We start from the raw sequence: 144,179 nt of genomic DNA on the forward strand, positions 1-144,179 counted from the left end.
TCAGGGCAGGCACATCATGACCACATCACCTGCCACACATTACGGCCTGCTGAGGACTCTTGGGCATGTGTGGAACCTCAGTGCAAATGCACAGTCTTCCCTTTAAAAGTTCCAACTTTCCTGCTGCTCTCTCCTTTACTCTCTTTTACTCTTTACTCTTCTCTTTTTAGTCTCCATACTCTGCTGGGCCTATAATAAACTGGTTAACATGTCTCATCTTGCCTCTCTCTTTTCCTCTTTTTCTTCAAAAAAAAACATAACGCCTGGGACTACTTGATGGGCATGTACTAGTGGTTTGACTAAATGTGCCTCTTGTAATGCTTTCCAAACTAAGAAACCCCATTTATGCATCTTAGTGCACATTCTGCCCCAGGTATACCTATGTAGTGGGGAGGAAGGAAAATACATTTTAAAATGGACCCTGGACTACAAAGGAAAAAAAAAGAGAAAGCTGTTCCTGTCCTCACCCACCCCTGGTTGGAGCAGGCATAGCCAGCTCAGCAACCATAATCATGGGGTTACAAACATTAAGGAATGAAACAGACAGGTTGATCAGGACCGAGGTATATTAAAGTTTCTATTTCTGAACTAGGGCAACAGTTAGACTCCCTTCCAGAAGTTGTCTCACAAAATCCAGAGGCTTAGATATACTTCTCACCAGACAAGGAGGACTATTTATGGCTTTGGGAGAAGCCTGTTGTTTCAAGCTAGTTGATCAGGAGTAATTAAGAGAAAAAAAGAGAGAGAGACTGCAGTTGTTTTTTTTTGTTTGTTTGTTTGTTTTGTTTTTACTCTTTGGGGGCCCACCACCCAGTTCCTAAATAAATACACAGAGACTTATACTTATGAATGCCCGGCCTTAACCTGGCATTTCTCTCCAACTTTTCTCATTTAAATTATCCCATTTCCCTTTAAATACATTTTGCCTCTGGGCTTTTTACCTTCCTTTTTTCTAGATCTCTTTCTTTCCTTCTTTCTCCATGACTGTGTGGTTGGGTGGCTGAGCCCTGGCATCCTCCTCTCCTCCTTTTCTAGTTCCTCACTCTCTTCCCTAGATTTCTTCTATTTATTCTCTCTGCCCACCAGCCCTATCTATTTCTTTCTCCTGCTTTGCTATTGGCTGTTTAGCTCTTTATTAGACTAATCCGGTGTTTCAGACAGGGAAAGTAACACAGCTTCATCGAGTTAAACAAATGCTATATAAAAGAATGCAACAATCTTTGCATCATCAAACAAATATTCCACAGCATAGACAAGTGTTACACATCTTAAAGTCATATTCCACAAGAGACAAAGACATGAATCAGGTCATTGGTATCAGTCTCTGTTGTCTTGGTCCCCGCCCTAGCTCACTGCTTTTCTATTAGCCTTGGCTCCACCTTTAACTCTCATTTTGATTGGGTTAATGGTGGGGCCCTGTATTTTAAATTGTCTAACCAATTATGTAAAGCAAAGAACCAATTCAGTCAAATTAATGGTCCTAAAGACCAACTACATCTCTATAAAACAGGATGAGTGCACAATTTGACTCTTTGACTGGGACAGTGTGGAGTGTAACGGCAAAGATTTCTCCATCTTGTCTCAGCTGAAGCTACCTTTGGTTTCTACCCACTGCCCTGTAAAGTCCTGTGGGAAAGCACACAACCCTGTTCTACAAACTCAGGGTTGAAATTGCCCCAGCTAATTGCAGGTTCTTAGATTCTGTTGAACTGCTTGCTTGCTCCCACTGCAACTGCCAACTAGGAGGTAGTTTTTCTGTGTTCTTTAAAAACGCCCTGCTGGGCGTTGGTGGCACACACATTTAATCCCAGCACTGGGGAGGCAAAGGCAGGCAGATCTCTGTGAGTTCAAGGTCAGCCTGGTCTCCAGAGCGAGTGCCAGGATAGGCTCCAAAGCTACAGCAAAGCCCTGTATCAAAACAAAACAAAAATAAATAAATAAATAAATAAATAAATACTCCCTGAAGTATGCATTTGGGCTGCTCTGTGAGGAGTGTTCCTCTCCAGGCAGTCACTGGATAATTTAATATAGACTCTCAGTTTGAATTTTGGCTACGCATAGTGGTCTCAGGGTCTTTCTTTATGCCATCAGCACACAAAATAAGGACAAACTGAATCAATCCATAAGCCAGTTATAGAAGATACATAAAGGGTTCCTGCACACAGTGGAGAAAGAAAGTCACAAACACAGGAGCTCAAGAAACAGCAAACTTCATGGGAGACATAGATGAATAAAATAAAACATGTCCAGCAAACCAATAGTGTGCACAGAACAAGCAATATTCAGCCATCCAGGAAAACAACCAAAATGACAGGAATCAGCAAAAGCTTCTACATAACCTAAATGTAAGTGGTTTACAGGTTTTTTATTTTATTAGGCAAGCTTATTATAATTGGGTTAATACATCTAAATGTAAATGGTTTCAACTTTCTAATTAAAAGTTACATGTTAGCTTATTGGATTAAAAGAAACGATCCAAATGTTTGTTGTCTTTAGGAAGCATACCCATGGGCCAACATACAGCTAAAATATGTAAGTTGATATAGTCGGTAACTGGGAGCTGAAGACAAGAATGATGATCCCATGTCTGACAAGGTATAGTTCAAGTCAAATCTAGTCTGAAATGACAAAGAAGGCCACCACATGTTAATAGAGAAAAAATCCCATCAGTAAGTTATAATAATTATAAATATATAAGCACCAAACATTGGTATATCCAATTCCAATAAACACTATTGCACATAAAGGGACAGAAAGGTCTAAACACAATAGTAGTGGGTGATTTCAACACCCCTTCAGCAACAGCTGGATAATTCAGATAAAAACAATTAACAATGAGAGATTACTAAGTGGTTAAGAACATCTACTGCTTCATCAGAGGACCAGAATTCAGATCCCAGCACACATAACTGGTGGGTCACAAAGGCTCTAATTCCAATAGATCCAATGCCTTCTTCTGGGCACATACACACACAGATACACAGACACACACATACACATTATTATTTTTATTATTTTTTTGTTGTTTTTTGTTTTTCAAGACAGGGTTTCTCTGTGTAGCTTTGGAGCCTATCCTGGCACTCACTCTGGAGACCAGGCTGGCCTCGAACTCACAGAGATCTGCCTGCCTCTGCCTCCTGAGTGCTGGGATTAAAGGCGTGAGCCACCAACGCCCGGCCACAAACACATTTTTAACAACAGAGAAATGTCAAACTGTCTTATAGATCAAATAAGCTTAACAAACATCCACAGAATACTTTATCCAAAAGCTGCAAGATACACTTTCTTCTCAGCATTCCATGAAACTTTCTTTAAAATGAATATTTCAGGCCACAAAACAAGTCTTAATAATTTTTTTAAAAAGTGAAGTGATATGTTGTATTTTACCAGATAATAGAATAAAACTAGAAATTGGGGCTGGAGAAATGACTTAGCAGTTAAGAGTATGTACTGCTCATGTGGAGGGCCTGAGTTTGGTTCCTAGCACCCATGTTCCCAAAGGCTTCTAATTCCAGCTCCAAATAATCTGATGTCCTCCTCTGGCTCTGAAGGGCACTTGTACTCATAAGCCCATGCATACACAGACACAGACCTGAGCATGGTTAAATTGAGTTCTTTAAAATTAGAAATAACTAACAAAAGAAACTACTCAAAACTTAGATATTGAACGATACATCTTGAATGATCGGCAGGTCACAAAAAAAAAAAAAAAAAAAAAAAAAAAAAAAAAAAAACGCACAGGAGAGAATTTTAGAATTCATAGAAGAAAATGTAAATGAAAACACATCTTATCAGAAACTTTGAGATACTGAAATTAGGATTCTAACAGGGAAGTTGGTGCCTTACAATGTTTGCATATAAAAATCAGACAGACTGCCAAGAAACAACTTAATAATACACTTCAAAGTCTTAGAAAACCTAAACAAAAAAATCCAAAGGCAGGAGATGGAAAGAAATATTAAACATCAGGGTAGGAAATGATGAAATGGCGACTAAAAGAACAATATAAGAAATCAGAGAAGCAAAGAGCTAGTTCTCTGAAAAGATGAACAAGATTGACAAATTCATATACAAAACAATCGAAAGTAATAGAGAAGGCCCAAACTGATAAAATTATAAATAAAACAGGACATAGCATATCAAGGCAATCCAGAGGATCTGCATTAGAGAGAAGGCTCAGTGGTTACGAGCACACACTGCTCTTGCAGAGGACCTGAGCTTGGTTTCCAGCATCCATACTGGGCAGCCGTAACTCTAGCTACAGTAGATTTGATGCCCTCTTCTGGCCTCCAAAGGCACCTGCACTCACACACACTCCCCTCACAAAAATACACATAATCAAAATAAAAGTGAAAAAGACAGAGAAATCCAGCAGGTCATCAGAGAATAAGATGAAAATGTACAGTGCTCCCCACAGACAACCAGGAAGGCTAAAAGAAATAGGCAAATTCCTAAGCACACATGCAAAGTTAAAGTAAGAGAATATAAATAACTTAAATAGATTTATAATGAAAGAGAAAACAGAAGCAATAATTAACAATTCTCCAACCAAGATAAGCCTAAGAGCAGATGGATTCAGTGCTGAATTCTGCTTGGCCTTTAACGAAGAATTAACATTCATGTGCCTTCCTACTTCATAAAATAGAGAATGATTATCACTGAATTCATTGTACAAAGCCAGTGCTACCCTGGTAACAAATCCATATAAGGACAGAACAAAAAAAGAAAACTATAAACCAACTTCCCTGATGAATATAGATGCAAAATTTCCCCAGATGATACTTGGAAACCAAATTCAACAACACATAAAAAGGTCACGTGCCATGATCAAGTTGGTTTTATTTTCAGGGATACAAGAAAATTTCAACATAAGCAAATCAGTTAGTATAATAGAGCTTTGGGACTGGGGACTAGAGGTCACATAGTCATTTTCATTGATGTAGAGATTGGCTTTGGCAAAGTTTAGCATCTCTTCTAATAAAAGTACTGAAGAAATTAGGAACATAATGAAGGCTAAATATGACAAACTTGTAGCCAGTATTATACTAAATGGGAAAAGGATAAAGAAAGCCTTCATCTAAAGCCAGCAACAAGGAAAATATCTTCTCTGTTCATATTCCATATGGTGCTTAAAGACTTAGGCAGAGCAATCAGCAGGAGAAAGCAACAAAAGGGACACAAATAAGAAAAAGGTCAAATTATCCCTATTTGTTGATGATAGCATGTTATACTTAAAAGGCTCTAAAGAATATCAGAAACCCTTTATATCTGGTTATCACTTTCAGACTATCAGAAGGTTTTAAAATTAACATCCAAAAACTCAGTACTTTTATTATATACCAGTAATGAACATGCTGAGAAATATGTTAGGGGAAAAGTTCCAGTTTACAATAGCCTAAGAAAAATAAAAGACAAACACCCAGAAATAAACTAACTGTGGTTTGAATGAGAATGGCCCCCATAGGCTCATGTTTGAAAGCATGGCCCCCAGTTAGTTGAACTGTTTGGGAAGGATTAAGAGGTGTGGCCTTGTTGGAGGAGGTGTGTCACAAGGGTAGACTTTGAGGTTTCAGGCCCAGTCTAGCTTGTTCTCTGTCCACAACTTACAGATAAGATGTGAGCTCTCAGCTGCTACTCCAGCACCATGCCTGTTGTGTGCTTCCATGCTCCCTACTGTGATGGCCATGGACTACCCCTCTGAAACTGTAAGCGGGCCCCTAATTAAATGCTTTCTTCTAGAAGTTGCCTTGGTCATGATATCTCATCACAGCATTAGAACAGGAACTAAGTCACTATCCAAGGAAATGAAAGACCTATACAACAAAAATTTTCAAACCCTGAAGGAAATTGAAGGAGACATTAAAGATAGAAAAAGCTTCATGCTCATGAGTTCACAGAATTAGTATTGTGAAAATGGCTGTTACTTCAATCGAGCAGTCCAATTACTATCAAAATTATAGTGACATTGTTCAAAGAAATAGAAAAAAAATCCTAAAATTCATATTGTATGACAAAACTTTTCCTAGGGAATAAAACACTTATGCCTACCCACCCCCGAAAGGAAGCACAAAGTGTTGATTCCACCAAAGTCTATCTTGGTGAACCAGAGTTTTATTGGGGTTACTTACAATAATATGGGTGGGGTTACTTATAGGAGAAGAAATCCAAGGGACACTAGCCCACTTGAGCATGTGGCTCTGGCAGGTCTTGCCATTCTCTCCCATCCCCCCGTCTTGCTAAAAACTGTAGGTTACATTCCTAAAGCTAGTCACCAAAAGTCCAGCTATCAAAGTACTGAAATCCAGAAATCAAAAACCCTCTTTGGTTCACCTAATTAGCATGCTCAATTTAAAATTAAACACCTCATCCTAACATGGGATTTCCCCCTTCTTTGCCTTTATAAACTGCCATTTTCCTATGTTCCACATCTGTTTCCTCTGTATCCAGAGGCAGTCCTTTGTCCCTCTGGGACAAACACTCTTTCCGCCATTCCCTTGTTCCCTATCTCCTTTACCACATAGACCATTCTGACACACACCTGCAAGATCATTTGCTGCTGTTTTTCTGTGTGAGTCAGAAAGCAGCCACTTTAACTTTTCTTCCACTCTTAATAAAGGATCTCTTTTCAAAAACAGGTGTTTGGGTGTGGTTTGTGCCTAATCTGGGATTCAGGAGGACGCCCCCACTGTGCAGGGGTTCCGTTCAGAAATGACTCAGAGAGCTGCATTACCAAAGCCCACCCAAGCATCCATGACAGCTCACAAAGCTGGGAGCCTGGAGCACAGACTGCAGCAACTCAATAGGTTGGAGACTGGTCTTTCCAGATGACTGAGTTGGACTACACCTCTTCTAGCCAGCTTGGCTTGTTTCCACTTCTTCCAGGCAGCTAGTTTGGTCTGTGATCTTTCTTTACAACTTGGCTTGCCTGGGAGTCTTCTTTGCAGCTTTTACTGCTTTCTCTGGAAGGGAGGTGCTTAGTGAATTTGGTCAGTTTTAGGGATTTCCTTAAGCTATTTTGGCTTGTTTACCTTTCCTGTTAATGGAGCTTCCCTGCAGGATACAATGTTTCAATATGGGAGGAAGCTGTTACATAACATCTTTTGGACACAGAATTAGCCAAGTCTATTCTGAATAAAAAGAGCAGAACTAGAGGGTTTTGAATCACATTACAGATGCATAGAAATAAAAACAGCCCTGTGCTGGGACAAAAACAAGCATTTAGAGCAGTGAGCTACAATAGAGAACTCAGAAGGAAGCCTACACACACAGGTACAGTTACCTGATGCCCAAAGCATACATTGGTAAAAGACTGTCTTTTCCCAATCAGTAGTGCTGAGAAAATGGATAGCCACAGGCAGAAGAATAAAACTAGATCCCTGTATCTTGCCTTGAACAAATTAAATCTCAAATCGATCAAGAACCTTATTATAAGACTTGAAACTTTGAACTTTCTAGAGGAAAATATAGGAAAAACTTCAAAACTTGGGAATAGGCGAAGGACCCCAACCACCCAGGAAATAATTGCAATAACTGACAAATGAAATTGCATGAAATGAAAAGCTTTTGTGTAACAAATACCAAAAAGAAGGCCTATACAAAGGGAGAAAATCCTTGCCATTTCTACATAAGAATATATAAAGAACTCAAAAAGTTAGTTCAGGCATGGAGACCTCAGCCTTTCATACAAGCAATGGGGAGACAGAGACAGGCAAACCTCCATGAGTTTGAGGCCAGCGTGGTCTATATAGTGAGTTCCAGGCCAGTCAGAGTTATATAGTGAGACTTTATCTCAACAAACAAAACCAGGAATTAAAAAAATTAAACTCAAATGCCAAATCAAGGAAAAACACACTCCACCCAATCAACAAATAGGCAAATGAATTGAACAGAGTTCAAACCTAGGAGAAAAATGTCAACATCCCTGCAAACTCCTCTGAGATTCCATCTCACTCCAGCTGGGAAAGCCCTCATCCAGAAAACCAACACACACTGCATTGGATGCAGTGAGGGAATGTACATTTATGTAGCATTGGTGGCAATAAAACAGAGTATCCACTACTGAAATCAGTATTGAGGAACCCCAGAGAACAAACAAAGGTATCATAGATCCAGTGTCCCTACTTTTAAACACATAGGCAGAACAAGTTAGCCCACCATAGAGATGCTTGTATGTCTATATTTATTGTGGCAATATTCAAACAGCTGCTTTACAGAGTCAGTCTAGATGTCCACCAACAGACCATTGGACAAAGAAAATGTGGCATAGATGCTCAATATAGTTTTACCCAGGATATAAAGAAAAATAAAATTAAATCATTTGAAGGGAAAGTGTATAGAACTGGAGAACTTCCTTTTAAGCAAGCAAGCAAATGAAAAGAAAACCCAGACTCAAACACACGCATCACATTTTCTCTCATGTGTAAAATCCAGTTCCTGTGTGTGTGTGTGTGTGTCATGAACAGTGCATGCCATGAGCCTACTTTCATGTGAGACTCTTTAGGGGTAGGAAGGTACCAGTGGGGAGAAAAGACAAGAAAAGATAATGGGGTGAATAGGAACAAATCACGTGGTTCAGTCATATGGAAGCATAATGATTTTGTAAAATGAACATATACTACTTTAAAGTGTAAAGGGACACAAAATAAATATTATGTCTCATTCCAAGGTCAGTTCTTCACAGTGTCTCAGATTATCCTGTAAATTTATTGGGATGCAGAGGGGTTGAAGACATTGTGGTCGTTGCCTATGTGTGTTTTCCCAGTAGAGCCAGTAAGTCTTCTTTCAACCATACTGGGGTCCATTGTTTTGTGCTTCCCTTTAAGGCTACTGCACATGCTGGGGAGAGGCTTCCCACATTCCTTGTCCCTTGCTAGGAACAAGTGCCTCTATGGTCAGCATCTTTGTGATCAGGCACTGATAGACTTTCTAAATTAAAAGAAGCAAGCTTGCTATAAGCAACTAGAATTAGTTGTTGAAGGAGTGGCAGGAAGAAAAGGTTCAATTGCTAGCAAATAAACAATTGCTCTGAAAGCAAACAGAAGTGAACAAAGGTCTATCTGCATGCTCTAAAAACAAAACAACAGGGTATCTAACCAGTGCAGAATATACAAATGGACCACTGACAAAACACAAGGAATATCCACGTTTAGGAAGACCTCGACATTTGCCTGAAGAGGTAGCTTAGATAGGCCAGAAGGCTTTGTTTTAGTATCTTGTGTCCATCTGGGTGACTCCTTAAGTGAAAGTGGATCACAGTTGGACTAAACCTGCTAGTTTAGTCCTTTTGTATTTTAAAAGACACTAGGAAACAAAAATCAGTAAAGGCCAAGGAAGGAGTTGGGAGAATCAATTTGAACAAAACATTACATTCATGTATGAAATTCATTTAAAAAAAGGAAAGAAGTTGTGAAGAAAAATGGACATAGCAATAGTCTGGCCAAATGGGAGGAGTCTGATTTCCTCCCTCATCCTGCCAGTGGTTATATTACAATTAATGGAAAGCTTTGATACAAAAGCTAGAACATATGAATACTTAACTGTAAGATATCCTAACTCGTCCCTTCCCAGAGGAAACAGACTAAGGCTCTGGGTTGTTCTGTTCTGTTAGAGAACAGTTAACTTAGTTCTACTTTAAAAAAATCATCTTTAAGGTTTCAGTGAATGAAATAGTTTTAAAGATTATATATATATGGTGAGGCTGGAGAAGTGGCTCAGCATTTAAGAGCACTTCCTGCTCTTCTAGTGGGGCCAAGTTCTCCTGTCTATGAATCCCTTTCTTTGATAGGTGCAGAATAGAAGTCCTTTGTTATCTCTTCTTCAGAAATTAGCTTCAGCTCGGATGCCTGCAGGTCTGTTTAACGTTAATCTTAGAAGTGAAACGAATGTTGTAATCTGTTATCTCTATCTCCTCTTCTTCTAAGGCTTCAGCATAGATCACCCCTACAGATCTAAAATGGATGGCAGCCTGAAGAAACGCTTCCACACTTGGGATGGAATGAGAGGGCTCAAGTTCTGACTCGATGAAAAGTTAGAACTTTTGAGACTTCCTAAAAAGGGGAAATAAGACGACGGTCGTTTTTGAGTTAGGTGCCAAGAGGAGAGTAGGTTTGCAGCCTGTGAGGTGACTCCCGGACTTAGAGCAAGTCACACACAAATATCTGGGAAATGGTGGTAAATAAGCGTGACAGCGTTGAGATACAGGTTTCTGGAATAACTGACAGGTTTTGAACGCAGTCAATACTTAAGTTATTTCTATGCTTCATTTAAGCGCCTTCATAACTTGCGCAATGGCGTCACCTGGACTATAAACCCCACCCAATTCAATTCTGCGCCTGCGCAGCGCGCGTGCGTACTTCCCCAGCTGCCGCCGCGCCCTTCTCTGGGCGTCGAGATTCCCTGTTTTTGCGGCCCCGCCCAGGCGGCTGCCCGTGACCTGCCTGGGCGCGGGGAACGGGAAGTCGGAAAGGCTAAGAGGAGTCCAGCTCGTCATGGGGCTGTTTGGAAAAACCCAGGAGAAGCCTCCCAAAGAGCTGGTAAGGGCGAGCGACCGGGGAGCCTGCGCGCTGGGCAACGGAGCTGGGGACGGGCCCGCCGCGCTCCCAGGCTGGCCCCTATTTCCGGGGCCTTCCACTCGGTCGAGGGGGCCGAGGGAAGAGTTTGGGAGCGGGCTGTGAGGAAGAGCGCGCACTCGCCGCTCGGCACCCGCCAAGTGTGGGAAGGACCAGTGTCGGAGCGCCTCGGCCTCGCCCCTTCGGCGCTGAGGCGCGACGCAACCGGGCCCTGAGAAACCACTCCCCCTGTGCGCGGTGGTACGGGCTGCCCGGAACCTTTCTCACGCGTAGGCCCCGCCCCCACGCCGTTCTGCGGACCACCCGGAGGACCTGCCCCAGGCCGGAAGGTTTTATGCGTTGAACCCGGGCAGGAACCCCTGAAGGTCCAGGCAACCGTAGCGCCGCCTTTGCTCACCTCTATGTGCAGGAAGCCCGACTTCTGTTTACTTCAGAGGCGCAGTAGTTCTACCAGGACCCTACCCATAAGAATGTTATCGAAAATAGTTCTGGACCTGCTGTGAACTCTTAGATCTGCCTATAAATTGAGTTACTCTGGGAACCAAGAATCAGCCTATGTTTGAGCCCTAATTTCTTGGCTCTGTCACCTCGAGAAACTTGTTCGAGCATTCTTAACTGCCAAATAGTGCTACTGCAGTAATTGACCATTAAAAGTTGTAAAGTTTGGGCTACTGGTGATAGTGAAGGTGCCTTGTTACTCAAAACACAGAGCAACAGCAATAGCAGCACCCGAGCATATTAGACTTGGGGGTGCCATTACAGACCTACTGAATCAGATTTTGAATTCTGACTATCCCCAGTGGTTAGTATGTGCCCTGATGTTTGAGAAGCATAGTTTCTACAGCACTCAAACTTGTCCCTCAGATGCTTGAGTAGGTGACTTTACCTGTTCTGTTACAGAAGTATAGCTGTCGAGCCCGTCTCACTCATCAACTCTTCATGTTCTATTTGTTAGATGGTTACTCTACTGGAAGAGAAATTGACATCGAGTTCTTCATTTATCATTTAAAATAACGAAAGTGTTATATTAGTAATGTACATACCAGGCATAAATTGAAATAGTCATGTGACTGTTTCTTTAGACTCTATCTCAATTTATGGGTGACAAAGATAAATATACACTCTAGTAATTTGTATAGCACACTTTAGTAATTTGTATACTCAAGAGGAGAGTATACAAATACCTCAAACTAGGCATCTACATAATGTTCTAAAGTGAAAACGAGTGCTTATCTAACTTAAGCTCCACAAATTCAATTTTATACTGCTGAGAAAAATGTCACAGGTGAGTGCTCTCAATAAAAGGTTTTAAGAGGTACAGTGGGGGCATGCTCAAAGTTCAGCTACTTGGGTGACTGGGGAAGGAATATTCCTGAAGGCAAGAGTTTGAGGCCAGACTGGGCAGTTATTCAGAAAACAAAGATTTTAGGGAAAGGTTTGGGTGTTGTAGAGTTTCTGAGATATTACCATGTATTTATGTATTTATTTATTTGGGACAGGGTTTCTCTGTAGCTTTGAAAGCTGTCCTGGAACTCGATCAGGCTGGCCTCTAACTCACAGAGATTCACCTGTCGCTGCCTTCTGGGATTAAAGGCATGCACTAGCACTGCCCAGTGAATTTATTTTTTAAATTTAATTCCCTCATTAAAAAAATAACATTGTAAAAGAACAGATCTTGGAATTGACTGGTCTTCATTCTGCATGGTCTGTGTCTTGTGCTTAGCCTTTTCTTCTGTGTCATTTTCCATGAAATGGAAGTTGGATGTAAACTTGACGAGATCCAAGTTAAACAATTTTAGCAAGAATGCCTCCCAAGGAATCTGTGAACTAGATCATGTTAAAAAATAAGTTCTGGAGTTCGAGGCCAGCCTGGTCTCCACAGAGTGAGTGCCAGGATAGGCTCCAAAGCTACACAGAGAAACCCTGTCTCGAAAAACCAAAATAAATAAATAAGTTCTGGGTGGAAATGAAAGAGACCACCACTTTAGCAAAGGCAAACCTCATTTTTGATCCAGAAGGTGTGCTCAGGAGATTGAACCTACAGAGACAAGAAGTGCTCCTTTTGGTTTTATTCCAACTCAGGTGGTGACTGTGTCTTTTCCACACTGGCTGGGGTCTGACTTCACAATCTTACTCAGTTGGCTAGACTGGAAAGAATTGTCTCACATGAAATGAAGAAGGGGAAAGGGTCACTGCTCCATCTAATTCCTGGAATACGGCAGGTGGCCTTTGTGTAAACAAGATTTTACCTGGTGTATGGGGGATTGAAACATATGTATAAAATACTTGCAAGGTGGGGAAGATTAAAAGATTTGAATTCCTTGTTGTAAACACAAGTTTTATTAATACATGATAGAAAGACTCATTATTTATACCATATTACACCATAAGGCATATGATGAAGAGTCTCATTTTGTTTGTTTGTAGACAGGGTCTTGCTGTGTGTGCTGGATGGTTTTTATCAGCTTCACACAAACCTAGACATATCTGGGTGGAGGAAATTGCAATTGGGGAATTGCCTGTAGATAAGTCTGTGTGGTATTGTCTTGATTAATGATGGATGTGGGAGGGCCTAGCTCTCTGGGCTATACCACCCCTAGGCAGGTAGTCCTGGATGGTCCTCCATGGCCTCTGTTTAAAGTTCCTGCCTCCAGGTTCCTTACTTTTACAGCTGTAAGTTGAAATATACCCTTTCCTCCCCAAGTTGCTTTGGTCATAATGTTTATGACAGCAATATAAACCAAACTAAGACACCATGTAACCCAGGCTGGTGATCCTTCTAAATGCTGATATTACAGGTGTGTACCACTATGCTTGACTGTTACTAACTTTGGTCACCTGCTTCAGGTCATGTCAGCTAGATAATCTGTCACAGTTTTCCTTTTGTGGGAGGCCATTTACTTGAATTGGATCCATTAGAGTCTACCAAACCAGTATAATTTAATCATGGTTGTAAGAAATGCTGCAGCCAAGTAATTAGCACAGTGGTAACCAGGTGACTAGTTACCGAAGCTGTAGTACTTGCCTTGCTTTCTGGTTCTCTTCCATTTTCTCTAAATGCCATCTTATCATATTATTGGTTGGATTTCTCAGACCTTGCTCTGATTTGTGACTAGGTTTTGTTTTGCTTTGCTCTAATAAACTCAATTTGATTGGTGTAATGTGAGGGGTGCTACCTTGGTGTTAAGTGGATTGCCTATGCAGTCTCATTAACTCCTCCTCTTAAATGCCTTTGCAGAAATTTGTGCCTCTTTTCTGAATCAACTGGCTTTGAATGGTTTTCTGATTGATGGTTTCCTTTCTGATTCTATCATTCCTTCCTTAGTTTTTATCTGACAGTCTTCAATAAAGATGCTCCCTTCTCTTGTTTGTTAGGCTCATTTGGTTACCTGGACATACACTGTGCTAAAAAGGCAAGAGAAGTAAGTGCCCAATTGCTTTTTCTTTAATCACTGATATTTAGAATAAGGGCTTGGCATAATGGTTTCCAGAGATTCGACATACTTTTTCTCTCCAGTGCCATTTAGTCTAGTAGATTTTAATATGTTTCGTATGTCACAGTCACTTTTCACCATTATTTTGTATGATGCTGAAATACAAATTTGGTAGGTGGTGCTACACAGTTCCTGTCTCCTTTTAACATAATCGTAATGGTATTTGAATACTTTCTTGCTTTCTATTATAATACGTGTCTTGGTGTGATCTGTATGTTCCCATCCTGGAACCTGAAATTTGCCATTTCTCTTATAATGGCAGTGCTGTTCAGCATAGAGTTCTAAATGGGATGTGTTCTGGGATATTTGTACACTGTGTGAAGATGTATTGCTGAGGGCCAGGTGTTGGTGGCGCACACCTTTAATCCCAGTACTCGGGAGGCAGAGGCAGGCGGATCTCTGTGAGTTCAAGGCCAGCCTGTTCTACAGAGAGGAGTTCCAGGACAGGCTCCAAAACAATACAGAGAAACCCTGTCTTGAAAAACCAAAGGAAAAAAAAGTATTGCTGTGATTAGTGTAATAAAAAGCTGAACAGTCAATAGCTAGGCAAGAGGTATAGGTGGGTTTTCTGGGCAGAGACTGACAGAGAGAGGGAGGGAGGGAGGAAGGGAGGGAGGGAGGGGGAGAGAGGAGAGAGAGAGAGAGAGAGGAGAGAGAGAGAGAGAGAGAGAGAGAGAGAGAGAAACTAGGAGGAGAAATCTAGGTGTATGGTGAAGCCAGTGAGACTCTGATGAAGTCGGACGAATGGTACAGAGCAGAGGTAACTGAGCCACGTGGCAGAATGTAGATTAATAGAAATAGGTTAATTTGAGTTATAAGAGCTACTTGGCCAGCCTAAGCTAATGGCCAAGGTTTTATAATTAATAAATAGTCTCCATGTAGTTATTTGCAGGCTGGTGGTCCAAGAAAGTCTGATGAGAAGCTTGCTACAGGGATGTTTCCATCAAATCCTCCCTTCAAAGCTTAGGGAAACCTGTGGAAGAGGTTTTAGAAGGAATGTGGGAGGCAGAGGGAATGGAGGGCACCAGGATATCAGGGTCCTCTAAATCAACTGAGCAAAGCTCATGTGAACTCACAGAGAGTGAAGCAGCAAGCACAAGCCCTGCATGGGCCTGCATCAGGTCCTTGGCATGTGTGCATACACACACACACACACACACACACACACACACACACACACACACACACACACACTTTAATTTTAGTAGTTTTATGGGGACTCCTGAGTGTGTGAGCAAGTGGATCTCTGATTCTTGTGCCTTCTCTTAGGGCTCTCTTTTTCCTTCTGTTGGTTTGTCTTGTCCATCAACTTTGATGTGAAGGCTTTTGTTTTATCTTACTATATTTTATTTTGTTATATTCTGTTGTTATCTCTTAGAAGCCCATTCTTTTCTAATGAGAGACAGAAAGGGAGTGGATCCAGATGGGAGAGGAGGTGGAGAGGACTAGGAAGAGTAGATGGAGAGGAAATTGTAATTAGGATATATTGTATTGGGGGGAAATCTTATTTTTAATAAAAAGAAGAAAATAAAACAAAGTCATATTGAAACTGCATACATGTTTATACAAACACATATACATATATTTTTGTTCAGTTCATATTCCTCATGTGGTAGCTTTCAATCATCCCTAATTCTGGGTCCAGGGGACCTGATGGCCTCTTCTGAACTCCTTGGTAACCAGGCATACCTGTAGTATACAAACATGTAGGCAAAACATCCATACACAAAAATATATCTATTTTTTTTCAAAAGTTAAATGGTTTTTGTTTGTTTTTGTATAGTTATAAATATATTTCCATTTGTGGTACTTTTCTTTAATTTACAGTCTTAGCAAAATAAAAATGTCAGCCCTTATCCCTTCTGATTATTGCTTGTGTCTTTTTTAAAACTTAATTTTAAAGATTTATTTTTAAGTTAGGGGTCTGTGTGATTGTAGGTGTGTACATGTGAGTCAGATGCCTGACGCATTGGGTCTCCTAGAGCTGGGAATCCCAGGGTCCTTTCTATTAGACCAACTCTCCAGCCCCATTTCTTGGATCTTAAGGAATCTTTCTCTAGCTTGACATCATGAATGTGTTTTCCTCCTTCTGTAGAGCTGAGGCTTGAAGAGAGGGCTTCATGGTGTGTAATAGGCAAGCCTTCTACCACTGAGCTGCATCTCCAGCCTTCTAATTATGTCTGGTAACATAATAACAATTTTTCATTTCATATTTGTGTTTTATTTTTTAATTATTTTTTTAATATTTTGTTTTATGTATATGTATATGAGGGCTCTGTCTGCATGAATGTCTGCAGGTCAGAACAGGGCATCGGATTCTATTGTAGATGGTTGTGATCTCACAGCCATGTGTTGCTGGGAATTGAACTCAGGTCCTCAGGAAGAGCAGCCATTGCTCTTAACCACTGAGCCATCCATCTCTCCAGCCCTCATATTTGTGTTTTCAATCCACCAGGAATTAACTTCAGGGATTGATGGAACAGGAATTTGGACAATTGGTTTTTGTGTGCCATTTGTCTCAACACTGGTTGTAGGTGATGTTTTCTTATTGGTTTCAGTTTCTTTCACCTACTTTGTGTGTCTGGCATATAATAGACTCAGTGAATGAGTTTGAATAAAGCACTTATATTGATGGTCTGAAACTTAGTGTAGGTTCCTTATGGTTTTCACAGCACAGTTTAACTTACTAATTGATTTTTAAAGTGTATTGCTGCATTCCTTATGTTCTCTTTCACTCATTTAAATAACTTTGATTTGTTAGTAAAATACTGTTGAAACTATGTAAATATTTGTTGAATTTCTTTTTATTTGTTTTGAATTCTTTCTACTGTATCTTTACAGTCATGAGTCATGTTTGACACATTTTATTGAGCTCCTGGTCTTGGACTGTATTTCTTTCTTCTTCTTTTTTTTTTTAAACATAATTTGTTTTTATTCTATTTGCATCGATATTTTGCCTGCATGTATGTCTGGGTGAGGGTGTCAGATCTTGGAGTTACAGACAGTTGTGAACTGCCATGTGGGTGCTGGGAATTGAACACGGGAGCCATGTCTCCAGCCCCTGGACTGTTTTTCTTTCTTCCTTTCTTCCTTTCTTCCTTTCTTCCTTCCTTTCTTCCTTCCTTCCTTCCTTTCTTTCTTTCTTCCTTTCTTTTTAATTTTATTTTTTATTTTTTTGTACTTAATTATTTTTAGTTCAAATTAGGAACAAGCTTGCTTCACATGTCAATCCCTTCTCCCTCCCTTCCCCTTCCCCCTCCCCCCACCTACCTCTCACCCCATCTACCCTCCACTCCCCAGGCAGGGTAGGGCCCTCGACAGGGGCTCCCCCAAAGTCCACCACATTATCCTGGGCCCAGCCTAGGCCCTCCCCCATGTGTCCACGCCAAGAGTGCATCCCTTCACATGGGATGGGCTCTCAAAGTCCCTATTACACCAGGGAAGAATACTAATCTACTACCAGGGCCCCCCTAGAGTGCAGAGGCCTCCACATTGACATCCATGTTCTGATTCAGTCCTGTACTGGCCTCCCAGACAGCAGTCTGGGGTCCATGTGCTCCCCCTTGTACAGGCCAGCTAATTCTGTGGGTTTCACCATGCTGGTACCGACCCCTTTGATCTTCATTCTTCCCTCTCTGCAACTACGTTCCAGAGTTCAATTCAGTGTATATCTGTGGATGTCTGCCTCTGCTTCCATCAGCCACTAGATGAGGGCTCTAGGATGGCATAAAAAATAGTCATCAGTCTCATTATAGGGGAAGGGAATTTAGGTTATACTCTCCACCATTGCCTAGATTGTCAGCTTGTGTCATCCATGTAGATCTCTGGAAATCTCCCTAGTGGCAGATCTCTCCTCCGACCTATAATGGCTCTCTCTGATATGGTATCTCTCATCCTGTTCTCCTCTATTCTTCCCCCAACTCAACATTTCTGGTCCTCCATTTCCTCCTCTCCCCTCCTCTTCTCCTCCTCTCATTCTGGCAGTTCCCTGTCCCCTACCCTCATGCTCCCAATTAGCTCATGAGATCCTGCCCCTTCCCATTCTCTGGGGTTCATGCATTTTTCTCTTAGAGTCCGTCTTGTTTCCTAGTTTCTTTGGTGAAGAGGATTGTAGGCTGGTGATTCTTTGCTCTACGTCTAAAATTCATATATGAGTGAGTATATGCCATGTTTGTGTTTTTGTGACTGGGTTACCTCACTCAGGATGGTTTCTTCTAGTTCCATCCATTTGCCTGTGATTTTCAAGATTCCGTTGCTTTTTTCTGCTGAGTAGTACTCCATTGTATAAATGTACCACATTTTCTCTATCAGTTCTTTAGTTGAGGGACATCTAGGTTGCTTCTAGGTTCTGGCTATTACAAACAATGCTGCTATGGACATGGCTGAATATATGTCCTTGTTGTATGAATGTGCATTATTTGGGTATATGCCCAAGAAAGGAATTGCTGGATCGTGAGGTAGACTGATTCCCATTTTCTGAGCAACCGCCATACTGATTTCCAAAGTTATCTTACAAGTTTGCACTCCCACCAGCAATGGAGGAGTGTTACTTTTTCTTCACATCCTCTCCAGCATAGATTGTCATTGGTGTTTTTGATTTTAGCCATTCTGGCCCGGTGTAATATGGTATCTCAGAGTTGTTTTGAGTTGCATTTTTCTGATGGCCAAGGATTTTGAGCACTTTCTTAAGTGTCTTTAGCCATTTCAGATTCCTCTGTTGAGAATTCTCTATTATATAGTTCTGCACTCCACTTTTTAGTTTCACTGTTTGGTGTTTTGGTGGCTAGCTTCTTGATTTCCTTGTATATTTTGGAAATCAGCCTTCTGTCAGATGTGGGGTTGGTGAAGATCTTTTCCCATTCTGTGGACTATCATTTTTTCTTACTAACTGTGTCCTTTGCCTTACAGAAGCTTTTCAGTTTCAGGAGGTCCCATTTATTCATTGCAGATCTCAATGTCTGTGCTACTGGTGTAATGTTCAGGAAGCGGTCTCCTGTGCCAATTAGATCAAGGGTATCTCCCACTTTCTCTTCTAGAAGATTCAGTGTGGCTGGATTTATGTTGAGATCTTTGATCCATTTGCACTTAAGTTTTGTGCATGGTGACAGATATGGATCTATCTGCAATCTTCTGCATGTCCGAATCCAGTTGTGCCAGCACCATTTGTTGAAGATGCTTTCTTTCTTCCATTGTATAGATTTAGCATCTTTGTCAAAAATAAGGTGTTCATAGGTGTGTGGGTTAATATCAGGGTTTTCAATTTGATTCCATTGGTCTATCTGTCTATTTTTGTGCCAATACCAAGCTGTTTTCAGAACTATGGCTCTATAATAGAACTTAAGTCAGGGATGGTGATGCCTCCAGAAGATCCTTTATTGTGCAGAGTTGTTTTGGCTATCCTGGGTTTTTTGTTTTTCCATATAAAGTTGAGTATTGTTCTTTCAAGGTCTGTGAAGAACTGTGTTGGGATTTTGATGGGGATTGCGTTGAATCTGTAGATTACTTTTGGCAAGATTGCCATTTTTACTATGTTGATTCTACCTATCCAAGAGCATGGGAGATCTTTCCATTTTCTGGTATCTTCTTTAATTTCTTTCTTTAAAGTCTCAAAGTTCTTACTGTACAGGTCTTTCACTTTTTTGGGAAGTGTTATCCCAAGATATTTTATGTTGCTTATGGATATTGTGAAAGGTGATGTTTCTCTGATTTCTTTCTCATTGGATTTATCATCTGTATATAGTAGGGCTACTGATTTTTTTGGGTTAATTCTGTATCCTGCTACCTTGCTGAAGGTGTTTATTAGCTGTAGAGTTCCCTGGTAGAGTTTTTCCAGTCACTTATGTAGACGATCATATCATCTGCAAATAGTGAAAATTGGAATTCTTCCTTTCCAATTTGTGTTCCTTTGATCTCCTTTTCTTGTCTTATTACTCTATCTAGGACTTCAAGCATAATGTTGAAGAGATATGGAGAGAGTGGACAGCCTTGTCTTGTTCCTGATTTTAGAGGAATCGCTTTGAGTTTCTCTCCATTTAGTTTGATGTTGGCTGTTGGTTTGGTGTATATTGCTTTTATCATGTTTAGATATGTTCCTGCTATGCCTGTTCTCTCCAAGATCTTTATCATGAAGGGATATTGGATTTTGTCAAAGGCCTTTTCAGCATCTAGTGAGATGATCATGTAGTTTTTCTTTTTCAGTTTGTTTATATGGTGGATTAATTGATGGATTTCCGTATGTTGAACCAACCTTGCATCCCTGGGATGAAGCCTACTTGATCACGGTGGATGATTTTTCTGATGTGTTCTTGGATTCGATTCACCAATATTTTATTGAGTATTTTCGCATAGATGTTCATGAGGAATATTGGTCTGTAGTTCTCTTTTTTAGTTGTATCTTTGTGTGGCTTGGGTATCAAAGTGATTGTAGCCTCGTAAAAAGAGTTTGGCAATGTCCCTTCTGCTTCTATTGTGTGGAACAATTTGAGGAGTANCAGAAAATTGTCCATTTCCTTTAGATTTTCGAATTTTGTGGAGTACAGGTTTTCAAAGTATGACCTGATGATTCTCTGGATTTCCTCTGCATCCGTTGTTATGTCCCCCTTTTCGTTTCTGATTTTGTTAATTAGCTTGCTTGCTCTCTGCCTTTTGGTTAGTTCAGATAGAGGTTTGTCTATCTTGTTGATCTTCTCAAAGAACCAACTCTTTGTTTCATTGATTCTTTGTAATGTTTTCCTAGTTTCTATTTCATTTATTTCAGCCCTCAGTTTGATTATTTCCTGGTGTCTACTCCTCTGTTGTGAGTTTACTTCTTTTTGTTCTAAAGCTTTCAGTTGTTCTGTCAATTCTCTAGTGTGACTATTCTCAAGTTTCTTCATGCGGGCACTTAGTGCTATGAATTTTCCTCTTAGCACTGCTTTCAGAGTGTCCCATAAGTTTAGGTATGTTGTGTTTCCATTCTCATTAAATTCTAGGAAGACTTTAATTTTCACTGTTTATTTCTTCCTTGACCCAGGAATGGTGCAACTAGGTGTTATTCAATTTCCATGAGTTTGTGGGTTTTCTGCAATTTGTATTGCTGTTTAATTCTAATCTTAAAGCGTGGTGGTCTGATAAGATACAGGGGGTTATTTCAATTTTTTTGTATCTGTGGAGGTTTGCTATGTTGCCAAGTATGTGGTCAATTTTAGAGAAGGTTCCATGTGGCGCTGAGAAGGTATATTCTTTTGTTTTTGGGTGGAATGTTCTATAGATGTCTGTTAATCCCAATTGGGTCATAACTTCTGTTACATCCTTTGTTTCTTTGTTATGTTTCTGTCTGGTCCTCCTGAAGAGTGGTGAAAGAGGGGTCTTGAAGTCTCCTACTATAAGTGTGTGAGGTTTTATGTGTGGTTTGAGCTTTAGTAATGTTTCTTTTACAAATGTGGGTGCCTTCATATTTGGGGCATAGATGTTTAGGACTGAGACTTCATCTTGATGGACTTTTCCTGTGATGAGTATGAAATGCCCTTCTTCATCTCTTTTGACTGATTTTAGTTTAAAGTCTAATTTGTTAGATACTAGGATTGCTACACCAGCTTGTTTCTTGGGTCCATTTGGTTGGAAAATCTTTTCCCAACCCTTTACTCTGAGGTAACGAAGTTGAGGTGTGTTTCTTGTATACAGCAGAAGGTTCGATTCTGTCTTTGTATCCATCCTGTTACCCTGTATCTTTTTATAGACAGGTTAAGACCATTGGCATTGAGGAATATTAATGTCCATTGATTGTTGGTTCTTGTTTGTTTTGGATTTGTTGTTGTTGGTGTCATTGTGTATGGATTTCGCCCTCCTGTTTCTTTTCCTGTTTGGTAAAGTTGGATTATCTATTACCTATGTTTTTGTGAGTGTAGTTATCTTCATTGGGTTGGAGTTTTCCCTCAAGGACTTTCTGTAGTGCTGGATTTGTGGATGTGTATTGTTTAAATCTGGTTTTGTCATGGAATATCTTGTTTTCTCCATCTGTAGTGATTGAAAGCTGTGCTGGGTACAGTAGTCTGGGTTGGCATCCATGTTCCCTTAATGTTTGTAGGACATCTGCTCATGACCTTCTGGCTTTCAAAGTTTCCATTGAGAAGTCAGGTGTGATTCTGATAGGTCTGCCTTTATATGTTACTTGACCTTTTTCCTTTGCTGCTCTTAATATTTTCTCTTTATTCTGTACGTTTGGTGTTTTGATTATTATGTGGTGAGGGGAGTTCTTTTTGTGGTCCAGTCTATTTGGTGTTCTATAAGCTTCTTGAACTTTCATAGGCATATCCTTCTGTAGGTTGGGGAAGTTTTCTTCTATGATTCTGTTGAATATGTTTTCTGTACCTTTGACCTGTATTTCTTCACCTTCTTCTATACCTATTATTCTTAGATTCGGCCTTTTCACGGTGTCCCATATTTCCTGGATATTTTGTGTTAGAGATTTGTTGGACTTGAGATTTTCCTTGGTCGATGACTGTATAGCCTCTAGCGAGTCTTTAACAACTGAGATTCTTTCTTCCATCTCTTGTATTCTATTGGTTATACTCACATCCTTACATCCTGATCATTTATCCAGCCTTTGCATTTCCCGAATCCCCTCATTCTGTGTTTTCTTTATTGTTTCTATTTCAGCTTTCATGCCTTGAACTGTTTCCAGTGCTTCCTTCACTTGTTTGGTTGTTTTTTTCTTTAGATTCTTTAAGAGAATTACTTATTTCTTGAATTTTTTGTTTGTTTTTTTTTTCTTCTATTTCTTTAAGAGATTTTCTTGTTTCCTCTTTAAGGGTCTTGAACATCTTTATGAAGTAGATTTTTAGGTCTGTCTCTTCTTCCTCTGTGTTGTGCTTTTAGATCTTGCTGGTGTGGAGTCCCTAGATTCTGGTGGTGTCATATTGGTTTTTCTGTTGAGTGTGTTCTTATTCTGCCTTCTTCCCATCTCTTCCAGTGGGTGCAGGTGGGGTCTCTCTATCTCCTCTTGTCACCCGGTGGTGTGTGTGGGCCAAGACTTCATTGTCTGCAGATATGGATGGTCTTGCCTCTCCTGGTAGTCTCCTCACTCAGCAGAGTTTGGGGCGGCAGAGGTGGAAGGGAGAGTGAGATATTTCTAGACTCTTGGAGGTCCTTCCTGCCTGGGCGGGTCCACTCTATGCAGGCGGGACCACTCTTTGCAGCCTAAAGGCCCAGAGAGATCCTGGGGTGATGGGTGCCTTGGAGAGGAGTAGGGCTCAGGAGAGCTGGAGGGGGAAGGAAGAGTCTGGACTGTATTTCTTAACCCTAAAAAATATTAGAATCATCTGGATATGTGTAAAATGCTAAGTGTCATCTGGGCTGCCTCAGTCCAGTTTAATTGGCATTTTTCTATTTGTAAATAAGCATAGCCAAAGGTGACAGAAAACCCAGATGGCCATCAGTAGATGAAGAGAGAAACAAAGTTGTGGTGTGTACATATAATGGAATGAAAGTGAGACTTAAAAAGATTGACATATTCATGTGTGCCACAACATGGGTAAACCTTGAAAACAAGCTATGAAAGGAAAGATCTGGAACCAGAGGTCATACATTGTATGAATATTTTTATCTGAAATATTCAGAATAACCAGTTCTATAAAGACAGAAAGCAAATTATTGGTTGCCAAGGAATTGCTAATGGGGAGATAAGGGGTTACTTAAGGGTCATACTGTGTTTCATGTAGGGAGCCGTTCCTGCATTCTCGATGTCCCTCGCGCTATGTTCTCGCCGGCAAGAATCACGCAGGACACTCGGATCCTTCTGCAGGAAAGCTTTAATGCATCTTGAGAGTGGGAGAGCATAAGCTTACCAGAGCGGAGACCCCGGCCCAAGAATCCCGTTCCTTAATAAAGGCTGGCCTCGGCCGCCTGGGACGTGTTACCCTTTGAATGGCTTCAGCTCCTCAGGCCAAATGAGCCACGGGATAGGCAGAGATCAAAGGAATGGAAATTACCCAGCGCCTGCGAAATAATTTACATTTGGTGCCTGCAGGCACCATCATTGTAATGGAGAATGCAGGAACGGCTCCCTACATATCCCCCTTTTTTTATTAATTAATGATAAGGCTTTATATTTTTACAAGCAAATAGGTCACCCATATGTTGAGGGATAGAGGCAGAGGTTGTACCTTCCCAAATCAAACAATAAGACTGTGTACGAGAGTCGCGACTAGGCTGTTAGCTTGACCCGAAGCGCTCTCGACCTGTCCTCTGCCGTTTTTCTGGGAAAGGGAGGCTGGGGCAGGCAACCCTTATGCAGGACAACATGCCTCCCAGAGAAGCCTGCATACTGGGCAACTTCTCTGTGTGAAGCTCTGTTCGACATCCCTCATGGGCTGCTCAAACCAGACACTCTACCCTGTGCAATGAGCCTAGGCTCCGGGTGTGCAAGAGCTGTCTGGCCGGCGGCCTATTGCTTAAGCATAGTTAGCCAAATATCAGTGGAAGTGCTTGGGCGATAACCATTTTGCCTCTCTTAGTTTGAGCCTTGAGCTTACAGACCAGCCAGAGAAGTAACACCAATCCGCAGCAAACGGCTGCACCAAACAATCCCACCCCCACCCCTTTCTCTCCGTCAAGGACAGGAGTTAATCTGGATAACAATAGCGGCTCTCAACTCCCGGGGAGAGGGTGGAGTTCCGACTTTTGAAGGTCCGAAGGGGCTCTTCCGGTGAGTCTTTTTGGGATCCTCAGGGGATTCTCTTCATCCTGTGGAAAAACACAATAGCTCCCCTGGATCTTATGAGAATAGGATCCAGGCCTCTCCAAAGATCAGTTAAGATATCTTTCCATTTTACCATTTTCTTTGGCCTTTCAGGTTCTGAGGTGAGATGCTTGGCCCCAGTATGGCCCTGAGCATCAATGTTTATGAGGCTTTAAAGCCACAGGCATTCCAGGCCTCCAAGAAGTGTTGAATAATATGCATGGCCTTTTCCCCTATCAAAGACTGGGAAAGCCATCTGTAATTTCCTCCGCTCCTCTAATGGTAAGAAGGAGTCGGTACCAAATAATGGGGGTGTTGATGGAAGTACACCCGCTGGATTAACAGGTCTCTTAAATTTACCGGGTTGTGACCGGTTATCCCCTATTTTCTCTCTCTCCTTTTTTGTTTCTTTTTTACCTAGCTGAGCTGTTTCCTCTAAAACTTTATCTCTTGAGCTTTTAGAGTCATCAGAGCTATCAAGATTTAAAGCTTTAAACTTATTTACAGAATCATCTAACAAATTATTCACTCCCTTGTCATTAGACATCCCGGGAGGTCCTTTTTCCTTATTCGTTGTTGTTTCTCTTAACAAATTATTCACTCCCTTGTCACTAGACATCCCGGGAGGTCCTTTTTCCTTATATTTTATTGTTGGGCGTGCCCCATCTCTCACTACATTCGGTTTCTGACATGTAATTTTGGACTTCTTTAAGATTGTTACAACAGTGAGAAAGGTCAAAATAGCTCCTAGTAAAAGCACAGAAGCCTCTACATTAACCTCCCAAAATAGCAACATTCCCAAGCCAAAGTCCAGAAAAGACATACCTCTCCGAATTTACCACCCTGCAGTTCTGAATCTGCCTTGTAGCCAAGGGGTCTCCGCAGTGCCGGAGATGTTAACAAATTTCCCGGGTTTCGGCACCAGATGTCCCGCGCGCTATATGTTCTCGCCGGCAAGAATCACGCAGGACACTCGGATCCTTCTGCAGGAAAGCTTTAATGCATCTTGAGAGTGGGAGAGCATAAGCTTACCAGAGCGGAGACCCCGGCCCAAGAATCCCGTTCCTTAATAAAGGCTGGCCTCGGCCGCCTGGGACGTGTTACCCTTTGAATGGCTTCAGCTCCTCAGGCCAAATGAGCCACAGGATAGGCAGAGATCAAAGGAATGGAAATTACCCAGCGCCTGCGAAATAATTTACATTTGGTGCCTGCAGGCACCATCATTGTAATGGAGAATGCAGGAACGGCTCCCTACAGTTTCAAGGTGATGAAAACGTTTTAAGGATCGATGGCAAGTTGTGCTAAATTTTACCCATCAGTTATATACTTGAATATGATTAATTGCATATTATATGAATATCACTTAAAATGTACATAAACCTAACATGATTAATAATTTAAAAATTGCCTTGTCTTATAGTTTGGTGTGTGTGTGTGTGTGTGTCTGTATGTATGCTATGCCTGTGCATATGGCAGAAGAGGATTTCAAGTGTCCTGTTTTGTCACTTTCTGTCTGGAGACTAAACCTAAAAGCTCATTAAACCTGAAGCCCACCATTGTGGCTAGGGTGACTTGGCCAGTGAACTCCAGGGATCCACCTATATTGTCCCCCAGCATTGGGGTATAAGCACTCTTGTTCATGCCAGGCTCCTTAGTGTTGAAATATTTCTTTCAGTGGCATCATTGTAAATATTTTGCCGATTTTGGTAAGTAGCTATTAAATGTTAAGCTTGAAATTTAATAGAAATATATCTTCTAATGATAGGAAATTTTAAGTGCAGTTTAATTCATGTATCTGTGGGTGAATGTAACAGGGTTCAGTGCTCTGTTCTTCTATAGAGTTTTTAAAATAGACTTAAGTACTGTAAAACTTTTTAGTAGGTAGCTGGTAATGGAAGGACACTGAAGGATCAGAGTCACTCAGTTCTCCTGAGTCATGTGCCAAAAACATACAGTCATTTAATATAAATTTTACTTTTAATGATCCATAAGCTTGGCACCTCAGATTTTCTTTCAGTAGTTTTTGAAAAAATTGAAGAATTGGTAAACAGTTCACTTGCATGAGAATGTGCTAGTTATTAGTTACCTACACTACTGTCTCCAGTTGGCCACATTTAGTGCCTCAGAGGTTTTAACCTGATAGGAAGAAAAATAGCATATAAAAAGATGAGTTCCCAGTATACAGGCAGAGTAGTTTTTAAAATAATTATGTGTGAACCATGAAAATCTTCAGATGTCCTAAGACTATCTTTGCCCATGCACCTGTGTACCACAGAGTCTTCTGTACAGTGCTTTCCCTCCCTGCCAGCCTTTAAACAGTTTGGAGTGCCTTCTTAATGCAAATAAAACAGCTGGTTAAAAAGAAAAAAAGGGGGAGGGGGAGGCTAAAGGTCTTTCTTCAAAATTAAAAATCAAAAAATTATGTCTAAACTTAATGTAGAATTCTTTAAAATGTGCAAAATTTGCTAGAAGTGTTTGCTTTTCTGATAATTCCCTATCTAAAATTTTCCCCAGGTCAATGAGTGGTCATTGAAGATCAGAAAGGAAATGAGAGTTGTTGACAGGCAAATAAGAGGTAATTGCTATTTCTATGTTTCCTTTTCTATATTCTAATGCTATATTTCATTTTAGCCCATACATGTAAACTTATCTAAGAGAAAACTGTTGGTGCTTGTAAACAAAAGTCTTTTATGAATTTTAATTAAATTGTGCATAAGAAAACAATGCAATTTCATCATCTCTACTCTCTGCAAGTTTCAACATAACTTTAAATTGGGAACAATACATTTCTGAGTGAAAGTTACTTTTTTTAGTACTGTTTGAAATTAAGGTAAGTGTCTAAGAAATGGTAATGCTTAAACTATAGTTTTTTTTTAAGTTTTATATATTTGGACAATTTCATACATATGAGCAATGCATATATTGATTATACTCACCCCTGACCCCCTCAGTCACCTCAGGCAGTCCCTATCATCTTCTCCCACTTCATATTCATATCTATGCCACACACCCGTTGTAATCCATTAAGTCCAATTAGTACCATCTGTTGGAATGCTGACTGGCTTTGTTGGCTTGACTTTGTACAGGTCTGTGCAGGCATCCATAGCTGTAGTGAGTTTATGTGTGTGATAGCCGTGCCATGTCCAGAAGACATTTCATGGTACTCCTCCACATTGTTTCCACCCCCTTTCTGAGATGTTCCCTGAGCTTTGGATAGGATGTTGAAATAGCTGTCCCATTGAGGCCTGAACACTCCATAGTCATTTATTCTCAGCACTTTGACTAGTTTTGAGTTCCAAGCTATGAGGCCAAGGTAGAGGGAGCACCTATCTATCAACATGATCAAGTAGCAGCCCGTCAGTAGGAAGTTTCACTGTAGGGCTTAGGCATCCTAAGTCATGGGAACCAGATTTAAAGTACCAGATATGAATTTCCTCCAATGGATCAGATGTCAGATCCAACCCAAAAGCTATTGGTTACCCCACTGTTAAACTATTGACAATGTCTAGCCCAATAGGTTAGTATTGTAGTATGCAGGATTGCTGCTGGATAATAATATTGATGGCTTCCTTCCCACTCCACAGTGGCCTGTGTAGCACTTTCCATCACTTGAAGCCAACCTATAGGGAGGAAGTTTTCAGGTCAATTCCAGCTATGTCTTCTAGCCAGAATGTCATGCCTCAGACATAAGGTCTTACCATCCTAGTTCTGGCAGACAGCCAAAAAGATAGCCTGTGTTGTTTTTAGTGCCTCTGGGATCTTCCTGTTACCACAAGCAAGCCTGGCACTGAGATTTTTATTGACTAATCCATTTTTTCTGTGAGAAGTATTGCTCATCCATGCCCATTATCTAAATGCCTTAAATATTTTTGTTGTTGCATATTAAGACAAGGTTTCTCTATATAGTCCTGGCTGTCCTGGAACTCCCTCTGTATACCAGGCTGGCTTCAATCTAACGTATTTGCCTCCCTCTGCCTCCCAAGTGCTGGGATTAAAGGCTAGTGCCATGCCCTGCCTGATTAGCTTGCAAAGTAGTTTCCCTAAGAGTTTTTTTTCAGCCTTAGTTTTGGCTAATGCCCTGTACTCCTCTCTGGTCCTGCTGTATCCTTCCTTAAACCTGAATATTCCCCTGACTCTCCTTTTATAGGGGCTCTACTATCCTCTTTCTTCTTGACGGATTTTTAAAAACACTTTCATGAATAGAAAAGATTAAAACCAGGAAAATGTCTAGTTTTACAGTATCACAACTTTAAAAAAGAATTAGGGATGAGAATTCTATTCCCAGCTTCAATAATTGATTTTGATCTTACACTTCGACTTCAATTGTAAATGAAAGTTTGAACAAGGCAGCTATGAAACAACCACTTCCCACACTGGACAGATGACGATGTGTATTAAGACATGAAACAGAAATAGAACAATTCATACTCTTGATTTTCTGTCTAGGAATACTTTTTTAAATGTGGCATATGGGAAGGATTTCAGAAAGAGCATGGTGGTCTCATTGAGTTGAAGACTTGGATGTTAGGGGTGAGCAAGGCTAAAATATGTGATGCAGAGAAATAGAGAAAAGGAATATAACCAGGGAAAGAACTCCAGATATCTCCTTGGGATCTGGGTTTGGCTGAACACTGATCTGTGCTTACTTAGAGAGATATGTAGCACAAGTTCTAATAGGTTTTAATAATAAAAACCCAGAGTCAGATGTAGGGAGAAATGCTGAGAGATCAGAGAGACAAAGGAGCAAGCCATAGCCACACCTACCTCCTCAACTTCCCAGCCGAAAAGAGACTGAGCTCCTGACTCCTATTGCCTTATCACTTCTTCTCTCCACCCAGCCATATCACTTCCTGTTTGTCTGTACAGACCTCCAGAACTTTGTGGCTAACTAGTGGCTAGCACCGCCCTCTGATTTTCACGAAAGCTTTATTTGTTAAAGCACAAACAAGATATCATTATACTGATATTTGTAGAGGCTAGACAAAGAATGATTAATGGGAACAGAACAACTACCAGGGAGTTTTAAGCTGAACAATTCCCACATTTAAGAAAGGTTGTTAGCGAAGACTGTAAAGAAACTTTGTTAAAATCTGGGAATATTCAATATAGGTTGGAGAAGGGCCACATTTAGTATTAAGGTAAGAATAAATGCATCATATGAGGAAAGCTTATGAACAGGTCTTGAAGTTTATCTGCAAGTGACTTAGTTGCCAGTCAAAATAAAACTTAGTGCTTTTTAAAGGACTACAAAGTTATGACACCCAACAGTGAGGCATTTTCAGTGACAAGAATCCAGTGAAATGCCCACTGCAGGGAAGTAGAAAAACTGATCCACATGAGTAAAATAAAAAATTAAACAATAAAAATAGACCACAAAAAAGCAATTGAGGAAAAAAGGATAGTAAATATGCTACAGAATTTAAAGCAAAGCCATAAATAAAATGACCTAAATAGAAGATGTGGAAAAGAAAGTGTAACTCGTAAAGTAAAGGGAAACTTGACTAAATGCACAACAGCAAATTAGACACTATAAAAAGGGAGATCAAAGAAATTGAAGATAATAACACAAACTGTCCAAACTCCACTACCAAAAAAAAAAAAAAAAAAAAAAAAAAGACAACAAAACCAGGAGAGCTCCTGTGACCTGTGTACATAGTGAGTTCCAGAACAGCCAGGACTATGTAGAGAGACCCTGTCTCAAACAGCAACAACAAAAATAAATAAAAATGCAAAGTACCTTGTATAATGGGAGAAAATATTTGTAAGTCATATATCTCTAATAAGAGTATACAGAGAACGCCTGAAGCTCAAAACTATTCAAAAATAGGGAAAGTCTTTGAAGAGACATTTCTTCAAGAAGACTATACCAGTGAGAAACCACTCAAGATCATTAGTCATTAAGGAACTGTAAGGCAGCCACAATGAGATACTTACTACTTTGTACCTAACAGGTAACTGTTACCAAAAGCAAAAACAAAACAAAAAACAACCACCCCAAACAAAACAAAACAAACAGAAAAGGGCATGTGTTGGCAAGGATTTGGTGAAATTAGGACTCTTGTATACCATTAATAGGAACATAAAACAGTGCAACCACTTTGGAAAGTGTAGAGTAGCTCCTGAGGAAATTAAAAACAGGACTATCAGGTCTGGCATGGTAGCATACACTTTTAATCCAAGCAATTGTGATCTATGGGAGTTTGAGGTCAGTCTATGTAGAGACCCTGTGCTCCCCATCCCTCAAAGAATTATCATATGCCTCCACAATTCTTCTTTTGGGTATATTCACAAACAACTAAAGGCAGGGTCTTGAAGAGATATTTGTAAATAAATATCCCTGACAGAATTAGTCATACTAGCTGACAAGACTAAAAATAATAAGTATGTTACACAACAGAAAATAGTTACATGCTATATTGTGGATAAAGAGAACATATGTTAAGTAAAATCAGAAAAGTACCAATGTTGCTCTATTCCACATTCAAAAGGTTATGGGGATATATATATATATGTATGTATGTATGTATGTATGTATGTATGTATGCATGCATGCATGCATGCAGTTGATGACTAAAACACTGATTGACCAGTAGTGAGGCAGGTAGTATAGGCAGGGCTACAAGACAAGGAGAATTCTGGGGAGAGAACAAAAAGAAGCTGCCAGGGAGGTGCCATGTAGCCGATGAAAGAGTAACGTGCTGGAGCATTCTCTGGTAAGATAAGACCATGTGGCAATACATCATTTAATAAAAATGGGTTAATAATTAAGAGAGAGCTAGCCAATAAGAAGCCTAGCCATCGGCTAAACAGTTTGTAATCTCTGTGTTTATTTGGGGCCAAACAGCTCTGATACCAGGCAAAACAGAAACTCCGTCTACAAGGTAACTAAAAATAGTCACTTTATAAGACAGTGGAATGCTACTTGCCAGGGACTGGAAAGAGGGGAGAATGGGGAGTTAATGGATGTAGATTTTGTGTCTAAGGATGGAATGTAGTGGTGGTTGTACAGCCAGCCATATGAATGTGTTGAGAGCTGGACTCATGAGCTGAGGCTTTCTCAGAGGCCCTGATAGTACAGAAAAAGAACAGAGTTCCTTCTCAAAACTAGGAATGCACGCTTGACCCAGCCAATAATAGCCTGAGGCCCACGTGTGTAGAAAAGGAACATCTGCTGGTCCAGATCATTATTTAATTGTACAGTTGGGAATGGTTAGCATGGTAAATTGTAACTTGTATTTTACCATAGTCTTAAAATTCAAAAGCTTGTCTAAACTCTAGTTGATGCTGATACAGTGCTCTAATATGTTCAGATTTTCCCGTTATAGCAATTACTGTTTAGAGGTTGTACTCCCATACTTGTCAGAAAGCTGCATACTCATTGTGAGAATTAGCTCTGGGATGCATGTACAATGCAATCTGAAGCTCCTTAGTATAGATAGGTTCATTGTCAAACTATGTTAGTCTTGTTCAAGAAAATAATAAATACTCATACATTATTTATATCCTGTGATAATTTTCTACTTACAGATACATTTAGATTATAAAAAAAAGTTTGAGTGCTACCAAACCTGATTTGCCCTTCCTCCCTTGTGTGTTTGTTTGTTTGTATGTATGTATATGTGTGTGGGCATCCAAAGACTCCAAAAAGGGTGTCAGATTCCTTGGAGCTCAAGTTAGAGGCATTCTGAGCACCCTGCTGTGGGTCCTAGGATCTGAACTCTGGTTTCAGGATTGAGAAGCAAATACTTAACTGCAGAAACATCTCTCCAGCGTCTACCCATGGTTTTTGATGTTCTGTTCTAAATTTAGATATCCAAAGAGAAGAAGAGAAAGTAAAACGGTCTGTGAAAGATGCAGCCAAGAAGGGCCAAAAGGATGTCTGTGTGGTTCTGGCCAAGGAGATGATCAGGTCAAGGAAGGCTGTGAGCAAGCTCTATGCATCCAAAGCGCACATGAACTCTGTGCTCATGGGGATGAAGAACCAGCTTGGTAAGGCCCAGGTATCTTACATCCCCTAATAATGCTGCTGTCATTGTTACTATCTACACTGGTTTCCTTGCATAGGAAGAATAGGCTCAAGTCTGGTTTTTACTTTGTACATTGTCCTAACTATGTAATTTATAATTGTCACTATTAGTTTGTTCCTCATTTTTGCCAATGTTTTTGAAATAATGATAGACTCTACATAGACATCTTTGTTTAGAAGTCAGAATATATTAAGTGTTCAGCTGCAGTCCATATTCCACCTGACACTTAATACTCTTTGTAAGATGAACGTGTGCTTGTGAGTATTGTATTTAACATACCATGCCTCTTCTCATTGTATTTGACTAAAATGAGATTCTCAATTTGATATTGGAGGTCCCATGTGCTCTGACCTCATCTCTTCCTTGTCTTCTTTCTTCTCTCCATCCATCCGTACTGCTCTTTCTGTTCTTGGAACTGGATGGGCTTATTCTTATCTTAGAACCTTTACTTTTGGTGATCTCTCTGCAAGTACACACTGCCCCCATCTCTTGAAATGATTGGTCCTTGACCTACAGGTCTCAGTTCACATGTTAGGCATACAGTAAATCCTTTTTCTAAAGCTTCTATCAACATAGCATGACAGTGCCTTTAATTTCTTTATAATTCTCTTCCTTCCTTCCTTCCTTCCTTCCTTCCTTCCTTCCTTCCTTTCTTCCTTTCTTTCTTTTTTCTTTTTTTCCTGTGTAACAGTCCGGGCTCTCCTGAACTTACTTTGTAGACCAGGTTGTCCCCAAATCAGAGATACGCGTGCCTCTGCCTCTCAAGTGTGAGATTAAAGGCATGTATGTGCTGCCAAGCCTGGCTTAGTCTGCCTCTCTTATAACTCTTTTAAGTATTAATTTCTAATGAAATTAACTTGTTTGGTTATTTAAATTTTTTTTTAATTTTTAGAGTTCTAGGAATTGAACATAGAGCCTTGTACTTCCTAGGCAAGTGATATACCACTGAGCTATGTCTCCAGTCCTTTTTTGGTCATTTACATTTTTTGGATCACAGTATGTAGCCCTAGCTGACCTGGAACTCATATAGATCCGTTTGCTTCTGCTTCCTGAGTGCTGGAATTAAAGGCATGTGTCACATGCCCAACATTCATTTATTCTTAATGTATACATTGTGTCTTCCTATTAGAGCCAGATACCTTGTCTGTCTAACCCATGAGTATGTCTCTAGTTTAGAAAAGTGTCTGGTTGTGTAATATCTATGAAGAGCACACCCACAAGCATGTTCAAGTGCTAGTGACTGTTTCCCTATGGTATGTAGTTGTTTTTCATATATACTCTTAATATTCAATGAGTAGCAGAATCCTTTATTAGTTCACTTTTAGAGACTTTTATTATATTACTTTTTAAATATTTACTTTTTAATAATACTTTTTAAATATTTTCCTTTATGTGTATGAGTGTATTGCCTTTATGTTTGTCAGTATACCATTTGTGTGCAGTACCTGCAGAAGAGGGCATCAGATCCAGTGGAACTGGAGTATATATGATTGCTAGCTGCCATGTATGTACTGAGACTTGAACCCAGGTTCTCAAGAAGTGCAACCAGCACTCTTAACCACTGAGCCATATCTCTCCATCCCTTTTATTTCATTTTATGTTTATTCATGTATATGTCAATGCACATGCTTCTGGGTGCTAGCAAAGGCCAGAAGAGGGCATTGGATCCCCCTAGTGCTGGTTGTCAGCCAAATGGTGTAGTTGTTGGGAACTGTGATTGTGTCCTCTTCTAGAGCAGCAGATGCTCTTAATCACTGAACCATCTGTATTTATTAGTTTATTTTTTTCCAACTAGTTTTTATAACTTTTTTCCCCTTTTTCTTCCTCTCTCCCACTTCCCAGTTTTGATCTTAGAACTCCGAATCTCAGGAAGCCCCTCAGCACGTGCAGATGGCATGATGCCTCAGTCTAGATCCCTTATCTAGCATGTGTGGGTCTAAGTATTCTGTACTGACTGCTTCCAGGCGAGGCTTGCATGACTCTTCCAGGCTCAGGCACCTTCACTGCCTATTTTTATTGTAGTTACTTCTCATACACACTGGCTGCTTGTTTTTAGGCATTTATAAGATTTCTCAGTAGTACCGTATTATTCCTGTATTACTAAAGGTTGCAATCTTGAATAGCTTTGGAATCTTGATCTCTTCTTTGACTTGTTATGTCAAAACTCTTTAGGTTTATTTTGGAATGCATCATTTTGCTGAGGGGCTGGGGTTCTTATTAGTGGTGGTTATTTTTGAGACAGGGTCTTATTGTAAAGCTTAGCCTGGCCTGGAACTCATGATTTTCCTGCCTCACTCTCCAGAACTGTCTTTCTTTTGCTTCAATTCAGTATATTTGCTTCTGGTTTTCAAGTGTATTTTTGCCTATTGTGCACATAAAGTGTGTCATCTTAGAAATTCTGATACTTGGCAGCTAATAGACTCTTATACATAGAAATAGCTTATGAAACCTCTTACTTTGAATTTTGACTCAGAAAATTAGGAAATTATATTCTGCATTTGAGTCTACTTTAGGAATCTATACTTTGTTTTACTAAAATAATTTCTGAGTAGATCAAACATTAAAAATTAAAAAATAAATTCTCAAAAGCACTAGAAGAAATTATGTTTAAAATGCAAGAAGCTGAAATGGAAAAATGTCCAGCCACTTTCTCTTTTTTTGTTGTTTTATTTTATTGTTTTTTTTTTTTTTTTTTTTTTTTTTAAGACAGGGTTTCACAGGGTAGCTCTGGCTATTCTTGAACTCAGCGTGTAGATTAGGCTTGCCTTGAACTCACAGAGATCTGTCTGCCTCTGCCTCCCAAGTGCTGGGATCAGATGCATTCACCACCACTCCCAGCAAAGCCAGCCATTTTCTTCTGGCAGATTTTCCTAAGGAGTCAAATAATATATATTTTTCTTGTGACTTTTCTTTGAGAATCATAAACTTGACATATGTGTCTATGGGTCATGTTATAATAATTTACTTTCATGAGATTGTAACTTCCTTATTTACATTTCTGACTTGGTGCCAAATTTAATCATGGCAGTGTAATGTGAAAAGAGCTAAGTCCAGGCAAGACATGACAGTTCACACCTTTAATCCCTGCACTTCAGAGTCAGAGGCAGGTGGATCTCAGTTGGAAGCCACCTGGTCTATATAGCCAATTCCAGGATAGCCAGCCCTACATGTAAGACCCTATTTCAGAATAATAATTAGAAAAAATTAGAGTCAAATCTGCTGTGTAAATATCCTTGTCAAGTAAGTCCCATTGAATGCAAGAATTTTCAGTAATCTAATTGAGTAAAAGTGTTGTCAGACATTCAATACTTGTACAGACACATGGTTTTCCAACAATAGCATCCACCTGTAAATTAATATTTAAGTGAGGCACCAAATAAAATTTATGTTGTTAATGTGAATTTGTTTGATTTTTGAATTCTTTTGATGTTCATTTGTTTTGCATTTTGTAACTGTACATATTTCTAAACATCAGAAAAATTTATCCAATTAGTAAAATGTAGATAATTAACAGCAACAGTGAAAAGGCATTAGAAATAGGGGACATTTTGTCTTTCTTCAATGAGGGAATTGAGTTGATAAATTATGGCATATTCAAGCTTAATGTAGTTCTCAGCCAACAAGAGGATGCTAAGGATGCCATCATAGGAAAGCAAGGCTGTGGGCAATATGTACAGCATACACCCTGAGGGTAAATGTAGTGTGTTTATGTGAGTGAGTGAGTGTAAGTGGACCAACACAGGAAAGGATGCTCCAAACTGAGGGGCTTCATTAAAGGAAGAAGAGCTTCACTTGTTCTAGTAAGTACTATGTTGAGTCTTTGTGAATTGTTTTCTTTTTTAGTTCTTTATTATGATAGATTTTAAGTCTCTGCAGAGCTAGAGTAAATAGCCTGATAGATTGGTAGATATCTGTCATTCACATTAAAAATACATTTCTTGTCTGGTTTTACTTGGCTTGTGTTCTCACTTAGTTCCTGTATTCTCTCTGGGAATCTAAGATCCTATTGCATCTGTTCTCCCATGGGTTTCTAAAGGGAAGAGTTATACAGCTATTCCTTGGTGCTTATTGCTTTTCCAGGACTTGAACCCTTCAATTCTTGTGTGTTTCCTTTTCACTGTCTTTGCTTATGAAAGCAAGCGATTTTAGTCATTTGTTGGATTTTTCAGACTGATCTTTTAATTTCATTCCTTCCCTTCCCTCTCCTCTCCTTTTCTCTCCCCTCTCCTCCCTCCTCTCCCCTCCTCTTCCCTTCCTCTCTCTTTCCTTTCTTCAAGATAGTGTTTCTCTGTGTAAAAGCCCTGGTTATCCTGGAACTTGCTATGTAGACCAGGCTGGCCTCATTCAGAGCTCTGCTTGCCACCACTGCCCATGTATGTATGTATGTATATATGTATGTATGTATGTATATGTTTTTATTTTGAAGATAATTTTTAAAATATTTATTTGTTTATTATGTATACAGTATTCTGTCTGCATGTATCCCTCCAGGCTAGAAGAGGGAGGGTACCAGATCTCATTTTGGGTGGTTGTGAGCCATCATGTGGGTGCTGGGAATTGAACCCAGGTCCTCTGGAAGAACAGCCAATGCTCTTAACCTCTGAGCCATCTCTCCAGCCCTTGAAAATAATTTTATTCAGATCCTTAGTAGTATACACCTTTAATCTCAGCACTCAGGAGGCAGAGGCAGGAAGATCTCTATGACTTTTAGGTCAGCTTGGTCTCATAGAGTCCTAGGACAGCTAGGACTACATAGAGAGACCCTGTCTTAAGTAAATAAACATAGATAAATAAGAAAGTAATAGGTGAGGAGTGGGAGACAGAGGGGTAAGAGATGTCTTAGGTTGGTTAAGTTAGTTAAGTTAGTCATGAAGGACTGAAAGGCAAAATTCATTCTTCCTATATTCCCTCCTTTTCTTTTCTTTTATGCACGAATGTTTTGCCTGCCGGGATGTATGTGTGTGCACCATGGCATGCCTGATGCTGTGGAGGTCAGAGGAGAGTATCTGATCCCCTAGAACTAGAGTAAACATGAGCTGTCCTGTGGGCGTTGGGAACCAAATCCAGGTCCTCTTCAAGAGAAGCACGTGGTCTTAACTGCTGAACCATCTGTTCAGTCCTCTTCTCCTTAAACAATAGCAAAAAAACAAGAAAGGTATTGTTTGTAATTCTCTTTTTTAAGTTGTTTCTGCCTTTTACGGCACTGCTGTCTGTAGCTGCAACTCCCATGTAAGCAGTGGTTATGCTGCGAGAGCCATAGCCCGAGGATATTCACAGCTATGGAGGGAAGTTATCTAAATCTCTGTCCCAGAGTTGAAGTGGAATTTTGCTCCTCCTCTTGTTCTCTTTACCCTCTCTGTCTGCCATGCCTATCCTTGCTCCTGCCTCACTATTGGCCAATCAGCTCTTTATTAGGACCATCAGGCGTTTTGGACTGGCAAACAATCACAGCTTCAGAGTTAACAAAATGCAGCATAAACAAAAGTCACACACCTTAAAATGGTATTCTACCGCATTTTTATCTAAATAAAAAGAAAGGTTTTAGCTTTTAACATAATAAAACTATATACAGCAAAAACAGTTATCAAGAACTAATTTATAGTATTCTGTCCATTTGTAGTTAGCATATTCAAAGAAAATAATGCATTATCTATCCTGTCTTAGTGAATCCAAAGTTTTATACCTAACTTTTCTATCATATCTAAGGAAAATGCAACCATAACTATCTAGTCTTCAACTCCATCAGAGGCACCAGAAGGATATAATATTTAAGTAAACAAAAAGTACATTGCAAATGACTTCCAAAAACTCTAGAAATGATAGAGACATCTGACTGCCTGGACAATCACCCAAACTTCCTTTGTAATGTTGGGGTACCTGTCTTCAGCAGACTTTTCAATGAAGCAGGAAATCTGAAAGACTGTCCCACCTATATTTGCAGTTTGTCAGCCACTTTCCTCTGTGTCCTGCAGAATGTCTGACAGATTCTTCCTTGAAGCAGGAATTTTGAAGGACTTTGCCTTGTTCAATTGTCTTTTTCTGTGGGTCCTGCATGTTCAGTTTATACAAATACTGTCAAGCAGCAAGGCAAAATCAATTTCTTGCCTAAATGGTTACTTGTCACATTGAAAGCAAATTCCATAAGGAGTTTCTTTGATGCCCATTATCTCTGAAGTAAATTGGTGCTGCCAGGAGCAGATGTGTCTCATTGTCATAAAAAGCCTTAAGTTAACAAAAAGTTTTAATTGCAATATTCTGTATGTTTTTTAAAAGGTTTGAAGATCTTCTATCTATCTAAAATATATCTCTATATGATCTGGAAAACATTCGTAGCATATCTACAATTTTGATTGTTATAAATGACTACTGACCTATGTTTCTTGATTATCTTAAATAGTTTATAATACTAGCTTCCAAAAACTAGAAATTTACCTTACATTTTAAAATCAACTGCCTAGGTTCAATACCTTAAACAAGAGTAGAAACATACATACAGTATGTTGTAACAAAAATAAATTTGTGTCAGTATACAAAAGTCCTTTAAACAAGAGTAAAAACATATACAGTGTAACAAAATTGACTTTGAATTTGTATTGGTATTCCAAAATCCATGCCAGTGCAAAGTATCAGAGATTAAGCCTGGTGGTGGTGATGCACACCCTAATCCCAGCACTAGCGAGGCAGGGACAGGAGGATCTCTGTGATTTTGAGACAAGCCTGGTCCATAAGAGCTAGTTCCAGGACAGGCTCTAAAGCTACAGAGAAACCCTGTCTTGAAAAACAAAACAAAACAAAAATGTGAGATTAATAGTGTTCTTTCTATCCTATATCTATATTCCTATATCCCCTTAAACTAAGGAAACATCCATGACCCACAAAATAACTAAAGACCACCCAAACCCCCTTTTCTTCTGGAATAAGTCCTCTCCATACCACTTCCTGCTGGCTGTGGGTGAAGACATTCCCAAGGGTCTCTGAGAAAAAATTGTGAGAAAATGACCAAATCCTGGGAAGAGCAGTTATAATCTCTGTCAAGTTTCAGGAGGTCTCCCCATCAAACCAGATCCATATCAGCCTGGAATGAACCCATAACCTCTTGTTTCCTGTGCAAACAAAGTGTTTTTGATTTCCATTTGACAAATAAATGTTTTTGACTTTTTTAAAGTTAAAGCATTCTTAAATATCTAGGCTAGTTTATTTCATCAGTTCCTCTTTCAATTCTAGGTCTCTTAGCAGCTATCCTTTGCTTTTCAGCAATCAAAAAATTCTAAACCAACACAATAACATACAGGATCCAGACTCCCTGTGTATTTCCCATCTTATGTAGCTTATTCTTTATTACTTTTACTCTCTTTAAAGACTTCATTTTATTTTAAACCTTCCTTCCTTCCATCCTTCCTTCCTTCCTTTTCTTTCTTTTTCTTTTGTCTTTCTATAACGGCCTGTACCCATTTTCTTTCTTAAACCTATGTGCATTGTAAAACACACTAGAACCCGATTACAGGTTTGTTTGTTTGTTTCCATCTGGACCTCTTTTACTTCGTATCTCTAGTAGTTTTTGGCCAAACAAGCAAACTTTAAACTGCTAAGCTACACCTGGGTCCTCCAGCTCCATTGGCTGGCACCACCAACTTCTACCACAATTATTACATTCACTTTTTCATATATTTATTTACTGTGTATGTGTTGTGGGAACAACACACATATGAAGGTCCGAAAACAACTTTGGGAGTCAATTCTCTCCTGCCATTTGGATCTCAGGGAAAAAAATTCAGGTCATCAGGTTTGTCAGTCGATGCCTTTGCACATGAAGCCATCTTGCTGGCTTTTTCTTTCTTTGTTTTTTGTTTTGTTTTGTTTTGTTTTTGTTCTGTTTTTTGTTTTGGTATTGGGATTAAAATTGTGAATGGCATAAGCACAGTTATTTTAGTAATAGAACAGAAAGCAAATGATTTGAATATTTAATAGGAAAACAATAAGCTTGATCTAATCAATATATATTTATAATTGCAAACTGATGGACATTAGAAGGCTGTAAAGGGGAAGAATCAAGGAGGTGTCTTTTGAATCCTGATGAAGGCTGAGTGCATGTATGTGTGTGGTGGGGGCTTATTCCAAACTGAGAGGACTATGTGTGTAAAGGCCCTGGGGTCAGAAAGAATAGGGTTTGTGTTACTAAAGCAGGATCTGGGAGGTTGGGATAGTGAGCAGGAGGCAGAGGTGTCTGGAAAGAATGGGCAGTGAGGTGCAGAGTATTGTTTTTACAGCTCTTAGGAGATGGGTTTTTAAAGACAAGCTTAAAGTGATGCCTGTCGTAGTGACAGTACAGGGAAAGGGCAGTGGGAGTTGAGAGGCAAGATATTTTGGGGAGATTGAGGGAGTTATTTGAGTGGAAGGATCAAGTGCACAAAGACAGCTGAAATATTTAAGGCTGTGTTCAGGAGACAGTTTGACAGGAGTACACTAAGGAGAAAGTTGGAAAGTGGGCCTGGAAAGAAAGCATGAAATCAGAGTTCTCAGAGTTCGGTTGAGGGATTACGGAGAACTCTATTGTGAGTACATACTACAGGTGCAGGGAAGTCCAAAGCTAAAGATGGGGGTCTTATGGCCTGAGAGGAAATGTAAAGTAATGAGAATCTGAGTCAGTGAATGGAATGGAAGGGTGAATCTGGATACAGAGTGAAAAGGCCTTAGTGAAGATTAAATAAGCTTGAGGGAGGTGGTGTGAGCTTTGGAGCCCGGCAAAACTGCAGAGCCATTAATGAAGGATGCTCAGAACTCAGAAGAACGTGCTTACGACAGGAAGTTTCCACGTGGGACTGACTGGGCTAGCTCCATGACATCAGTGGCTGCGGTGGAGAGTTGTATGTTGGGAGATTTAATACAGCTGAGGGGTAACAGGATGGAACTCAAGAAGGAAGCAAAGGGAAGTCTCTGTTCTAGGAGTAAAAACAGTCTTGGCTCCAGTGTCCTGCATCCAGCCCCAGCCTATGACTGTTCTGAAGTGAGTTTTTTCTTTCCTTAAGATGTTCTCCTATTAAAATGTAGTTGTCCCCCGGTGGGTGATGTTAAACCTTGTCAGCTATTAATATATTGTCGTGCTTAGATACTTGGCAAGCAACAGCTTTCTGACAGCTGCTTGCAGAAAAAGACAGATGATGAGCATGTTTTGATTGGGGGCAAGAATTATGGAAGAGGTTCAGAGGTGGGGCAGGAGCAGAATTACCATAAGATCTGGCAATTCTGCTTCTGGGTGTGTAGCTGAGAATTGGAAGCAGAAGCTCAAACAGATACGTGTATGATCATGTTCCTAGTGATTCATAGTAGCCAAAGGGTGGAAGCAACACAAATGCCCACTGGTCGATGGAGAAGTAAATAAAATGTTTTCTACACATGTTAGAATATTATTCAGCCTTGGGAGATGGCTCAGTGGGTAAAAATGCTTGCTGTGCAAACAAGAGGACATGAATTTGAATTCCCAGAACCTATTAATAACTGAGCATGGCCACTCATGCCTGTAACCTCAGCATGGGGTAGAAGGCATTAAGAGACAGGCAGATCCCAGGAGCTTCCTGGCTGGGCAGGCAGCCTAGCCAAAATAGCAAGCTTTATGTTCAGGGAGAGACCCTGTCTCAAAAATAAAGCGAGTAGCAATAGAAGACAAAACCTGGAGTCTTCTGACTTCCTCTTGTGCAGGTTATGCATATACGTACATACTTGTAGACATACACCATGCACATGCAAAATAATACTCATTCTTAAATGGGAAGAAAACTCTGACATAGGCTTCAGTGGATGGACGCTGTTCTCTAACCCAACAAAGGTTATAGAGAACAGCTGCACATATCCAAGTACCTAGTGTATGGGCTTATTATTTAACAATACAACAGAAATTTATAAAATGATATGTTCATACCTTCTTTGGACATCAGCCCCACTTTCTCTATATACAGAACCGGAAGTTGTTACAGGAGAGGAGTCACTCTGTCCATCTGGGTGACATTGTGGTGCAACATATACATAGTACAGGCTCATGGTGTCCTTGGAACTCACTTTGTAGGCGAGGTTGGCCTCAGGTTCACACATCCTCTGTCCTCTGCTCCCTAGTGCTGGATTTGGAATACTGGTTGTTAGCTACTACGTGGGGTACAGTGTGCTTATCAAGAACAAGCTAGTGAGTCTGCTCTAAATAAAATGAAACTGAGTGTTCTCAGTGGTAACTCCAGCTTCAGGATATCTGATGCCCTCTTCTGGCTTCCTCAAATACCAGATCCCATCTCTCATGCACAGACACACATATAGACATAATTAAAAATGAGTGAAGAAGGCAACTTTTCCAGTCTACTTTGGTTTTTGAAGTTGTCTTTTTATTTCTAAGTTCATCTCTTCTTCCCTCCCTCCTCTAAATCAGCTTTCTCCTTTTTGTTATAATTAATAATAACTTTCTCAAAAGAGTCCTAATCTACTAATTTTAAAAATTGTTATTCTATTAGTTTGTGTCTGTATACATGACTGTGCATGTGTCATTGCACACATGTGGAGGCCCAAGGACAGTTCATGGGAATTTGTGCTTTTCCTGGATCATGTGAGTCTCAGGGATCACACTCAGGCCATCACACTTGGTGGCAAGTGCCTTTACCTGCTGACCCATGTGGCCTCAGATTCTGTGGCCACAATTACACTATTTTTATGTGTCTTAGTCCACTTTCTGTTCTGTAACAAAATCCCTGAGGTTGGTACTTGACAAAGATGATTATGTATTTTTAGCGCCTGTGAAGGCCTGGTTTGATGAGTGGCTTCCTCACAGTGCCATGTATGAGAAAAATCTCCTGGGAAGGCTCAGGAGCCAGTATTGCTCTTTTTAGAGTAACTAACTCTAAGAACTAGCAAACACGCTTTGTGAGACCAGCAAGCTTCCTAGAACATTACCCAGTCCCACCCTCCCCCTTCCCCTGCCCCCATGGTCCACGGGCACTCCTAGAGGTTCTATAAGCATTGCAGCGCTTGGATGGAAATTCTGGCAATGGGGAGCCATGGAATACCACAGGTCTCAGCAAATGTAGCGTCTTAGAGTCCTGCTCCAGGGAAAAGCTTCCCAGGTGTATCAGCCCTGTGAAGTTGTTACAGTTCCGCTTGGCTCCTGTCCCCCAGAGTGTAATGTAACAACTCTGCTAGGGGAAGATTTCCCCTACGAAAATTGTTACAGTTCTGCTCCACTTCTCTCTGTTCTCGCTCCAGGGAAAAGTTGTTACTTCTCTCCTCTGCTCCATTCCGGCTAAGTAAGGTCTCACCCAAACCTCATTCAAGAGATTTATTGGAAGGGAAGAATCCGGGAGAGTGGCTGCCTCTGCCAGGGTGGAAGGAGACAGCCCAACAGCCACAGGCTGAACAGGCGCAGGGTTTATATAGGGCTTCTTAGGGGCAGAGTTTTTCCAGAGAGATTTCCAGGGTAGGGATTGGTCAGATTCAGTCCCTGAGCTCAGATTGGCTAGATCTTGTGCTCAGGGATTGGTTGGTTTTCTGCTCGGGTTTAGGGTCAGATTTGGCTCTGATTTCAGGGCCAAAGTGTGTTTCTTTCACTGGTCCTTTTTTAGCCTCTTGGCTCTAATTTTAGGGCCAGGGTGTATTTCTTTCACTGGCTCTGACAAAGTGTGTATCTTTGGCACTAGTTTCAAGGTCAAGGTGCATTTCTTTGGCTCTGGTTGTAGGGCCAAAGTATTTCTTTGGCTTTGCTCAGGGTGTTTCTTTGGCTCGCCTTTTTTCCCTACAGGTTCTATCACCTCACCAAGCACCATATTGCCTGAACCAGCACATCTGCTAATTTTCAAGTCCATCGATCATTGAGCATAAATACTGTTGTACTCTTATGTTGCAAAAGTAAAACACAGGCCACATAGATAACATATTTTTATAACTCAGAACCACGTGGGATTCACCTTTTATCTTCTTTTCTTTGTGTGCGTTTGACCAGTGATCAAATTTAGCTTTAGCATGTTCTTTGTTTTTGTGTGTTTGGGTATTGTGTGCGTGTATGTACACATGTGCAGGTGCTCACACCTGTGAGTGTGGAGGTCAGAGGTGCATGTTGGGTATCCTGCTCTCTCCCATTTCACCTTTCTAGACAAGATCTCTCTGATCCTGGAGCTAGGCTGGTGGCCAGCAAGCCCCAGGAACCCTCCTGTCTCTATCCCTACAATACTGGAGCTACAGGCATGCCACACTTTTTACATGGGATCTGGGGATTTGAACTCAGATCCTCAGGCTTGTATAGCAAGTGCTCTTAACCTGATGAGCCATATTCCCAGTGACTTTAGCATTTTCTAATACCTGTCTTTTTATATCCATTTAATGGCTAGGTTCTTTATTGCTTGTTTCAGCCGCACAGATTCTTGACCCCTCCTCTAATTTTACTTATCATAAATTAACATTTGACTTTCTTATTCCAGTGGTCAGAGAAATGAAGTACTCTCTGCCACTAGCACTCCTTCTCGCCTAGGAAGATCACACAATGCTCAATGTATGTTAGGCAGTTATTTTCCTGGTTACTCATGTTTTCTGTTAGATGTGAAAGTTTCCTAGGGTCTGGATTCTGCCAAAGTTAAGTTTTCAGAGCCCCCTGCCTTAACCAGGTACTGCAGTACAGGAAAAGTATGTGTAACTTCCAGTGAACAACTTGCTTTATAGTAAGTGAGTAATTCTGGGAACTTTAAATCTCTTGAAATTCTGTAACACATTAGGTGGGTTGCTCACTCTTTACTTCCCATGTTAACGATGAACACAGAGAGGAGAATGGTCGTTTGCTTCCCATGACAGTTTCTTGGAAAAAAAGATGTATACAGTGTGGGACCACAGAAGGCTTTCCCTGGCAAGGAACTGTAGCTGCATGCTGACCCACATAAACTCACTCGGTTTTACCTCTGTCTATCTCACTTTTCTGAGGACCAGCAACAGGCTCTTCACAGAGCAGGCATTGTCCATCATCTAGTGGCTGGGAGAGTCTGCTTGGGTAGCTAGAAGCCTTCTGTTTTCCACTGTGGTCTTAACCTTAGTCTAGAACCCTGCCTCTCACTTATGACTTGTCTCCAGGTGTCATACAAAGTCTCCCTCCCTGATGGTCAGCTGCAGACCTTCAGGCCACTCTCCGCAGTGGCACATTGGTGTGGCTGCTCAGAGAGTTCACACCATAAATACTCTAGTGTCTTAGTTTGGGTTTCTCTTGCTGTGATGAAACACCAAAAAAGCAAGTTGGGAAGGAAAGGGTTTATTTGGCTTACACTTCCAAGACAGGAACTCAAGCACAGCAGGAACATGGAGGCAGGAACTGATGCCGGGGCCATGGAGGGGTTCTGCTTACTGGCTTGCTCATCATGGCTTACTCAGCTTACTTTCTTATAGAACCATGTACCAACAGCTCAGGGATGGCACCAGTGCAATGGGTTAGACCCTCCCCATCAATCACTAATTAAGAAAACTGCCCTACAGGCTTGTGTACAGCCTGAACTTATCGAGGCATTTTCTTAATTGAGGTTCCCTCCCCTCAGATGACTCTAGCTCATGTCAAGATGACATAAAACAGTCCAGCACACCTAGATGGGATTTAGTTTTAAAGCATGACCTCTCAGGCATCTAGCACAGAAATATATCATAAAGGCACAGCAGTAAGTTTGGTAGTCCACCTGCTAGAGCAGCCCTGAGCTGGGCTCTCTCTGTGCACATTGTCTTTTGAACAATCCTGGGTGATGCAGCCTTTCCTTTTCAGCGGTCCTAAGAGTAGCTGGTTCCCTGCAAAAGAGCACAGAAGTGATGAAGGCTATGCAGAGTCTTGTGAAGATCCCAGAAATCCAGGCCACCATGCGGGAGCTGTCCAAAGAGATGATGAAGGTGACTGGGCTAGTTCTGCTTTCTCTCCAAACCACTGAGCGGTCTTCTGAGCTGGGCTGGGGCTGGGGCTGTGTGGGTGTGACTGGAGAGAGTGTGGCTGCTCCACCAGTGTTTTGAAAAGAGGAGCAGATGTTACCTGGTTGAAAGCATTTTTGTGCAAAGCATAGCAGAGGCTGGGTGAGATTGTAAGCACAAGCATACCTATCTCCAGAGGGAAGCGTCCAGTGATGGGGTCTGTGGGCTCCAGCAGGAGGGGAAAGACAAAGAAACACTCATGTCACTGTCTGCCCTGGGGGTGTTAGAGAAGCTGCAAGGGAGGTGATTGCATTCTCTACAATGCTAGATGACAAATACATGCCACACCTTGATGGCCATTCTTGTACCACTCAGCTTTGCCTGTCAGTGTAAAAGCAGCCCTGAATAGCATTTAAATGAAATGACGGTGGCCCAAATCCTTTGTTTAGGAAACCCCAGATCTGCCCTACAGGCTGTAGTTGTTGATGCCTTTTTCACCACAGAAAGGAGAGGCTGAAACCAAATGGAAAGTATATAGATAGTTCCCTGTCACCCCCAGAATAGGGTGTGGCAGGAACTACACTAGTGGTCTGCAGAAAGGGCCAGGCATCAGAGAAGGCCATGGTTACTGAACTACAACTGATAGCATGTGGCATTTTGGCTTGTCTTGTTCTCCAGGTACTCTGTTGGGGTATTTTACACAGGGCATTGAGTCTTGAAGCTGCTAGGCAGCCCAAGGTCTCTTGGGTTTAAGTAAGGCTTGAGCTGAACCACAGATGTGTCTGCCTTCATCATCTGAGCTGACATCTTGCATGAGTGTTGTTTCTTAGACCTATGATCTGACAACCAAGAGTATACAACTCAAATTCCTGTGTGTGGCTCTCTTACCTCCCAGAGTGTTATCTGTGAATGTAACCATACAATGGGCAGGCAAAGTGGGTGTGCAGGGTCTGAGAAGAACAGATAGGAAAATATCATAAAAGCCCAGGGGGCAGCTCTTTAGAAGAAAATGCTTGGGCAATATCAACAGGAAATGGATCAGGAGGGTGTGTTTTTTATATCTGGTATTCACTCAGGCTGGATATCACTATGCATTAATTCCTGGAGTGACTCCAAGCCTGCACGTTTTAACTTAGGTAGCCACCAAAGTATGAATGAATGAGTCACTAAGACAAAAACAAACCTCTAATCTCTTTTTCATAGTGGTTTATGAACACTAAAAGTATGATTTGAAGGAAGCTTTTGTATTGTAGTTCTAAGGACTGAGTGCTAATAGTGACACACGATCAGGTGTGCATTAAGGCTGTCCATGGTGACTCAGGTCTGAAAGAGTGGGGACGTATTCTTAGACTTCGAATTTTCTCCCAGTGCCTGGCTCTGTTGCACAGGCCAGGAATTTAATGAATGACTGCTGATTAAATGAACAAATTGATAAATGGAAGCGTCTGTCTCCAGAATGACGAGGGCAGTTACAGTTTGGATTCTGCTAAGTTCTTTTAACCAATCAATAATTATTTATTGATATTCTTTTTTTGTTTGTTTGAGTTTTTGCTTTTACTTAGTCTGTGGGGTTTTGTTTTGTTTTGCTTGAAACAGGTACAAACAATCCTCATGCTACAGCCTCCCAAGTGTTGTTTATTGGCCGGTAGACTCCAGCATCAAAATAATTTCCAATTAGCAAGGCTGTAGGGCTCCACCTTGGTGACCATGACATGAGATTGTTCATTTGGGTAGGGAAAGGGGCTAAAATTGGGCTAAGCACTAGCTAGATCCATGTCATGGAGAGCTACCTCGAGTCAGGAAGCATGAAGACTAGAAGATAAGTGGGTTACTGGGACAGGAGCGAGGCCAGAGCTGCCACTCCCCTCCCCCATCCCCCGCTGTGCAAAGAAGCCATGCCTCTTGGTTTGCAAGGGTTCTAGGGTTCCTTCCTGGCTGCTTGTCTGGGACTACTTTCTGACATGGGAGGGTGCGTTTTGACCCTTTGCTCTGCTAACAGACACAGAGTGGCCCCATCTGGAGCTGGGAACACTTTTTTTGTTTTGTTTTTCAAGACAGGGTTTCTCTGTGTAGCTTTGGAGCCTATCCTGGCACTCGTTCTGGAGACCAGGCTGGTCTCAAACTCTCAGAGATCCGCCTGCCTCTGCCTCCCGAGTGCTGGGATTAAAGGCGTGCGCCATCAACGCCTGGCTAGCTGGGGACACTGTTAAGGATAATTGCAGAGCTTTGGAGAGATTTTTGTTTGTGCCTCACAATGGTCCCTTGCTATTTTCTTTTAAAAAGTGTGTGTGTGTGTGTGTGTGTGTGTGTGTGTGTGTGTGAGAGAGAGAGAGAGAGAGAGAGAGAGAGAGAGAGAGAGAGAGAGAAAGACAGAGACAGAGACAGAGAGACAGAGAGTGTACATGCACGCATGCACATGTGTGTGTGAGAACTGTTGCATGCTGATGTACACACACTTGTGTGGATGGACGCATGTGGAAGCAGAGGTTGGCACTAGGTACCTTCCTCTATTATCTCCCACTTCTTTCTTTTCTTTTTTTTTCTTTTTCTTTTTTTTTTTTTTTTGAGACATACTCTCATTGAACTTAAAGCTTGTCAGGGATGCCAGAGTTAGCTTCAGAGACCACCCTGCCTCTGCTAAAACACCCTCCCTTCCCTGAAGCACTGGGTACAGATGTGGGCTGTCAGTGCCTAGCTCCTAAAGTGGGTTCTGGGGATTTGAAAAGGTCCCCAACTTTTTGTGCACATTACCAACTGAGCCATCTCTCCACCCCTTGCTACTTTGTGAAAAAGGAGGCTGACTACCAGGCTGCCACGCACAGGCTTCCAGTAAAGTGACTGGCCTTGCTTTGTAGTACAGGAGCACTTGACTTCTTTTAAGAGGTGATCATGGTTTGGTGATGGATTGATACTCCGCACAGCCATCCACCACATTAACCGTATTCCAGCAGCTGTGACCTGCCATGCTGGAAGGTTTTTTGATCATTTTCTAGAGGCCGTCCCTGCTCATGCCTTTGTCAGCCTGTTGTCTCCTGTGTGTCCAACCAGTTTTCATCCTGTGTTCCAACCCTTGCCCTCTCAGGTCATGTCTGCAGGGTTAAGGCAGTTACTTTCCAGGCAGCTCAAGGGTGTGCGCCCGAGGACTGCTGCCATATCAGGGTTCTGCAGGGACTGCTACCAGTAGCTGCAGACTCCAAGCCTCTGAATTTAGAGCACGCTTTCCCTTTGGGTCTTCGTGTGCAGAGAGGCCATCCTCCTCCAGTGTTCCTTTCCCCCTGTGTCACTTGTCACCTGGGAAAGGTGCACCAGTCTCAGAACTAGAACTCCCTCTGGGTGCTGTCTAGGGGTGTTGGGACAGATGTAACATTGAGGAAGGTGACATTTTGTTCTCTGTTCAGGCTGGAATCATAGAGGAGATGTTAGAGGACACATTTGAGAGCATGGATGATCAGGAAGAAATGGAAGAAGCAGCAGAAATGGAGATCGACAGAATCCTCTTTGAAATCACAGCAGGTACGGCCAGTAGAGCCCCCAACCCCTTCTGGCCCACCCTTCTCATTCTGTCAACACGGGCTACATCTGCATTTTCCTGTGTTGCAATATGCAAGGTATTTCTTGAGGAATGTACAGTAAAGCAGTATCCAGTTTTAAGAAACAAAGGATTTTTAGTTTCTAATTTTCATATTAGCTGAAAACAGCTGTTTAGGAATTTGAGTTAGTATAGACCTAACTTTAGTATAAAGCATGTCTGCGTTAAACATAGGAATAAACAAAAATAGTTATTTCTGGGAGGTTATAAACCTTTATTTTTAATTCTGGGTTTTCTAAATTTTATGCTTAATCAAATGGTGGGATTTCATTTTTGTTTTACATTGTTGGAAGAAGGTATTTTGAGAAAATATTTTGTGAAAATTTGGAATAATTTAGATTTTTCTGTTTATTTATTGAATTTGTTTTGGTGTTTGAAGTATCTCGCTTTATAGTCCACTGTGGCCTCAAACACTCTTCTTGCATCACCTAGAATACTGGATCACAGGTGTGCACCCCACACCTGGTTAGTACTAGATCACAGGCAGGCACCCCACACCTGGTTAGTACTGGATCACAGGCGTGCACCCCACACCTGGTTAGTACTGGATCACAGGCGTGCACCCCACACCTGGTTAGTACTGGATCACAGGCGTGCACCCCACACCTGGTTAGTACTGAATCACAGGCGTGCACCCCACACCTGGTTAGTACTGAATCACAGGTGTGCACCCCATACCTGATTAGTACTGGATCACAGGTGTGCACCCCATACCTGGTTAGTACTGGATCACAGGCATACATCCCACACCTGGTTAACACTGGATCATAGGTGTGCACTCCACACCTGGTTAGTACTGGATCACAGGTATACACCCAACACCTGGCTAGCAATGTGGTTGTTTGGCTTTGTTTCCTGAGGTACTGGAGATAGTCTGGGGCTTCACATACATGAAACAAGGACTCTACTGCTAAGATGTATTCCCAGCCTTTATTTTGAGATAGGGGCTCATTAAGGTGCTGGCCTTGAACTCACTCTGTAGTCTAAGTAAACCTTTTCTTTCCTGTCTCAGCTTTCTAGTGAGCTGAGATTAGAAGTCTGTGCCACTGAAGGCTGGCTTCAACAATTAAACTTTAATTCAGAGAAATTAAAATTTAGATTTTTCAGTAGTATTTAGGAATTTAAAGTAGGAGCTTCAGAATTACAACTTTTTAAATTTTATTTGAGATAAGGTCCCACTATTTTGCCCAAGATAGCCCCAAAATCCTGAGCTTCTGTTCCCAAGTATGTGGACTCAACTATATGCTACCATGCCCAATATTCTAGAAATTAAAATTCTTAGGAATTTGGGTGGATGTGGTATTACTATTGTAGTAGTAGCTACTTGGGAGACAGAGGCCAGATCTCTCAAAGGCAACATAACTAGTCCGTCTGTCCACCACAGCAAGTCCGTCTGTCCACCCACATCATTCTCTTTCTCTCAACTGAGATGTGCACTGTCAAGACAAGCAAATTCCCACTCTGACAGTAGCTCCACTGCCCCCGTCCTGAGAGGAGGCTGGGAAGACTTGTTCCTTATGCAGGGTGCATTAAGCTGCTCACTTTCTCTTCAGGAGCCTTGGGCAAAGCGCCCAGCAAAGTAACCGACGCCCTTCCTGAGCCTGAACCTTCAGGAGCGATGGCTGCTTCAGAAGAGGGAGAGGATGAGGAGGATGAAGAGGACCTAGAGGCCATGCAGTCCCGACTGGCCACACTCCGAAGCTAGGGCCACCCAGTTGGGGCCTCATCTCTGGTGCCCTCCTCTAGGTGTGGGCACGGCCTCTGAGGAGTCACCATTTTCCTGTATCTCTTGCACTACACCTCTGTTGTGAAGCATTGCATTTTGGAGAGGGTTCTATGCTAGTGTATCTTCACTGTCTGCAGAGGTTTTAAGGATTGTTTTATGAAGGTGGTACAATCAAATGCATTCTTTTCAAGACCATAAATAGAAGCATCTTTCTTGGGGGAGGGGAAGAATCCCGTTTTCTCATGAAGCAGTTCTGAGAAGAGTCAGTTGAATGTTGATGACTCTCTACTGGTGTGTATGTGTAAAATGCCGCTTAAGTGGATATCAATAAACTTCTACTGTAGCTCTTGGTCTCATTGTAAATGTCACATGCAGTGGACTCAAGGTGTTGATCTCCCAGATGTCTCAGTGTTGGCCTTGGAAAGAGGAAGTGCCATCGCCAGGCAGCAGAACATGGGAGCTCAGCAGAAGTGCCTTCTGCTCAGGAGCTGCTGGTCCTGATCACTACAGACAGGTTTTGGGGGCCACTCTGATGCAGTTGTCATCTGTTTAACCAATGGATGTTGGTAATACATTGTGTTGGCCGGATGACTTACCCATTCTTGCTTGGAGCCAAGTGTCTTGCATACAGGGACATGTCTAACCATGAACAGCAAGAGCTAACCAGCAAGCAGCTTTGCTTATGCATTAAAACACACACACCAGACCATGCTTGAGATGCACTGAGAAATAACCTGGCAGTTGCACTTTTTGACAGTTTGAAAAGCTCTTTGGCATGCATGGTCTCATGCAGTCTTCACAAATAAGATAGCAGTTTGCTGAAGTCACAAACACAATGGCCTGTGTCTACCATTATTGTGGTACAGAATGGCTTTGCTACCCCCAAACAACCCTATGTGCTGTGTTCATCCCCTCTCTGATCCCATGGCATCCATTGATCCATTTATTGTCTCCATGGGTTTTCCTTTTCCAGCCTTTCAGACTCTTCCCTCATGTGATAATAGGCATTTAAGTTTCCTCTGTGTGGGTTCATGACTTAATTGTTTAGCTCTCCTCACTGAGCAGCAGTCTATTTTCTGGATATACCACAACTTGTCCTGAAGGGCATGTGGACTAAGCCTGAAGCAATGTCTACAGCAGTTTTTTCCTGTGTGTGTGTTTCTATTTCCTATGGATACCAGGGAGCTCAACCATGGGATCGTGTGGTCAGCACAAACTTGGTGCTGTAAGAGGCTACACCAGCCTTGCATAGCACACACTGTCCACCTCCTAGGAGGAAGAGCTCTGCCACTCTGCATCCTTGGAAGCATTTGTCATGAGCAATTTCTGTTGGGTTGGTATCTTGTCAATCTGTAATATCTGATGAAGTACTCTGGGCACCTGTTTTCGTACTTGCCTTCTCTGTATTTTGTTTGAAAATGATGATATAGTGGCCTTGAACTCATGACCTCTCTGCTCTACCACCATGCCCAGCTTGCCACCTGTATTTCTTTACCGTTGGTGTTTGTTCATTTTATAAACTGGATTGTTTTCTGATTATTCAATTTTAAGGTCCTCTTACATATTTTGGACCGATTGTCTATCAGATTTTATCCTATTCTCCTGTCTGTTCTCTCATTGTTGACAGTTGCTCAAAGCTGAAATTTTTTACTTTTAATAAAACCCTGCTTCTTGATTATTTTGTATATCATGCCTTTGGTGTTTAAAAAAAATAGTACTATAGGGGATGTAGCTCAGTGGTAGAGAGTACTGGCCTGGCATGTACAAGGTCCTGGGTTCAATCCTCAAGTACCAACACACACACACACACACACACACACACACACACACACACACACACATTTAAGATTTGTGACCTAGTAGTTTGTCTTTAGTTATGTGTTTATTGTGCTGGGATGTGTGTGAGCCCCAGTGTACATTTGGAGGTCAGAATACAATTTGTAGGAGTTGTTGATTCTCTTTCTACAATGTGGGCTGCTTCAAGGATCAGACTCGGGTGGTCAGGCTTGGAGCGAAGCATGTTTCTTCACTGGGCCAGCTTACTGGCCCTTGTGTCGTGTTTTATATCAAGGTCTGTAATCCAGTTCCAGTTCATTTTTATGAAGGACGTTAAAGTCAGTGTGTAGCTTTGTTTTGTTTTTGCATGTGGATATGCAGTTGTTCAGGATCATTCATTGAAAAGGCTTTATGCCAGTCTAATTATATAGATTATATTAGTACATATAATCTATGTTAACATACATTAATATATAATTAAGTATATGATCGTTAGTTTATCTACTTGGATTGAGACAGACCACTGTGCATTTTCAGAGAGAAGTACCAAAGGGAAAAACCTACCTCTCATAGCTGGTGGCACATGAAAGGGAAAGAGAAGACCCACTAGCCCTGTACTGCCTCTTGCCAAGCATGACCTGAAGGAATAGCCTAAACAATGGACCATGGCCCTTAACAACCTGACACTCTTGCTTGCTTGCCCACCCCACCTTGTGGTTTTAGAGTGTAAACTACAAATTCCAACTGGATGCAGCTCTGAGGCCTTTCAGGGGCTATCCTGACATCGGCTCACTCACTGGTGACGTCCCATTGACTGGTGATGTCTCATTTGTTCAAGAAAGATTACCACAACAGCATGCTAAACGCTTAACCTCTAAGGGACTCTGACCACAGTAGAGGCCACAGAAGAAAAGAATCTCTAAAACTAACAAAGAGTAGGTAAAGGGATCTTCAGTAAGACTTACACGTATTTTCTGATCACAGACCACTGTGGTGGCAAGAAGACAGTAGGATACCATTTTTAGAATGTTAAAAAAAAAAAAAAGAATCTATCCAGCAAAATGATCCCTTCAGAATAAAGGAAAAGGAAAACAAAAGCTAAAGGCACTTGTGCTTCTGCATCTCCCCTGAAAGAAATGTACAGTCCTCAAGGCTAAAATGACACTAGATAGTAACTTAAAGCTATACCAGTTAAGAGAAAAGGTGGGGGAGGGGAAAAGATGGGGGGGAGGGGATGTACAAGAGCTTGTAAGTGGCTGAGGTGAAAATGGAATAGGCCAGGCCAGTGGCACACACCCCAGAGGCAGGTGGCTATGAGTTCAAGGCCACTATGGTCTACTTAGAAGTTCCATGTCCACTGGAGCTACAGAGGACACATCTCAAAAGAGGGGTGGGGTATTGCTGGGCTGTATGGAGTGACAAAAAAAGCAGTATTAGTATTAACTACACAAAATGGTACATTGTCACTTGTATACTTTAGTTCAAAGCAACACATTTTTAACATGTATTTTTAACGTGTATGTGTGTGAGCAAGTGTGATCAAAGGACAACTTGCAGGACTTGGTTCTCTCCACTCATGAAATGGGTTCCAGGAATTGAATTCAGGTTGTCAGGTTTGGTGACATTACCCATTGAGCTATCTCACCGGCTCCTGCAGTGTATACTTTTTGACAAAAGTCTATGTTCAGCCCAAACTGTTTGGTAATGTCTCAAACAGGATGTGCGAAGGTGGGTGGTGATGGTACATGCTTTTAGTCCCAAGACTTTGGAGGAGACTGACGGATCTGAGTTTGAGGCCAACATGAACAAGTTGCAGGATGGCCAGAGTCACACAGAGAAACGCTGTCTTTAAAATTACCAGTGTTAACTTTCACTACTTTATCTGGATATTCTAGTATCAAGCTGGTCTTGCATATCTATTTTTCTGTCATCCTATCTTTAACATCTTGTTGCATTTGAACTTACCAATTATTTCTCACCTGGATTTTTTTGTTTTCTTTAGAGTAATGTTGACTTGTAATTTTCTTTTTATACTTTGTGTATGAGAGTGACATCAAATCCACATAGCTTTTGAGAAGTTTGTCTGCTTTGTTAATGTCTTTTTCCATGGCATTGGCTCTCACATTCTCTCCCTCTTCTGTGCAATGTACTGTTACGGCTGCCACCTCACATGAAACCTTTGCCACTTCCCATGAAACCTTTACCAGAAGCCATGGCTTCAGCCTCCAAAACTGAGCTAAATAACCCGTTTTTTTAAAACACCCAGCTGAAGACTACAGTATTAGCCAACAGAGGATAAGTGAATGTGATGGCTCACATTTAATTCCAGCACTTGGTAGGCAGAAGTGGGTGGATTTGAGTTAGAGGCCAGTCAAGGTCATCTTTGAGAAGTAGAGGACACATTTGAGTCATTGCTGTTTTGGCAATTTTTCTCCGATCACTTTGTTTTTCTGGGTTATTTCTTTAAATATTTCCTGTCTCTTTACAAAAATAAGTAAATGGGTTTAGGCCTGTATGTATTCTAATTCTTAGCTGTATTTTACAAGCATTTTCCCTCAGATCAGAGCATCAACTTAACCTGCCACGTTCTTGTGGCTTCTGAGTCTTGAGAGGCCTGGGTCAGTAGCTCTGCCTTCATCCCCACCAGCTCCAGCAAGTCCCTGTTCTACTGGGCAATGAGACCTCCAGACAGCAGTTGTGCTGCTGGGTCTTGTACACCCACAAGGCTATCTCCAACATCTCTTAACTTTTGTCCCTAGAAGCAGAAGGTTGTCACTTTTTTAAAAACCAGTCTTCTTACTTTTAAATATCCACTATTGTATCGCTGATAATTTGCCAAGTTTGGAGAAGTCTTCTCGTATGTATGTGATGGCAAATCTTGGGTGTCAGTTTGACTTCAGCTGAAGTCAACTAAAACCCAAGTTGCTGGGCTGGCCTGTGAGGGATTTCCTTAATTAGATTGTTTGAAGCAGGAAGGCCTACCCTAAATCTGGGTCACACCTGCACTCCAGGCCTTGTCTACTTACCACTGGTGAACAAATTCCTTCCCAGTTACAGCAGCCCAAGAGAGGGACCACATCTTCTTTACCATTGTTGCCCTTTCATAGAGATGGGGACTTTAAGTGTAACTGTCCTAACCCATCCAACATTGCCTCTCCTCCTTTGTACACACAGAACAGACAACCTGTTTTTCAGTTAGCAGTTACTATTTGGGTTGGGGTTCACAAAAGTGGGACGATCAGTGCTGCTGTATTAGTCACTAAGAAATCATCAACACCTAATTTCTTTGCTTTTAGGAAAGGCTCCTGCACCAAGAATTTAAGCTTACATTTTCTAGAAGGTGTGTAAACACAGAAAAATGCACGTGAACCAAACCAAAGTATTATATGAATATTTTAATGCAAAATGCTTATACCACTTAAAATTAGCAAAGCTTCATTTAAATTAAAATTCCATTAACTAAAGATGGTTAACCCCAAGAATTATACAGTAGTTATTTCTGCTATATAATGCCAGTCCTATGCAATACATTTAGAACTGCACCATTGGCTGTCATTTCCTCCACTGCTCTTCTGGACGCTTGTGGGTGGGGGAGGGTGCTCTGACCGGCATAAAATAAAATCCCATTAAATTTAGCAGTGATCCCTAATAGTTAAAAAATCCATTTGAATGAGCTGTCCAAATAAACAGCTGGGGAATAACTGCAAGTATTGTTTCAGAGCCAACAGGTCTTCAGCTAGGTAGAAGAGCTGCACTAGGTGAAGTCACAGTATAAGGATGCGTGGTCTGTAAATAGTTACTCCATATACACACTTAGTGTCTGTAAACACTAGAAATATACATTAGAGACAGTACCCTTGCAAGTTGGGTGTACTTTAAAAAAGAAGATGAGGTAACATGAAATCTCAAAGTCCACAGGAAGCCTGCCTGAAGAGTTTGATCAGCTGCCAATAATTCATCTCCAATGTCAGAGAGGAGTTAAGGTTTGCCCAAACTGGCTTCACTGGCTTTCAGCATAGCAACTGCATCTTTCACTGCGTGGTAGATAACATTCTTCACCTGAAGAGAAAGAAGGGGGAAAAAAAAAAAGACTACTTCATTAAACCTAAAATCCCGCAGTAAAATTTTCTTTTCTCAGAATACTCAACATGTAATGCCAAGGGTCCTGGCTTAGAGACCAGTATGTCAGACAGACACAGACACACACAATCTATGCCTTCTCTGGAGAACTCACAAAGCCTTTTTGTCCCTTAACCGGGTTTAGCCATTCAGACTTTAACAATTACTGTAGTTTTCAAATATGAGGCAAGTGCATTAATTAACTGCTAATTTTGTTTGAATTGTGATCTTGCTCAGCCTCTGGATTAGAGTAGCTGTGAATGCAGGTGTGAGTTACACACACAGTACGTGTAAGTCACTACTCAAACCAAGTCTCTGAAAACCCCCGCTTCTGATCTGAGTGTTCATTCAGTCCTGCTCAGTCACATGTGACAAAAACGCCACAGCACTAATGCCAGACATTGTGTTCCAGACCCCTGGCTGATGGCTAAGCCAGGGATCAAAAGTCTATCTGATTACTAAAGACTTTCAGTGCCTAAGTAATAACAAGGGTGAGGCTTCCTCGGGGCTTGTAGCTTTGTCACTCAACTAGACAGAAAGCCAGTTCACTATTCTAACTGACTCTTGTCACTTCTGGGTCATGAAGCCTCAGGCAGCAAATGACAGGAATTGGTGCTATTTTTTTTACCTGCAATTTATCTTCATGGTTGGTATGAGTCTGTGACAAATAACGGAATTCCTGAGTAAGCCAGAAGCAGTGTTTAACATGCTCCGGGGACACAAAATCTTCAGCCACTTTGATGCAGCTGTATAAGTTATGAACCTGAAAAACACCAAGCCACAACTGTAACACACCCACCCACAAGTTCACCGGAGAGAGGCAGTAACTAGGAATTCATAACTGGTTCTCACCTGATGTGGAGCTCCAGCCGGGATAAATACCACATCCCCAAGAAATTGTACAATAGCCCAGCCTTGAACTCCATACTCTTGATAAAGGCGCTTTCTTAGTGATCGGTCTAAATACCAGCTCTGATCATGAATGGGATCGTGGTCTGCAGGGTTTTCTTGTCCCTGCTCTTCTGATACCTACAATACATTAAAAACAGCATGTGACTTAGCAAATGCCAAGAACCAAAGAGGGTGTTTTCCCTTCCCAAAATACAAGCCGTCAATAAGCGTCAGGCTGCCATCAAGTCATGTGTTCCCACTAGTAGAAACAGCACTCAAAGGCATGAACGGCATGGATCACAAAGGAAACCTGGACTGCCTGCTATTGTTTCCTATAGTCTGAATATGCTCTTGGACAATATTGTAGGTCCAATTTTAAATGTAAATAGATTCCTATGAACCAACTTATCTTGCACTTAACAGTCTGAGTTATGAAACAGCCTCAAAGATACAGACTGAATTTCTTTATTCCACATTCAGTGTCTGGAAAGGCATACTCAAGTAACATTACCAAGGGAATATGGTGACCAGCAGGTCAAAGAGTCACTCTTTAACAGAAACACTCTATTTCTAGCAACTGGCTATTAAAGGACCTACTTGGTGTCAGGACTACAAATGGGCTACAAATGTTCCTGTGACTCAGTTGTGACTAGAGACTATTAGTCAAATAAATATCCCTGGTTGGCAACTATCAGCCTCGGCACTGGATGAGCTTAAGAGAGAAAGCTCTATCTTTCCAGTGCTGGGAACTTGCATATAACACCCTGCAACTATAGTGACACTGAGTCCTCCCAAGCCCTGCTGCCCTCTACAGTTTAGAACAAAACCAATAGACTTTAGTGACTTAGTGAGAATATGAGTGCTTGGGGTCCAGGACTGACACATGAACTAATGAAATACCCATATTTTGAAGACAGCATGAAGAAAAAACAAAAAAAACAAAACAAAACAAAACAAAAAAAAAAAAACAAAGATGCAAGGTGATGATCAAACGAACAAAAATCTCCAAGTGTATCATAATAGAAAACAAATACAGAAGACAAGGCCTCCTCCCTTTTTTAGAATCCTGGTTTCTTAGCAACCACTGACAGCCCATCCAACTGACATGGATTTGCATCTTGTGGTAATTTATAGTATTTCTATTCTTATGCTCTCCTCACATGGCACAGGGTAAAAAGAAGCATACCTTTTTAAGGAATTCTCTTATCTTCTCCGTGTCCTTAGCAGCATATATGTGCCAGAGGGCTCCTGGCTTCTCTTTTCCTTCAATAAATCGCTTGATTGTGAGTTCATCAGAATCTCCATCTTGGATGGTTCTAAGGACTTCTAGAACAAGAGAAAGCAAGTATGAGCCACAGGTCCTAGCTCAGAGAGTGAAACAGTAGGCCCAGGTTTCATGTTTCAGACCTTACCTTCTTCCTGCTCACACTGTCCTTTAGGAATTCCCACATAAACCATAACATTAGCTGCATCAGATACATCTAAGTGAAGATTTGTGGTCCCATATTTCCGATCTTCTGGAGTGATCAATCCTGTAAAAATAAAATGCCCAAGTGTAGCAGGGTACTTGGAAGCAAGAACACACTTGAGCGAGGAGTCAGAGTGGGAGTGACCTCCTGTAGGTACCATTTGCTCAAAGGACGCTTGCAGAAGCAACTATGGTAAAGCTTTGGCTTCATAACCAATGAAAATTTAAAGACAAATACATCAGCTAAGCTCACTCAAGGAGTCCATGGGAGTTGCTTCCACACACACTGCAACCTCAGGCAGTTCCACTCAGTAGGAGGGAACACTGTGCAGTATACCAAGTTTCCTCCATCCAGTGTTCACAAGAGCCACCAGGCACTTGTGACACCAGGTCTCTCCCTCTAAGCATAGCAGGTACGGGCCTGGCAGCCTCAGAAAGGCTTCATTTCTGGTCTGGTTTGTTGGTGTATGCCATCTGAGGGAAGCTACAACTGAGGGATGGTGGTTTACCCGCCAACCTGGAACCTAGAACCAGCCAGCCACACTTTGCTGAAATGTCAGCCCTAGGAATAATAGAGCCTTGGACATTTGATTCAAATCATGGAATTTGAAAGGTGCATTAAAATGATAAAGAAAGACCCAATGAAACAATCATAATAAACAGCTGACAGTGGTTTACACTGGATGATGAATGAGCATGTGCGCCCTAGCACAAGACACTGACCTTTTCAATGAGTTTAAAGACATTTCTATTGTAAATAGTACAAAACATAGGTTACAAAAGCAATTAACATGCCCGAAATGAGATGAAACAGTTACATATTCCACTTGGAACTTTTTAAAGTCAGATTCTACTTAACATAAGCTCAAAAGCAGGCTCTAAATAGTACTATGCTAAAAAAAATAATTCACCATCTTTAAAACACTTTTATATGTATATGGGCTTATGCTGAGTGTATATCATGTGTGCATGTTCCCACAGAGGTCGGAGGTCATGAGATCCTCTGGAAGTGAAGTTATTGGCAGTGTAGGCTTCTGACAAGGGAGCTGGAAACTGTCCCAGGTTCTCTGGTAGAACAGCAAGCACTCCTAACCACTGAGCCATCTCTCTAGTCCCAGAAAAATACTTGATAGAATTATAGACAGGAGAGAGTGATGAACACAGACCTCAAAGACAGTGACTAAGGACAAGAGAGGTTGCACCTGGAGGAAGAGTCCAAAGAGAATGGTAGGTGGGGACTGCAGGCTATTTGGCCAGTACTACACTGGGGAAAAATAAGGGCTGTGACAAAATAAAGATTAATGGATTCCTATTCACCTACCCTTTTCAGTCATGGGTTACTACACCAAAACAACCAGACAGCCGCAACTCAGATGGAACCAGGGTTACACAACATCCCCCACTTCCCCAGTCATCTGGAGTCTCAGAAGTTCTTCCTAAGGAAAGCTTTTGCAGACACTGTCACCTACTGGTGTCTTCAAGGAATAGATCTACCTGCTGCTAAAATACTTAAACCAAATCAGAACTCATCTTGAAACCTCTCCCCATACTCTTTCTTTCAGTGTCATGACTTCTGCAAAGCAGACACACACGGTATAACATTAGTGGGAAACACTGCATTTAAGTAGCAAATGTTAAAAACAAACATTGAGAATTGAGAATGCTAGCAATATTGACCTAGATATCCACCAACATTGAGAAATAACCACACAATGTGAAATTTCTGAGATTATAAAATCAGATGTTGAAGACAGAAAAACATAAAATTGCAATCTGCCTTAAAACTGCAGCTGTGAAAAGCAAATACATATACGTGTGACCAAGAAAGAGAGAATGCGCAACAACTAAGGCAGTGTGTCTAGCTGTTCTCAATCTAAGCATTTTTACAAACACCTTGCTTTATTTCCATTGTGTTCAATTACACATTTCCTTCTTACCATAAGCATTATACATCTTGGGGCCCAGGTCCGGCCGTACAAAGTAGTTTGGCAGTCTAGAGGCCAGGTTCAGTTTGCCATCTCGCCTGGTGTACTCGGGCAGTGGAATGTTGGCCATCAGATCATCAAATCTAGAACAAGAAACCAAGAATTTGCAAAGCAAGGTTGCTTTTCTACTCTAGTACTCTAGAACTTCTTAGGTCCCCTTTATAGAAGGGGGAAAAAAAAAAAAGAAGCAAATCTGAGACAGAGATTGCTAGCCTGGTATTTAGAACTCCAGCAGTCATAAAAAGATGTTGTCTGTATTGTGCCACACAGGTGTGTAAAAATGCTCTGGTATGTTTCAAGCAATAGAACTGACACGTACTTCCTGAGGGGAGCTGGCACTCAGGTGACACTTCACTCCTTTCTAAGGTCTTAAGTTTAACTCAAGAAAATGGATCTAGCAATTGCGATGTCTTAGTGGTTATTAAGTGAGCCGTGTGAACCCAGGACTGCCTGAAAACCAGCCTGCGAGTCTTCAGGGCAGGGCACTTCCATATTAAATATGTAGACCATTCACTAGCCCTATCGAAAGTCATTACCCTTCCATCATTTAAAAATATACCTATCTCCTAAGAGTACAGGTACAATGCAGAAAAAATAAAACCAATGAGACCATGAATCTGTCTTACACCTCCTTAAAAACCACCTTTCCACTACTGAAGGGAATATATATTACCAAGGGAAGATTAGCTCAGCCATACCTAGAAGGCATCATATCTCTAAAGTCTTCTCCTGGCGGCCAGTCCTTAAGTTTCAACACCATTGGTTCTTTTTCTTTTTCATTTTTCAAACGGTCTTGAGATTAACCAGAATAAAAGAAGTGTTATTCATAATTCAGAAACAAAAACTGGCAAGTTAGTTTATACCTTCATATTACAAATAAAGTATTTATCTGTACAGCTTTACTACCTCCCTCCTGCCAATTGCCAACTCTTATTTTTATGGCATCAAGAAATAAAGCTGTACCTTGGAGCCAGCAAAATAAAAGACTGCTGATTAAGGCCTATTGAATTCCTGTTTTAGAACTTGTCCCTGGACCCCTCATTTTGCTTCTGTACAGTGTTGTGAAAACCTGCACCACCCAGACTACCCACTACCTTATTACACCATGGTGGGGGGGGGGGCTGGCTCAAAACCAATTCCAAAGCTCAGCATGAAACAGAAACAGCTTGTTTTACTCAGAAGGAGGTTGAGACAAGAAAGCACATCAGTGTTCTCTATACCCCATCTTCTGGGCTACTAATTCTGAAGTCCTGAATCCTCAGGCCCCCACTCTTCCTGTCCCCTCTTTACACATCCTCAACCTCCTCAAAAGATCTTTAATACATACTTGGAACATCTTCAAATCCATCCCAGAAGTCTCCTACTGTGGCTCCTGTGATGATTTCATTGGTCCTACAATTGACTAGATCCACTTCCTGCTCACCAAACTCCTTCCTGAAGGACTCGGGTTTCCAGAGTTCAGTATTTAATTTATGATGCACTCCTGACACCATCACTGGCTAAAGGAAGGAGGAAGAGATGTAAGTCTGACCTCTACCAGCTCTGCCCTCTTTAAGCAGCTGGTTCTCAGAGCTCCTCAAGAGCAACAGTTCTTAACCACAGACGCATCTCAACAGCCCCCAGCACAGGTTTTAATCCATGAAGATGGGATATGTGATTTTCTTTTTAAATTGCATTTTGTCAAATCCCTCAAACCCCAACAGTTTCTTAGTCACTTTCACTTGCACTATTGAGGTTGGCCACACAAGATTATTCAGACCTATCTCTCTCATCAAACCCAAAGAAATGGCTGGCTGAAAGCAGTCAAATTCTGAGTGGGAAAGAGTGCAGTAGAGGCATTTTATATAAATAAAGTAAGACACAGCCACACCCAGTCCTAATTAAATACACCCCAAACAAATACAAAAGGAGGAGGAGAGGAAAGAAACACCACCAAGGAGGAAAAGTGAGGATAGGGACAGGATTACCAGAGTCTGCTAACAGAACCAGATAGGGACAGAGGCCAGTATTACCTTACCTGCCCTTGTTTCCAACATTCCCTAAACACATTCCAATTGCTCTTATTGTTGGGATCTTGCAAGCACAGTAGGCGGTTATCACACAGCCAGTAGTGAGGAGTGTCAAAGCCAAGAATGCTGGGCTTAATCGTCAATCCTTGAGGCCTCTTGGATGAATCAGAAGAACTCTTGTTTTGCACCAAAGAGGCAAAGATGTCATCAAGAATTTTGGGTGTGTTTTTGAGTCCATTTTCTGTCTAAATTTGGTAAGAACACAAATCTTTTCAATATGCTACTTTCTACTGTTGAAAAACCCATCTTTATAATGGTACAATGAGCATACATCGCATATCCATAAGAGACCAAATAAGAGAGCCCAAGAGGCAAGCCCTCAACTCACACACTTGGGTTTAAGAAAGTGAAAACCAAGAAAGAAAAAAGAAAAGAGCAGCTGGAAGGAAGAGCCCATCCTATCCCATCCATCGAGCCTGTGGGGCACCTGCAGTGACATACGATTTCTACCGCATTTTCTACAACTTCTTAAGGGTACAAATATAAAACGAGTGCATACCTTTCCTGTGGAGGAATTCAAGAGATTTCGAAGGAAACCAGAATTATTGTTGCTCACAGGTGTCAAAATTGTGCTGTTAAAAGTGTGGAGGACTGTGCTGGACTTGTTCAGAGGGGGCAGGGATGGAAGGCATTTGATTTCATTCTTTAAAACTGGCATAGTCAGCTGTTTTTCTAAAACAAAAACAAAACATTCAGATGTGCATTGAAGGCAAATTCCCTGTTAGTCTCTATAGAATGACTTCAGGGTGTAGCTTCCTCTCCCAAAACCAAAAAAAACAAAACAAAAACAAAACAAAACAAAAAAAACCACAAAAAACAACCTACAACGATAAATACTGTGTGTGTTAGATAAGACTTCTAAACAATACCAAATACCCAGGGGAAACCAGAAAATTGTAAGTGGTTATTACTTTTATTTTATGGATATGGGTGGGTCTTTTGACTACATGTGTATCTGATTCCCATGAAGGCCAAAAAGGGTGTTGGATCACAACTGAATTACACAATTGTGAGTGAATACGGATGCTGGTATGCTAGGAATCAAACCCAGGTCCTCTGGTAAAGCAGCAAGCACTCTGAACCCCTCAGCCATCTCTCCAGATCTGTAAGTGGTATTTTAACATATATATGGAGTTATCACACTGGTCAGGACTCCTAGTAGAATACTTAAAACAGTAAGAACTATCATTTTATTCCCAAGAACAAGGACTTTTCCTTGTTTTTTTGTTTTTGTTTTTTTTTTTTTTTTAATTTTTTGAGATAGGGTTTTCTCTGTGTAGCTTTGTAGACCAGGCAGGCCTTGAACTCAGAGATTCACCTGCCTCTGTACTGGGATTAAAGGCATGCACCACCACCTGCCTGGCTCTCTCTTCTAGTCTTAATTTCAGAGTTTCATCAACATTATAGGTACTAAACTTCACCGTTTTTCTACATCTCATCACAAAAAGGAAGTCTTTCTTTAGATGTTCATTTACATGTACATATCTGAGTGTGGTCACTCATACAAATTCTTTATGCCATCAAAGCTGATTCAGAAAAATTTTAAGACATCTGCATGAAAGAAAAAACTGACTTGCAATTTTTCTCTTTCCAGAAGGCAAAATGACCTAAATACTTGTCTAACTTCATCTGATTCCAAAGTCCGTATCTCTGTGTTTACATCAAGTCATTATGAGACAAGGATGCAAGAAAAGACAGCATATTGAGGCTATGACAAGACAGGATAGCAAGTAAAACAATCATTTAAAACAAGTCTAAGACCTCCTTCAAGACTCAGGAAGCACAGAAAAAATAGGGAGCACAAAGAACACAGAACCAGAAAATAGGGAGGACCATGCACCTATTTTCATCCAAGCACCACACGGCCATGGCCATGAATCACAGCCTACACCTACTACTGGCACTGGCCACACAGATCAGGCTGCCAATCAATTAGTGATGGATGAGGTGGAGTGGCTCATGGGCCCTGCCACTAACTAATGAACTAGATTCTAGTAGAGAGGGACACATAATACCCTGTGAGCACACACAAAGAGCTCGACAGGTTCTAAGAGCTAGCGTCAAACCCATGACTTATAGATAGTCCTAGTTAAACTCTGTAAGGCACAAAACAAAGTCAACGAGATAAATTTGTAGGGAAGAGGCAGGACTGTCAGGGGTAGGAGGGAGATAAAGAACAAGGGGAAAGTATACACTCTGTAAGAGTGCACTATATGATAAAGTCTTAGCACCATCTCCATCCTTGCCAAAATCCAGGCGGTAAAGTTCCTGTCCATGGAAACACACTTTCCATGCTGCAATCTTCCCAGTCTTGCTCTCACAGCAACTTTAGCTGCTAAGTCTCTCTGTGAACGTACTCAAGTACTCTGGGTGGGAAACACTCACCCTTGTTTTCCTTGTTGACATTCCCACTGGTAAGGTCGGCCAGCCAGTTTAAAGGCGATGTATTGGTGGTACAGGCAGGCTTTACGCTGCTGGCTGGCTTGGAGGCTGTTTCTCCACCCACAGCCGCTGGTTCCGACACAGGGGAACTTTGCTGGAGCATGGTTCCAAGAGTTGGTTTTTCTCCAGATAAGGATGTCTGTAAGTGTAAAAGGAGAATTAGGGGTAAGCTGAAGACTGACATTTTCTTCTTCTTACACCTTCTTCCCTAGCAGCCTGCCAGTGAAGTCACACAGCTAACACAAAGTCACCTAATAAAATAGCCCCAGCTATCATGACTGCAGCAATCTTCTGGTAATGAAACAGAACAATAAGGACAAGACAGAGATTTTCATTTTTAGTTCACTGAGTCTTTAATCCCAGCACTAGGGAGGCAGGAGCAGGTAATCTCTGTCAGTTTGAGGCCAGCCCAGTCTGCATTCCCATTTCTAGGCCAGACAGGACTAGAGAGACCTTGTCTTAAAACAAACAAAAAGAACTCAAGTTTAGTTCTGGTACCAAGCACCATAGCTTTCTAAGCGCACGCTGCTGTTTTAGAAAGTGCACAAGAGTTACCCAAACTCAATTGGGTAAAGGAGGAACGTAAACTCAGGAGCAGGTGTGATAGTAATGACGCTACTAGGACAAGGTCTATGGGAGCAAATACTGGGCACAGAAGGGCATATTTTCAAGACTTCCTTCAATTCTCGTGATGTATAGGTAAAATACAGAAAATTTAAAAGTTAAACCATATGTTTTTCTTTTCAAGGAAAAAAAATATAAAACAGTAAAAAGTCACAGAAAAACTACACAGGTAATGTGAGGAGTGAGAACAGGATGCTCAACTGTCACAAGCATGAATGAAGCCTCTCCCCAAACTGGCTACAGCGACAGAACCCTCGGTTTGTTGAGAAACAGACAAAATTACAAGGACAGTACACTAAGCATTAGCAACAATACCTGCTTCAGGTCTTCCTTTAAGGCTGGCTTTGAGAAGAGCTTGAACTGCCTGTTGGAGCAGGGGCAGTTGGCCTTTATACCCCATCTTGCTCTGATAGAATGCACAATGTCTCCAACATCATAGAGGGCTAAAACAGAGGAAAGAGGAGTAGCTCAAGACGGGCACTGTGCATGTTCACCCTCAACAGAGCAGTAAAGGACTTTCCGGTAAGAATGCTTTTCTTCCCACAGAAACAGCCAACGTGAACAAGGGGGAGCTCATGGACCCCAGAATGACAGCTGGGAAACCAGCAGAGGACGGACCCAGATCCCTAAACGTGGGTGTCAGTGAGGAGGCCCGAGCAGTCTGTGGGGCCACTGGTAGTGGATCAGTATTTAGTCCTAGTATACAAATGGACTTTGGGAGCCCATTCCACATACAGGAATACTCTCTCAGTCTAGACACACGGGGGAGGGCCTAGGCCCTGCTCCAAATGATATGACAGACTTTGAAGATCCCCCAAGGAAGGCTTCACCTTCCCTGGGGAGCAGAAAGGGGATGGGATAGAGGAGTCAGTAGGGGGCAGGGGAGGAGGGGAGGGGGAGGAAACTGGGATTGACATGTAAAACAAGCTTGTTTCTAATTTAAATTTAAAACTCTGAGGAAAAGAAAACAAAAAAAAACAAAAAAAACAATGCTTTTCTCAGCAGCTCCATCCTCCCCTTGTCCTGCCTTCCTCAAATATACTGTTTCCTTCTACAAAGCTGTCCCTGAGACCTTAAAAAGTGCAGGAACATTATTTAATGTTTCCTGAGCATTTTCAGGACAATACTAGAAGTTAACAGACAATCACACTACACCAAGTAATACTACCCGAGACTGGTGGGGGTGTGTGGTATTGTCCCCTGCCTCACAGGAAATACCTTTGCCGGGGATGATCTGTGTGGGCATCAAGTTCTCAGGCTCATGTATTTGACTCTTCACACATCTTATCCAAGAGAAAGTCTTGTAGGCAGCACCTGCAAATAACAGACTTGTGGTAACTGTTCACCAAACGTCAGAGCCCCAGTACTTCAGAAACCCATCAACCACAAACCAACAAAAGACAGTCCAGTGTGTCCGAGGCTGGAGGAAACCGGTCAATCCTCACTCACCCTGTTGGCAATTCTTCCTCTTCATCCGGTAGCAATCCACACACACTCCAAACCCACATCGAGGGCACACCCAGTGCAGGTTGAAAATGGTTGTGTCACATACATCACACATTTCTCTAACGCCTTTGACAGCTCGCTTCCAAGCAACCTGTCCTGCAAAAATCAATTAAGATGTTTAGCCCTGAGGTACAGGTTTCTGAAATCAAACACAGGTGGGGGTATAAGCCTTCCCTGTGCCCCCCAGAGTTCCCATTTCATCTGTTAACCATCCCAGATGCCCATGCCCATAGAGCTTTCCTGAATCCCTCAGCATGCTGGTCCAGTTCAATGGAGGACACTTGGTCTTACTATCAGGACTGAGGGGGAGCCTTCTTGGTAGGGTATTATCATGTATTATCATTTATGGTATTTCATTTCCTTCTCTTAATGCAATCAGCTTGTTACGTAAGAAAGAGGAACAGGATGATTACAAAAGCAAGAAAGAAAGGTCCACCAAATGTAGGTCTTCAAAGAGAGAACTCATTAATTATACTCCTTTTTTTTGGGGGGGGGGGGTTCAAGACAGGGTTTCTCTGTGGCTTTGGAGCCTGTCCTGGAACCAGCTCTTGTAGACCAGGCTGGTCTTGTACTCACAGAGATCCGCCTGTCTCTGCCTGCCAAGTGCTGGGATTAAAGGCGTGCACCACCACTGCCCAGCTCATTAATTAACTGCCTGTGCTTTTTTCTGAATGGGCAGAAATCAAAACAAAGCATTATCACTTAGAACCTAAAGTGGGTTGGGGCTGGAGAGACGGCTCAGTAGTTAAGAGCACTGACCGCTCTTCCAGATTAAACAGGTTCAAATCCTGGCACCCACAAATCCCAGCATGGTAGCTCACAACTGCCTATAATTCCAAGATCTGATACCCTCCCACAGACATATATGCAGGCAAAACACCAATGCACATAAAATAAAAAATTTATCTAAACCTAAAGTGGGTCTGATGAATCAGGAGGAAAGCAACTAATATATTTCAAACAACTGTCTATGCACTGCAGTCAGATATGGACTTCTACAGAGCAGTCATGTAAGTAGCTTCTTCACATGCAGTACTTTCACCCCAATCTGTTTAAGGAACCCATCAGTGCACAAACTTACCAATGAGAAACTTAGCCTATACAGAGCACAGAGAAAAAGGTTTACTAGGATCCTGACTTCTGAACATGCAGACAGAAGCATACAGAATTCTAAGTTATTCTTCAGAATAACTCCAGCATCCCCAGGAGCTCATGATCCCCAGGGCACACTCTGGATTCTATTCCTTAAATCTAAGAAATAGACCTGGAGAGATGGCTCATCAGTCACAAACACTTTCTGCTCTTGTAGAGGACCTTAGTTTAGTTTCCAACACCCACACGGTAGCTTACAACCATCGTTAACTGCAGTTCCAGGGCATCTGACAGATTCTTTTGTCTACCAAGAGCACCAGGCATATATATAGTTCATTTACTTATACAGAGCCAAATCCACTCATACACAAAATACAAGTACATAAATCTTTCTTAAAGTCCTAAAAAATAAATAATAGGATCCACATCGATCAACAGTATTTTGTGCTGAAACTAGCTTCAGTTTGTTTATGGCAAGCACAAGAAAATTTTGAAGAATGGATAGATGCTGTCATTCAAACATATTTGGTTATTCAATATCCAAAATGACAGACACTACTGTTGTCTTACAGTCACTCGGAGGAAATAAAGTGATCAAAGAAAATATGAGACTTGTAAGACAGGAGTCCCATGGTGCTTTCAGCTGAGTATCTCATTTCTCCAGACACCCTACCTGGAGGTGACACCTCTTATATGTCCTGGAGGTCCAGCTCTTATATGTCACCAACACTGACCCCCCTGTAGCTTACAGGACTGCACACTAGTGAAGGAGTGTTCTTGAGAGTGGAGGGTATAGTCATATACTGAGCTAGCAGCTGCAGCTGTCCCTTCAAACCTTGATGTGGAAAGAACTGTCTCCATCTGAGATGGTTCCGCTCATACCTACATCTCTGCAGGTCCTAGAACCGCACAGTGGGACTCGGGAGGCTTAGGGTATGCCCTATCCACTCTTGTTTTACAATGTACTGTGAACTTTTGTCTGTAACCAGTCTGAAGTCTCACACATTTGGTGAGTTCACACATCTAGTGAGGCTGTGCAAATGCCACTAACACCTCACACTGACCTTTAAAAACAAAAAAAGGAATGATCTTCCTTTGAGAAATGTCACACAACAACCCACAGACAGAATAGCTCAGAAGAAACCTGTTACAGAGGAAAACTACAACCTTACGATACCATCCACTTAGACTTCTGGTAATGAAATCTTTCTTAGGTGTCATGAAGAAACAAAAAAAAAGTTGGACTCAAACATCCTACCCCCTAAGAGATGCTCTTACTGTGTGGCTCAATAGTTGACATAGCTTCCTTCTCAGAAATGACCATTTGACAGAAGTGGTCTCCAATATTAGCCAGAATATACTTTGCTGTGTCCAAATCAGTCCCCATAACATTTTTGGTTAAAGGCAGCCACAAGCCAATTGCTTCACTGTCGTACTTGTTTGGTGTTAAGAAGCCTTCTACCCGCAACACACCATGTTTGTTGAATTGTAACCTAGAAATAGGAAAACACACAAGATTGATTTGTAACTTCTACTTATTACATAAATACTATTTCAACCAACAAAGCCCCCTGCCCTGGTTTTCTGTACTGTCCATGGCTAATGACAGCCATAACTTGCTAGTGACTAGATTTTTAAAAATAAGTAAAAGACAAGTTAAATAGGGCATATGAGAGAGATGTCTACTTTGAACTCAAACCAAGTTATCACATAACCTCCAGAGACTACAAGACTTGGATTTTAACAGTAATGACAGGAACAAATAAAAAGAAGTGAAGCAACAACCAACACAAGGTGAGAGTAGAAGCACTGCTTTGAGAATAATGCTCAGCAAGGGAACCGGCTCTGTCTGTGCGATCACTGAAGCTATGACTGCACAGATCTGAGTGTCTGGTGTCCACATGCACTCTAGAGACGACTACAGTGTGAGCTCCTGCAACTTTTAGAAGGAAACATTAAGTTGAAGCTGAGAACCTGACGAGTACACTGGTAGGCAGAACACGTTCTCACAACGTACTTTTAATACTTTAATATCTGGATGCTTTGAGAAACTATGGATTAGCTTTGAGTATTTTTTAAATCTAACATTTTACTTGTAGTTGAAGCATAAGAAGTTGACATAAACACACAGTGAAGCAGAATATAATGACAGAGGAGAAGTGCAGACTCTGAGTTTGGTAGGGCTAACGAACGTAAAGTTGACTTCAAGTAGAGACGCTAACTAAGCTTGCCTTATAAGAAAATGGAAACATTAGGAAAGAAGCAAATTCAGCAAAATATCCTATGGAAGCAAGAAAAAGACAGGTGCAACAGGAGAATGACAACAGGGATTAATTAAGGTTTCATTTGCAAATGTAAAAATTAAGAGCTTGAAGGGATCTATTAGGGCCAAATACTGACAATCACATTTTGCTAGGGGACTCCCAATTTCTTTGCTGGGCACTGATTAACTATCTAAATTCTGAGTCTATGAGATATATGAATGAGTTTCAGAAGAATCATGGTCAAGGGACACCAATACCAGTGTATGAAAATGTCATAATGAAGCCATTGTTTTTACACACACACATAAAGTTCTTAAAGAGTACAGAGCAAATAAAACAAGTCCCTAGGAGCTATATAGCAAATGCAAAATGACTTCATTTATCCAAAGGAGATGCAAATTTTGACAGAGTCCAAACCAGGAACGGGCACAACATGGAAGGTGAGTATCATGCTGGATGTGAGCACACACATTCCAGCGTTTAGGATGAGGTAGGAAAATCACAAGTTCAGGTCCTGACTTAGCTAGAGCAGAGTACAAGGCTAATTTGCACAACACAATGAGCACAGCTAGAAATTATAAAGGAGTAAAGAAGGGGTTAAGGGTGTAGTTCACTGACTGAGTTCTTGCTCACTAGCACATGAACATCGCTCACTCCTGTCTTAACAAAACAGAAAACAAAAGTTGTTTCACTCTGAACAAATGGATTTGAATAAAATGAATCTTACAGTACAACAGATATATGTAAGTTTGTCTATAAAATTATAAACATTAAGAAACACACCAGAGGTTTTTCTCTTATATACAGAACCTAAATCTGAAAAAAAAAAAAAAAAAAAAAGAAAAGGCATGAAGGCAGAGGGAGATTACTTGTGAAGTGCGAGGGATCAAAGAAGGGGATGCGAGGGGGCAATGTGGAGATAAACAAAGTAGGTTACACACGTATGAAAAGGCCACCGTAAATTCATGCTCTTCACAGAGAATACATACTAATGGGAAAAGTAAGATAATACTGCTGGCACAGTAAGAGAGATCAATCAGAAATGATGACTAAAAATTTTTAAAGGGGGGTTGGAGAGATGACTCAGAGGTTAAGATCACTGGCTGCTCTTCCAGAGGTCCAGTGTTCAATTCCCAGCAACCACATGGTGGCTCACAACCATCTGTAGTGAGATCTGGTGCCCTCTCCTGGCCTGCAGCATACACACAGGCAGAACACTGTATACGTAACAAATAAATAAACCTTAAAAAAGAAAAAAATAATTTTTAAAGGCTAAGAGAGCTTTAATACTAAAGCATAAATACCTGCCAAGCGGTTTAACATTGGTATGTTATCTATGTCACTCTAGTAAGATTCTGTAAATCTGAAAATCTTTTTTAATTGTGAACAATCAGGAGGAGGGGAGCATCATTAACATACTGGTTTAGGAAAAGAAACTGCAATTTTATTTCTTTTGTCTACTTTTAAAACATCAGCGTAGATTAATTTCTTCTGGTCAGTCTAGGGTTCACTTTATTTTACTAAAGTACCACTTGACAAATGTTTACTAATTGTTAACCTGACTTAAATAGGAGTGGAAAGGAACGGAGGTAGCATGCAAAGAAAAAAGTCAACAAATTACATAACGTGAACAAATTTGAATATAAGAAAAAAATGAAAACAAGAAATTATTCACATGCCTCTCTATGCTAACAAAGGAGCACAGACAGGTATGCGGGACCTGCCACTGGGCCTGGACACCGGTGTACCCTTCCTGCAGAGCACCTAAGCAGCACCTAAGCCTTAACACTCAGCTGATGTGGCTCAACAATGCTACTGCTAGACATGCCTTCAAAGTAGAGAGAGATGTGGGCAAGAGGATGATCACCCAAGACAAACCGCTGAAGTGAGTTCTAATGCATACAATACAGAATTCCAAAGTATTTGCAGACAATGATGAATATGATCAAAATACTCCTTCTTATACTTTGGTAAAGATTCAAAACAGTTTATGCAATACACCAACTAGGTTAGGTGTGCCCAAACAAATTTTCTGACCAAACACTAAAAAGAAAAGTTGCCTGCAGTGATTTTCCAAAAACTTCAGCATTGTTCTGTGACAATTATCTGAAAAGCAATTTTAGTGGGGTTTGTTGTTATTGCTTTGTTTTGATATATGTATATAATATGTATGTTTTATATATGTAACTAAGGGCTGGGGATTTAACTCAGTTGGTAGTGTTTGTTTAGCATGCACTAGGTTCCTTCCCCAGCACCACATAAACCAAGCATGGTTTCTGCATTCCTGTAAATCCCAGCACTCTGGAAATGGGGGGGAAAAGGATTCAGAGTTCAAGGTCATCCTTGGCTACACAGGGAATTTGAATCCTGCCTGGAATGTACAAGAAAAGAAATAAAAAGAATAATATAGTTAAGTTCTAGATTGCCAAACACGTAGTAAAAATACAGTTTCTACATTCTAGATTTTCTGTTGACAGAAAAGGCATGAAAACGGAGCCCAGATCACCTTTCCTCAAATACCTCACCTCCTGAAGTGAAAAAAGCGACAGAACACAGGTGAGTCCTTCTGCTGGTCCTTGTCCTTGCGTAGGCTGTCTAATCGACACTCCCGGCACTTGGGCAGCTGCGCCATGATGTTAACACAGGAATCATCCTGAACAAAGGCCTCTCCGCTTTGCTGTAGCTTTTTGAGTTTATCAGGGTCTGTCAAAACTGACTTCCGGGCTGGAGCTGAGAAAATAAGAGAAAGGAAATGAAATGTGAAGTTTCTGAATAGAAAAACATTTGACTGAATTCTAATTTAAAAAAGTCAAAATTCCTAAAGAAAGGCCATTCTTCTCCATTTTTGTTTTAGCTAAAATTTCTACAAAATAACCCAAAAGAAGACAAAGCAATAACTAGCAAAGTTTTGCTGTTTAAAAAAAAAAAAAAAAAAAAAAAAGTCCCCATTTGGCAATCTAAACCACCAATTCAACAGCCAGACTCACAAATGTGACTCAATGTGTCTGTGTCTTCCCAATGCTAGATGTGATAGAAAGAGCTCCTCTGAATTACACTCAGTGCTATCATAGAATGGGTGATGCCCACCTAGGCTTACCTTTGCTCAAAAAGAAACTAGCTTAAGGTGTTTCTTTAAAGAATGCTAAACAACCAAATCATTCTCCCGTGGGTCTACAAAAAAAAAGCTATTTTCTAAATGCCTACCATAGATAGGCTAAGTAAGGAAGGAAAAAATAATAGCAGTGATATAATCTTAATTACTTAGATATTGAAAGGCACCATCTTTTGAGAGCTGCTCCTGGCTTCCCCATGTTATAGGCAGGTTAAAACCAAAGGTTATTTTAACAGAAGGTTGGCTTAAGAGAAGTACCTATAGATTAGTAAATTAAACTGTCCAAATGTAGCTTAGTATGGAGGACAGTCTCAGGCCAGAGCCAAGAGAAGAGTGCCAAGACCCATTTCTGAGGTGCCAAATTGAACAGAAAGACAGCTATTTGACTTCAGATTGCTTCTATTCTGTAGCCCCTAAATGGGACAAGGGAGCAGAAACCTTCCCAGTCTTTCTGTATCCACAGGCAATTGGGATGGGCACAACCCAGAGACCCTGATGGGCTGGCTGCTAACCCACACCTGGTGGTGGCATGTGCTAATCCAGATAAGGGGCAGCTGCACAACACAGTGAGATCAAGCTGGACTCAGAGCTCACTCTGGTGCCTGCCATGTGTTTACTCAACTACGATTTTCACTCCCTCTTCACAGAAACTAAAATGACTTGCTTCAAAAACTAGCTGTGAGGACCGATGACTCAAGAAGAATAAATAGAACAGATACATGATTATGAATATTCACTTTCTCTTGGGAGTTATGTAACTCCTAAAACAGTATGAATTTTATGTAATTAATTTGAAGCAAACTAACTGCTTTATCTACTTGAACCTCAAGAATGAGGATGCTGGGTTGAAAGACTCCATAGGCCTTTATTTCTCTATTTTTCCAGAGCTATACTAATAAGATCCACAAGTCAACCTAACCATTCCGCCTTCTGCTATCAGAGGCCTGCTATCATACTAGTGTGGGTTTGGTTGTCTGTGTACTCATAACATATATAGAGTTCAAAGGACAACCTGAGGGAATTATTTTCTCCTTCCACCATATGGTTTCTGGGAACTAAACTCAAGCTTGGCAGCAGACATCTTTACTCAACTGAGCCATCTCACTGACACAATAGTTTCGTTCTGCTTTTTTCTGAAGGTTTTTTTTTTTTTTTATACTAGGGTTTTAAACAACTTTATAAAACCCACAATGATTTTTCATATACTGGTAATTTACGTTACCTTCTTGTAATAGCTGAATCTTCCAACTCAATGAGGCCCTTTCAATCTTCTAACCATAGTAACAGCACTTCTGATTCCTGTCTTTATTAGAATGAACCATGGTGTACTATCTTCTCTGCACTAAGAGTGCTTAGTTTGAAAACAGTATACCAAGACTTCAACTTAACAACTGTGCTCAGTGATTCTACCCATGTCCGACAGAGACGGAGGAGAGGGAAGAGAGGGAGAGAGCACACACACATACATATGAACTACCTATGTGAGCACAGAACCCCACTTCTCTCACTCCAACCTGGATGCTACAAAGACAGCAATAGTCTGAAGACAAAGATGACTTCAGATTTTGCTCCAAAGGAATTTTTCTTACAATCAAAAATTAGTAAACCATCTGACCCACTTTAAGTCACAGGGTAAATACATGTAATGGAGTCCTTGAAGCATTAAATGTTAATAGAAACTTATACTAACCCACCAGGTGAATGAAATGAATTCATTTCTATAACATGGCTTATTCAAAATTGTTTTTACAGACATTCTCTAATTTTTTTTTTAATCACAGGGGAAGAAACATCATTTACCAATAAAGATTTTGAAACACTTACGAGTCTGGGTTTTATTACTGCTTCTTGTACAACAGCTTTCATTATCTACTTTTACTGAAGTTTCCTTTAAATTCTGTGATTGGCACCCTACACTGGAAGGTTCGATCTTCTTTTCTGCACAACTATTAAGGCTACTGACACCTGCTTTCACGTCAGGCTTATCTGAAAGATCCTCAGATGTGGAAGCTGCATGTTCTAGGTGCTTCTGCAGTTCAGGAGTAGCGGCAACGTCCAGTTCTGCCTTAGAAGAAGTCTTTGCAGGATAGCACTCCTTTGGAAGGCCAGTGGCTGGCTGTGGAGCAGATTCCAGTCTGCTCTCCTCATCAGTGCTTGTTTTAGGCTGGATACAGCTACTTTTGGGCTCACTCAGAATTTTCAAGTCTCCAATTCCAACTTGCGAAGATTTTGAAGAAAGCAATCCTGCTTTGCAGACATCTGGTTTTGTTCTGGGTACTTCAGATTTTGTGTTTAGACAGGAAGAAAGTTCTTCTGGTAAACCCTGCTTGTGACATCTGAAAAAACATAATAAGGATAAGTAGCATCCAGGTCTTTCTTATCTCTTATCATCCTAAAATAATTCAGTTTGCTATGGCAACGAGCAATAAAGAAAAAAGAAAACTGTTATGGTAGAAAATTCTGGATAGGTTTCTGTGAGCTGGAGTGGAGAACAATCCATCCATGGCTCTGGAGAAGCATCTTATATACTCAGAAAAATGCAATCCTAAATGTTCTGTGCATGCTCTCTTAACACTGAAACTGCTCAAGTAACTTTTGCTTCTTATAGCATAATGATCTTTACTTAACTTTCCCTCAAAACAAACATTATCATATGGAATCAGAAAAGAAACTTCGTACTAGCCGGGCAGTGGTGGAGCATGCTTTTGATCCCAGCACTCAGAAGGCAGGGGCAGGCGGGTCTGAAACCAGTCTACAGAGCAAGTTCCAGGACAGACTCCAAAGCTACACAGAGAAACCCTGCCCCCCCCCCAAAAAAAACCACCACCAAAAAAAAAAAAAAAAAAAAAAAAAAAATCAGTCATTTTTAATATGTCAAATTAAAAGTCTACACTAGGCCAATTACCAAACCTCTTCTTTTTCTACTTTAGAAAAACCTGTGCTGATGTCTCTTAACAAAAATTTTATTTAAATTTGAAAGAGAAAACTAGTATTCTTGCTTACCAAAACTGGTAAACTCAAATCTCATGGCTAACAAATGTATCAAGGTATGTATGTAAAGGTATGTAAAGTATGTATGAATATTAGAAACATCGGAAATTCCCTCAAATACAAAATGTAAATTTAACTACTGTATACCACCACCAGCATGAAACTCTTGCTCTGCTATGACTAACAAGCCACCAAGAGTGGCCAGGACCCACAGCAACAGGACAAGCTGATTACTTGTTTGTATGTGGAAATTATTCACTATTTTAAAAAATGTTTTTATTTATTCATTTATTCAATGTATTATTTTTATTAGACTTATTCATTTTATGTGTGTTTTGTCTGAATGCATGTATATGCATCACCTGTGTCCCCCGAGGCCAGAAAGAGGGCATTGGATCTCCTGGAGCTGAAGTTATGGATGGTTCTAAACATGGTGCTAGGAATAAATCCCAGGTCTTCTGCAAGAGCAGAAAGTGCTCTTAATTGCTGGACCATGTCTCCTATACTGTTCTGGGTACCTCCTATATACTTCTATCTCTGAAGACCCCCGATGAGGAGCTCCAATAAAGCCCCCTCTCCCCAACAGTCAGAGACAGAAACAATAAACCACTAAGAAAATGATTTATTTCTGTGACTGAACACACTGAACAAAGCACTACTCACCCTTGAGGAAGTCTTGCTCCAATGTTTGGTGGAGAGTTGGCTGCCTGGGGAGTATTTTGCTGTCTTGGGTCCTTGCTAGAAGGAGTTGCTGCAGTACAGCCAAGCAGGATCTCCTTAAAAACTGTTGTGGGAACAGACTGTACAGGGCACACACTGGGAGAGGCCTAAAAGATACCAAACCAAAAGACATTAAATCAAAATCCCTAGTGGGAAATAATGTTAATAAAATTAAAGATAATTTCCGTTGTTTAATACTAAGCAAGCACAAAACCATTGCCAATAAAGACCAGCATAATAAACAAGTGATAAATCAAACACCAAGAACTTTTATCTGATAGCTGTAAACAAATCACTCCAGTTTTTCACAAAATTTAAGTGATCCTACAAGATTACAAGCTGATCTTTTTCAGAACCCTGCCACTGTATAAGGAACAGAGATGTGGCAATTGCTCTATTAATGCAATGCATAGAGGTGAACTTTTAAGTGACAGCTTCAATGACAGCTGCTTTACATGCAATCATCTGGACATGACTTGAGTGCCCACCACGCACTTACTGCGTAGATTGGCAGGAGACCAGACCACATAGGACTCTTGTAGGCAATGGAACCTACTGGGTACCACGATAAGCCTTGGCAATGCAATAAAGATTGAGGACACGATTCTTGCTCTTATGTGGCTCATCAAGTCACAAAGGTCACCCCAAGCTGCAAAAAATATTAAGTCATGACTGGCCTATGGGAAAAAGCTGGGATATCTTTCCCCCTTCCCTTTCCATGTAATTTTACCTTTGTAAAAATAAAAATATTAGAGATCCACATCTTATATTAGCTACAGAAATAGAATTTCCTACCATGAGAAAAAAACAACAACTCGACATCATATAAACTCCAGACAATTTTTGTATGGTGGACTATGCAGTCAGTATTACCAGTTTTTTAATGTATTCCATCTATACATATATCAGTCCTAGGCCTTTCTCAGTTATGTCATATACCATGACCTCTATTTACCAAATCCAAACCTAAAGTCATCAGTTCTTCATCTAATAACATCTAAACTATGACGCACAACTTTCCTCAAGTTTTTAAAACATGACAATTGCCAACATGTTAAATGCTGTCTACTCATGAATCATGAAAAGACTACTACAGAATTAAAGAAAAAACAGAAATAAAAAAATTTTCAAAGTTTTGACATTGTTTTGATAATCACTTATAAAATCATGAGTCTCCAAAAGCTGAATTATCACATCATTAGAAACGCTTATTCAAGGTTCACTTCTATCAAGCATTTTTCACCTGCCACCTCCTTTTCTTTGGATACATCTAGAGTTGATACTAACACTTCTCAAATTACACTCCAAAAACAACATACTTAAAAATTTAGATTGTAAACTGTAGGATATATTTTTACTCTGTACAATATCCATCAATCTAAATCAAGAAACTACCTTCCTCATTTTCCACATCCAATCAATAAATCATGCCTCCATTTTCAAAATATCTATTGAATCTTTCCATTTATTCTTGCTAATCCTAATCCTCATGCTTCCACCCAGATCTATGCCATCATAGACTAACCTTTATAAAGCATTCATCAAGTAAGAATATCTCCCCACTGCCTACAAAAACCCTGTGCAGTTCAGTCTCCTGCCAACTGTCACTCCCTCTCACTGAACTCTGCCCCTGCCCACATCACGACTCTCTTCCAACACTCATCCTAAGTTTTCTCGAGTCTGGGCTTTGTACTTGCTATTCCTGCTGCCTACAGTGTTCAGTGGCTGGCTACTCCCATCTTCCTACCCTTAAACTGGCTAACATGCCACTCCTCAGAATCTCAGGCTAGTCACTGCAAGAGTGTTCTAGTAGCCACTCCTCAGCTATCACAGTTCCATTTCCTTTTCCATAGCATCTGTTACACTGGGAAAATATCTTCTCCTTAGCTGTTGCACAATGCATACTGAGGCCCACTCCTTCATCCTGTCTGAATTCATCAAGCCAGACATAAAGGCAGATGACCAGCTAACACTGGTGGAATGATAATATATGCATGAATAGATGGGTGACAAACACAGTAGCACTTCATGTTCTTAAGTAGCTATAGGAAGTGTTAGAAGCTGCCTGAAAAGATAGGCAGTAGTGATGTTCACCATAGTAGATCAGTATCTCCCACATAGTACTCAGTAAATATTTGTTGGAAGGAGAGATACAATGAAGGAAAAGGGGAGTAGCCTGCTGTTTTTACAAAGGTGATTGATTCACCACATCAAGGAAAGGACTTGGGGAGAAGTAACAACAGTAGCACAATGGGTAAAATCACTGGAATCTGGTGTCAGACCTTGGTTTGAAACTAAGCTTCTGACACTTCTTAGCCATTGTTCCCATGTATACAGTGATGGTTAACATTTACTATAGTGCTTGGCACACAGGAAAAAATCAATTTTAGAGATAAGCTCTTAAAGCAATAAGATCTTATACAAATGTTCTTGATTATGTCACCGGGTGACAGAATCAGCGTTAACTGAGACTGCTCTTTCTTTAAGAATCTGAAGAATGCCTCTCCATACCCTGCCTAAGACTCAACTCGACAGGGACAGGACACTCCTGATCCCCAAACCCATCTTCACACACATACTTCTGCACTGGCCTCTGACTTGACAAAGGTCAAAGTTTCTTCTTACCTGAAGAGTTTTCCCTGAAGGTCTTCTATACCAGTCATGGCAATAGTTCCTCCCTGCCAGCAGACGGAGATAATATAATTGAGTGTACGACAGTATTCTAAAAAAGTCACTGCTGGCTTGCACTCCTCAGCAGACTCTCCCAATTAACCAAGCAGCGTCACAACTCTGAGGAATAGTCTGCTAGGCAGAGAAGACCTTCAAGGAGCCAGCTATCACTGGCGAACATGTTTATCTTTACCACACCACAGCCAAAATGTCTCACCTACCTAATCCCAAACTCCTGTCTTCCAAAGGCCTCCCTAGAAGTAAACCTGGCCAGTGCAATCTATTCGGGAAAATGGTGCCAAGTGTTACTGTACTCACCTGTCACTTACATTTACAGTAACTGCCTGCTTTCTGTTTCTTTACCTTTTCAGCTCTCCTGAAAGCTAGGTCAGGCCAGTGTTTCCAAAACGTTCTCAATTATAAAAATCACTCAGAATATTAAAGAACACTGATATGGGAAAATAGTCATAAGGAATCAATGAAGATACAGGAGAGTAATCTTTTAGTTTCAAAAGAGACATTCTAACACCAGGCCTCTGTGACACATAAAAGGGCAAGAGGAAGGAGCCCAGAGGAATGGCTATACTATACTATACACTACACTTTTCTAAACTAACCATAAATTTTAAAGTAACAGTGCCAGACTCCAAAAGCTTCCAGTACAGAGGTAAAAACCTACTACTTCCAACTTCCTTTAGAATGGCATGACTCGAAGAATTAAAGTTGACATTTTTCTGTTAGCCTCCTGCTCCCAGAAGGTCATCCAAATTGATGACAAACTTAAAGTGGACATCCAATGAGCATACCACACTATAAACCAGACTCAAGTGATCCTCCCACCTCAAACTTCTAGTAACTGGGACAAAAGAAGTATACCACTTTGTCTGATAAAAACTGACGTCTTTAAAATAACGGAATGTCGTTTTTCATTTTCCGTGTGTAGGTTAACGAACTATATCTCCAGGCCAAAATTCAGAGTCAATTTTTTAAATAGTCTCTACTATACCCAACAATCAGTTCAAGAGCACACAAACTTATTAAGCATGAATAGATAGTACAGACATGCTCAAAGTCAAATCAGGCTTCCTTCCCTACCAGTGGGAGTCAGGCAGAGGATTTCTATGTATCAGCACATTTTACAAGTGCCTGAAACGTAAGTTTACTTGGTTGAATTGCCCTTCCCACACTCTGAAGAACTGACATACCCTGGGAGGTCTCTACAGACCCCACTTCTGTCAGCATCTCAGTTTGATGTTTGGATTGAAACAAGGTACACTGTTCCCATTCCTTGACCCCTTCTCCACCTACAGTTCTCATTCTCACCACACTTCTGATTACTTAAGCTGATGCATGCTCCATGACAAGTGACATCTAGCCAACTGGCCTTTCCTCACTTCCATCAGAGGCTATTAACAATGCTCCCAAGTCAAAAACTGACAGGCCTATATCTATTCTTACTCAGCTTCTCACAACCCTGAATGACTTGGCAAGATCCTCTCTGAGCTTTACCCTTGGATGCAACACAATCATTTTCTCTTTAGAGTCCCCTAATACTTCTAAAAGTCTTACTACCCACTTCCTTCTAGAATAAGGATCTCTAACCAGCTCAGACCCTTCCTATACTGAGAAACTACACAGTACTATCCGTGATCAACTGACCACATCACTTGAACTTTGTAAGCTAGAACTGCTGTGTTCCATGATGCAAACATTCAACTTGTTCAGTATACTATATCAGGTATTCCCCTACTTCCTCAGCCCTAACACCTGGTCTTCCACCAGATCAATAACACTATCCTCTTAGGTTACATCTCTGTTGATGCACATTTACAGTAGTTAGTACAAACAACATTACCAGCACCCATGTTTCCATTGTCACTTCCTCCCAAAATACATCATACATTCAAGACCAAACTAAGGTGCTTCCTTTCTTCCTCATGCCTCTTGTCCTCTGGCCATAATGAAATACTTCCCCTTAAGCAAACTCTGAGAGTTGCCTGCACAACTCTTGCTCAGGACATGCCCTTTGAGCTTAGAAGCACCTCTGGGAGTCTTTCTTTCTTTCTAGATAACTAGCTCCTCAAGAAGGGAAGTCCAAATACCCTTTAGTCTCCAAGACTAGATATCTAACATAGTTAACACACCATCTTAGTGGTTTCCTGGATGGGCATACTTGAAATTAAATGAAAATAATATTAATTTCTACAACAACCACTTCATTCTTTCCTGAACAATGTAAACCTCCACCAAAGAGGTTCAAGCCCAGACATTTGCAAGGAAGACAAAAGGCTTTTATCACCTTGATTCAGGAACGTTTGGGCAAAGCATCAAAGTTTTTATTGTCTTAACAGACAAAAGATACAGGCATGGCCATTAGACTCCCAAACTAGTCTCCTGGGTTTCTGTAGCACAGTTCCTGCTTTGGTTCTACGTGATCCTACAATCTATTCTGCACTTGATCCAGAACCCTAGCTAGATTCATTCACTGACTCACTATCCATTCTACTTTTCCTTGCCTTTCCCCCCAAATATTCAAGTGTCTGCTTAGTATCATTCTAGTCACTTTTAGAATTCTAAACTCTCACCTGGAGCATCATAATGTGAGAAATTGTTCATTAACACATGTTCATTTGGATCCCTAAACAGTAAAATTTATTAGCCCTGTAACAGGTCCTAAAGACAAAAGGATAAACAGCCCCAAATATTATTTCAGAATAGAATTAAATAAAGCAACTAAACTCACAAGGCATCCATAAAAGCCAGTTTTTCTGAGCGAAAATTAATCAGCTATTTATTCTAAAAGGGTAATTCATCCATATACTTAATCACAAATGACCAATGGAGTCATCATTATCATGAGGCTGAGTGTCCTATTTCAACAGACAACCTTCTCACAGTCCTAAGGTTCTTCCCTTTCTCTCATGCCAGGCATGTTTCCAACTTAACCATACAATTCCATTATCTTCAGAAACACCTCCAATGATAAATTGTTACATAGTGAGAATTTTCACCAAATAACTAAAAAATGAAACTTTTAGACCCCCAAAAAAGTGAACCAGAAATTTATATTATCTCCATCTGCTTGAGTACAGAAATTATGGCCAAGATCTGGAACTTAAAATAGCAGCACATAAGACAGCACAGAAGAGCAGAACAAGTTGCTACATCACTATTAAAGACTAGCCATGCAATGTTCAAGTTAAAGTTTCACAGTGACAAAAAATAAATCCGTTACCTCAGAGCAAGATTTTGCTTGTTTAGAAACCAAACTTCCATTATTCTCAGAAGACTTGCGTTTTACAGCTCTTGTAGAATTACCTACAATATAGAAGAGTGGGTAAGTAAGATTCCTGCTTTCTCCTACTGTGAGGAGAAAGAAAGAGGAGGAACAACGGTTTTAATCAATGTATCTTACCACATGTCACAAAGTTATCGTGTACAACTTCAACATGAATCAGTGCAGGGTCGACAATTTTCAGTGCTGGAATCTTAAAAAATAAAACAAATACACTGGAAATTTTTTAAATGTTGAGAACAATACTTGGAAATGAACTCAACTAACACAGCAATAGGACACTATACAAATAAACTTCTTTTTATAGAGATTATAATGTAATTCTAACATTTTATAAAAGATCAGGTTTGGCACCAAGATCACAGCTGCTCTGTACAGTACCCTGCCGTATAAGATGACATCAATTATCACTGTTTTTACCTCCTCACAGTTGACTTGAAGAGTTTTTGATGTTGGGTTTCCATTTACAACAGTTGCTGAAAACCACTGAGTAGATGGATCCAAGCTATAAATTTTTACTTCTGAACCAACAAGGTTCTTGTCACCTTAAAAAGAAAAGAAGGAAAAACAACTGTATTCTCTCTCTTAAGAATAGTAACATATTTATACTACTGTATTCCATGGGACCACCAAAAGTGAGTTCTCCCCTGTAGTTTTAGAATAATCTAATGCAGGAACCCTCAAGAGAACTGTTAAGGCTCAAAACAAACAAGAAACCAAAACACAAAAAAACTAAAGCAAAACATTATGGCTATGAAGCTGGGTGAGAAACTATTATCAGTAAACAGAAAGATGAAGATTACCAAATAATGTCTTATCAACTTCATATAACAAAAACTCCAAATACAGCAAATCTATGTCAAAATATAGCCAGTTTCATAAGAGCCGCCTCTGTACTCGCAAAATTTATTTAGCATAATAAATTCATTGGTTACCTATTACCATATAAAGTAACAAACTTATTTTTTAATTTTTGAATTAAAAAGAAATTTCCAATTTCCAACATCAAAAAATTAGTAAGTGAAACATTTAAATCCTAGCTTCTTATAGTTCCATCATTGGCTAACTCATGAACTGTCGACAACAGAATATCTACACACCTTGTAAAAGATGGCTTTCATCCAAATGTTTTACAATCAAAGCTTGAAATTCTTTACTGACTGTCTGATTATCAGTAAGGGAAAGCCGAAGACTGTTTACGTCCTGTAAAATCAAAGACCACAAGAGTTGTTTATGAATGTTAAGAGTTGGATGTTTCAATTGGTTCAGTCAGATTAGTTAAGACAGCTTCTGTTAATCATTTGATTGTACCAAACCACTGCAACTCTGGTAAACTGAACAGGACAAAAAGTCACAAACTACCAATCACAAGTATTGAGGAGACAGAAGTTAAATCACCCAAGTGAGATGAACTACGGGTTGGGCTGGAAAGATGGATCAGGGGCTAAAAGCACTTGCTGGTCTTCAGAGCACCCACATTTGGTTCCCAGCACCCATGTCAGGTGCCGGTTAGCTCCTGGCTCCAGTGTACTCAGTGCCCTCTTTAGACCTCCAAGGGCACCCACACACAAGGAGTCATATGGTATGATTATGGTAATAATAAACAAATCAAACTGATCAATCTAAATATTCTATATCCCAAACCCTATTAAGGATAGGGGAAAGGCGATAAAATACACAAGACAGATGCATACTGCCAGTTCATTGAAATTACTGTTTTTATCTAACAACTTATTTCACATAAACTCATTTAATCTAACTAGCATTCTAAATGCACTTCTCTTGTTATAAAAGGTGGAGGAACAAACAGAAAATCTGAATGAATAGCCTAAGACTTCAGAGTGAGCCTGTACTGTGGGACACTTCCTTCTTGGCAATAGCTCCATTCTTGGCACTATTCCATAGCTCCCTGGTTTTGTGTGCATACCCAGTCATGATAAATTTATACAGAAACTGTCAATAGGAATAGCCTGCCAAACCCAACTTCTAACAGAGCAAAGAAAAAAGCTGTTAAGCAGAGAACCCTCCAATGGCAGACCTTGAGGTTTTATTGTGACTTGGTAGCCAAGCATGGATCACTCATGTCTCCCACTGGAAACAACTAGAATCAGTGTGAAAGACCATGCTAGAAAAAAAAAAAACAAAAACAAAAACAAAAAACCCTTCATTTAGCCAGATAACATCAGATGAAACCTAGAAGCTCCATAAATACTTAGAAAAAAATTTAGGATGATTCTCCAATTCCTACTACAATGTATTAACAAAGATAGGACAAAGGGCTCTCCAATGAAGCAGTCTAACTCTAGTCTGCCTAGGGAGGGTTTTAGGACCCAGCAAATGTGTCAGTAGGTTCAGATACCCTTTTCTTACTCACAGATTATCATATCCAATTGTCAAGGCAGACAGAGTTTCAATTCCAACTTCTGCATATATCAAAGGATTTTTCAGGTGCAATTTACATTACTTCAGAGCAAGCATACCACAGGGGAATCACAGCCTCCAACATAGAATTTTATAGAAAAATGCCTATCTACAAAGATGATGCCCTAAAAAACAAACTTTAGCCATTCTTTAACAAGAGTAACATATTATATCCCTTTCAAATAATTATGTTGATAGTAACATTATGTAATTACATTCACACTGATAACCCACAGTGCATTTTTCCTGAGAATAAAAACCTCAATCTAGATTTTTCAGTCTTAAGAAACAGGACTAAATTCGACTTTCACTGAAAAGCTAGTACAATCAAAACAGTGCCCAGAAGAAAAAACTACTCTTATTACTCACACAGTAAAACATGGATAATTCCCTGATCATTACTTATGAGCAAGCCATTCTTCCATTTAGCAGGAAAACTCCTTGAGCCTCTCTAACACACAAGTAACCTGCATCTGAAACTAACTCAGGAGCAAGCATGTTACCGTGTCAATACTTAAAAAACACTACGCAGTCTGTTCATTATCAGCCTTGTTTTTCAGGACAAGGAAGAGAGATACAAGTAGAGAGAAAAACCAGTATTCCAGGCTTTCCAATATAGGCCTAGCAATCCTGTTGACCATTGATTCCAAACCGCCTGTTAGCAAATGAAGAGGTTTAATTAACTCTGTTATGACACAGAAACTGAGGCTCCAAATCACCAAGCAGAAGTGGAAAAGGGGGGAGGGGTTAGTAAAGCTTAATAAAATGCTATCTAAAAGATGAATGTTAGTTATTATGAAGCAAACACTATTCTTAAGGTGGCAATCCCTCCCTTCTAACAAATTCTTAACAATCACCTATGAGCAAGATCCAAGAGCTTAATTGTTGTAAAGAACATCTGAGAGTTTTACAAACTCGTTGCACATGCACTGTGTACTACTGCTGATAATGAGAACTGACTACAAAATTGCCAAGAACACTGAACTAGAGAACAGAGAACAACTGCTCTGAGGAGAAATACAGGGGTTTTGTGAACCTCTAGTTTACATTTTCATCAGCTGATCAATATGCAACAATTTTATATTGTGTGTGACATCTGTTCAAAGACAAATGTCTCACTTAATATTATATATTGCTGTTCCATTAACTCTGAACCTCATGACTCAACAAAACTTAGTATCTAATGTAACCTTTCTTTACTATTTTCTTGCACTGGACAGCACTGTACCATTTTGAGGTGCACATAAAATAATGAAATTACAAAAAAAAAAAAAAAAAAGGGTGGGGAAAAATGCAACAAAAAAATGCACAATGAAATTTCTTCACACTATCAAAGCTGAAGAAGGCAGAAGACAATCTCCCTATGTGACTTCAGCTGAGACTGGCATTTAGAAACCTAAAAATTATTGCTTTGTGCGGGATTCCACAAGACCATGTACCACAAGCAGCAATGGGGGTTATAAATACATTTGAGCAAATAGGCAAACTCACAAGCTGAGACCCATGAATGAGGACTACATATATGTACACCTATATAAATAGTAACTTTGAAAAATCAATTTCATGTTGCCCGCCTTTTTCCATACCACACAACACATCATCAACGTTATACTGTTGTCATTTTAGTTCCAAAGGGATAGCACAAACCCACAGGCTAACACTAAGAGATGCTACACAACAATTAACTTTTGTTAAGTTCTTTCCCTACTAGGCATCTGCACAAGGGCAATGAACAAGAGTATTTTACTTCTCACATTAGAAGAACTTCTATTTGTATGTTAAATACTGTTCCTATGGTTTACCTGTATAGGCTTCAAAAGGTCTTTGGAAACAAATACACTTTGTTGATCTCCAAGGAACCGAACAGAAGTTATGGATCCCAAGCCAGCTTTGTCTACTAGAGATCTGTACATCTAAAGACAAAACAGAACAAAACTGTTATGCCACTGTAACTGCTATCAACATAATTCTGGAAATAGGCACTGGCAATTTTCCACACATGAAAAATGAGACAAAACCATTAAGTTTTTATTTACTGCAAGGATTTCCTAACATTTGTGCTGCCACCAGATTACATCATTTATTTAAATCCAGTAATTTAAACCAGATACACATTTGGGAATTATTAACATACAGGTCTACAGATCCATGATTTCCCAAAAACTTATGTGGGAAAAAAAGTGTACATATGTTTTTCTGAGAAACAGGGGTTATTTTTAGAAAATTCTTAACAGCTGGAAAAAAATACAAAGGGAGAAATACAACCACAGCCTTGTATTGCTCAAACAGTGGCCTTGCAATTGGAGACAAAATACAAACTTTTACTAGCACCCTGCACAGCCTGGCAGTTTCCCACTACTCCATTTGTTGACTCTCCCTGCTTCAAGCTGTAGCTTGTATCCCATAAAATCTGGCTTGTCGTCTCCAGACCCAAGCACCACTTTTTTGTTGTTGTTTGTTTTTTCAAGGCAGGGTTCTCTGTTTAACAGCTTTGGCTGTCCTGAAACCTTTTCTGTAGAGCAAGCTGGCCTCTCCCTCCCAAGTGCTAGGATTAAAGGTATGTGCCACCACACCTGGCTGGATCACTTTTGCTCCATATTTACAATGTGGGTAAAGCAATGCCTATGAGTTTACAGAAGCTTTCGAGCCCCATCATATTCTGAGCTCCCTCTTCCCATTCTTCCCCGATCAGGTCCTCCCCATTAATGCCCACTGAGTCCAATCAACACTGCTTGTTAGAATGCACTTGCCATACTTTCTTAAGTCAGCAGCACACTCCAATTTCCTTCAAGTGCTAACCATCTGGCCAAACCAAAGGATCTGTGTGAATGCACATCTACTTCCTTCTAAGTTCCAGGACAGCCTTCCAAAGCCACAGAGAAACCCTTCCTCAAAAAACAAACAAAAAACCAAAGTCATGGGACCTGCCACAAAGCTCCCACCAGGGTAGACAGAAGATCCTCAGTGTTCTTCTACCTTGTCACACACCTGACATGAGTGTTTCCCTGAAGGTCAAAGGGGAATTATTATATTTCCCTTGTTTCATCCAAAATGGACTAAATGTTTTCTATTTGTCAGTTCAATGAAACACAAGATTTACTCACTATTGCAGGCCACTGAGTAACTCGCTCAGGAATTTCAGGTGACTTTCGCTCCGCCAGAACCAAGTTATGCTCTACTAAAAATGCTCTCCTCAGAAGGCTGTAGACATCTATCCATCTTCTCTTCCTCCAAGACTCCCCATCAAATTCCACACATACCTAAACACAATAAAGCAAACTCAATTATAAGTGCTGAAGTTTTACGCTCTTGTTATTTTACTTGAATGCATGATGTTTCTACTGGGGATGCTATCTCTGTCTCACAGCCTACAATATGAATGATAGATAATCAGAGATAATCACACATGGTCCAAGCTCTAGTTCCCAGGATACAAAAGTCTAGAGCACTTAGGATCTGTGCCCTCAAGATGACCTCTGCAAATCCTAGACCTCAAAGAAACCCCCAAAAGAAGGGTTTTACATATGCTAATTAAGAGTATGTTCTTTGGTTAGCTATGAGAAACTTGAAACCCAAAATACTTATTACACTGCATTGTAACTCTGTTAACATTAAAAGCATGTTTAAAATGACTCTTCCACCACTATAATCCACTGTTACAGTTCCCCAGTACCAGAAGAACTTAGTACAAAGCCTAATATATATTATAACCTCTCTTCAACATTCCTCCCAAGTAATCCGGGGAATTTACCTCAGAGTTAGAGGCCTAAAATTAATTTCTTCATTCCATAAAGAAATAAGGACATATCTCTAAAGATTTGCTGTTGTCAGATTTCCAGTGCTGAGAAAGAACCCAGGCAAATGCTCCATTGCCCAGCTACAGCCACAGCCCATACAGCCTTATATGAAAATTGTGACAAAACAAAACATACAAGCAAAACAAAACAACACACAACCCCAAAGCAAGTCTCTTGTTAGCAGCCTGAATCAGGAACTGATCACAAAATCTTAAATTATATGCATCTGCCAAAAACACCCCAAATTTCTCTATGTCGTTTAATTCTAGATACTTAATCTTCTCAACAAATTTCAATAAAATCACTTATATCCAATGCAGAAGAATCAATTGTTTTTATTTAAAATTCTTCCTCCTCCAAACCAGCCTCTCATTTTGAGTTTCAAGGATTAATCAAATTTTTATCTATGGAGTCTGCTCATTTCTCCTCAGCAGTGAGACTACTAGCTCATTTGCTTCCTTCAAAATTCTGCTAGAAGCTAGAGAATTCTTTCCTTGAAGAGCTTTCCCTTACCAGAGTCAACACCTCCTGTAGCAGACAAAATGAAAATATCTACCTATTCTTCCTAACTCTCATGCACAGCTGCTATTTGTGGAAGACTGATACAGGAAGTCTACGGGTCAAAGTCTGTATCTGCTTCTGCATACCATCATGTATCCCCAGCACACTATTTCTAATCATTAACCAAATTATTAAAATGAACAAATCAACAATTTCCCTCTGAACTGGCTCTTATCTTGTTTCTCTTATCTATTTAAAAGGTAGCAAGTTTCCTGTTCAATACTGTTAACTGCCATCCTAAACTTTCCTAGTCTATACAATACCTTTTTAAAAACCACTGAGGCTGTGGGCAGAGATGGCTAACTAAGCAGTTAAGAGGATTTAGGTTTGGTTCCCAGCACCCAAACAATGGCATACAACTTTTAATAGAAGCTTCATGTCCAAAGACTGCCATGCTCCTGTTTTCTAGCCAGAGACTCTCTGTTCATCAGCCTTAAGCCTCACTCAGCTTCCAGTGACAGTTTTTTTCCAGTAGCAGAAATACGGAATAAAGGGGATAACCATAAGCAAAAGTACAGAATTAGAGATCTGCACTTGAATCCCAGCTCTGGAGCTTTATTAAAGTGGTTTTACATGAACAAAATCAACATAAGAAAACAAAGGAAACTAACTAACCAGAACTCCACCTAAGTCTTACAGCATAAGGACCCCATTTCATACTCCTAGAATCCACAGAAAACTGAGCACAGAAGCATGTACCTGTCACGCCAGTGCTGGGAACAGGAGATGGGGATCAGCAAGTTCCCCTAACTCAAAGAGTTAGGTAGAAAATAAGCAAGACACTCAGCATCAACCTCTGGTCTCTACCATACAACACACACATACACTCAAAACACAGAAACACACTGGTTAAATGTAATCCTTTGAATCTTATTTTATTAGCTTCAAGATAAAAAATAGTAACATCTACCTCTCACTGAATTTAGATTTAAAAATAATTATCAAGTTTTTCTGTTTTATTTTCTTTCTTTCTTTTTTTTTTTTTTTGAGACAGAGTCTTATATAGATCTAGCTGACCTATATATCAATTGTACAGATCCGGCTAGCCTTAAACTCAAAAGATCTGTCTGCCTCTGCCTCAAAGTGACGGGATTAAAGTTATGTGCCACTCTGTCCAGCTTAAGACTTCATGATAACTCTCACTGCTAGACCACATGTTAGGACTAGGAAAGAGTCTGCAATGTGATATTCACAAGGAATAGGTGAAGGATTTTTTTAAGATACTAAGTGGCTTCCTAAAGCTTAACATTACAATTATTGTCCAATCACTATTTGGAGCTTAAGACAACCTAATTAAAAAAAAAAAAAAAAATCAAATAAGAATTCTCTCAAATTTGAGGTACTCAGAGGGGAAAAAAAGCTTAGCTACTGAAAACTGTCCAAGTTTTAACACTGCAAAATGATACCATCATGATCTACCAAGTTTAACTCCCCAAACCACACAATCACACTTAAAAACAAAAAACAAAAAACTCTAATATCTTATTTCACAATTTTTTGTCGAACTGCATTTACAGCCATCTGGAGGCACATGCCAAAGGTTGGACACATCAATGGTGACTTTCAAGTATTAGCCTGTGCTTGGCTAAAATTCATATTAGCTTTGGCTTTAAACAAGATGACTTGTACAAAATACATACTGTAATCCAATACTAGGTACATTCCTCAACATTTTTAGTTTCCTATCAAAACCATGCATGTCTTTTAGAAGCCAGGGTTACAGTTCAGAGGTGGACGCTTGCCTAGCATACCTGAGTTAAGTCAGGCACAGTGATACAAAACAGGGAGATCAGCAATTCAAGGTCTTTCTCAGATATAAAGTACATAAGACTTGTCTCAAATTATCAAAATTAAGGACACTCCTCTCAAGATGTTCACCTACCAATATTTCTATCAGAAGATACTCATATTCAAAGACAACTACAGTAACTGTATGACAAAGTAATAAAGTCAAGTGTATGAGCTGATCAATCTACCTGGTTCCCACTGTGTTCTTTCCATGGGTGTACAAAGAGATATTACTTATGCTTAATTAACTATGGTTCACTACCTATACTTTCCAAATTTGCTTCTCTTTTAATAGAGTATTTATAAGTGGTAACTATTAGTCTATCAAATCTTGATCAGATGTTGGATAGTTCAAACCATTTCAAGCTAATTTTCCCCCTAACAGTGGAGTCTTTATGCTACATGGAGTAATGTTACATCTGATCAAGCTATTCTCTAAACCTACCAATAATGTTCCCAAGTAAGATGGCATGGTTAGTACAGAGTTTTCATTATACATCGACTCTATGCCTAGCTCTACAAAGCACACAATTCAGTGTGTGTGCATGCACATGTGTGCAGTGATACCTGAAAATCATAAAACCTAACATTCAATTTTAAGAAGTAAACAGTGTTTATTGCACTGTGCTAAGAGTTTCTAATTTTACAAAGCTTCAATGGCAGTGGAATCCATAATTTTCTAATTCCAGGGGCACAGAAGGACAAAGACTAGACATCAAAGCATCCAACTGCTGACAATAGTAAGAAATGGTATCTACAGGAAATAAAGACTACTTATTTGCTAAAGACAGCCAAAGGAGGGGACAGAAAACTCAAGAAACAGCAGATTTAAAGGAAGCTACACACCTACACAGGCAAGGTGGGGGTAGAGGGCCTTCCCTTTACCCTTTAGTAGAAACAGTAGGGTAAGATAAAATAAGTCTTAAAACTAGGAAATGGCCACTGCCTCATCAGCAAATGATTTCTATGTTTCCCCATAACAAAAGAAATGGTCTTTAAGTCCTTCATTTATTCATCAAAGTATTTGAACACACACTGTCAAGCAGAGGTCGAGGTGTTAGACACAAAAAAGCATGTAAAATGAAGTATACTAACCTCATTCTAGCTGAAAATTAAAGCCACTATCTGAGGTATGCACAAGAGTGAGCAAGCTATTTAACTTCTTTAAAACTACATTTTAAAAAATCCTATCTTACCAAATAGAATACTTATAAGGATTCAAAATGGCACTTGTCACATAATAACCATTTGAAAATTAGTGACTAACTTCTTCAGAATCCACTACTACATACACTGCATTTCTTTTCTTTTTTTTTTTCCGGGGTGGGGGTGGGGGTGGGGGTTCGAGTCAGGGTTTCTCTGTGGCTTTGGAGGCTGTCCTGGAACTAGCTCTGTAGACCAGGCTGGCCTAAATTCACAGAGATCCACCTGCCTAGGCCTCCTGAGTGCTGGGATTAAAGGTGAATGCCACCACCGCCCACCACTGGGCCCATACATTGCTTTTCTATCCTTTAAAATCACTGTTACAAAGTCTTTTTCTCGGTGAAACAATGTTAAGCACCCTTCACCTTATTATCCTTCATCCAACTGCAAGTCTAGAAAGGCTAGTATTTGTACTAATAGCAAATGGACAGTTGCAGTCAATTTGAAATTCCCTTGTATTTAGCCTAGTCACTCAACCACCAAAAGATACGCCCTAAACCCTTAATGTAAACATGGTCTTAATTACTTTGTTCTGGCTTTAATCTCACTAAGCACAACTTGGTTCTAGAGCTTTAAGACAACATTTTTGTTAAACACAACATGCCCCCTAAACTTTTAATAACTTTTGCTACTCAACTAGAGAACTTAGTGATAAATACTTGGGAAAAGAAAGCAGATTTGCACCACACACAAGGTCTGGGTTATAAAAATTTCTCAGTAAGGCAAAGTCCATCAATAACAAATTTTCTTGAACTGAAACCCCAGAATGCGCACTCGCAAACATGGATTCAAATACTGCCACGGCCATTTAGTAGCTAATTATGCCAGCCTGGATCAAAGACTTGTCTGAAAGTGAAGCTATCACCTCAGGGGCAGGAGGGGATATGGCCAAGAAAACACATACTAAGGACCTTTTACAGGTCCTTAATCCTAGAAGGAAATACCTAGGCTCCTGTCATCTTCCTAAGAACTAAAGACTATAAAGTTGAGATATTGCTCCCATTTAGGTTAGATCAAACAAATGTACTAGAATGTTTTCAACTTGGCAGATGAAAACACTACAAGCATGACTGAAATCTGGTACACAGGCCATTCTATGTAGAAAGGTTATTGGCCTAAGAAAATAGCCTGGTCATCCCCACACAACTCACTATCTCTAAAACCGGGTTTGGTAGCATGAGTGGGAGGGAAGAAAAGCTACACTTCACCGAGCATATAGGAGCAGCACCACTGTGGCAGCATGGTGCCACTCTCATCAGGCAGCATGATGGTAATGGGGAAGCCTCTGGAGGAAAACTTCCTAAGTGAGAATACAGACTACGCTAATTCCTAGGTATAAGGCCCGAAAGCTAATGAACTTAGTGTTCCCTAGGCACAAGATCACCATCTGTAAAATGGTATCAACAATACTTAGTAGCCCAAAGTACTGCTATAATGATCAAAAAAGAGTAGCTGTTAGTGATCACAAGGATGCTTGGAATGTGACTGAATGTCCAGTGGTCACTCTTCCCTTGCAGATGAATACAAGGCACTTGGTGAAAAGTGTCAATACATAACCAAATATCCTTTTCCAATGATCCTCTGAAGACTCATAATAGTATAGGCATGCACTGTCAAGTCTGTATTCAAATGAAGGGTTTCAGAAATCAGCATTCAACTGACAATGGCTAAAACTTGCTTCCTTTGAGTAGTTTTCAAGAAAAGGGTAAAAACACAAGGAAGCATAGATCCCAAAGCATGTATATTACTCAGGGTAGAAATGTCTTCTGTCCTGACAAACTTCCTTTATTACCACTTTGGAGTCTTTGTTAAGAATCTTTCCTCAGATGTTTTTGCACAAGGGAGTCTTTGATGGCACAATGGTTTCCTCACTGCTTATTTCCAGACTATCTTTTCACACCAATACTTGTATCAGAGAGTAGAATTCATCCTTTCAAAAGATGGAACTGAAAAAGCTTCCAATGTCATTCGCATTAAAAGTATGTTCACTGGTCACACCAGTTCCCTTTCTCTCCTTCCTCCCAAACACCCACATGTAGTATTTCTGAAGGCATTCCTCCCAAACACCCTGTATGGGACAGCTCCACCCAAGGCCTCCATATATGGTCCTATCCATACCAACCCAGCTTCACTGACATCAGGAACTCACTCCTGCCTCACTAATCACACACCAGCAAATACCCACTCGTACAGAACTAAGCTCCTCCCTCTACATTCATACTTCATTTCCAAGCTGTAAAGTTCAAAAAGTTGAGTGAAGAAATAAAGAACAACACCCGCACCTCAAATAGTCTATTTTCAAAGCACTCGATAATTAATGATTTCAAATGTCATCCACTTCTCTAACCTATTACTAATAAACAATACTACTCCCGTTGGGGGCATAATCAGACAGTCCTAGTGGGACCCAGCGCCTGCATTAATGAAGCATGTCTGAACAATCCTAAACCCATTATTAATCTCAGGCAGCTGGAGCTCTAGGCCAAACACACCTTGACGCTACACATTTCAAAGACTTTCAAGGTCTAGATTCTGCACCTTTAGATCACATGCCAACTTTCTAGTGGCCCATTTCAGAAAAGGGAGGGAGGGGAGTTTGACTGCCGCGTTACCAAGGTAACTGAAAACCGTCTGACTGCCCAGCCCCAGGAGATGGGTTTTTTGTTTGTTGGGGAGGAGGGGGTGTTTTGTTTTGTTTGTTTTTTACCTTCAGATCTTTCTTGGTAACGTCAGTGTGGGAAACAGCTCGAATGGTCCCCGACAGCCAGGGCCACTCTGCGACTCGCTCCAAGTCCCAGCTGTCGTGGGCGCCGTCGCTGCCTTCGGCTGCGGACAGGCTAAGGAATCGCTTCCCCACCAATACTGGCCAACTTTCTCCCAGCGTGAGCACCATGGTTTCCACGCCAGCAGGAAGGGCTCCTCCCTGCAAAAGGCACAAAAACAAAATGCGATGGGGGCGGCCGCGGTCGGAGGCGGCCCGAAGAGCCGAAGCGCCGACGGGGACCGGTGGAGTGACACCCCCGCGGGTGGACCCCGCACCCCAAGCTGCCGCCCGCGCCTCCCCACCCCCCTCCTGTCCTCCCCCGCCGCAAACACCGGCCCGAGTGCCGCGTGACCCTCTCGCCCTACCAACTTTCGCTTTTTCCAAACCTTTCAAAGCTGGACGCCGAGGGAGAGAAGGGAGGGCTGAGCCGCAGCGCCAGAGCTTTTTCCTAAGTGTCCGTCCCCTCGCCCCAGCAAAGAAAAGGCTCCCCCAGAGCAGAGGGACCGTCCCAGCGGCCGGTCCCCGCCCCGGGCGGCCTCGGAGCCGCCGTGGACTAGCTCGCGACTCGACACTTGCCGCGCCCCCCGCCCCCGCTTCCGGGCCGCCGACTCGGGCGCACCCCCGCCCGGCCTGCGCCGCGAACCCAGGCGACGCGGCGAGCGCCCGCGCGGGCCCTTCACCCTTCTCCCCCGGCCTCCCGCAGCCGAGGCCCGCGGCGCGCTTACCCCGCCTCCCGCCTCCCTGAGTCACCCGCGACGGCGGCAACAGAGCCCAGCCGCCCAGCCGACTCCAGCTCTGACTTGGTTCAAGAGCTCTCTCTCACAAGACACGCACAGCCTCCCGGGCCCGCCCCCTCGGAGCCGCTGCCGCCGTTTATTGGCTGAACCGCGGGGGCCGGGCGGGGCAGCTAAAGAGACCGTCCGCTCCTATTGGCTATTCTGAAGAGGGCGGGGCGAGGAAAAAAAAACAATTCCTTGGCTGCCTCCTCCCTTTCCCCCGCCCCCCCCGACTCGAAGCCGACCCCCCATTAGAGCGCGCAGAACGCAGGCGGAAGATCCCTCCGCCGCTGCTCCATTCTTCCATTTGTTGCCTCGCGCTACGCAAAAAAGTCCGGCCGAATCGGTTATCGACTTTGAAGCCAGACGGAAAACCGCACGGGCTCGCAGATAAGACTGAATGGGGAGACCCAGGACCGTGCGTGCCGATTGGGCTACGCGTGAAGCGCGTAGGATGTCGACCGAAGACGGACCTTCCAAGAGGCGGAAGAATCTCACGGGAAAGGGGCGGGGGCGGGACACAGCCTGCGGGGGAGGGACGGTACAGGGACGTGCGGTTTCAGGCGTACGCAGTTAGGGGGAGGAGCGACTCGGCTCCGGAGGCTGGTGCGCAGGCGCCGGGAGGGGCGGGCTCTGGAGCTTGGGCTGATGGGTGAAATGGCCGCTGGAGGCGCAGGCGCACGTGGTGCGGGTCGTGACTGTCTAGGTCCGCCATTTTGAAGGATGAGCGAAGAAAGAGTAAATGGAAAACGATGTCGTGCACTCTAGGGGCGAGCGATCCGCCAGCTGCGGTGTGCCGCGCGTTTCCTTAACGTGAAGTGGGTATAAGGGGCTCTGAGACTTGACGAAGAAACTGAAAAAGAAGGTGGAGTTGATGACCAAGGTAACAATGGAAGAGAAGGTGACTTTGAAGGACAAAAGAGAGAAAAGATGGCTATGTGGTTTGTACCAGAAGATTATTGGTTGAATGAAGAATTGCAATGAACGATGGAACACTTCTTAATGAAGCCTGGTGCCTGACCCAGCATCATATTTAGCAGTCCTTAACATAAAAAGACTGGAAATTGCCTGTTTGACAATAGTGAAAATGGGACATCAGATAAAAGTTCAAAAAATGTATTAAGGAATGAGTGAATATACAACGGAAATTAGTACCAAATGTTCATTTTGAAATATGCTTGGCCTGAGAACATGACATTAGAAAGTTAAAGCTTGAATACTGAAAAATTAACTAAGTTGAATGTATAATATGCAGACCATTAAAAGGTGGGAAATGGAAGGAAGAAACCTGTCCGCTTCAACAAAAGGCAGATATGGGAACAAGAAAAACAAAAGAAAGAAGAAGAAAGTATGATAAAGATAAAATGTCTGGAATAAGTCCATTTCTATTTACAATAAATATAAATGGGTTAATTTTATTCATACGTATGGAAAGGTATTTAGTATTATAAAAAGTAAGTTCTGGGCTGGAGAGATGTCTCAGCCGTTAAAGGCTAAGTAAGTTCCTTGTACAAAGAAAACTGCAGCATAAGAAGCTTGAAACAATTATGGTAAATTTTTATCAGAAGGCAATCCGAAGAAAACTATGCTAGCATCTCTGTACACTTATACTTCATTTGATAAGAGCTATATTCTGAGAAAAGGCTGTTAAGGGATTTCATCACAGAGATAACACAGTATGCTTGCAGATGCATACATGTCACAGAAACCTTATAGGATTACCATTGTTTATATAGTATATCACTCACCCAAATATTGTTGTATATGAGTAGTTATAGTAAAAGCCTAAAAAGAGGTGTGGTGGTACAGGCCTTTAATTCTCCCACTCTGAAGGTACTGGCAAGCAGATCTCTGAGTCCAAGGTCAGCCTGGTCTACAAAGCCAGTTCTAGGACAGCCACTACAGAGAGAAACCCTGTCTTGAAAAACAAACAGACTTAAAAAGAGAAAGGATTTTATTCTTATAAAGGATTGGGTCTATCAAATAATATGTATTATTGAACAATTCTGACTAAAAATAAGAACTAAAGTTAATTGTACTAAACTACTAGAAAATTTTGATGACTGGTAATCATAAATGCTATAAATCCACCTATCTCAAAAAGAAGCACCTTAAAATTTAAAAACAAGAGGCATAAATTCCACTAAAACACAAACATTTTTGTTTTATTCATGACTCTGGGACTCAAGAAAAGTTGGGAAGATACCCAGTATACTTTATCAATTACAAAGTCCTATTTCCTAATCTGAACCAAAAAAAGTACAAAAGAAAGCTGACACACTGTACCTACAAACATAGATTCTTTTATTTACTAGAGTTATTGGAAAACATGTTTGTTGATGTTAACATAATCATTTTATAAAATAATGAACTTCATTTTGACATTTTCTTTGTTAATAGTTTTTTATTTAGAAACAATCTTATTTTACAAATCATTCCCCCTCCCTCTCCCTCCCATCCTCCCATACCCCTCCCCAACCTCCCCCAACCCACCCCACCCACTCCCCAAGGATAGTGAGGCCTTCTAAGAGGAATCATCAAAGTCTGTCATATAATTTTGGGAAGGGCCTAGTCCCTCCTCCATGTATCTGGGCTGAAATAGTATCCCTCCATAGAGATTGGGCTCCCAAAGTCATTTGGACATTTTCATAGGTAATTCATTTTGATAATATTCATTCCCATATTTCTCTTATTTTCCATCTCATGCCTGTTAGTCAGAGCTGCCTAGAAAGCTAGACTATTAAAACTAAATTGAATGTTCATGAGCTTAAAACTTTTATGAGCATCCTAGAAACCAAGGTGTGTGTGTGTGTGTGTGTGTGTGTGTGTGTGTGTGTGTGTGTGTGTGTGTGTGTGTGTGTGTGTGTGTATCCTGGGAAGCCACTTAGCAGGTATGGACTGGAAGATAGGGCAAAATAAAAATAAATAATTTTAGTGGTCATCAGTGAATGTGGGAAGAAAAATGGAAATAATCTAAATGTGCTTCAATTAGAAAGTGAGTAAATAACATTAATAAAGGAACCAGCCATAATTCCAGCACTTGGAAAATGGAGGCAGGAGAATTAGGAATGCATGACTAGCCTCGGGTGAATAGGGGTTCAAGGTTGGTGTGGGTTACCTATGATTCTAAAAAATAAACAACAAAACATGGAAAATAGAATAAGTGGAATGTGGTTTATATATTGGAAAGTTTCAGAGTACTTACTTGAAAAGGAATGAAAAATTCTAAATTTACCAATAGATTACCAAAGCACTTTGAGAAAAAGTACTGCATTTCACATTCACTACTTAATATTACATACACAAAAGTACTTTATTTGGTCCATTATATTAAAATTTGTAATACTGGTTATTGGTGTGTGAAGGCACGTACCAGAGTTGACAGTACTGGTCAATGATAATTAGCATTATTTATAGTCTGATTTTTTTTGTATTTAGTTTTTCCCTGTAATTAAATGAATAAGTGCAACCAACACCACTGTCTACATCTAGAACACCTGCATTATCCCCAAAAGGAATTTTGTGCATAATAAACAGTCATTATTCTCAGCCTAGCAGCCATTAGCTTAGTTTTTGTCTCTATAGAATGCCATAGCCTGATAATTTTATATAAACAAAATCATGTAATATGTGTGTCTGGGTTCTCGCACTTAGCAGAATATTTTAAAGGTCTGACCATATTGCACATTTATAATTTTTTATAGTCTTAATTATAATCCACTGTGTGGCTAGGACACATTTTGTTTATTCACTAATTAGATGATAGGTGTTTGGGTTGTTTCTGCCATTTGGTATTACCAATAGTGTTACTATGAATATCTCTGCATGTATGGGTTTTTATAAATTGGTTATCCATAATTTTATATTCTTTTGAGTATAAAATAAGAAGTGCCTTTAATTCCAGCACTTGGGAGGCAGAGATGGATGGATCACTATGAGTTCAAGGCCAGCCTAGTCTACAGAGTAAGTTCCAGGACAGCCAGGGCTGCACAGAGAGACCCTGTCTCGAAAAGCAAAATTTTAAAAAGTACACTTAATAGGCCATCTGTTAAACTATGACTGGCAAGATAGATCAGTGGACAAAGGTGATAGTCACCAATCCTGAGGACCTGAGTTCTAGCCCCAGAACCAGCATAATGAAAGTTGGCCTCTGGCTGCCCACATTCACTCTGTGGCAAATGCACAGCAATGGAGTCAGGACATTACAAGTGGTGTCACCACACCTGGCATTTTAATTTTTTTAATTACCTATTTCTTTTGTAAGTGTGTTCCTGTGGCGATCAGAGGAGAACTTGTGGTAATTAGTTCTCTCCTTCCACCATATGGATCCAGGGATCAACCGTGGGTATTCAGGCCTGGCAGCAAGTGCCTTTACTTGCTAGGCCACCTTGCCAGACTGCTCTTGGCATGTTTACATGGACTCTTGGCATTAAACTCAGGACTTATTGCCTTCAAGGCAAGCACTTTACCAACTGAGCTGCCCTCCTGGGCCTTTATGTGTCCAGATCAATATGCTGAAGTAAGACACCTGAAGTGAGTGGAGAAAAGGACCATTTCCTGACTGAGAGCTGGTATGAAGAGCCACAGAACAATGAATGAGACATACCCAAGGCTTGCAAACACAGGGCCCATTAACAATGGCCTAAAGGGGCAAGAGGACCATGATGGCTATTTTTGGTTGTCAGCCTCCCTATATCTAGAGTGAACTATCCAGAAATCAAGGGCACACTTGTGATTTGGATCTTGAAGCTGGAAGATACAGGCTTTTGACTTTTTTTTTCTTTTCCGTTTTCAAGGCAGGGTTTCTTTCTTTGTAGTCCTGGCTGTCTTGGAACTCTCTCTGTAGACCAGGCTGGCCTTGAATTCAGAGATCTGCCTGCCCCTGTCTCTCAAGTGCTGGGACTAAAGACCTAGAGGCAGGAAGGCACACCTTCAGTCTGGGCCACACCTCTGCTAGAAGCCTGTCTAAGGACAATGCAATAAACCTGCTTGCCCTCACCTTGCCAGCATATCCATCCCTTCACTGTCATTGGAATTTGCCTACTACTTTGGGATTCTAGCGTATACATTAAACCAGCTGATACACCCAGCTCAGGGGACTGAATAACCATTAGATTTTTGGACTTTTCTTTCTTTGTTTGGTTGTGGCTTTTTTGAAACAGGATTTCTCTATATAACAGACTTGGTTGTCCACATCTCTTTGTAGGACAAACTCACAGAGTTCCACCTGCTTCTGCCTGGGATTAAAGGTGTATGCCACCACATCCTTGATTCTTGGACTTTCCATTCACAGCTAGTCATTGTTGGATTAGTTGAACTACAGCCTGTAAATCATTCCAATAAATTCCATATAGATAGATAGATAGATAGATAGATAGATTGATAGATAGATAGATAGATAGATTCAGTCCATAAATTGTAACTCTAGAGAACCCTGACTAATACAAGGACAGAGGAGTTTATGGAATATTCCTTTACATTGTGACTATATGTGACTATGACTGATTTAATAAAAATGCCAAATGGACAATAGCTAGGCAAGATTTTGGGGGCAGGGAGAATACTGGGAGGAAGGGCAGAGTCAGGGAGTTGCCGGCCATATGTAGAGGAAATAGGATGTGTACAAAATGAGGTCATGAGCTATGAGCCATGTGGCAGCAAGTAAATAAATAGAAATGGGTTAATTTAAATTATAAGAGCTAGTTAGTAACAAGCATAAGCTATTAGCCATGCATTCATAATTAATAATAAATCTCTGTGTGGTTATTTGGGAGCTGGACAGCAGTCCCAACAAACAACTTTGCCTACAAATGGCTTTCCAATGTAGGGCACCTACACACATGTAAGGCTGAAAAAGCTTTTAAAAGGTTCTAAATACACAATCAGGGAGCCAAACATGACTTCCTAGTCTCATGTCTCTCATGCCAGTTGTAGTACAGAGACATGTCTCCTGGCAGCTGCCTGCAGGATGGAGCCAGCCACCAACCTTCATACAGTAGCACCATTCACTAAGCTGAGCAGTGATGGTGGCTGACATCACAATTTAAGATTCATCTTGTGTAATAAAAAAAAAAACAATACAGATGCTCAAGAAAGACAGATCCAGATTGGGGGAAAAAAATCTCTAAATGGGTTACAGTATGTTTAAAAATATACATAGGCTTGGGAGAGAAATGGGGTATAGACAGTCATAAACTAAAAAATAGTTTGAAATAATGAAGTCCTTAAAATGAGTAAAGTAATAAAAAATATAATAAGCCACATATGTAAAGATGGGAAATACACAGAAAGTCTGGGTTCTGTATGTTATTGTGTTGTCTTTGAATGTTTGGACTGCTGATGAAGAAGCAATAGCTGCTAAGAGACATTGAATTATGAAAGCTGCTAGATAAAACCAACCTATATGTTTTAAAAATATCTTGACATCAAGAGTGAAGTCAAAAGGCCTTGGGGGAGAGGTTATGCTTTTATTTCCACAGGGAATGAGAGACACTGAATTCATTCTAGGTTGATATGGATCAAGTCTGACCAGAGAAGACCCCCTGAAAATCCTGGATAGAGACATAAAGAAATAAACCTAGAAAAACTACAAAACATGTAACGTATATTTTACCTGCTCAAACAAAACAAAAGCATCTTTGGCTAACTTGTGTACAACATACAGTCTATACTTGTACTAATGCAAAAATGTGTGCTACCTTTAAAAGTTTATGTATTTTCAGAGCAAGGAGACCAGACACCAATGAAAATGGATGGCCCAGATAATCCATCATCTCAAAAATATTTCTATTACAGTTTCCTCAGAGTTCTGCATCAAAAAGAACTTCAAGGCTGTTGGCTGAGATAGTCCAGCCTCACAGACTACTACAAGCAAGACTTAACCATTATCCTAAATTTTCTCAGGCTCCCTCAAAGATGCCAGAATCCCCAGAAAACAGGAAGCAGTCTACCAAAAGCAATGCCACCAGCCAGTAGGAGTTCTGCTGAAGCTCAGACAAGCGAGGTAGGTAAAGACACTTGCTGTCAAGCCTGATGACCTGAGTTTGATCCCTAGAAACCACACACTAGAAGAAGTCTGACTCCTGTAAATTTTTCTCTGACCTCTACATAACCTCACTGTGGCATACACAATAGATAAATATGTTTTACATAGTGATATAATTTAACAAGAGTGGTAAACAAAAGACCTTAAAAAACAAACAAAGAAAGATACACAGGTGTAGGCATATTTTTCTGTCCTGCCAGCTAGCTATAGGTCTTTGAAGTGTTTGAAGACCATGTATCTATCTAAATATATCTGTTTAACCTTGAAAGCACATATGACTACAAGTTTGATTATTATAGATGATTATTAACCTGTATTTTTAATTATATATTACATTTTTAAATGAGCACAATAGTCCAAACAAGAGTAGAAACATACATACAGTATAACAAAATTAACTTTAAATTTGTATCAATAAACCAAAATCCATACCAATGTAAAAAATGTGAGGTTAATAGTTGTTCAAAAGTAGACTCAACAACCCACCTTTTTATGTCATTATTTTTATATCATATTCCCCTTTTTTCCTGTAGAAAGAGAGCTTTGAATCTAACTCCTTTTTAGCTTTTTTTTCCCTGACCATGACCAATAACAACTTGTAACCACCACACCCCAAATGATGACAAACATCCATATCCCATCAAATGACTGAAAACCACCCCATCTCTTGGGACTGTGGGCATTGTTTCTTCTACACTGCTTCCTGTTGTCTGAAGTGTGTTTGTATCTTTGGGGGACACTGAGAAAATCAGGGTAATGGTCAAGTCCTGGCTGTGGTAGTCTGTGATGCTGGACCATCTCTGCCAGAAGACTTGAAGCTATTCTGGATATAGGACTCTGAGGAAACTGTAACAGAGGCACTCTGAGATGCTGGGTCACCTGGGCCATTTGTTTGCATTGGTGTCTGGTCCCCTTGCTCTGAAAAATACATAAATTTTCAAAGGTAGCATACCTATCTGCATTAATACAAGTATAGACTGTGTGTTGTATGTAAGTCAGTCAAAGATGATTTTTTTTTGTTTTACATTTGAGTGGGATATATATATATATATATATATATATATATATATATATATATATAACCTGTTTTGTAGTTTTTCTAGGTTTATTTCTTTATGTCTGTAGCCAGGATTTTCTGGGGCTCTTTCCTGATCAAACTTGATCTTCTTTGACTTTGACCGAATCCACAGCCTTTTGTTTTCTGTGGAAATAAAAGCATAACCTCTCCTCCAACATAATACATTTTTTGACTTACATTTTAAAGTTAATCCATTTTTAAAATATATAGATTGGTTTAATTTAGTAGTTTCCACAATCCAATTCTCTCAGCAGCTATTGTTTGATCATCAGCAATCAAAAAATTTAAAGTCAACACAACACCAATCAGGATCCAGATTCCCTGTGTATTTCCCATCTCTACATGGTTCATTTTTTTTATTATTATTTTACTTTTCTTTAAAGACTATTTTTCTAAACTATTTTTCTATGACCGTCTATACTCTTTCTCTTTAGTTTCTTAAGCCTATGTACATTTTTAAACACACCGTAACATGTTTAGAGGTTTTTTCCATCTGGATCTGTCTTTACTGAACATCTGTAGTATGCTTTGATTGAATGAGATGAACCTTAAACTACTGTTTCAGCCACTGGCTACATGACTGACTCTTCCCTACAGGCAGCTGCTGGGAGACACACCATTGTACTACAGCTGGCGTGAGACTAGGAAGCTATGTCTGGATCCATATTTCTTTGTTTGGAACCTTTCCTCAAGCTTTTTAAGGTTTTATGTGGTTATATGTGGCTGGACATTGGGTACCATTTGTATGCATAATTTTCTGTCCCACCAATCAGCTCCCAAATAACCACACAGAGACTTCTTATTAAAATACATGACCAACAAGACAAAAGCATATTCTTCTTGATGGTCATGATAACAGGATAAAGAACTTGCATGAATTATTTTGTAGTGACATAACAAACATCATAATGAGTCATCAAACTCAGAAACCCAGGGAAACAGCATATGGAAACACAGAAATTAGGCAATGCTGCTCACAAAGAGCATGTGTGTACACAGTCCCATATAAAACAGTGAAATGTTGGCTTGAATTTCATCCCTTTATGTCTTACTCTTCACATCCAATCCATCAGCAAACCTTCAAAATATATTCATAAAGCCTGATGTGGAGGCATACATTTTTTTTTATCCCCAAAGGGTCATTTGAGTTCATCATTTCAAGACCAACCTAAGAAACATAGCAAGATGCCATTTACATTTTTTATAAATTAGGTTGGGGGTGTAGCTCAGTGGTTAGAGTGCTTGCCTAGGAGATGGTTTGCTCCTAAGCACTACCTAAGCCAAGGAGCATGCCTGTGATCCGAACTGAAGAAGGTGAGGTAGAAGGGTCAGAAGTTTAGGTTATCCTCTGTTATTTAGAGAGTTAGAGGCCAGCCTAGGCTATGTAAGACTCTCTAGAAAGGAGGGGAGGAAGAAGGGAGGGAGGGAGGGAGGGAGGGAGGGAGGGAGGGAGGGAGGGAGGGACAGACGGACAGACGGACAGACGGACAGACGGATGGAGACAGGCTAGAGGGACCAAACAACATGGTTTCAATGTGTTGATGGGGGCCAAGGTGTGGGGTGGTGTTTTTTTTGTTTTTGTTTTTTTTTTTTTTTTGAGACAGGGTCTCACTGTGTAGTACTGGCTGGCATGAAACTCACTATGTATATTATATTGGCCTTGAATTCAGAGTCCTGGGAATAAAGGCATGTACCACCACACCCAATCCAATTTGTGTTTCCCAAATAATTACAGATGTGGGGTCATTCACTGTAGTACAGTTGACCTACCCACCCTGTTAAAGACAACTGACTCTCCCTTTCACAGAAGCTTTCAACTGTCACTAGCTCCTCTAAGTGAAATGTTGACTGGCTTGATTTTGTGCTACACCAAGTATCCTGATCATACCCCCACCCTGTTTTGATTGTCCCTCTTTGTTTTTCAAAGCCTTCCATGTCCTTCCACACCTGCTGCTATCCACCTGGATTAAGCTATTGTCTCCATGTTGCTCCCAACTTCTCCGATTTATAACTCATGATACAGCTGGCCACTTAGATTTTTTCAAAATGCAGATTTGTTTAGTTTCTTATCCAAAAGTTTCCCCTTACCTTCAATGTAAACTCTCTGACACAGTTTAAAAATCCTCAATCCTTTCTATCTGGGAATTTCCCTAGAAGACATGAAAACTATAACAAAGAAACAAGGACAAAGCTGGCAAAAATGGCAAAATATGGGACGATGTGGCGGTTTCAATGAAATTGTCCCCAAGTCTCTTGAATTTGAATACTTGGTCCCTGGTTGGGGGCTCTTTGTCGAGAGTTAGGTGTGGTCTTGCTAGAAGAAGTATGTTACTGGTGGTGGACTTTGAGGTTTCAAAAAGACCCGTGCCACTTAGAGTTAGCTCCCTCTGTCTTCTGTTCGTTCATGAAAATGAGAGTTCTCAGCTGCTGCTCCAGCCATGTGCTACCGACCTGGTACCTCCACTCCGCCATCATAGACCCTAGTCTTCTGAAATGTAAGCCCCCAATAAACTCTTTCTTCTTTAAGTTGTCTTTGCCATGGTGTTTTATTAGAGTAATAGAAGCACAACTAATACAGATGAATTCATTTAAAGGCAGGTTAGACATAGAAATTACTGAACTTGAATATAAAGTGTGAAAAATTGCTTAAGCTGAGAGACAAAGAGGCGCTGGGAGAGACAGAGTGGGAGGAGGGAAGAGAAAGAGGGCTAGAGGTGTAGTTCAGTAGTAAAGCATTTGCCTACTATGTATGAGGACATAGATTCAATCCGCAGGACTGTGGAGGCAGGGAGACATAAACAGAAAAGAGACAGGGTGAACATTTAAGGTACGCAGAATAATACCCAAGGGTTTCACTTGTGCATGAATGTAGTCCCATAGGAGAAAGGAGTAGAATGGAGCAGAAAACATTCGAAGAGATAATAGCTGACAGTCTTTCTAAAATTAGACACTAGCTTACAGACCTAAGGGGCTCAGTTGGCTAAATCTAAAACTACGTGTACCAGAGTCAAACTGCTGAAAATCACTGGGAAGGAGAATAGCTTGAAAGAACATCTGCCTGCTTACCAAACATTACATCAGGGGTACGATGACACAGAACTTATGGAGTGAATCTCTCTCTCTCTCTCTCTCTCTCTCTCTCTCTCTCTCTCCACATAATCATATATGTAACTATATATGTTACATATATACATATATATGAGCTACTTTACTGTTAGAGGTTTCTTTTTAAAGATACTTTTTTATTTATGTGTGGGTGTTTGTGTCTGTATATGCCACATGTGGCAGGGGGCATATACCATTTGGGCTCTGCCTCCCCCAGTCAGCTTCTTTATTAGCCCAATCACAGTGACATATATTCACACATTATAAAGGAATATTCCACAAGAGCTCCTCCCTTTCCTCCCTCCAAACCCCCTACATACCCCTCCCCACTCTCCTTCAAATCCATGGCCCCTTTTTTGATAATTGTTATTTCATGCATATATTTGTATATGTACACATACATATTCCTAAATATAACCTGTTGAGTCCATATTTTACTTGTATGTATGTTTTCAGAGCTAACTGTTTGGCCCTGGACAATCAACTGCTGTGCTCTTCCTTGGGGAAGACCACCTTTCCTGCTCCCAGATTTTCTCAGTTGCTTGTAGTTCTTTGTAAAGGGTTGAGGCCTCATGGACTCTTTCATATTCATTTGGCATGAAAATCAGTGTCATCCTTGTTCAGCTCACATTTGGGCAGTCACATTGATGAAACTTTATGAAGGTAGCTTCTGATGTTACTAGGAGGCACAATCTCACAGCAAATCCACCAGTTCTCTGGCTCTCACAATCTTTCCACCTCCTCTTTTGCAATGTTAGCCTTAGGTGTGGGAGCATTTTGTAGATCTATCCTCTGGGACTATGCCCCACAGCTCTGCATTTTGATTGGTTCTAGTTTTCTGTAGTAGTTTCCTTCTGTTGCAAAGATAATTTTTCATAAGAGATGATGATTATACTTATCTGTGGATATAGGGACAAATGTTTATAGATTGTTATTAAGGATTATGCTAAATTAGTAAATTAGTGGTTGTAGATTCTCTGCCAATAACCATGACTTCACTAGTCCTAAATAGTTAGCTAGGTTTCCAGCATCAGGCACTGTTTTCCTCTTGTTAAGAAAATCAAGTCCAATTAGTAGAATTATGGTTACTGCCAAAGTATGTATGCTACTGTTGCATCTTTAGGGTGATCTTGCCATCCTAACTGTTGATACGGTTCATAGGTGCCACAACTGGGTAGGATTGTGGTTGCCTCCCTCCTTTGGAAGCTTGCATGGTGCTTCCTGGTACCATAAAAGCTGGTCCTTGGGAGGAGGTATTCAGGTCAGTACCAGCTCAGGGGTTTCTGGACCCTGTTTCTTTTGTGTATGGTGTCTTCAGCAATAGGGACTTACTTTCTACCTCTCAAGGGGCAGGGTGGGTGGTAACCAAAGGCAACAACAATAGGCTGTATGCTTTGGCAGTCTCTTAGCCATGACCAGCAACTCAAAAGAGGGCTTCTCATGTCTGGTATTGGATTTTTGTTAGGTTGTCTTTGTCTCTTGGAAGGAGTACCATCAGCCTAGATGAGAAAAGTTCATTAAAATTATACATGTATATTTATACTTAAAATTATATGTATTTTAAGTAAAAAGTTACTAGTGTGATTCCTTGTAGATGATTTTCTTTTTGTGAAAGTTTATTCATTTGTGAATGTATATATTTCTGTGTATGTACCTGTATGAGTTTATGTGCACTGTGTTCATGCAGGAATGAGGTTTCAGGCAGTTGTGAGCTACCTGATATGTGTGCTGGGAATTGAACCTGGCTCCTCTAGAAGAGCAATGAATGCTTTTTTTTGGGGGGGGGGTTTCGAGACAGTATTTCTCTGTGGCTCTGGAGGCTGTCCTGGAACTAGCTCTTGTAGACCAGGCTGGTCTCAAACTCACAGAGATCTGCCTGCCTCTGCCTCCTGCGTGCTGGGATCAAAGGCGTGTGCCACCACTGTCTGGCAAGTGCTCTTAACCACTGAGCCATCTCACCAGCCCGGATTGTCTTGATTATGTTAATTGAGGAGGAAGACGAGTCTGTTGTATGTGGCATCATGCTCTAGGTTTCAGTCCTAGACTGTATAAGAATGGAGAAAAAGTAGGAAGCAGACATGCATTAATTCTTTCTTTGCTTCTGACTGTGGGCGTGACTAGATGCTTCAGGTTCCTGCCTTGACTTTCCCCACAAGGCTGGACTTGGAATCCTCCACAGGCATGGTCAGACAACCTGGTCTAGACAAACCATTGTTGCAAATCCCTTTCCAACTGATCAGGCTGACAATAAAAACTAACCAGCATATGCAAGGAGTAAAGAGAGTAAAGGGATCAAACTTAGAGCCTGACCATGCTAGTAAAGTACTCTACCCCTGAGCTATCCATAACCTTTGGGAAGCCTGGTTCACTGCAGAGGTCTAACTTACTACATGGTCCTTTGAAGTAGATATGGTCTGAATAATTTGTCTTTATTGTTAGATTTTAAACCTAAACACATTAGAATGGATATCAGGCTCATCCTTATAGGGGATGTGGTAGACAGAAAAGTCCCCCAAAGATCTCCACAGACTCTGTGAACATACTATATCACCTTATGCAAGGGAGCTTTGATGGTGTGGTTAATTTAAGGATTTTGAGATAAGGGAATACTCTGGTGGACCTGACATAATTACAAGGTCCTTAGTCTGACACAGGACAAATTAAAAAGATATGAAGATAGAGAGAGGGACAGAAACACACACACACACACACACACACACACACACACACACACACACACACACACACACTGAGAGAAAGAACAGTATTTGGAGGAATTCAGGCAGCTTCTAGAATGTAGGAGAAGCAGTGGACAAACTCTCCCAAAGAGAGCATAACACTAACACTGTCAACACTTTGATCTTAGAGCCTCTGCTCTCTTGCACTGTGAGATAACAAACCTGTGGCTTTAAGCCAAAGCGGTGGGGGTAGCTGAGTCTTTCCTAGTTCTCTCTAAAGATAATTCTGATACTTTAAAAGGTTTTACAGGGTTCAGGAGATGGCTCAATAGACAAATTACTTGCTGTGCAAGTGTGAGTGTTTGGATCTGCAGAGCCCAGGTAAATGCTGGAGATCTGCCTGCCATTCTAGTTTTTTTGGGGAAGATACAGGGAATCCCCAGAGAAAGCTTTATTGGTGAGCTCTAGGTTCAACTGAGAGATCCTGCCTCAATGAATAAGGGGGAGAGTGATCAAGGACAACTCCCATGTCAGCCTCAGGCCTCCACATGAACATGTGCATACATAGTCACCCTCTCCGGAAAAAAAAAAAAAGTTAAAGATTATTGATCATAATGGCTCATGCCGTAATTCCAGCACTCAGGAGGCTGAGACAGGAGGACTGTTTGTGATTTGAAAGCCAGCTTGTGCTACATAATGAGAATTCGTCTCACAAATTTAAGATAATATTACATTTTATTTATTATCTATTATTATTATATGCAGTAAAATGGACTTTTCCCTCCCTTCAAGTTATTAGGAAAGGCCACCTGTTGATTACTCGTTACACAGTTTACGAGTAATTTTTAAGGTGAATATGTTTCTTCCTGCTTTTCTGCTGAGAATTTTGAGGCGTAGATAGAAAGGACACCTCTGAAGAACATAGCTAGGATGTGAGTATGTCTTCCAAAGCCAGTGCAGGAACCTAACTGCCCCTAACCACCTCACACTGGATACCCAGGTGAACGCTGCCTGTCACTTCACACAACCGCGACGGGGCACTTGCCCTGTCCAGGAAGGCTCAGTTGGCTTGCTGAGAATGGCAGCAGCAGCATCTGCCTGGGACTGGCCTTCAGTGGGCTCCCGCAGAGAGCTAAAGCTGACAGCTGGGGACCTGCTTCATTCCTTTTCTTTTCTGCGTTCTTCTGGGGCTCCTCTTGCTCTGAAATACTTTTGTCCTACTTTGGTGCTGACTCAGAATGTTTTTGTTCTTTGCATCATTCCAAACTGCACTACTTTATTTGTTTACTTTTGTTTTTTTTATTACATGGTGTGGGGGGGTGCAAACATAGGCATCAGTTCTTTCTCTCCACCATGTGGTCTTAAGGATTGCACTCAGGCTGTCAGGGGTGGTAGTAAATGCCCTTACCTGTTGAGCCATCTGGCCAGTCCGTTGTTTATCTTTAAACCCTTCTGTTTTCTGGGGCTGGACAGGTAGCTCAGCTGGCAGAGTGACACGAAGCCCTAGATCTAGTCCTCAGACTAAATAAGGCTGGCAAGGTGGTATATGCCTGCCATCCTAGCACCTAGGGGTCAAGACAGGAGTGTCAGAAATTCAAGGTCATAGTAAGTTGGGGGCTACCTGACTCTCTCAAAATGAAAACTTCTGAGCCCGCCAGTAGTGGCGCATGCCTTTAATCCCAGCACTTGTTTGGCAGAGGCAGGTGGATCTGTGAGCTCAAGGTCAGCCTGGTCTATAGAGTGAGTTCCAGGACAGCCAAGCATACACAGAGAAACCCTGACTCAAAAAAAAAACAACAACAAAAAAAAAAAAAACAAGAAAGAATTCTGTTTTCTAATTTTGTTTCATTTGCTTGTTCCTTTTCAGAATGTTTATTTTGTATGGAATTTCAAAAACATTTGATTTGATTTTTATTTAATTTTTTAATCCAGTTTTTTCAATTTTTCTTCCTTTATTTTTTTCTCCTCCTCAGCTACTACACCATGATGCGTACTGTTTTTGTTTTTCTGGTTTTACTCGTTTCAGTCAGTGTGATGTCTATTCTTGGTTGTCAGCTTGGTTACATGTGGAATTAACTAAAATCCAAAAATGGCTGGGCACACCTGTGAGGGATTTTTGCTTAATTTGAAGTGGAAATATGTACTTCTAATCTTTGAGGTAGGAAGTAACGTTTTTAATCTGGATCTTTTGAGCTGGGAAAACCCACTTCTAATCTGGGCCACACCTTCTGCTGGAAGCCTATATACGGACATGGAAGAAGGCAGCTTTTGTTTGCTCTTTGGCTGCTTGCTCTCCCCTCACTAGCAAGCCCATTCCTTCACTGGCAGTAGAGCCTACTTCTTTGGGATTCTAGCATGTACTGAGCACCAGCTGAGACATCCATCTTTGTGGATCGAACAACTACTAGATTCTTAGACCTTCCATTCACAGGTAGTCACTGATGAATTAGCTAAACCACAGCCTGTAGGCCATTCTAATGAATTCCTTTTCTATTTGTAGAGAGATTTACTCTGTAAGTTCTGTTACTCTAGAAAAACCTAATACCATCAGTTTCAGCAATACTTTACATTTTCAATTCTTTATGTTTCCTTTTGTAATTTCTACTCTTAGACTTTTAGTCTAGTTTATTTCTGAATATGTTATTTTAGTTTGGGGAATTACTTATTCTTTTACGTGCAGGTTCTTGTGTGCGCATGCATGCTTGTTGAAGTCAGAATCAACTGTAAGCACTTTACCTCAGGGGAACTGAAACCAGGATTTCATGCACACTAGTAGGATCCTATGAGCTAAGTTACAACCTCAGCTATAGGACCATTTTTTCAAATTACATTTTATTAGTGTGTGTGTGTGTGTGTGTGTGTGTGTGTGTGTGTGTGTGTGTACACGTACATGCCATAGCACTTGTATGAAGATCAGAAGACAACAACTTGCTGGAGTCACTTTTCTTCTTCACCACATGGGTCAGGCTTAATGCCTTCACTCACTGAGCCATCTTATGGCCCCTAAAGTTTTTATGTGTTTGTTTTTCAGATACTACACCAAACCCTGGGCTGTGTGCAGTTACCAAGTACCCTACCATTGCGATACACCTCTGCCATCTATTAGCCGACTCCTCACTGACATCTACAATTAAACACTTCCTCCTTTGAGGCTGACCCACTGTCTTCCATCACCTTCCTGCTTTTTCCTTTCTGCTGCCATCCAGTTGGTTCCATGTAGGAAGCACAGAGGTCTTTGTGGTCACAGGTAAGCACTAGCAGAACCTGGAATGCAAGCACACAGGGTCGGTCCTTCAAGGGAAGGACCACAATAATAGTTATCTGCCCAGAAGGCTGGGAGCTGACGTGCTTACTAGCCTGGAGATCTTGGCTCTGTCTGTGTGGCTAGAGACATTTGGGCATAGAATCTTTCCCTAGACCTTTATTGTAAGCTTGTTTTTCTCCGTCAGCCTATCTTTATGGAAAACGGCACATGTGCTTTACAAAAAGTTTCAGTAGTCACATCTAATCTTTATTTAGCTTACTTTTTTCCTCAAAGAGATTTGTGTATTTTGTACATAGGTCCCATAAAGGCTTTACCTATATTTAACCTTTTTTTTTTTTTTTTGCATCTTTGTATGCGGCCTCTTCTTGCCTTGTATTTATGTAGGTTATTGAGCTAATCCTTTGAAGTGGGACTTTCATGAAAACTTTTAAGAAAACCAAGACTTGGAATTCTAGGAAGAGTAATCGGGCAACATCTATCAAAATTCCACGAGCATTCACCTTGTCTCTGCAGTTCCATGTATCAGTATAGATGTGTCAGGCTCATGAGCTCATACTTAGTGACTTGGGTAAAGGTGTTCACAAGACAGGGCCAGCTGAAGAAGGAGTGATATAGGGGCTGGGATAGGACACAGCAGAGAAAAAGAAAGGAGATACCTAACTATATAAGAATGGAATAAGTGAAAAAGCCAGTGTAAAATGGCATGCATCATTTAATCCCATTCATATGCTAAAAAATAAATATTATAGGGCTGGGGATGTAGCTCAGTTAGTAGAGCACTTGTCTAGACCACATAAAGCCCTAGGTTTGATTCTCAGCACCATGTAAACCAAGCCTGGTAGTACACACTCATAATACCAGCATTTTGAAGATGGAGGCAAGAGGATCAGCAGTTCAAGGTCACCTTTAGCAACATAGTGAGTTCAAGACCAACCTGGGTTCCAGGAGACCATATCTTAAAAATTAAAATCAGAGATATGATAAAATTGTATTTACTTATGAGTGGGCCATATCCAAAAGGTGATCTCATGTACTGAGCACAAGAATTGTCTCAGAGGTGGAGGATCTAGGAGGAGAAAGAACTACCTTTACTTACAACTTTGCAGTCAATTTTAAAAATTCTGTGTGCATATAATATATGCACATTTCTTTCTCGATTTTAAAATAACTGAAATGTCCAAAGTGTTGTGTGTCTTGCAGCAAACACTTGTTCACAGAACTTAAGAGAATTTCTGGCTAAATTTTACTTGTTTATTTATTTGGAGGCTATGTGCATACTACAGTACAGAGGACAACTTGAAGGAATTGCTTCTGTCCTTCTCTGGCCTCAGGTCATCTGACATAGCAGCAAGTGCCTCACCCACCGAGCCATCTCACTGGACCCTAGCTGGCTTTCATATGTTCACTTGCTGTGACCATTCTCCTGGTGAGCTTTCAGCTCACTTTGTTCCACCTGAGTGGCACACAGTTCGAGGACGCTGCTGCTGAGTGGAGGGACAGCATACGTGAGAGCAAAGCTGCAATGACAGCACCAGACCATGCACGTTCCCATGTATGTCACCCTCACATGCCAGAAAAGAGATGTCTAGCAAGTAAATATGTATGAATCTCAGAATCTAAATTCAGGAATATTGAAGTATAATGTTTACTCCCCATGAGTAACTATAAATCCAGTCTCTGACCTAACAAAAAATTTAGTTTCAGTCCTGGCTGGAGTCCTTATCCTTCACACTGTGTTATGGTTTAGGGGCCATCCACTGACCCAGGGGGCAGGTGAGTGAGCTGCTCATCTGGTCACCAGAGGCAGCAAGGCTCCACTACTCCATGATCCATGCCTTCTAGAGATATGGGCACAGAGCCCAGGGATAAAATGCTAACCTGGTATGCCCAAAGACTCGGGTTTTATCCTAGCATTGCAGGGGGCAGGGATTGGGGCAGTAAGAGAGATGGGCATCTTGATGGAGTCAAAAGATAGTGAAAGAACTAGGGAAATGGTCCAGTGGATACAGGGCTTGCCTTGAAAGCATGAGGACCTCAGTTCAGATCCCCAACACCCATGTAGAAGCTGCTGTGGCCTCAAATAGCCATAATCTCAGCACTGGGTTGAGGGTTGAGGATGGCAGACAGAGGAGAATCCAGGGATTCAACGACAGCCAGTCTAGAGGAAATAGTGAGGCTCAGTGAGAAACCCTGTCTCAAAATATAGGTTGAAAAAAAAAACATTTAAAAAAGGGTGTCAGGGGGACTGACTGAGGAAGGTATAGTGAAGTCAACTTCTGGCCTCCACATGTGCCAGCACAGGTGAATGAACAGATACTCAACACACACACATAAATATATTACACATACTAACTAATGAGTACTCAACACACACACATAAATACATTACACATACCAACTAATGAATACTCAACACACACACATAAATACATTACACATACTAACTAATGAATATTCAACACACATAAATATATTACACACTAACTAATGAATACTCAACACACATATAAATATATTACACATACCAACTAATGAATACTCAACACACACACATAAATACATTACACATACTAACTAATGAATACTCAACACACACACGTAAATATATTACTCATACCAACTAATGAATACTCAACACACACACATAAATATATTACACATACCAACTAATGAATACTCAGCGCACACACATAAATACATTACACATACTAACTAATGAATACTCAAGACACACACATAAATATATTACACATACCAACTAATGAATACTCAACACACACATAAATATATTACACATACCAACTAATGAATACTCAACACACACAAAAATATATTACACATACCAACTAGTGAATACTCAACACACACACATAAATATATTACACATACCAACTAATGAATACTCAACACACACATAAATATATTACACATACTAACTAATGAATACTCAACACACACACATAAATACATTACACATACCAACTAATGAATACTCAGCACACACACATAAATACATTACACATACTAACTAATGAATACTCAAGACACACACATAAATATATTACACATACCAACTAATGAATACTCAACACACACATAAATATATTACACATACCAACTAATGAATACTCAACACACACATAAATATATTACACATACTAACTAATGAATACTCAACACACACACATAAATATATTACACATACTAACTAATGAATACTCAACACACACAAAAATATATTACACATACCAACTAGTGAATACTCAGCACACACACATAAATATATTACACATACCAACTAATGAATACTCAACACACACATAAATATATTACACATACCAACTAATGAATACTCAACACACACATAAATACATTACACATACTAACTAATGAATACTCAACACACACACATAAATATATTACTCATACCAACTAATGAATACTCAACACACACACATAAATATATTACACATACCAACTAATGAATACTCAACACACACATAAATATATTACACATACTAACTAATGAATAAATAAGACAGTGACAACCCCGGCCTTTGGGGAATGGCCCTTCTCTATTTTTAAGTTCCTGTGAGGCTCTGTGTTTATGTCATGGATTTCTCTTCCCTTCCCAATTCATAATAGACCTATGGGATTCTGAGGCTTCTGTTTCCACTCCATCATATATTTCCCTTGAGACAAGAATGTTAAGCTACTTAACATCTCTATTCCTTAGTTTCCTCATCTTCAAATAGAAATAATAATAGTGCTGACCTAAAAATGCTGTGGGGAGTGTTGGAGAGATGACTCAGTGGTTAAGACCACCAAAGTTCAGTTTCCACACCTAGATGGATAGCCTATGACTCCAGTTCCAGGGGATCCTGGCATCTTCTCACCTGCTTAGGCAAGTGCATGTCTGTGAGGATTTGCTCACGCAAGCATGCACACACACACACACACACACACACACACATAAATAAATAAATAAATAAATAAATAAATAAATAAATTCTCTTAAACTGAGTGCTAGGAATTCAGGCATTCAGTTTTTATTTATGCTGTGGATCAAGCCCATGGCTTTGTGCATAGCGAGAGTGCTAGAGAAGCACGATGCAGATGGCTACATCCCCAGCGCCTGTCTGGTCTTTAATAGAAAAACTTCCTGACCTCTGTGAAAGGCCAGAGGAGTGTTAAAAGCCAAGTGGGAATAAGGCCACAGGGAAATAAGAAGGGTCAGAGGGAATCATCCATGAGTCCACGTTTTATTCAAAGGTTAGACTATGGAGGAGAGACACTGTGTCCAGGTATCCTGGTCTGGTAAGTATGCTAGCATCAATCAAGATGCCTGGACATGTTAGAGCCCAATAAATGTTTATGCCAGTGCCTGATGAACTATATTCCCAGCAGGGAAAGCACTTCTCTGAGTGACGTGGAAATAACACTGTGTGGCTTCCAAGATCAGATTCTAGGGAGCATTGTAATTTTTGCTTTCGCTGGGGTGCTGCCCTTTACCAACCATGCTCTGAGGAAGCCCAGACTAGTCTAGAAAGACCACATGGAAAAGAATTCAGAAACCCCAGCTGACTCTAGCTTGTGTCGAGATGACAAGCAAACAAAACAAAACACAACAACAGCAAAACCCTTACCAATGCAGTTGCCTAAACTAGTCTTGAACTCATTGTATATAGCCCCCCCCCCCACGCCTGCCCCAGGAAGGCCCTGAATTTGTGATCTTTCTGCGTCAGCTTTACAAGCAGCTGGGGTCACAGGCCTATAGCACTACATTGGGCTCAATTCCTTCATTAACCATAATTATGTCTTTTGCTCTGCCAATGACTCCTTGAGGAAAAGCCAGTTCTCAAGCCCTCATCTCTCAGTAACACCCCGTAGACACCACCATTCTATCGCACCATTTTAGTTTCATATTCTGCTTTTCTCTCAAATCCTGGGCACTCGCTAGACCATGGTTCAGAAAGCCAAGGTTAGGGTATAATCTTTCTTTCGTTTTTAGCCCTAAAAAGACTAGGTGTTCTATAATTGTTAGCTAATTAAACAAATAAGTAAATGAAAAGAGGTTGAATGACTCTAATTTTTTAAATGTAGCATTTATTTATATATGGGGTTGTACATGTGCCACAGGGCTTAACTTTGTGTATGTTGATGTCAGAGGACAGCTTACAGGAGTCAGTCCTCTTCTTCCACTATGTGGGCCCTGACAGTGGAATTCAGGTAGTCAGGCTTGGAAGGAAGCATCTTTACCCACTGAGCCATCTCACGAGACTGGATATTGAATAAACTTAGTCTGTCATTGAGCTCTGGCTTCCCCACAAATCTGTACAGTACATGCCTTGTTAGCCAGAACATTTGCAAAAGTTAAACTCTGGGTACCAACAGACACAGCTGCTGACCATCAAGTTATCATATGTTGCCAATCATGAGCTGGGGATGGGGTTCATTGAGGCCTCTTAGCACATACTCTTGTATGTCCAAACGACCTGGACTGCTGATCTTGGCATTTGCAGCCCAGGTAGGCATTTATCACAGTCTGTCATTTCAGTCCTGGTACCCTGCTCATGGCAGTTTTCTTCCCTCTTTCTTTCCTTCTTTCTTTCTTCCTTCCTTTCTTTTTCTTCCTTCCTTCCTTTTTTCTTTTATTGAAAATAGTTTTTTTCCGTAAAATATATTCTGATTATGGTTTCCTGCTGTGGAATAATACTTTTTGTACACTGTGAAGATTTGTCACTCAGATTGGCCTAATAAAAAGGTGATTGGTTGATAGCCAGGCAGGAAATATAGGCAAGACAATCAAACTGAGGACGCTGAGATTAAGAAGGGTGGAATCAGGAGAGTTGCCAGCAGATGCAGAAACGCAAGATGGGCATGCCGTACTGAGAAAAGGTACCAAACCACATGGCAAAGCATAGATAAGAAATACGGGTTAATTTAAGTATAAGAGTTTGCTAGTAACAAACCTGAGCTATTGGCCCAGCATTTACAATTAATATAAGCCTCTGTGTCAGTTATTTGGGAATTGGTGGGTGGGAAATATCTGCCACCAGTTTCCCATCTCTTACACCTTCCAGTTTCTCCTCATCTTCCCTCCCATCCCTCATTAGAAAACAAAGAGACAGTTAAGGAGTAATAATAAGATAAAAGCAAACAAATCAGAATAGGACAAAGCAATCATTCAAGAAAAAGAGCCAAAGAAAAAGCATAAGATACAGAGATACACATGTATCCATATGCAGGAATCCCATAAAAACATAAAACTAGAAGCTATACCATATATGCAAAGGACCTGTAAGGTTTTTAAAAAATGTCCTGACTTAACATTGTGAACCAAAGAAATTCCAAAGATGCCATTGAGTTCATTTTGTGTTGGCCATCTATGTCTGGGCATAGGATCTACTCTTAAGAGTGGTTTATTTTCCCAGTGAGATTCCCTTGGGAAAAAAAAAAAACTCATTTATCATTGCAAGTGGCTATCATTTGAAGATAATGTCTGGGTTAGGAATAAAGCATGTGTCCACTTCTCCTTTCAGCCCTAGGTCTCCTTCTGGTGCAGACCCAGGCAGGCCCTGTGCATGCTGCCTCAGTCTGTCTCTGTGAGTTCATATGTCACCAGTCCTCTTGTGTGTAGCAGGCCTTGAGTCCTCGGTGCCCTCAATCCCCTCTGGCTCTTAAACTTTTTCTGTCTCCCCTTCCACAGAATTCCCTAAACACTGAGTCAGGAAGAAGAAAGGCTGTTTCTTGTTGCTCCTCCCAGTATTAGCTGTAACTGTCTAGTCCCAACATTGTTTTAGCAGCAAAATAACTAGTTATCCTTATCTATTATCACTGTCCTTAGCTCTTGATTGTGGCTATAAGCTGCTGCAATGTCACCAGCCTGTACCTCAGAATTGCTGATCACCTGTTCTCTTTATTGCATGCTTGCAAAAGCTAATGTCTGGCAGCTAGTCCATAGATGCTGATCAACAGATTTTCACAGAGGGCTGGGGGCATAGCATAACTGACAGAGTGCAAGCCTGATATACACAAAATCCTGAGCTTGATCCCCATACCTCATAAACTGAACATAGTAGAACACACACCTGTAACCCAGCACTTTGCAGGTGAAGGCAAGAGTTCATCCTCAGATACATAGCAAGTTTGGGGGCAGCCTGGGTTATATTAGAGAGACCCTATCTAGAAAAATAAATATATTGTCAAAATTGTAATTGTAATTACATTACAAAAATGTAATATTTTGTCAGTCAAGAAGGTAGAGTTCCATCCAGATCGATGGGACCCAAACGTTGATGCTCCAGATAACCTTGAACTCATCACAGTCTCATTGTGTAGTGGTTTGAATAAAAATTCCCCTCATCGGCTCTGGCTTTTGAACGCTTGGTCATCAGTTGGTAGCAGTGTTTGGTTAGGGTTGGGTGGTGCATCTTTGTTAGAGGTGCATGTTTGTTAAACCATAACAGTGGGAACAGCTTTACAATTAAAACTTCATGTCACTTCCAGTGTGTTCTCCCTGCCACCTTCTCTCTTTCTGCTTTGTGCTTGCCATTGAGGATGTGAACTCTCGGCTTGCTGTTCTGGGTGCGTTGCCTACTACTGGCTGCCATGCTTCCCCACTTCTATAAATTGCCTTGGCCATGGTATTTTATCAAGCAGCAGAAACATAATTGTGACAAACATATCTCCCTGTGCCATGACAAATGCAACTATGCACAAATTAGCCAATCAGCATTTTATTAAACCAATTTGAGCCACAAATTTTTACAGTAATACAAGAGCAAAAGGCAGAGAGTGAGAGGCCTGTCTTCCTAAGCTGGGGTGTTTATCATCTCCTGCTTCTCCAGCCTTTGGACCACAGGGCCCACATTAACCTCCTCTTCTCTTCACCCTTTGTTCTTAGGCTATTGGACCGGGAGTTACTTGGTTCTCCTGCTTCTGGTCTTGTACTGAATTATGCCACAGGCTTCCTGGTTCCTCAGCTTGTAGACAGCAGAGGGGTAAGTTCTTAGCTTAAAAATTACATCACACACACACACACACACACACACACACACACACTCAATCATACATGATATACATGTTGAGAGTAATATACATTACATACACAAGAGAGTACATACGTAAACACATACACTATTGGTCCTTTTACTCTGGAGAACCCTAGAGTACGGTATTAACCTGGAGCTCCCTTCCCTGTCATTGGCAGAAGCCATACCCTTGCTTACCTGCTGCCCTTCAGAGGTTTGGGTGGTTTTAGTTAGCAAGCTTCCCCAAAGGCAACATCTCCCCTCCAGTCTTATCCGTGCCCCTGAGGGGCTCTAGGCAGCACCTCTGCTCAAGCTGTTTATTCTGCCAACCCTCTACAAGGCAAAGAGCGTGAGCAGGCCGGCAGCATGAGCCAGGTACAATCTGGAATTAGATTACCAACCAGCCATGTGTGTCTCTTGTCTCTGAAAAATTGAGACAATTATTAGAATTTGGGGAACTTCCTCCTTCCTTGTACCTATATTCAGTGTCAGTCATTATCAAGTATTCCTCTCATAAAGGTGACAGGGCTTGGGCATGGTGGTGCATGCCTGCATTCCCACAACAAGGTGGAAACAGGGTGAATGAGAGGATTGTAACTAAGGGGTGTAGTTTGAAGTAGTCTCTTTTAATTGAATTATATAATCATATCTCTACTGGGTGTACCCCTTCCCATAATGCATCTGATTTTCACCATATTTATGCCAAATTATACATAGGCATAAGATTATGAATAAGAGATTCTTCCTAAAAGTTCACTTTGAGGACACAGTTTGCCTCACTGAGCATCTCTCTCTCTCTCTCTCTCTCTCTCTCTCTCTCTCTCTCTCTCTCTCTCTGTCTGTCTCTGTCTCTCTCTGTCTCTCTCTGTCTCTCTCTCTCTCTCTCTCTCTCTGTGTGTGTGTGTGTGTGTGTGTGTGTGTGTGTGTGTGTGCGTGTGTGTAAGGAACACAGGCAAGGGTCTTAGACTGACTAGCACATCATTTTTAGAAGGGAGAGTGCACTTATACCTCAAGCCAAGTGGAGTCCCAGGTTGCTGAACTAGTCCCTATGCTTGCCTACCTCAGTGGTACAAAAAATCTCGGCATTTTCTCCTCACTGTGTCTGGATGGAAACTCTTTGCCCCAGTATTTTTTCACCTCATTGCTCTCTGTGAATGCTCCCCTAGCCTTCTCAGGAACCTTGAGTCTGTGTGTTGTCTCTTTCAAAGCACTCACCTCCACAGTTTTGGAGACATCAGAACTTTTCTTCATGTCCTACCACCACTTCAGTGAGTTGAGTGCCCACCCAACCTCTGCTTGTTCTCAGGTCCTTTCTGATCCTTTCCCATGAAATTACAAAAGTCAGGACAGATCCTGGGATATAAGAATTCTCCCTTGGAAAGGTCACTAATGAATTCCTGAGTTACCTCAGTTTTAGATCTAGTCAGTCCTACACTGGGATTGAATGCATTCTAGGCAAACACTGTACCAGTGAGCTACGTGCCCATATCTTAATGTCAGCAGATATCAATACCAGTAATTATAGGCACTTGTGGTCACATGATGAAAGAAACCCTATGTACTATGGAGCAGACAAGAGAGGTGACCTAAATTCTGTGTGTTCTAAACCATGGCTAATATGACCCTTTTAAAGGTTACCCTCAAGGAAATAAGATAATTGTTCACGTCATGGGTGTGCATTAAGCTGTAAAACCACAGCAATTTCTGGAAAATAGCTGGATCAGGTTTGTTTATATTATCAAAAGGCATTGCCAGGCAGGGTCCCACTCCAAAAGAAAACAAGAAAAAATGCAAGCAGACTGTTCTTATTAGGAAAAGACAACAAACTACTGATATCATCAAAACAGAATTTTATAAAACTACTAATTTGCTTAATTTTTTGAGGATTTACATATTTCTACCACAATAAAGTTTAATATGGTCCCATGTAGTCATTATTTGTATCCTCAGCCCCTAACAGAAGCTTCCTTTATCTGCTTTTGTGATGATTGCATTCTGGCACCAGTGTAGGGTAGTATAGGTAACACAAGTGGGACATTAGCTCCCAGAGCATGCCAATCCATCCAGGAATGGACACAAGAGAGCAATGTGGCCTTGGTTTTCCCGGGAGCCATGATCTGACAGCCATGATACAGCACCATCAACAGACCCAAGAAACAATGACACCCAAGTCTAGCTTACTGAGCCAGCAAGTTTAGTCGGGGTTAGTTATGGGAACATGGGTGAGAGGTGACTTTCAGGGATGTCCAACTTATACGTAACCCTACCACCAAGAAGCATCTCCCTCTTACATATTTTTGGCGAAGGGTTAGACCTCATGCACCACTCTGGGAACCCTCAGTCTCAGGGCCTAATCTTGAAGGGTCTCCTGTGAGTAAGCACAGCTGCTCTGGATAGCCATGTCATGCCCAGAGGACAGAGTTCTATAACACTGACCACAACTTTTCTGTGGGATTGTCCTCATCAGAACTTGGAAAAGAGCCTTGCTTTTTCGCTGGTTGCAGACCATAGAGATGTAAAGCTGGAACTTTCCATGGCTAGGTCCCCTATCCCACGAGGGAGCCAGTCTATGAAAATGAAGCTAACAAGAAGACAGATGAGATCAGGTGTGGTCAAGGATGACTGTAGACGGCAGATCCTCGAAACACAAAAGTTCAGGAATGAGACGGAGAGATGGCTCCGTGGTTAAGAGAGCACACTGCTCTTGCAGAGGATGATGGTTAGTTTCCCAGCACCCAAGTCTAATAGCTCACAGCCACTGCAACTCCAGCTCCAGGGGATTTGGCCCTATTATGGCCTCTGCACTCATGTACACACACACACACACACACACACACACACACACACACACACACACACACACACACGCAACCTGCTGAGTCCATTTTTGTTGTTTGTGTATGAACAGTTTCAAGGCTAACCACTCTGCACTGGACAATCTTTTAAGAAATAGTTCAGGATCTGGGTGTGACGGTGTACACCTTTAGTCCCAGCACTCGGGAGGCAGAGGCAGGTGGATCTCTGTGGGTTTGAGGCCAGCCTGGGTACAGAGTGAGTTCCAGGACAGTCAGGGTTACACAGAAAAAGTCTATCTCAGAAAGAAAGAAAGAAAGAAAGAAAGAAAGAAAGAAAGAAAGAAAGAAAGAAAGAAAGAAAGAAAGAAAGAAAGGAAAGGAAGGAGTAAGCTCAGGAATAATCCTGGCAGAACATAAACTCTGTATCCAGTCGAACCTCTCCCCCCCTCCTCAGTGCATTTCTGCATTGCCTCACCCTTGTTGAAGAGTCTTAATGGGCAAATCCCTGTAAGCAGAAGCCATATCTTATATTGATTTGAGCTTCATCACATCTACAGTGATAAGAGTGAGGGTTTGTTTAAAAGCTGCCCATGGATTAAAAACTAACAGAAGATAATTATCTGAATCAAATCTAACTGATTAATTTCTTTGAAATCTCCAATACAGCCATGCAACTGTACACAGGCATACGTTACACACCCACAAGCAGATCTACTTTGGCATTCTTCTTTTAGTAGGCTGGGAGAGTGTTACTATGTGCATGACCAACTATATCCACACATATAATCAAATACTTCCTTCTTTAAAGGTCAAAGTGTTCCAAATCGAGTTCTTAGGAAATAAAATCAGAATTATATACAACATGAAGTAAGAAAAGCTGCCATTCCTGCTCTCTTTTTAATCTAGGGGCTGTGCTTTGTATTACTATTCCTCTCCTTTGCTTCCTACAAAATCCCATCTGGTAGAGATAGCATTGCCCAAATTTCACAGAAGAGGGAGTTGAGGAGGTGAAGCCTGAGGTTACCTGTCAGTTAGATGCAGACTTCAAACTCAAGCCCATTCCCAGGTTGCTTGTATCATGCTGCCTCCTGGTGGCCTGTTGACTTCTCCTGCGGCATGCTAGTCCATTTCTCAGAACATTCTCTATGTTGTCTAGAATCAAAAAAGGTACTGAGCAAAGGAAGTAGGCACGACCATTCTACTGGAGGTTCATTTGTGGGGAGGCAGGTAGTCTCTCTGCTTATAAGTAGAATGCCAAAAATGATTGATAATCTCAAGGCTGATTTTCTTTGTGAGGGTTGCAGGAGGCCAATGAGGATGAAGAGAGGACAGTGGCAGGGGTGTCTGGAGGACTAGGGGTCATAAAGTGGTAGTAGGTAAAGGCAAAGGAGGAGGGTGAAGGGGCTGGGCAGTTGTTGGAGCTCTCACTGAGTCCTAGAGCTGGGAGGGGAGAGAGATGACCATAAGATTCCCTAGTATGACAATCCACGAGCCCTTCCTCACTTAATCAGCAGTGATCTTCCATCTCTACTTCCGTACCTGCCTCCAGGTTCCTGCCTAGAACATTTGCCCTGGCTTCCCTCAATGAGCCTGTAAGTCTACATAAACTCCTTTCTCCCCCAGTTGCTTTTGGTCATGGTATTTATCAGAGTGACAGAAAGGCAAACTAGTGAATTATACCAAATGTTTAAGGGAAAAATTATGCTAATGGCCCATAATGGTTTCCAGAAAACAGGAGCCGGAGGAAAACATTGAAACTCAGACTTAACCTATCAGCATTAATCTAATAACAAAGGCAGACATAGCCAATAAAACTATAGGCTGGTATTACTCATGCAAAGATTCTTAACAGGTTTTAAGCAAATTGAACATAACAATATTATAAAATAAGTTAGCATGTTATAACTTCTTAGTGTTTGTGAGCAAACCACCAAGCTGACAGGACTTTGCTGACAGAATAGAGGGTATCGTGACCAAGTACAGTTCATACCAAGCGTGTAAGTCTTGCTTAACTTTAAAAAGTTATTAACGAGCTGGCACGGTGTATATACCTATAATCCCAGCATTTGGGAATCTGGGGCAAGAGGATCATTACAAGTTTAAGGCCACCTTGATTTTTTTGTGACTGTGTATGTTGGGAACGGAACCCAGGGCCTTGTGCTTGATATACAAGCACTCTACCACTGAGCTAAACCCCAAGCCCCTTGATCTACATAGGGAGTTCCAGGCTAGCCAGTCCTACATAGCAAGGCACTGACTAAAGAAATCAAAGAAACACAAAACAGAGTAGAATAATGGAAGTAGATTCTCTCCCTAGGTCTATTACCTATCTAGCCACTGGTTCTTGGTTCCAAACATTGTGCCAATGTCTGTCTCTTTTCTATCACTGTGATAAGACACCATGACCAAGGCAACTTCTAAGAGAAAGCATTTAACTTGGGCCCCACAGTTCCAGAGGATTAGGGCCCATGACCATCATCGCAGGAGCATGGCAGCAGGTGTGACACTGGAGCAGTAGCTGAGCGCTTACATCCTGATTCACAAGCACTAGTGAGAGAGGTCTAACTCGGAATTGCCTGTGATTTTAGAACCTGAAAAGCCCACCACCAGTGGCACACTTCTGCCAACAGGGCCCCACCCTCTAATCCTTCCCAAACAGTTCACCAACTGGAACCAAGCATTCAAATACATGAAACTAAGGGGGTCATTCTCATTCAAACTACCACAGCCAGATATGGCTCCATCTTGAACTGACTCATAATGACTTATCATTGTACCCATAGAGCAATGCAATCCTTAGCTCTCATCAGAGAAGCTTCTTGCAGTTGATGGCAGTTAACACAGAGATGCACAACTGGCCAGTGTGCACAGAATAAGATACTGTTCCACTTTAAATGGAGCATTAATATCACACCCCTCCTCCAATGCTCAGGGACCATCACAGAAGGCGGCGCAGGAAGGATAAGAGCCGGAGGCAGTGCATGACTTCAGAGAAGCAGTGTTTTCCAGACACAACAGTGCCATCCTAACCTTTGCACCCCGGCATAAGCCAGCCACTGATTGTGCGAGAGCTGCTGCTACTCCAGGACAATTCCTAGGGAACACTGACAGCAACCATGTAATTCTCAACAGCTGTGGATTGGCCTGTCCACTCTGAGGGTGGATATGGGAAAGTCAGCATGGTTTCCTTGACAAAAAAAAAAAAAAATCTTATTATCTTTCCTCTGATAATGAAAATCATCAAGTTCACACTACTTTTGTGGGAGCACCTCTGCATTGTAAACAACAACTCTAGATATATCTCTCTCCTCTTTTCCTCTCTCTCATCCCTCTGCCTCTCCCTCTTTCCCCCTTGATCCTTGGGAGAGGGGCATCTCAGATGCTTCTGGCTATTTCCATATGCCACTTCAGAACCATTGGAAGGTAGACATCCTGTTTAGGGATATCTGTTTTTTTGTTTTGTTTTGTTTTGTTTTTGTTTTTCAAGACAGGGTTTCTCTGTGGCTTTTGGAGGCTGTCCTGAAACTAGCTCTTGTAGACCAAGCTGGTCTCGAACTTACAGAGATCCATCTGCCTCTGCCTCCTGAGTGCTGCGATTAAAGGCGTGCACCACCAACCGGCCTGTTTCGGGATATCTGATTACACTATAAAACCCAAGTCTGTGTTAATAAAATCAACCTTGAATCATGGAGCAGAGTCAGCAACTGATTGACAGGCATTAGCCATAGAGAGTAAGGAGGAGCCAGAAAGATGGATAGAGAGACTCACAGGAAGGAGTAGGGAGGGACCTGATATTGAGTGGTCTTTTTGGTTTGGATCACTGCAGAGAGGCTCTCTTGCTGGGTCTCTGACCAAAAAAAGGAAGGTCAGCCAGTTGGTTGCTTCTCAGCCTCTCCGAGCTAGTAGGTTTTCACCCCAACATCTGACTCCCAAGTCTTTATTGATAAACACAACAATAGAGACTTGGTTAAAACTACATTTGGTGGCTGGAGAGATGGCTCAGAGATTAAGAACACTGGCTGCTTTTCCAGAAATCTGGAGTTCAATTCCCAGCACCTAGATGGTGGCTTACAACCTATGATGAGATACGGTGCCCTCTTCTGGCATGCAGGCAGAACACTGTATACATAATAAATAGATTTCAAAATGCCACCAGGCTGAGGCCTGAGTAGCACAATGTCTGCAGGACTATGGGGCTGCAAACAGTAGTTAAAGTAGATTCAAGTGATCCCCTAAGATGGCAGAAAAACAACAACATCCTTTTTCTGTGCAGGATAGAAACTGTGGTTAAGGCAGGTGTGGTAGCTCATGCCTGTAATACTAGCACTTGGGAAGTAGAAACAGGAAAATCAGGAGTTCAAGAACTTCAGCTATGTAGCAACTTCAAGACCAGCTTGTTATACATGAGACCCTGTCTCTTATTCTCACCCACATCTACCAAGACAGACATCATGGGTAACCAAGAAGGCCCTCTTGTCTCCATTGACATGTGACAACAGTGATCCACGACAGCACAAAGGCAGGAGCAGCCACAGGGGGTGTCTGTGCAACAGTGCAACTTTCATACAGCCCCTGACAGTGGGGCCTTTAGCGCTACAATTGGTGCAGCTCTAATAGGAAGTCAGGGTTCCTCATCCTCAGAGCAGCAGCTGCTGTCTGTCGGGCCATCTAAGTCCAGATTCCTGAGCCCTGAAGACCCTGGCTGCTCCTCATGAGGTCAGAAGATACTGATGCCATGGCCACTGTGGCGGTTATAACCTCTGCCTCTCTACTGTTATCATTCTGTTGACAGTTCTGATGGTACCATCTCTGCTCCTGTCACGGCCCAGTGGTTCCCAGGGAAAGCCTGTTCCTGTGCTGTGGCTGCTCTCAGTAGCTCCACCTTCTGTAGCTGTCAAGCTACTACCCTTGCAGCTCTGCCTGCCCAACTCTCAGCTTCACAGTCTCTGCTGTTGCTGCCCCCTTTCCTCTTTTAACCAGGTCAGCCAGCTGACTAAATCAACCAGAAAAGACCAGTCCAGAGAAAAGTTTATTGTCCTGATGCTGCGACATTAGGAGGAAGCAGTGTGAACTAATTACCATACTGTCCAGTTATATATTTTTGTCCACTTGTCACCAGCTAGGATCATCTGGGAAAAAGGAACTTCGGTTGAGAAAATGCTTCCAACAGAATGGCTCATAGGTCAGCCTATGGGCCATTTTCTTCATTAATGGTCGAAGTGGGAAAGCCTAGGCCATTGTGGGTGGTGTCACCAGTGGGCAGATAATCCTGAGTTCAATAAGAAAGCAGGTTGAGCAAGCCATGAGGAGTAAGCCAATAAGCAGCATTCTTCCATGACCTCTGCTTCAGTTCTTGCCTTGAGTTCCTATTCTAACCTAAGTTCCTTCCCACAATGGACTATTAAGTGTAAACTCAAACAGACCTTTTGCTCCCAAGTTGCTTTTGGTTATATCACAGCAATAGAAAGCAAACTAAGGCACTCACCAAATGACCATAGCAGCCTGCTTGTATATCTAGGAATAGTGTATTTGCATCAGCCACAGGAAAACTTTCAGAGCTATGAAGATATGTGAGTTAATAGAGGTCTCTCCCTATGTGTTTACACCAAGCATGATTTTCCCTTTGTACCAGTCACAGCAGTTCCTCCAGGGGCAGTGGTCCCCCATTCTGGCGTGGACAGAAATGGTTGCTGGGTCACCAAGGATTGAGATAGCTACAGCATCTGGGGCAGCCATTTGAAATAGTCATGGCTAGGGCTGCATCCTCAGGAGCCAGAGCAAGCAGCTGGGATCATTGTGCAGTTTTCTCTATATGTATCCATAAAGTACAAACTGTTATAAAGGTGAGTTAGTGGCTGTACAACTGGTAGTCCGGGCAGCAAGAGAACATCTGGCAGCTTCCAAATAGAGAGTCAGGTTGCCATGCCCCCACCATTTTCATGACTATCAGGAAACCTTCATTTTACATCAGGAATCTAAAGATTTGTCATTAATGTGAATAGAGACTTTTAACCATTTTATTAGAGTTTCAAAGAAGAACCACACAGGGCAATCAAGCTATCATTCTTAGCAATAACCCAGAGGAAAAGGATAGAGAAGAGAAAGAAAAGGGCCACACTGTTTGAGTAAGCCAAAATGGAGGTCAGCCACACAACAGTAGATAGCTACATTATGGGGAGAAGAGCATAAGAGATAACCGTAAGGAAGCCCAAAGTGTTAGGGAGACCTGAAGTGTTAAGAAAACATGTAGAAAAGAGAGAAAAAGAAGAAAAGGAAAGGTTACGCTTTTCAGAGTAATTCAGAAAAGCAATCTTTTGTGGTTTGAATAAGAATACCCCCACCACCACCACCAATATGTTTAAACACTTGGTCCGAAGTTGGTAGAACCATTTGGGAAGGATTGAGGGGTGTGACCTTCTTGGAAGAGGTGTGCCACAGAGGTAGCAGGAGCAGGCTTTGAGGTTTGAAAATGCTTGCTTGTGCCATCCCCAGTGTGCTGCCTGCATCCTGTTTCCAGATGTGAGCTCTCAGCTGTTCCTGCCTTTGCTACCTGAACAGATTCTAACCCTCTGGAATCATAAGCTGATTAAATACTTCCTTTTATTAGTCACTTTAGTCATGTGGCTTTATCACAGGAATAGAAAAGTTACTTGTGAAGCTGCATGGCTGCAGCTCTGTAAGACAGCCAATGTTAACAATGCTTTGATAACGCAATGCCCGCCCAGTGTTTAAGGAGGGGTGGGTCTCTTCATCATCTCACCAGGACCTCTGTGTCTCTGGTGTCACATTCAGCTGCTGCTTCTGCATTGCATGCAGGCACGAGACACTCCACCAAGGTACCAAAGTCCTAGAGAGCAAGCACAAACAGGGCACTCAGCTCCCAGACTCCCAGCTTGCTACATCTTTCTATGCTGCCCAGAACCAAGTGTGGTTACTTAAAATTTTTTAGTGAGATGGAGTCTCTTGTAGTCCAGGCTGGCCTCAAACTTGCTATGTATGCAAGAGGACCTTGAACTCTGATCCTCCTGCCTCTGCCTCTTGAGTACTGTGATGACAGACAAGCACTACCACACCTGGTTTATACAGTGCTAGGAGGCAAACCCAGGGCTTCATACAGCCAAGGCACAAGCTCCAACAACAGCACCAGATCCTAAGATCTGGATGTTTAAACTTAAGCTTTTGTTTCTTCTTCGCCTGTTTCCTGCTCTGTAGGCCAGGGAGAATTTTTCACATCTTCTCGGGTGCACACACAAAGGGTCACATTGGTTAACGGTTTAAAACATCTTCCCATTCTTATTTCTTTTCAATTATTTCCTCAGAGATATCTATCTGTCTGAAGTTTCTGGTCTCCTGACAGTCTCTCAAAAAGAGGAAGAGCTTGGGCACCTGGTGACTTAGTAAGAAGCTTCTATGAAAAATCCAATTCCTTTTTATTGCACAGGACACTATTGGGATAGATACAGATGCAGATATCTGATTATTTAATATGCATGTGCCCAATTGCATTGTTAGGTGGCATACGTATCTTTATTGTAACTGAATCCTGTTTTTAAAACAACAAACAACAGCAAAAATCAAGATGCTGGAAAGCTGGACTGATAAGTGGGAATCTGAGCAAACAAGAATGCCATCTTCACAGCCATTCAGAGCGAGCATGTGGTAGGAATGAACCTTGCGTGTCTAGCAGGGCGTGGGGGAGGCCTAGAGAAAGGGAAACAGGCTCTGCGGTCCATAAATAACTCTGGCAGGTCTGTTGTCTGCAGCGAGGACGGGATCTAATGAAGGTGGTGTTCTCGCCCAGGTGCATGTTTTGTTCTCTGCAGGCACAGAGAAAGGGAAGATTCTAGAGATACAGGAGAAGGAAATGAAGTGGGCAGAAGACCCCCTCCCTCAGTGGATCTGTTCATAGGCAGATAGTGGCCAAGCTCCTGCCGAGAAAGCAGGTCATGAATGTAAAGCTTCCAGAAGGAGTTGTGAAATCAGCCTTCCCTCCTGCTATTTAGTGCCACAGATGCACAGATTCCTTCAAATACACTCCACATTTTATTTTAATTATAATGATAGCGTATGTTCAGTCTAAGAGGCACAGAAAATATAGAAAACTCTGAAGACAAAAATTAATTATTATCCAGATATAAATACCATCTTCATGTCCTTCTGTTTATTACAAATGTACCCTCTTATTTTGATTTTTTTATTTTTAAAATAATTTAAGAGACAATAGAGAGGCTCTGTATTTAAGATTTCCTACTTTTCTTCCAGATGAACGGAGCTCACTCCCTGCATCCACACCAGGCAGCTCTTGACTATCTGTAACTCTAGATCCTGGAGATCCAACACCCTCTTCTGGCCTCCTTGGGCAATGTACTCATGCACATACTTCAGACACAATTGCTTAACTTTTATTTAGTGCGCGCACGCATGTGTGAGTGTGTGTGTGTGTGTGTGTGTGTGTGTGTGTGAGAGAGAGAGAGAGAGAGAGAGAGAGAGAGAGAGAGAGAGAGAGAGAGAGAGATTGAGGACATGATGAAGGCCACAGAATATATGGGAGACCAGAAGATAATTTATGGGAGTTGTATATCTTGTTCCACCATTTACCTGCCCAGCCATCTCCTGGCCCTCCTTTTAATTTTCTATTGGAGGGTATTCATTTATTTGAGACAGGTCTCATGTAGTCCAGGCTGGCTTCAAACTCACTATGTGGCCAAGGATGGTCTTGAACCCTATTCTTCCTGCTACCACCTCCTTAGTGCTAGAATTATGGTGTTGAACCACCACAACCAGGTCCTTTTTGTTTTTGAGACAGGGTTTCTCTGTGTAACAGCCATGGCTGTCCTGGAACTCACTCTGTAGACCAGGTTAGCCTCAAACTCACATAGATCCACCTTCCTCTGCCTCCCGAGTGCTGAGATTAAAGGTGTGCACCACCACTGCCCAGCAGACCCTTTTAAATTTTAAACAGGAACATGCCACAAATGGACTGTTTTGTTTTTGTTTTTTAAAAAAACTTTTACATTATATCTTGGTGATAGTCCTATTCCATTTAACATTCATTACTGAAGAATGTCACTAAATGACAATGAAGTCATGGTCTATCTTCTACAGTCTCAAGAGACGGTTCAGTGATCAAGAGTGCTTGCTTCACAACAGCCAGTTTGGATCCCAGCATACCAGTAAAAAACTGGTTCCACACCCACCTGTTACACCCCAAGGCTGTGCGACACAGAGAGGAGTGACTCACTGGGGCTTATTGCTTAGTAGCTACCATCCTAGTTCCAGGCTCGGTGCCTCAAAAGAATAGGCAGAGAGTAATAGAGTAGGACACGTGATATCCTCATCTAGCTTCTACATACACACGCAAACAAAACAAAACAAAACCTCACTGAAACATACAATAATTTAACTAGCCCTATGGTGTCAGACTTCTAATATTTTTTCCTGACTTACAAATAAATGTAATTAATTGTTCACAACCACTTGTCTTAGGTTCCTAACAGTGGAAACACTGGGCCAAATAATACGAATTTCTAGGAAGTCTCTGACGTATGCGAACCTCGGTACCCACCAGACAAGTCTCTACCTACCAAAATGATATCTAAAATGAATTTAAATTTACAGGTAATGTGAGTCCCATGCTGTTGTGGTTTGAATGAGAAATGGTCCCTACAGGCTCAAATACTTGGACACATGGTCCCTGGTTGGTGTACTATTTGGGGATGTTGTGAAACTTCTTAGAAGTGGAGCCTTGCTAGAGGAAGTACATCATTCAGGGTGGGCTTTGGAGATTTAGAGCTTTGCCCCACCTTTCCCTCTTCATCTTCCTCCCTCTCCATTTTTCAGCTCCAAAATTTGCCCCCTTTTTGCCCGCTCTGTGAAAATTGGCCCGAGACCTTTAAATGTTTTCTGTGTCACTACGGTTTTGTCGGTAGGGGCGCTAGAGAGTAGTTACATTGCTGCTGGGCTCCAGACTCTTTCTTTTTGCCATAGTTTCCTACTTTTCCTCTCCGGTCCCCCATTGCACCCAGCGGTCACCAGCGTCCCTTGGCATCACACTGTGGCAGTTTATAGTGAGGTATCTCCAGTGGCACCTCCCCTGAGCAGCTCACCCTGGCCGTCTAAGGCGCCAACTTCCAGCCAGTCCCTTGAGCTCGGAGCTCACTAACCCTTCCATCTTACTGGCTACGGCCGCCCAGGGCCAGCTGCCATCTGCACTCCTTAGCATTCTCTTCTCTTCTTGCATACAATTCCTTGCCACTCCCATTCACAATTTATCTATTTAGTTATTTATTTATAGTGCTGGAAGATGAACCCAGAGCCTCATACATGCTAGGCAAGCACTCTACCCCTGAGGTAGCTCCCCAGTCCCATTGTGGTTAACTCTTTCTATTAATATCCTTATTCAGATCACTCTTCGGACTGACACCCTGAGCTCAGACAGGAGCTTGCCAGTGGATACCACCTGACTTCTCAAGTCAGCCTGGCCCAGCCCCAAACATACTATGCTGCAGGTTGTTGGATTTTTTTTAAGACTTAGTTTTATTATATTTAAGTGTGTGTGAGAGAGGGAGTGCAGGTATCTTCAGAGGCCAGAAGCACTGGATCCTCCTGAAGCTGGAGGCACAGGTGGTTGTGAGTCACCCCGAGGGGGTGCTGGGACTGAACTCTGTAAGTATACTCTGTTAACAGCTGAGTCATCGCTCCATCCCCACTGTGTTGCTGTTTTAAATAATCCAAAGTTTAACTGAAAGTTCTCTGAAATGTTTGGGTTTCAAAGCCTTATTGCACATAATTTAGGAAATAAAGAGCAGGTCCTTTTGAACTACAGCTTCTCTCTCTTTCTGGAAGCTGCCTGCTAAACCCCTACCAACTCAGTGATGTCTCCTCCACCATTTCTTCTCTCCTTCCAGTTGCTATATCCCTGCCCCACCCCGCTCTGTGCATTGTTCCACTGCTGGAAACCAGTAGCCTTGGATTTAACAGTCTCCTTGTGTGGTTAGCAACCTTGTAAACTAATGAGAGTCATCTGTTTTCCCTTTCCTGTTATCACTGAGAGCCACCAGGAAACAAGGCTGTCCAATTTGTCCCTTAAATAAAGGAGCTCGAGGATATCAGCTCAGTCCACTCCTGTGGACCCAAGGACAGCTGGATTACTGCTAAGTAACAATAAGTTCTTCTTCTCGGCTTGCTGGGCATCCTTCAACATCCAAATCACATGCTGCTGCTTCTCTCTGATGGCTCAGTAGGGGGAGGGAATCCCTCTCCTCCCCATGCCTCCCTGGATGTGGTGCAGATCACAGCTGATTGGGGTAACACTGAGTTTCCATCAGTTCATGAAATCCTGATGAAGCCTGCTGTTGTTCCAAGATGCAGCACTCGCCTCAAAGGGAATAACAGATTGTCTGTTTTTAAGCCAAATATGAGTGATCATGACCCAGGAATATGGATACATGGTGCCCTGAAAGACATGTGTCACTATAGACATGGTTACACTATAACAGGGCCCAGACCTTAGCACAACTGAGTCCATGAAGAAAGTATCATTAAGGCTATAAATCCAGCACACAGAGAGCACCGACTTCGAAAAACTAAAACAAAGGCCTAATCCCTCAAAGTACACATAGTTCAGGGAAAGTCTTTAAATATTTGGTTTTTAGCTTCTTTAGTTCTGCTAACTAACTGTCTAACTGCTTTTGTTAACTGAAGTATGTCAACCCAGAACATGTTTTTTGTGCTTTAAAGCTCACTCCAAAAAGGGCTCCAGGGCTACACTAGGATCCCAAACACCTAGAGTAGTAGTTTCCAGCTAGCTAATAAAGACTTAACCCATGTCTTAGTACTCTTCTCTGGTGAATATACCAAAACATATTGAGATATTTTTTTATTAGTTACAGGACAAAGAAACTCATAAACCAAAGCATTTACCAAACACCTGAGGAGAACACAGGTGGGCAGGTTTCAGCAAAGTGGGGAAACGCTTGCCTTAGGTTTCAGACGCTATCTGATGGCATTCTTAAGAGTTTGGATTGGTGGAGGTCATTGGTCTGTTAAGAATACGTTTTAAGCCTGGAGATGGTGGCACATGCCTTTATATCCAGCACTAGGAAGGCAAAGGCAAGCGAATCTCCAAGTTTGAGGCCAGCCTGATCTACAGCATGAGTTCCAAGACAGCCGGGACTACACAGAGAAACACAAAACAACAACCACAAAAAAGACAGTTTGGAGGCTAGAGAAATGGCTCAGTGGTCATTTGCCACCTTCTCAGAGGACTTGAGTTCATCCCTGTTCTGTTCAGTGTGTGTGTGTGTGTGTGTGTGTGTGTGTGTGTGTGTGTGTGTGTGTCGAAAGCAGAAGGACAACTATTTGGGAACATAAAACAGACACATGCGAGGGAGAAAGGGAACAAAAGAGAATGGTGGGGGAGTGGATATGCACAAAGTGCCATCATGTTTGGGGGTGAAGCCTGTTATTTTGTATACTTTCTGCTACTAATGGTGATGATAAACAGAATGCCATTGGTAGGTCTCAAGACGTAATCCCAGTGCCTGGGAGTCTAAGGCAAGAGGATTTGAGACCAGCCTGGACTACATAGCAAGATTCAGCCTCAGCTATAACATGAGATCCTGTCTCAGGAAAAGGAGGCAAAAGAAGAGGAGGAAAAAAGAAAAGAACGATAGAGGGAACAACAAAAGATAAATACAAAAGACATGTCTGGCATAGAGGACTGTGGATCAGGGACTGTACCCAACGGCTCCTAGTCAACCTGGCCCCTGCAGGACTCCTTTCCTGTCCCAGATGAGCAGCTTCCTCCCCTGTAAAACAGCCACAGAATCTAACATCAGCTCAGCCTACACTCTGGACACACACACCAGAATAGCTGGGTTCTGAGAAGTGAAACATTTGCCCATCATCACAGGGCTGCAAGCAACAACACAGAAAACAGACTTGTTCCTTCAAGCATAATCCCAAGATACAGTCCCAGGGATAAAACCAATATTAGCATTTTGACTCCGGATTCCAAGAAAAGACCTGGAGCTGCCTGCCAGCTTCTGCCCCAGCAACCCCAAGGCACCTTGGGCTCAGAAAATCATGGAGCGATCACTCTCCCAATGCCTTTCCCCCTTTTTGTGGCTTTCTGAATGTGTTTTAACTTTTTATTTATTTAAAAATTATTTCATTTGTTCGCATACTTTGTGGGATGGAGAGGGCATGTTCCATGGTGCGTGAGTGTCGGTCAGAGCAGGAGTCAATTCTGTCTTCCACCATGTAGGTCCTGGGGATCTAGCTAAAGTCATCAGGATTTTAGCAGCAAGTGCCCTTACCCACTGGACTATTTCCCTAAGCCCCCACTCTTGTACTTTAGGCTTTTTAGGCCTTTTAAGATAGGTTCTCCCTATGTTGTCTTGGGTAACCTGATACTAGCTATTCAGTCTAAGCTGGCCTTAAAATCCTATCAGTCCCCCTGACTCAGCCTTATAAGTGCTGGACCATACCCAGCTCGTCTCTTATTTATTTATTTTTTAAAGCATGTATTCAGGGCTGGTGAGATTGCTCAGAGGGTAAAGGCACTTAAGCTTTAGGTGGCACTTAAGGCCATCTAAGCCTAACAACTTGAGCTCAATCCTGGGAGCCACGTGGTGGAAAGAGAGAACTGACCCCACAGATTTAACTCTTACACACACATGTTCGAAAACACAAAGTAATATAATTTTCCCAAATATTTTCTGTCTGAGGCTGACCTAGTCTTCAGCTATAGCACCAAGATGCAGAGGCTTGCCACATGTTTCTCTCTGAGACAGCATCTGTAGAATAAACATACCCTTGTCTTGGGGTTAGAGATTTAGCTCAATGGAAGAGTGCTTGCCTAGACAATGTGAAGTGTTGAATTCAGTTCCCAGTTATACCAAATCAATTAATGTATTATACCTGCCCCTGAATCTCTACTTTCTCCTTATGAAGGGGTTAAACTCTCCCACTTTTTACAACTGAATTTAAGTTTCAGTTCTCTGAGAAGGACAACAGGTGTCTTTTCCAACAAAGGGCCGTTTATCTACAAGGCCCTTATATTCAGGGTTGAGGAGGAGAACAAACAGAGGGCCTAAGTCAGCCTCACTGTGTCTCAAGGACAAACTCAGAAGCCCCCTTCGGAGTCACGACAAAACTTGTGCAGATGTGTCCAAAATGATAAAGCTAAACCTCAGCCAATTAGCAATACACTAACATCACAGCTGCTTGCTTAACCATTTAAGTGTGATATGACCTAATTGCTCCTGAAACACACTTTAGCTTTGCTTAAAAAGAGCCTACACATTCCTCTTGGGGTTGGTTGCCATCTTGTACAAGTGAGTGATTCCACATGCATATGGTATAATAAATGCTCTTTGCTGTTACGTACTATTTGAGTCTGGGGTCCTCCTTCAGTGTTTCCTCAGACCCTACCTACCCTTAGACACTCATTCCATCCAGAAGCCTGTGGATCTCCACTTTACTCACTGAAGAAGAATTGTAAGCCAGGGGTTGTGATGCATGCCTGTGACTCCAGCACTCAGAAAGCAGAAGCAGGAAGACCACCATGAGCTCAAGGACAGCCTGAGCTACACCCAAGAAAAGAATTAAAATAGCCAAGATTTACTGGATGCTGGACTCCCTTTTTTAATTGTAAATGGATTTATTTCATACAATGTCTTCTGATTACTCTCTCCCCTCCCTCTGTTCCTCCTAGTTTATTCTCCTCTCCCCTCCATTGGGATCCACACCCTTTTGTCTCTTATTAGAAAACAAACAGGCATCAAAGGAATAATAATACAATATAATAAAATGAGGCAAAACAAAAACAAACAAATCAGAATAGGACCAAACAAGAAAAAGAAGCCCCCGCAAAATGTATAGAAAAAGTACAAGAAACACATATAGACACAGAGATACACATATACCCACACACAGGAATCCAATAAAAACACAAAACCACAAAAACATATGCAAAGGACCTATAAGGTATAAAAATAAGTGGGGGTTGGAGAGATGACTCAGAGGTTAAGAGCATTCGCTGCTCTTCCAGAGGTCTTGAGTTCAATTCCCAGCAACCACATGATGGCTCACAACCGTCTGTAATGAGATCTGGGGCCCTCTTCTGACCTACAGGCGTATCTGCAGACAGAAGACTATAAATAATAAATCTTTGAAAAAAAAATGTGTTCTTACCATCATGAGCCAAAGAAAACTCCAAAGATGCCATTGAGTACTTTTTGTGTTGACCATCTATGTCTGGACATGGGGCCTATTGTTATGATAAAGCACGTGGGGAACCTTGGTGGATTCCACGGCAGGTGAGGGTGACCAAGGCAGGAAACAAACATGTCAGGCAGGCAGAGCTTAAGTGAGAAGTTTTATTAGAAAGGGAAGGGATGGGGAAGGAAAGAGAAACGAGGTAAAGAATCACAGAGACAGAGAAAGAAGAGAAGAGGGAGACAGGAAAAGTCCTGACTGCTCCAGGGGAACAGCAGGAAAGAGAAAGAGCGCCATGTCTTTCTTTTAAAGGGGTCCTTCGCACCTGCGTGTAGACCAGTAGTCATAGAACCCTGGGCTGACCAGGGTACTGCCTGAGTACATTGTTCCAGGTGACAGGGGCAGGCCAGCACAGTGCCTGAATCCTTACATCTACCCTTAAGAGTGGTTTATTTCCCCAGTGAGACTCCTTCGGAGAAAACTAATTTTTCACTGCAAGTGGCTATCATTTGAAGATAACATCTGGGTTAGGAAGAAAGCATGTGTCCTCTTCTCCTTTCAGCTCTAGGTTCCTTCTGGTACAGACCTGTGCAGGCCGCCTCAGTCTGTCTCTGTGAGTTCATATGGCACCAGCCCTTTTGTGTCTAGCAGGCCTTGATTCCTTGGTATCTTCTATCCGCTCTGGCTCGTACACTCTGTCTCCCCTTCCACAGAGTTCCCTGAACCCCGAGTGAGGGCTTTGATGGAAATAGTACTTTTAGAGCTGAGTATTCTGAGATCTCTCAGTCTCTGCATATTGTCTGGCTTTGTCTTTGTATTTGTTCCCATCTGCTACAGAAGGAAACTTCTGAGCAAGGCATGGGTCTGTGAGTATATCAGAATGTTGTTAGGAGTCATTTTATTGCTGTGTTCCTTTAGCAGAACAGTAGTATTTGGTTTTCCCCTAGGTCCCTAGACTATCTAGTCTCAGGTTCTTGGCCACTCAAGAAATGTTGGATATGGATTCCATCTCATGGAGTGGACCTTAACTCAATGAGATATTGTGCCACTTTTACACCAGCATTTCTTGCAGGCAGGTCCCCATTGGAAGCAAAGGGTTTGTAGCTGGGTTGGTGTTTACCTATCTCCTTTGGTAGCATGGAGAGTTCAGAGTACCTTCCAGTACCATGAACACTAGTCCATAGGGGTAAAGGCTCTAGGTAGGCACCAGCTTGACTTCTCTATGTTTAATGAATTATACATGTGTTGTCTTCGGCAATAGGACCTTGCCAACAGGTTGTGGAGAGCCACCAATAGCCCGGCAATAATCTAGGTTGTTTGGGTGTTCCTGTGGGACCACTTTGGCCAAGAATTAGATTAGCTGCAATCTATTTCCAGCACTGGAAGTTTCATTTGGTGATATCCAGTTGAGGTTCTGCCTCCTCCATTATTTGGTGATTTCATTTAGAAGACTTTCATATACGTATGTATTTTAGGAAGCTTCTACTGTATTAGGTTTCTGAATGACTCTCCCTCACTTACCCCCAGTGCTGCCTCCTCTTTGCTTCATCCTAGCATTTCAGGCCTCCCCCACCTCTGTCTCCATCCACCCATCCATCCATCCATCCATCCATTCACCCATCCATCCATCCACCCATCCATAACTATTTATTCTATTTCCCCTTCCGAGGGAGACCCATTCCCCAGCCACCAGTCCCTTACTCTCTACCTAACTAACCTCCATGGTTGTAAGATTGTAGGATGCTGAACTCTTGAAAACTCATTGAAACATCAGCTCCTTTAGGCTCCAGAACAGGCCTATATAATTGGAACTATTTATATCTCTGATGCTCCGTAGGCTAAAATACACCCCGAGAACTCACTGTTTATCCCGTGCTTCTTCTTTCTTTTTTCTTGTGTTTACACTTCCCTTCTCTCCTTGATCTTGGACATATTATTTCATCAAAAGGCCTTATGAACAGTGAGATGATGGCTCAGTGGCTCATTGCCACTCAAGTCAGATGGCCCAAGTTCAATCTCCAGAGAACCCACAATATTGGAAGGAGATAACTGGCCCCACAAAGTTGCCCTCTGCTGCCACATGGGCAAAGTGGCAATGCATGGCTACACATACATATCGTGTACATACGCATTAATAATAATAGGAGTACTGATGTCTGGCCAGTATAAGACAATGCTTATAAAAAGCATGGCATATTGCCTGGCGTGGCTAGTGCTCAATAAATGGTAGTTTTTAGTCAAATGTATTTATAAAGAAGACCTGGAAGCTAGGCATCTGTTCCATGCCTGTAAACCCAGCACTCGTGAGTAGAGGTAGAGGAACTGCTATGAGTTTGTGGCCAGCGTGGGCTACATTGTGAATTCCAAGCTGCCTCAGTTAGTGTGAGTTCCTCTTTCATAAAAAAATTTTTTAAATGTATTTAGATGTGAAGTAAAGATTGTATTATTGAAATAATAGTACCTACCTGGTTATTGGATGAAAAATGTCTAAGTACCATAGAAATACACATGCAATATATGTGAAATATATATGCATATATTTGCACTGGACATTTATAAATAATGTTTATATTACATGATATACTTGTATAGTATTTAAATTTGCTA

At 41.3% G+C, this 144,179-nt stretch overlaps 2 protein-coding genes across 4 annotated transcripts; one reads left to right on the forward strand and one right to left on the reverse strand.

Annotated features, from left to right (window-relative positions):
* Nucleotides 1-10,362: 10,362 nt before the first annotated feature.
* Nucleotides 10,363-53,695, forward strand: LOC100770826 (charged multivesicular body protein 3). Of its 2 annotated transcripts, none has more exons than XM_027429530.2 (6): nucleotides 10,363-10,532; nucleotides 27,294-27,354; nucleotides 32,589-32,768; nucleotides 46,566-46,687; nucleotides 50,101-50,215; nucleotides 51,845-53,695. In XM_027429530.2, exons 1-6 carry the CDS (start codon nucleotides 10,488-10,490, stop codon nucleotides 51,994-51,996), a joined length of 675 nt encoding a protein of 224 aa, XP_027285331.1. In that variant the 5' UTR covers nucleotides 10,363-10,487; the 3' UTR covers nucleotides 51,997-53,695. The 2 variants fall into 2 exon arrangements, with proteins under 2 accessions (XP_027285331.1, XP_035304680.1); XM_035448789.1 differs by lacking the exon at nucleotides 10,363-10,532 and adding an exon at nucleotides 13,968-13,990 and having other exon boundaries at nucleotides 51,845-51,996.
* Nucleotides 53,696-57,173: 3,478 nt separating this feature from the next.
* On the reverse strand, nucleotides 57,174-98,438 carry Kdm3a (lysine demethylase 3A). 2 transcript variants are annotated; one of them, XM_027429526.2, is made up of 26 exons: nucleotides 98,301-98,438; nucleotides 97,519-97,734; nucleotides 90,567-90,722; nucleotides 89,265-89,375; nucleotides 86,142-86,244; nucleotides 85,462-85,586; nucleotides 85,162-85,234; nucleotides 84,982-85,064; nucleotides 79,020-79,183; nucleotides 77,190-77,701; nucleotides 74,779-74,983; nucleotides 71,268-71,482; nucleotides 68,841-68,993; nucleotides 68,610-68,705; nucleotides 67,707-67,834; nucleotides 66,711-66,906; nucleotides 64,825-64,997; nucleotides 64,274-64,510; nucleotides 63,584-63,755; nucleotides 62,955-63,048; nucleotides 62,209-62,339; nucleotides 60,216-60,335; nucleotides 59,990-60,129; nucleotides 58,765-58,941; nucleotides 58,541-58,675; nucleotides 57,174-57,852 (listed from the first exon to the last, which is right to left on the reverse strand). In XM_027429526.2, exons 2-26 carry the CDS (start codon nucleotides 97,702-97,704, stop codon nucleotides 57,772-57,774), a joined length of 3,966 nt encoding a protein of 1,321 aa, XP_027285327.1. In that variant the 5' UTR covers nucleotides 97,705-97,734; nucleotides 98,301-98,438; the 3' UTR covers nucleotides 57,174-57,771. The 2 variants fall into 2 exon arrangements, with proteins under 2 accessions (XP_027285327.1, XP_027285328.1); XM_027429527.2 differs by lacking the exons at nucleotides 84,982-85,064; nucleotides 85,162-85,234; nucleotides 85,462-85,586; ... (3 more) ...; nucleotides 97,519-97,734; nucleotides 98,301-98,438 and adding an exon at nucleotides 79,576-79,725.
* Nucleotides 98,439-144,179: the final 45,741 nt, after the last annotated feature.

This window comes from Cricetulus griseus, chromosome 8, assembly GCF_003668045.3.
Source record: "Cricetulus griseus strain 17A/GY chromosome 8, alternate assembly CriGri-PICRH-1.0, whole genome shotgun sequence".
Taxonomy (NCBI): domain Eukaryota; kingdom Metazoa; phylum Chordata; class Mammalia; order Rodentia; family Cricetidae; genus Cricetulus; species Cricetulus griseus.

Excerpts from the sequence above, each read along its gene's own strand:
- LOC100770826 (XM_027429530.2), top strand. The coding sequence starts at position 10,488 with ATGGGGCTGTTTGGAAAAACCCAGGAGAAGCCTCCCAAAGAGCTG. Across the intron at positions 27,355-32,588 it reads TGTTGACAGGCAAATAAGAG|ATATCCAAAGAGAAGAAGAG; the intron begins GTAATTGCTATT and ends TTCTAAATTTAG. Across the intron at positions 32,769-46,565 it reads GGGGATGAAGAACCAGCTTG|CGGTCCTAAGAGTAGCTGGT; the intron begins GTAAGGCCCAGG and ends TTTCCTTTTCAG.
- Kdm3a (XM_027429526.2), bottom strand. The coding sequence starts at position 97,704 with ATGGTGCTCACGCTGGGAGAAAGTTGGCCAGTATTGGTGGGGAAGCGA. Across the intron at positions 79,184-84,981 it reads AAGCAAAATCTTGCTCTGAG|GCCTCTCCCAGTGTGTGCCC; the intron begins GTAACGGATTTA and ends GGTATCTTTTAG. Across the intron at positions 58,942-59,989 it reads TAAGAGAATTCCTTAAAAAG|GTATCAGAAGAGCAGGGACA; the intron begins GTATGCTTCTTT and ends AATGTATTGTAG.